Source organism: Toxorhynchites rutilus, chromosome 1 (genome assembly GCF_029784135.1).
Source record: "Toxorhynchites rutilus septentrionalis strain SRP chromosome 1, ASM2978413v1, whole genome shotgun sequence".
Classification (NCBI taxonomy): Eukaryota; Metazoa; Arthropoda; class Insecta; order Diptera; family Culicidae; genus Toxorhynchites; species Toxorhynchites rutilus.
This window is the reverse complement of record NC_073744.1, coordinates 177,218,180-177,362,358: the sequence shown is the minus strand read 5'-3', so window position 1 is coordinate 177,362,358 and position 144,179 is coordinate 177,218,180. Positions and strand designations below refer to the sequence as shown.

Sequence of the window (144,179 nt, the reverse complement as noted above, 5' to 3'; positions counted from 1 at the left end):
TGCTTCACTGTCAATTTATTTTTCGTAAATTTGGAAAAATGTCGTCGAACGAAAAAGAGCGTCGTGAATTAATCCTGCGCACTCATTTCGAGAATCCGGAGTTGTCACATCGGGACCTCGGTAAGATGCTGGGAATCGTCCAATCCACGGTCAGCAGAGTACTAAAACGATACTTCGAGAACCTAACCATCGACCGGAAGGTGAAGAACGGCAAAAATTGATGCTCCGTCAGTAAAAAGATCACAAGCGCGTAGTTAAACAGTTTAGACGTGATCCGAGAAGTTCAGTCCGGGATGTCGTCAATAAGCTGAATTTGTCAAGTTCATTCGTCCAGCGGACCAATCAGCGGGAGGGCCTGCGTACATACAAGGTTCAGAAGGCTCCTAACCGCGACGAAAGGCAAAACATGGTGGGGAAGACGCGAGCCCGGAAGCTGTACACCGAAATGCTGACGAAGCCGCATTGCCTGGTAATGGACGACGAAACCTACGTCAAAGCGGACTTTCGTCAGCTGCCGGGCCTGTTGTTATTCTCCGCAGAGGACAAATTCAGCGTTCCGGAGGAGATTCGCAAGCAGAAACTATCCAAGTTTGCCAAAAAGTACATGGTGTGGCAAGCGATCTGCTCTTGCGGAAAGCGGAGCGCCCCCTTCGTGATGACCGGCACGGTAAACGGGCAGGTTTACCTTAAGGAGTGCCTACAGAAGCGCTTACTACCACTATTGAAGCAGCACGAGGGCCCGACCATCTTCTGGCCGGATCTCGCTTCGTGCCACTATTCAAAGGACGTGTTGGAGTGGTACGAAGCCAACGGGGTCACCTTCGTGCCAAAGGAAATGAACCCGCCCAACGCGCCGGAGCTTTGCTCAATAGAGAAATATTGGGCGATTATGAAGCAGGCCCTCCGGAAGAACCCAAAAGTTGTCAAATCGGAGGCGGACTTCAAGAGAAAATGGATTTCTGTTAAAAAAAAACTACAACCTGACGTTGTACAGAACCTTATGAACGGGGTAAAGAGGAAGGTGCGAGCATACGGGCTTGGGCTCGAAGTATGAATAAAAAGAAAATGCCAAAAGTAGTTTAATAGTTTTTATTTTACTGTCTAAAATTTTCAAAAGGATCGGTCTACTGGGCGAATTTCTACAGGGTTTTTTCCGTGATGCAATTTGATGTGACACACCCTTTATATATATAAAAATGGAGTGATGTCTTTCTGTCTGTCTGTCTGTCTTCTATCTATCTATATATATAGATAGATACTCGAAAGGAACTGTCCGATTTAGGGCTGTCTTTAATCTATCATATTTTCTGTATCAAACATTTATTCCATGTAACGGAGAACATGTTATTTGCAAGTGGTTGAAAAATCTTGAACGAGAATTGTGTCTGAAAATAATCTGATTTTATAATGATGAGTTTTGGTAGAAGTACTAGGAATTTCATAGTGAAAGGTAAATTCAACGGGGTCGATTAGAAGATCAATCAATGAACAGTTCTGCGATTGGACCCACGAACTTGCTCATAGTATGAAAACGTGAATGTTTGAAGGTACAGGTCGGACTCGATTATCCGGAGTATTGTTTTTTTTCACTCCTCACATTTTTTTTTCTTTATTTGTTTTTTTTTGCATGTATTATTTTTGGTTTTTTGAAAATAAAAGAGGAAATTGATTTTTGATTCATCCCCTTAAAGTCAGAAAACACCTCTCTCTCATAATGTGTTATTATTAATTCTATCCTAAAAGTTTATATTAAACTATATTGTTTCTATCAATTGAAATAAAGTTCTTTAACCGCTCCACAATTTGTCTTAATTGTTAAATCTTTCTTTATTTGGCTGCAATATTGATATAAACAATTCCTGGTGAAAATTCAAGCAAAATCTTCAAAAATCACGATTTTTACCACACTGTACATGTAATAGCCACATAAGCTTCACCTTAACGTTGAAAGGTTACATTTTTTCATGAAATAAGTCATATTTGAAGTATAAAAAACCTATATTTTTCCCAACTTAATATAATCGATTGTATATAATCGAATCACATATAATCAAGTCCGACCTGTACTGTATTCTATTAGTCAAATCATTTCATTTGATACCAATATTGAGGGGATTGCAAAAAAATACATAGTCGACCATTTAGTGGCGGCGACCTTTTCGAATTTATGTTGTTCATAGTGTAGTGCAAGATGCTGAACTATAGGTGTTTCGTTCTTGACACTTTCAGGACATGACGTGAGACGAGTAGCGCGACGTAACTTTCAGAATTATTTACTTTTTGTTTGGGTGTGTGGTTATGATTTCAATGTCAACTCGCTAAGGAAAATAACTGAAGGATAAAATAAGCAAATATATATTCGTGAAATATAGTGCACAGCCTCCTTTTGCTCTAGCCAATTACTTGTAACGTCCCTTTCCGGATCTTCTTCCCGGTATATGCACAGCATTCTCCTCCTCCCTGAGCGAAATCAGTGGAGCCATAATCAGCGTTATTTTTTGTCACCATCGCCGTAAGCTGATAGTACTCTTTTCCAAGCCGATGGGAGCCAAACAGAAGTACATTTTGCTTGGAAAGAAAGGCAAAAAGATATACTAAAAACATCCTTCCGTACTGTTATGATTCGAAAATAAAGCGCGAGCAGCTATGTTGCCAACGAATGCATTTGTCGCCAAAAGATACGATTTGTTTTGTAAACAAATTTGTTTTTTCACGAGCAATGGCCGAACAGCAATTTTGACATTGCGGTCCACCTATAGTACAACGCGTATTCTCCAAATCAAGCCTTTCAGTCATTTTTTGCGGCGGGCAAATGGAGTTTTTCAAGATCATGGAATACGCAATTTTATAATGACAGTAGAATTAAATGTATGTTCCAAATTTCAGATCAATCATTCAACAGGAACGGGGTCAATTTTGTATCAATGTGGGACAACCCAACAGACATTCAAACATACATAGAAACAGGTCAAGCTGAACGAAACCATTCAAAAAGTAATTAGTTGTTTGGGGACTGCGGCCATCTTGAAATTGGATTTTTCATTATCTGCTATGTTCTACTAGTCGAGAACTTTTTTGACGTAGGACTACGTCTAACCGGAAGATATAGGGGGTGAAATGGAAATCTAGGCACTGAACAAGTAGGAAAAAATGCAAGATTTGGAACGCTTATAACTCGAGCCTTTCTCAATAGATCGCAAAGGTTTTTGCATCAATTGATAGGAAATATATCTACGCATCTATCATAACGTATAACATTTCATTTTTCTTGAGATAAATAATTGAATAATTGTGAAATATCAAGCATTGTCAAAATGCACTATGTGCCCATTTTTTATTGGTCCATTTTGTGCTCCTCAAATCGTACCGACCAAAACGGGCAACCAGAGCAGCAGCGAAATAGAATGAAGCACTATTGGAAAGGAAAAAGAAAAAAAATGAACGAAACATTGGTCGCAGTCTCACACATGCGTAATTCTCGAGCCAGCCAGTCTGCTTAAAAATCCCCGCTCCGCTGCCGTAACGATCATTCTCATTCAAACTGTTCACCACATCGGTTCGCATCACAACACATCAACAAACCAACCCAAGCAGCCATGTCTGGACATGGTAAAGGAGGAAAAGTGAAGGGAAATGCAAAATCCCGCTCGAACCGTGTTGATCTGGAGTTCCCCGCAAGGGTAGCTAGGCCGAGCGCGTTAGTACCAGTGCAACAGTCCACCTAGCCGGCGTTATATAGTTTCGGCCGCCGAAGTGATCGAGTTAGCTGGCAAAGCTGCTCGCGACGATAAGAAAACCCGCATTCGGAACAGACCACATTCGGTTCGGTGGACATCAAGACAACAGGCAGTTGCAGCGAGTGGCGAGTGGCAAACGCAATCGCAAAACGGCATCAGGTAGCAGAAGAAAAAAGTTTGTTCTTTATACAAACTGCTTTGGTGGCAAATCCAGAACAAGGCGGCATCGAGGGCGTTTGAAATGTTTTTTTTTTCAAAACCACGAGTACGAGTTTTCTAAATTGGAACCATTCCATAAAACAAGGCGCTTTTCAGGGCCATTAAACCTTCCAAAAAAGAGTTTAGGAAATACAGTTCAATGCTTTCTAAAACAATATCCAAAATAATAATAAAACACAAATTGATTTTTTCATCATTTGTTTGCCAGGATCTGATGAGTATGTGAATTTGGTCGTTGTTCTGAGCTTATTGATTTTCACCAATTCTTAAATTGCTTCTAGATTGAAAGTACAGTAATTTACACTTATCTCGACATTTAGCTAATTGGACGGACCTGTAATGCGACATATTTAGTCGGACATTTTTGTAAACATAGAGTTCGGGGTCCAAATTATTACCCCACATTGAAAGTCGACTCTGTACCACTGTCATCGCAAATGTTCAATTACAGGTTAAAATTACTTCCAATCCGATACTGAGTGGTGGTAATGCGACGTGCCATTGAATGTAATTTACTGTAAAATATGTCACAAGCTGGATGGGAAGAAATTTTCCAACTGTGAAAGCTGTGGCGAGTGGCAAATGCAATCCAACTGTGAAAGCTGTAGCGAGTGGCAAACGCAATAGCTAAACAGGAAGGTTTAACCGAACAAGATGGGAATATCGAGTGATAACAAAAACACAACACCAAAGGTTCTTTTCAGAACCATCAACATATTCATAAAGAGTAAACAGTAAACTAATCCATTTTTCAGGTAGATAGGTAGGTATTCACGTAGGAGAAGAAAATAAAACAATATATTTAAAATATATATTTAACAAAAGCTGTCCCCTTTGTATAGTCCTACGTCACTCCGGTTATGTCCCCGACATTACCCACCCGTCTTTTTTGATACATTTTTGGGAATTTTTCATGAATAACTGTGTTCTACTAGTCAAGCCTTTTCATTTGATACCCATATTGATGGGGTTCTGAGAAAATAGGCGATCCATCATTCTGTAGTGGCCGCCATCTTAGATTTGGATTTTTCATAAATAACTGTATTCCACTATTCAAGCCCCTTCATATGATACCCATATTGATGGGGTTGTGAAAAAATATATATGCCATCTTGCGGTGACGGCCATTTTGGATTTGCATTTTTCATAAATAACTGTGTTCTACTAGCCAAGCCCTTTCATTTGATACCCATATTGATGGGGTTCTGAGAAAATATGAAATCCGTCATTCTGTAGTGGCCGCCATCTTGGATTTGCATTTTTTTTTAAAAAACTGTGTTCTACCAGTCAAGCCCTTTCATTTGATACCCATATTGATTGGGTTCTGAGAAAATATGAAATCCGTCATTTTGTAGTGGCCGCCATCTTGGATTTGCATTTTTCATAAATAACTGCATTCTACTAGTCAAGCCCTTTCTTTTGATACCCATATTAGCTATTCAATATAGAATTATTATACAAATTATTCAAAATTTCCGAAAATAAAAAAAAATACTCCGGATAATCGAGTCTAAAATTCTGGATAATCGAATCCCGGATAATCGAGTCCGACCTGTATTGATAACAAAAAAATAATTTTGGGCGGGACGAAGTTTGCCGGGTCAGCTAGTACCCTATAAAACTACTATAAATCATGAAAAAGGCAATTTTATTTATTTGTTCGATAACATTTGAATAACTGATTTGACATAGGTGTGCTGAACTAGAGCATTCAAAAAAGTGGACAAACCAACATCATTTATTTTACTATATCCATTCATTAACCAGCAGTTAACAAATTGCAACGCACACCTCAAGCATATGACGGCAAAACAGGTAAAGCATAACAGTGCCCAAAGAATTGACTATCCAAACTGTTAATGAAATTTAACGGCTCTGCCCACCCTTTCGTTGCCAATTCTTCGGGAGCCACAAGCTTTCCTTCATCTGTCGCCAAAGCAAACAACATACAACAAAAATACAACAACATCCGAGCCGTCTTGACTTAACGTCTCGCAATTATCACATTTCATTTACGGTCTCCTTCGATTCGTTAAATTTCTCCCTCTGTCCATAAAGTAATTATCATCAACAACAGCACCAGCAGCAGAAGGCGGAAAAGGTAAACAACACCAACATAGAGGCCACGGATGTTCGGATGTGAAAAACTTCCATCCACCAGAGGAAGGAAGCCGATTTTCTGTACCTTTCTCCAGCAATCACACAACCGAAAACGGAGAACACAAACAAACGCAGAAAAACTCACCACACCGGACTCTCCGAAGGCGCGCGCACACGCACCCAAACTCACCACCCCTAGAGGTAGGTAGCCCTCGAGAGAAAAATACCTGACCGGGAGAGCGAGAAACGAAGATGTCGCGCGAGAGCACACATTTGAGCACACACAGGCGCAAAGTGGCGCGAGCGCAGAAAAAATCACCATCTCACGGCGACGAATCGGGAAAAGCGAAAGCAAACACTCTCGCACACAGCACCAGCAGCAGAAGATAATGGTTGTCGCTCTCGTTCATTCTCACCCACGGGGATATAGCGAGCCGCCGGACACGGTGCTGTGTATCTTCGGCCGTGCGCTCACGTGTGCGTGTGTGTGCGTGAAGAAGGCTTCCCAGCAGCAGCAGCAGCGAGGCGCATGAGAAACTTCTTTCTCAATTTCTCATAGTTCATATCTGCTAAGACTGCCGAGGAAGAAACATCTCTTCTCCGAGTCGTCCGACCGCAAAGGCAACCACCCCGCGCATTTGAAGAAATTAACGCAGTGCAGAGAATTAAGTTAAGTCAGAACCACCTCAAAACGAAGAACACCGCCGCGGACGCAGGACGAGAGAAGCAGCAGAAGTGTGTAGAGTGTGTACGCGCGCGCTCGCTTAGGCTAATTGCGTCAGATTTTAATTGGAGTGTTTTGTTGTTTTGTAAAATCTGTTTGGCCGAACTGAGTTTAAAGTTTTGTTCCATAGTTTATGTGTGCACATGGATTGACGGGATTATTATTATCGATTGGGAAGTTTGTGCAAATACACAGCAGGAGAAAAAGAAACATCGAAGCAATCGAGCATTCCGAGAATAGTGACTGTCAAGCGGAAAATTCTAGTGCATCAAATCGAAACCAAAACATGTGCGCGCAAATTGATTGATTTGATTATGGTGTGCCTACGCAAGCCCATCATGGCAAGTTGCGAGTGAGATGAAATGACAGCGAGGATTAAGTGTAAAGACGGAATACGTGTTTGTTTGAAAATTGGGAAATTTACAGTTCATGCCAAAACAGAAAAAAGGTGTGCAATTGGTGGGTCAAAATCGTTTGGCAATTTGTGGCTGGCTGCAGCAGCAGGACCGGACAATATTAGTTGTACCCCGTGAATACCCATTGGAGGAAGAAACCGCCATATACGACGGAGCACTTTGTTCACAACGCTAGAGATTTTGTTCAAGGTGAGTTGCATTTTTATTCGTTGGGTGCACATATGGGGGCCCGAATGACAGACAGTCGATGAAAAAGGCGCTTAGTAGGCTTGGAAGAGAAACCTCTGTGTCAGGGTCACAAAAAAAAGTCATCATGGGCGTGCTTTTGGAAGGTTTCATTTCTAAATTTGGGACGCGTATTCGCCTCACGATTGATTCGATTTCGAAGAAGCCATCCATCCATCCATCGCGCAAGCTCTTATCTCGCTCCTCGAATGACACAAGATAAAAAGTCCGCTTCGATCTGTTGTTATCAATCGAAGAATGTGTCAGCCCCTCATCACAGATCCCTGTGTGTGTGCGTTTGAGCGGCAGGTGATGACGGTGATGAGGTAAGATCTGTCAACCGATTTCATTTACTCCTTCCTTGGAACGAGGTTTCGAAACCGACCGCCCTCTGATCGATCTGGCTGGCTGGCGGGGATTTTCGACGTCCATTTGTGCGAGAGCTGTCCGCGAGATAAGCGAGCAAACCCCCCTCCGACCGATTCCCAACCGATGGTGTTTGCTTTAGATAAATATATACATATATATATATGGTGTGGACTTTTGCGGTGTAAGAGATCCCATCCAAACGTGGCGAGAAATCGGTTCTCGGTATCGCGCGTCCGCGCGCTTATCAGCTCAACCACTAAGTCCCCTCGCTGCTGCTAATCATCATCAACATCATCACAATCACATGCGATCGATTTCCCAAGCTTCTTCGAGAGAAGGGTGGGAGGGAGGAGGGGTAAACTTGCGGTGACAGCCTTTGTGACAAATCTCTTATCGCGGCTAGGCTATCTTAAAATTAACCGCGCTTCAATGGCGATGGATGTGTTGTGTGAGCAACAGCGCGAAGTCACATTTTTATTTGTGGATGATTTGCCGCTCACGTCTCCAGAAGGCAGCTATTGTCTTACTGTTGGTGGAAAGATAACTGTGCGCGGACTTCAACACGGGAGAGAAGTTGATTGATTACGGATTTGGTTGATTTACCGATCAATGGACGTGACAGGTGCCTAGCGAGAGTTCTTCTCTTCTCCGTTCTCCGTGCGTCTGGGAGTAAGGGTCGAAGGTCCACCGGAGCGCACTCCAATTACCGGCCCGACTAGGGGCAGGGAAACCCAGCTTTGTGCAGGAAGTCATTGGGGTATCGTTGCTCATCGTTATTGTCCGCCGAAAAACAAATCCTAGGGAAATCTTCATCGCCTTACTTACAGCTCACATCTCGAAACCAGAATCATACAATTAGCTCTATACCGGTAGGATCTTGATGAAATGAAAAAGTTCAGGGATTGACCTGAACGGTATTTCAAAGTAAACATAAACGTTAGTTTATCGCCCCATGCCACTGACATATTTTTAAACTTTGGTGACCTAGAATTTTTCACGAGAACCTGCCGTAATTCAAAAACTACGCTACTTAGCGAGCCGGATATCCTGACCACTAGACAATATGGGAAACGTGCTCCAGTGGTCGTGATTTGAACACGGCAGAGCACTAGATTGATTACAGATTTGGTTGATTCGCCGATCAAAGGGCGTGACAGGTGCGTACGTGTGTGCGCGCGTCTGGGGGTAAAGATCGAAGGTCCACCAGAGCACAGAGAGCACCAATATAAAACCGAAGCAATGCGTGAGGTAGCAATATTTTAAATAATTCCACTCCAATTAGCGGCCGGACCAGGGGCAGGGAAAACCGGCTTTCTGCAGGAAGGGCACTGTCCGAGACTACGTACGAACAGGGCAGCTAAATAAATGGCTTTCGTACATACATTGTGGAAACGGGAATGCAAGGAGCAAAGGGAGAGAGAGGTACCCATTTTGAATTTAATCTCCCGCCGTCAGCGAACCATATCACCATGATGTGGATGCGACGGCGACGATGACGATGATCAACAACGATGCCCCAATGACTGCGGCGGGGCTCCTCCTGTGTGTGCGCGCGAGCGCTGCTGCTGTGCTCTTATCGAAAGTCCACAAAGGCAGGCGCACACAGAACCTACGGAGGAGGGAACACCAAGAAACAGGCAAAAAAACCCAGTCAAGCGAAGTCGAAGAGCAGAGCTCTGTGAGAGCTTTGTGTTCACAGTGGTGCAATTCTTCCCAACTTCTTTCCGGTCTACCAAGCTTACGAACCCCAAGATGATGATGATCACATACAGGGCGTCATGTAGTCAAAAATTGTGCTGCGCTCTTTGTCCGTGCCCGAGATAAAAAAAAAAGCACATCGCGCTCTTCAACTCCGTACTATGGCCGGGAGGGCGGCTGAGACGACGAGACACACGAGAGGAGAAGAAAATAAATTTCCTTCATTTATTATTTTTCTTTCGCTTCACGCATCAGAGAGGATCAGCACATTCTTTCTTGCGCGCCCGTTCGCTTCCCCAAACGAATGACTTCCTTTGTGTCGTTGTAGTTCTCTGAGGAGGGTCTTTGTCCCTCGGGTCTCCCGAAAATCTTCACATCTTTATGTGGTTGTGGGTCCTTCACCATTTTTTTTTCCTCTTGTCCCGCCGACCAGAGCCAACAACGACGAAATCGTGACTCTGCAGATCATAAATCTAGTCGATTCGCGTCGTGTCTCTTTCATTTTACCCCCAAATGTAAAAGACGACACTGAACCACCGGCACGTAATGGCCGTTCGCCTGAGAAATCAAGCCCAAGAAATCTTCATCCTTTCCACATCCACAAGATCCACCCCACCATCGCCATCGTCATCATCATCCGTCTTCATTCGTGTGCACCCAAAAGCAACAGTGGCTGAGGAGAAGAAGCCCATTTCAAAAAGTCGAGAAACCAGATTGAATTATGCTTTTATTTATTTTCATCTCCTCCCGCGCTGCTCGCCGCTTGGCCTGCCCACAGAGGGACGAATCCCCAGCGCGCAAACGTGATTTTATTTTGAATTTTATTCCATCCTCTTTTCTTGCCTCCTCGCCGCCGGCCCACACACTCGAGAGCAAATCACGATCGATCGCAATAAAGAGCGGCTCCAGCCATCTTGTTTCCTCCCGCACGATCCCCCCTTCCCCTGATGGCGGTCGATCGTCGTCGCTGCCGCCACCACAACCGGGGGCCAATCGATCACGAGGCTCTCGTTGCGCGTACAGTAGAATCTTTCCCCGTCTTCATTGGTCGTGATCCAAGCTGCCTGCGTTCGTGATCATGACAGATTATAACGTGTCTTCCTTCCCCACACCATCTCCCTCACACGATCAACAGACCTTGCGCGAGCGTATCGCATGGCAGCGGCAGCAGCAGCCTTCTTCGATTGGGTGTTTATTATCGCTGTCAAAATGCGCGCCACGCTCTTCTCGTGATCGTTCGGTAGACGGTATTTATTGGGGATGATTGACTTAGCTCAGGCTCATAAAAATCGATCCGATCGAGGTGATTTATCGTTATTGCCCCCCGAAAAACAAATCTTCGGAAACTACTCACTGCCTTGCCTGCCACCTCCTCGAATCCAGCAATCTGTCTCGGTAGGATCTTATCGCTTTGGATATCAACTTAGGAAGGAAGGGAATTTTATAGTTAGGTCTTAGAGAATTTACAAGGTACAACCCCAACCATGTCAGTGATTCCTAGGTTCTCTCGAGCTCTAGAGAGAAAAAAAGCGAATCTCAAATGAAGTCTCTGTCAGTAGACCGGAGAAAATTGAGCCATTTATTCGCATCCCGTGTGTGCGTGCTGATCAATTTGCTCGCACCCACGTGGGTGCCCCTAACAAACCCTAACAAAGGCAGATAAAAATGACACCTTTCGCTGAAACAATAACAACATAATCGCGAAGCGACGACTCGTAGGCAACTGTGGCTGTTCCTCATTTTTTTTTTGCTTGCTCTTCAAGCTTTGTTTTTGCTTTATTGCTTCTAGAGTAACATCAATCCCTCTCAGATGGGCGCGGGGGAGATCGTTTCTAATCAGTCACGCGGTCGCGGTCGGCGTTCGGCTCCCCTATTAGACACGATGAAAAGAGCAATTGGAGTTGCTGCTTGTTGGTGCACACCACCGCCGATTTGGGAGACGCAGCACTTTTGTGTAGCAGCCCCAGCCGCCGTGATTTAATGGCGGCGATGATGATCGGCGTGGTTTTTTTTTCTTGCTCTGTTCATTCGTATGTTATAACAATAGCAATTATCAATTTATGACATCCCAAAAGAGTGCGCGCTCGACAAAATGTGTGTTGTGCCGAGCTAAACGATGCGCGTTAAAATAAGCACATTGTCACCTCCTCTTCTCGACGACGACGTTGATAAAGTGTGTGGTGGATGGGGTGTTCAGCAGCACATCAGCACATTTTGATCTCCGGCCCTGAAAGCATACACCAGCAACAACAGCGACAAAGCACTTACCAACCCGAAATAAAATGATGGCGGCAGCTGCCAGCAGCAGAGAACACAATGCTGCCTGCCTACGTGATGGTACTTTTCGGTATTCGGCGGTGTCATTAATCAGACCAAAATTCCATTCATCATCATCATCATCCTCGTCGCCATCGCAGGTCCCGGGACAGCAGCCTTTATGTAATACGCATACATTCCCAACTCATAGATGTATATAAACCAGGACGCCATCTTTGTTACTCTTGTTGCGAAATCCCATACCCATCCATCCCATCCGCGTGTCTGTCTCTCTCCGTGGGGAGAAGGTGCGCGTGCGCATTCGGGATCCGAGTGAAATGTTTTATCTCATTATACATATCCCCCTCCCGACCGTTGCACACTCCAGATCGAGATGTGCCTCTGTCTTGAACTCTTCTGGGAATGATGGGGCTTTCCGAGCTTTCGACATCGCGTGTGCGCTCCGAAGGACGCCAACTATGATTTGGTTCCTTAGCATGGTTGCTCGCCTGCTGCTGGAATGAAAGAATAAACCTCTTGGAGTGGGGATGAGTCATATAACCTCCGCCACCACCATCCCAGAATCAAAGGTGGCTGTTTGTTCGCTAGCCTTTTCATGTTTCTTCCATTCCTGCTCACTCAGTGCGATTTGATCATGGCAGGCTTGGCATCCTCCGTAACTGATTCAGTTCGAATAAAGTTTCCAAATTAAATTTTAAGTTTCAAAACATAGTACCTATATAGCGGTGTCTATAGTCCCTAATGCCAAAAATTTCAGACAAAGCTTTTGGATTGGGATGCAAAATTGTTCAATTAGGAATAAAAATAGTAGCTTTAGGCAAATTCGAAGGTAGTTTTTACGGGTTTTTTTTATGGGATTAATTTGCAAAGATTGATGTTCGCCTGTTTGTTTGTATGTCCTGCAAAGAATCGGAAGCTACTGAATCGATCGACGTTAAAATTTCTATATAAAGGTTCTCGAATACGACAAACCATTAGATGAAGGGAGTGGGTAGGAACTTTGTTTTTTTGCCTCTCTGGCTTATGTAGATCTCAGCATCAAAGTCAAAATGTCAGCAGTCAGAAAGACGACAAATGTTACGCCATTTCTTTCACCACTTCACTCATGCTGACAAGTACGGCTATTTTGAATGTTCAGTTAATTTTTGACAACAGCTTTTCTTACACGTGTTTTGGTTCGTCTTCGATTTTTTCCTATTGCCTATCTCTAGAGAAATTCCTTCGTAGTGCTGAAGCATAATCGGCTATGGCTATGGAAATGCTTAATGGAATGGGTACACCAAGATACACCTACGTCTTTGATTTCTATTCTGGGTATAACATAATGAAAAAGAATATGAGACGTGTAACGAAAATTGAAAAGATTTTAAACGCATAATATGCAAAACAGTTATTATGCAACAGTTTATCAATGCATTCATTTGAATTCGGACAAACAATTACCATCAGTCAAGCTTGACAACACTTCCATTCATCACGAACATCGCGGGCTCATGAGCTGATTTGACGAATGGGCATGTTTCATTCACACGAATCTCTTGGTTTGCTTCAGAGAGAAACAGCAAATTAAACAAGAGTGAATTCATCGTTTCTCTCATTCTCTCAGAGAAAATGATTTTTTTTGTTCATTTCATTCAAATGAGAAGGAATACCTTCTCGTGGGAAATACCTTCAATTGACGATATTAACAAATTTCAAACAACCGAGCAAAGTTTTTTTTTGCATGACAAATGGTAATCTTTGTCATTTTCGTCCACTTCTGTTTGATAGCGTTTAAATTTTTGCCGCACTGGTTGTGATAAATGTTGTACAATATAACGTAAGAATTTGATTTAAAAACATAATATTTTGAAAAATTGTAATGGGTTGTATCTAGGACACGACCGCAATTTTCAACCTAGAATTACGGAATTATATTATTCAATCCACTTGTTTATCAGTTCGTATATTATTTTAGAATGCATCGAAATTTTTGTAATAACTTTTTAGCTATTTAATTTTTTATTACTTCAGTAGACTCGAAAGCTATCAGCACTTCTCGTTTATTCAATCAGGTTCAACTTGCATCAGACTTTCTCTTTCCCACTCAGATATCGATCACAAACTATGAACCCTTTCGCTCCTATACTCCGCTTGAGATCTGATCGAACCCCACAACAAGCAACAGTAAAGTTACCCTGCTGGAATTTGAAAGCATACTTTCATGAAATATACGTTTATCTAAATAAATGCAGTGTATATCTATATTCCAAAATTCTGGATACTCTTCCATATCCGCACTAGCACAAAAAATTCTCGTATGCTGCTCTTCTTTGTCATAGCACACCTCAATACAGAGGGCTTCCTCTCCCTGTATCGAGCTGTGTGTGTATATGTGTGTGAAATCAGCGTTTAGGCATGAATGATATCCGCTCGTTGTGTTATGCAAGCTCACTCGCATTTGTGTTTTCATTCTATTCTATTTTTTGTTTCTGCCTTCAGCCCTGAAAAGGGCCCTTGAGGAAAGAAACTCTATTCCATAATCCTCCTCCACCCGTCAAGAAAACAATCCTCTCCCGCTCGACGCTCTGCGGCAACCATGTTGCTTTGATGACCACCAAACGAGAAGGGGTGTGGCTTTCTTCTTCATTTTTGGCTTTAAGAGGGTTTAAACTTTTCTGTTCATTAGCAGAAATGAATGTATCAGTTGCTGGTTATTGACAGCTATGTTCGGAAATGAGAATGCTTTCAGTTTTCATTAGTCTAAACTGTTTAGGTATTAGTGGATTGTACTGTATAGTATATCAAACAAATCTTAGAGAATTTCCGATTCCATTGGTGTGCAAAGTATCAGAATGTGTTCGCTGTGAAAATAGTTATTAACGTTAACTTTATTTCACAAAAACGTGGCCTATTTTCTGATTAGGCACCCTTCCTGAAAGACGTAGTTCTACGTCAAAAAATTATATTTCAAAAAATAAGACATCACTAGATGTGATCACTACAGTTTGTGTTTGGGCGAATTGTTCTGATTAAGGTGCGATGGTTTGCTTAAGCAGGTCTAAAAAGGCGTTTGTTCTAGATTTCGCTATATGAACAGAAAGTTTTTCTCATACTCAGCGTAGACGTTACATCTTCTTCTTGAATGGCGTTAACGTTCCCTTGTGGAACTTTTGCCGTCTCAACGTATGCATTAACTAGCGTCATTTATTAATACTCGGTTGAGATTTCTTAAGCCAAATAACACGCCTTGAATGTATTCCGAGGGGCAAGCTCTTGAATACGCGTGACCACAGTGCAAATCCAAGGAAATTTCTTTGACGAAAACTCCCCCGGCCAGAACGGGAATCGAACCCGAACATCCGGCATGATAATGTGAGACGCTAACCACTCGGCCACGGGTGCACTATAGACGTTACATACACATTCATTTTAAAAAAAAACGACGTTTAATGTTACTTTTTCTACCAAGTTTTTGAAAGCTGGCTGCTTTTGTGCGAATGCTTCCTTCGGACAGTACAGTATTGGGAGTTTGGCCATTGTGGAGCATAACCTTTCTGACCCCCGATGGTTTGTGTGATTTCGTAGAATCAACAGAAGATTCATTCTTGCCCTCGCGAGAACAATATACAAGCAGGCCATAGATCGTTATTCGTTTTCTTATGTGCATGCCAGTACTGCACTGAGTTCTTCTAGTTTACATTATAGCTGGTGGCCTTTTTCACAGTTGACCCATACTCGATCACATCGAGCTCCACATTGGACTTGTTGTGGAGCGAACAAAATCTACTTTTTGGTTTATTCTCGATGTTGATTTTATAATAATTTATTAAACTGTTCTTTTCTGTCCTTGTTTTCGAGGGACTTTAACTCGAAGGCCATTCGTGTTTAAATTGACATAATTAGCGAATGACACCCCTATTTTCATCTCCTCATGCGATGTATTTGGACGGGTGGGGCTAACGTAGGAAATAAATGGCGTTCTTACTCACAAAGACGCCGGCCACGTCCTTACAGTGTTTACCAGGGGAGGGAAGGAATGTTAATATGATATTCGCCGGCCGAAAGCTAGAAGGGTCGCCTCTATAGCGTGGTTCCCTAGCGATTATCCAGGGACAGCTGTTAGTGGGGGGAGGGTAAGAATAAGAAACTACTGTGGTGAGTGATGTGAGGTGGCTATTACACGTGACATGTTTTCTGATTTGGTAACTTTACTGGAAGACGTTATCTTACGTCACAAAATGACGCAAGTAATACTATGCGGTGCAATTCCTCTAAAAACGCAAGAGCATCTTTGAATTCTTCCGTGTGGTATCCATACATAGAGTCACCGTTTTGTACAGGGTCTTTCAGATTAAACGCTCACGCAACAAATTTTAATAACTTCTACAGAAGTGAACCGATTTTTATTTTTAAAAAACGAAAATAAAGCGTATTTTAGGACATTCTCGATGTGGCCACCCCTTTTTTCGATAACACGTTTTAAACGGTGAACAAAATTGTTCATGCACAACTCTAACATTACGACTTCGATGCTGTTGAAAATCCGAGTTATTTCTTCTTTAAGTTCCTGCAAATTTTGTGGCTTTTTAACATAACAACGGTCCTTCACGTATCCCCCCAGGGGAAGTAATCGACGACGAGAAATGTTGAAATTCTTACCATAAGAGGACAAAGTTTCATTAAGGCTTCGGTTGCTCGAGTAATATGATTTCACTAAAAATACACGTTCTTGTAAATTGTACATCTTGACACCAAAAACCGTCCGATCAGACCGAACGAGTAGCCAGCCGAATGTGATCGTCCCGAAGTGGGGAATGCAGTGTTGCCATCGACGGAGCGAAAAAAAAATATAAGGAGCTCTTCGACTTTTTTTCGTGAGCGTTTTATCCAGAAGACCCTGTATCCAGATTGTTCAAGAGGTTCCAAACGGTTTGTGTGTGTGTGATGTTTAGCCCCTGGACCAGCGAAACAGTGCTTGTGTTGGCCGGAATGACCGGAGCGGAATCGACGTGAATGGCTGTTACAATATCAGGACCCAAAACAATTATTTCCCCTCTTGTTTGTGGTTTTATTGTGGTATTTTAAATTGTCAGGTAACTTTCAGGCTGTGTAAAGCCTGTTCTGTGGCTCTCGATTGTCAAACGTTTGTTTTCCAAGTAAAGTTACGTTTGACAGTCAGTTTTAAAGGAAGGATTGAACTATTTGGGTGCAGAGCCGCCACTATTGAACCGTTGATCTCCGTTGTTTATTCTTCGAAACGTGCTGCCCAAATCATGACGAAAGAAGGGGTTCGATGGCTTTTTGAGCACTTGACCACTTATGTGCCTGTAGAAAATTAGATTTGTGTTGGAATTGGAATTAATCTGAATCTGCAGCTGGACATTCAGGATACAGTTTTATCTCTTTTCATGGACCTTTAAAACATGGAAACGACTCGTATTTCGTAGGTATATATCTAAAATGAGGTAAAAACGACCAATACCTATACAAACCATTGCCTCGGAGCAAATATTTGCCCAAAGTCTGCTGCAGCTGCCCTCTTCTACGACATGACTCAATTAGCATACGAGAAAATCCCACGACCCGTCGTTCGTCGTGGCGGGACTCCGGTTCTCATGACCCGGCACGCATTGATAGAATTTTTGGAGATTGTCTTAACCGTCGTCGTCGTCGTCGCCAGACAACACGCTCATAAAGCAGCAGCCAGCTCCGTTTGTGTCCTGTGTTTATGGCTTAATTACCACCACTATTTGTTCGCATAATTTTCTTAGCTTAGCTCTTAGCCGGGTTAGCTACCTGCCCATGGTGGTGGCGCGTACACACACAAAGGGCAGAAGCCGTCTGCGCAATAGGTGACGTCTAACGGCTTTCTATCACTTGTTTTCTCGAGATCGTCAGGCGTCACAGGCGTTGTCCTTGTTTGTCTGGTTGTTGTGAGTGGGGGGATATCCTCCTCTGATCTATTTCTCTTTTTCTTCTAACTTCACTCAATCGACAACGTTTGAAATGCTGTAACGGGCCTTCGTGTTTCAGAAAATTTGATCAATATTATCATTCTTCCATTATCTGAAGGCTGGCTCCCGTTCCCTGGTTCCCTCGTTGGGGAGGGGGCGGTTCGCTCTAATCGTCTTTGATCTAGCCTAACTGTGGGTCCCCCTCTGAGCCTCTGCGTTGGCATAAGGCTTCCTTCTGTTGTTTATTCTTTCTTTTTCGGGCATTTCAATTTGGTTGATTACCGCTGACGTGGACTTGCTGCGTTGCCGCCAGCAGGCTTGAATTTACATAAAAAGACGGACCAAAAACTCTGCCGATGGCGATGCTTAGATAACTTCCGAGCCGCACAAGCCGGAAACGTAGATTGGGTATTGGTGGGGGAGAGAAAAATCCTTCCACCTTCCGAGTGCCCCTCGCGTCTGTTATATATAGTGCTTGTCGTTTTTGACGTAGGACTACGTCTTTCATTTCTATACCGGGGTGTAAAATCAAAGTTTCGAAAACGAAAGCGTTACGCCGGAGACCGAGATTTTGAGCGTCAATAGCTCTTAAACAACTGACCGAAATGGTATGATAAACACTTCATTCGAAAGATAAAATGTCTACGCGGTATATACTTGTTACTTTTTCATCCAAAAACTTGTTTCAATTGCCTTAAAATTGCTTTCAAAACAGGCTATTGAAATCACCAATCGGTATATAAGCGAGCGCCGCTCGGAAATCCACTCAGTTATAATTGAACAGCGATTGGAGCATGTTGTCGCTGTTCTGGTGAAGTTGACTTCGTTCATCATGAAAGTGCTGGTGCGCTTATGACCTGACCTGACCTGACCTGACCTGACCTGACCTGACCTGACCTGACCTGACCTGACCTGACCTGACCTGACCTGACCTGACCTGACCTGACCTTAAGTTTTCTAACCATATAACACTGCGACCAAATACATTTACTTTTGTGATTTTTAAATCAAGTGCAATGAACAGGTGGTTATCGAGTTAGCATTAACCACTGGTGGGCTTCGGGTATCGAAGAGAATCTGGAAGGACGTTATCGTTGTTGAAAAATAATCTGCCAGTTCCCCTGGGAATTGAAAAAAAAACATTCAAGCGAATGAGTTTATTTTGATGTTTTCTATCCATATAACACTGCGACCAAATACATTTGGTTTTGTGATTTTTCAATCAAGTGCGATCAACGTAAGACCACGTCTTTCGGGATGTTTACCCAACAATGTCTCAAAAGAGAAATGGGTGTTCTGAGAAAGAATGAGCGAACGCAAAAATAATGTAGACTAATTTGATGCAACAGATATTTTGTCTATTGGAAATGTAATACAAATCATATCACAATACAAGCAATGTATTATGCATTATACAACTTTCGTGTGATTGCTTTTTTTTGCTAAATATTGTGCCTTCAACGTAACGCTCTCGTTTTCGAAGTCCCCCAAATATTCATTTATTCATTCATTCAGAATTGATTCAGATGCAACTAAAAACAAATGATCACTGAATCAACGATAGTCCTACGTCACCCTTGCGGTTATACCACAGATATAACATACTTCCTGTTTTTTTTTTGTGACTGTCGGTGGCATTTCGCCCTGCTTTTGGGTTTGAAAATGGATCGCCTCCTCCCCGGTTTCATTTAACAAATGCGCTGTCATCGTCACCACAGCAGCAGGGAATGTAAATAAGGAAAGTCGTTTATCTCGGTCCGATACCGCAACGCAGCTGCAGAAGAAATCTCCATTTTGTTTTCACCCTCGTCCTCTCACTCGCACCCACAGCTCAGCAGCAGCAGCAGCAGCAGTGACAGTAGGCTTCGCTTCCATTGGCCCGGGCACTCTGTGCAAGCTGTGAATCCATATAATACACTCATACAAACACGCTGCTCCGAGAAGGTCTTCCATATAGTCATAAATAAGAAGCACTCTCGTTAGAATCTCGCTCCCTAATCCCATCCGCCTCAATCTCCACTCGTGTTGCCGCCTTCGCTTCCCTCTTTCCACACCACCAACCGTAGTCATCACGTTTTTCCAATAAAAAGCAGGCTCTCCTTGCTGCTTTGCGTGTGTGTGGAGCGGCGGGGCAATGGCGACGGCGACGCTGACTACGATTTAGTTTTGTTCTTCCTCCCTTCCTATTGCTGCTGCTACTTCACTCGGTGGGTGGGGGGGGGGAGCTGTAATGAACAGATTTCACATGTGTCACGTCGTCAACCAGCAGCAACCACCGGCCAAGGATTGCTGTGTGTTGAGGAGCAGCACATATTTTTGTGCTCAGCGCTTTTACGACCTGAACTTTTCATCTTCCTACAAGGGTCTCCCTCTGCCATAATTTATGCGCCCTCCCCCCACGGTTGAATTTTCTCTTCTCGGAAAAACTTCCACCGTCATTGGAAGAAAATCCACTTGCGCGGCAAAGATTTGACGTCGTGGTCTGGCGGACTCACCACCCAAAAGAAACGATTCTTTTTTTAGGGAAATAAATCACCTGTCCCCACCCCTCGTGGTCGGAATTTTCCTGAACTCGCACTGCAGAAATCGCACAAAAGGTGAACGGCGGAAACCCTACACACAAAACACAATCCTCGTCGGTCGCGAACGTTCTGAGAATTTTCTGCGAGCTCTGCCCGGTTTCCTCCGCCCCGTCCTGTCCCGTCGTCGTTGTTGTTTATCAACGTACTATTTTCCCCGAGAATGTCCTTCGGTGGCAATAGCCCTAGCAGCAGCCTGAGTGAATCATAAAATCAATAAGCAGCAGCAGAACCGGAGTAGTGAGACGACCTGTCAGAGAACTCCGGTGTCAGCTGAAGAAAATTTTATAAAACATCACACAGCCTACTCCAACCCCACCCCACCGATGGGGGGAGGGGGGTGCGGATGAAAAGAGGAACACAAACTTTTCCACTCAACAAATTTATGTGTATGCGGCAGACGAAGCGGGCGGGCGGACGACGGCAGAGCTTTACGAATTTTTCATCTGGTACTGGTACTTTTCGCCATCCAGGTGCGTCATTGTACCAAACGCCCACCCACCCCTCTTGCGCAGAAAAGAAAGCCCACGCCAGGGGTTCTGAACACTCCCCAGTAGCGCTGCACAGAGCGTTGTGAGCGGTGGAAGCCTTGGGGCTGGAGGAAGCCCCAAAACAAAGGCAAAATACGAATGGGCCAAAGGGAGGTGCGGAGGAAACTGAGAGGTTTGCTTGCTTGCTTTCCGAGAAATATTTATAATTCTGCGAAGGTTGTCACTACTGACTGTGCTGCGACTGGTGAAAGGACGCGCGAGGCGCTGATGGCGATGGGGTACCATAGATGAAGATGTGACCAGGTGGTGGTGAGGGTGTATGGCTAAAAGTTCTTTATTGTCATGGAAACGTGGAAAGTGTTTTTTCACGTTTTTTTTTTGTCGAATTCAGGTGAGAGCCTGAATGAACAAGCCAGCTGCTCAAGTGGCCCTAAGATGAAACAGCTATGAGACTATCTTAGCAAAGTAGTGTAGCATAAAGTAAATATAAATTCATCATTTTCCAATAAATGGCGTTGGTAATCTGTTAAATTTGACGCTTTCAAAGCTGCAAAAAATCATAGAGAAGTATGACAAAATAATAAGACCCATCCTTCCATTATTGATTATATAACAGTTCAGGGCGACGGTCACAGCAAACGACTTTCTAGTCATTGTTCCATTCAAATCAGTAAAGACGTTTAGAGACAAGTAAGGCTTGTCCGTTAGTTCCAGGACATTGCATAGACGTCTTGTTGAGGAGTAGCCCAGTTGAGTAGAAGCCCCGGAAAAGTTCAGATGCTACAGATGCATTACATCGAAGTATATCTTCAAGCACGATTAAAATTTGCGAAAGAACATCTCGACTGGTTTGGGTCCGAAAAGCTCACTATAAATAAAGGCGCTAAAAAAATCGTGTCCAAAAGCGCGGTGTAAATAAACGGAGAGAATGCTTACAGAAATAGAGAGAGAAAGTTAACAATGAGCAGCTGCGATGACATGTCAGCTTGCTTTGTGTTGCATGCAGCGTTGCCAATGTTCCAGTTTAAACTGGATTCTTCCAGTTTTTTTCACTCGATCCAGTCAATCTGTTAAACCCTACAATCTCCCAGTTTTTTCAAATATCATCCAGTTTTATCCACACAGTTTTATATATTAGTTTATATTTTTATATGTGTGCTTCACTTTTACCAATTTTATGTAAAATAAATTCAAAATGTATAAACAATATCCCTCACTCACCCTTCCTATCCCTGGCCCAATTTAGTGTTTTTTTACATTAATCATCCGTTCGATCCAATTTGCGTTTACCTTGGATTGATCTTTCTTTTATTTTACACTCAACTCAGTGTTATTTTATTCTTGCTTACACTTATGAATTTCTAGGTCCTCCTAGTTGAGACTAATTGAACTACCATTTCAACTAGCAATGTTCATAGTCTTACGTAAATAGGTTTATAGAGCCCGTGTGCTACGCTGGCTTTGAGTTTATATAATCATTTAATGTTATAAGGTCCTCCAAACCATTTTAAATTTCAGAAGACCTTAGTGTCAATGAGTTCAATTGACTTTGATTGATATGAACATAAAACCCAAGTAATCTGGTTCCCGTTTATATGAATGGGATATTAGTTTTTAATGGTCTCTCTAAAGATTTTTAGTTCTAAATAGCATTAATATTACGCATGATCTGAACTCTCCTATTTGATGCATATTTCGAAAAAAATGCAAGCTTTGCATAAAATACATAAGCACTATAGTGTTTATTTAGCAAGTATGTATACTATGGATATTTGTCCAAAAGTATATTCTCGAGCAGGAGGAAATACTTAAGGATACCTCATTTTGATCTTGATACCCAAATTTAGTTTGGACAAGTCTGATATAAAAGTAAAGTATTTAAGAATTATATCAAAATTGGAGGGAAATAGCTTTTCAATACCAATATTTAATAATTTAAATACCACAGTAACACTTGAGCAGTGTTGCTTTGGTATTGAATGCGCTCTTTTTAGTATTGAAATAATATTATGGCACCCGATGAAAAAATATTCCAGAATTTTGATACATAGATCACTGCAAAAATTAGTGCACGGAGACGTCTATTTGGTAGTTTTGTTTGGGTTCCCATTCGTTGTAATTTTTAATGTCCGTATTTAAATGTTAACAAATGGGAGCTGAAATAAACCACGCAAGAACGTCGGACCGAATATTGATTTTTCTTATCCTACGTTCTTCGTGAGTGAGAAAATATGAGAAACAAATATGGTCAAACAGAACACTACAGAAATCAAACTTCGCGTTAGTAGAAAAAGAACAGGATTGGAGTTAAATTCCGTGTCACTATGCACCAAAAATACGAGATTTTTCAAGTTTTACCCAAATGAAACCGTATTTTCTAGAAAGAAACATCCTCAAATATTGTTTTACAGTAATGTTCGAGTCGTGGAAAACATCATTTTTATCTCCTCGACTTATGTGATTAATTAATTGTTCATTTCACCATTTTATGAACTGCATATGAATCCGACACGAAGCTTCAAACGAGATTTTATTTCTCAATCATTTGAATGGGTAAAAAATCATTTTAAAGTAAATCTTTTTGAAATAAAACAGTTTTACAGGATCCAGTTTTCTTCCAGTTTTTTAAAGAGCGATATTTCAGTTTTTTTTTAAATTATTATTGGCAACCCTGGTTGCATGTCTCTTCCATAAAGAGTAGGAGAAAAATTAGTATTAATTCCCCCAGCAAAATGAGCAAGTATTCATAAGTATTCATAAGTTGCTGTTGATAATCAATGTTTTTGTTAAATTTAAAGTCCCTTTTAAACATAATTTTTTCTTGATAAGAGGAATATCGTTTCTAGCTTCATCCCCCACAGGAAACATATTCTACAGAAATATACACATGATGCATATATTCTCATTGAATAATAAATTTAGGATGTATGAAAGTTTCTCACCGCTGCCATTGAACAATGTCTGTTCTGCTACATGAAAGTTATTCCAAGGAGTACAGGGAAACTTCGATATAACGTACCCTCGTTATAACGTACCCTCTATATAACGTCACTCGATATAACGTACACATTTCCAAAGTGTAAAGGAAATTTTTTTTTTCTGACAGAACAATGAATTACCTGTATTGTGATGCTAAAACAAGTTTTGTACCTTCAATCCATCCCGAAATACTAAATGAATAATGCTTTAATCAACAGTTCGAAGGGATACACCATGAGAAAAGCTGGCTTCGTCTTCTGATTGAAGTTATTCATTAACTTTATTAAAACAGCAACACAATAATGTATTATAGACTACGTTTGTGAGTACTTTATTATGCTTCGATATAACGAACAATTCGATACAACGTACAATTTTGAAAGTGAAATGTACGTTATATCGAAGTTTACCTGTATGCAATACCATAAGTATGCAATCACCATGGATCAAAACAAGGTTAAGTCGCCTTAATTGATAAATAAGTAATGATTGGGTCTATCTATATTATTATTATTATATATATATAAAAATGGAGTGATGTCTGTCTGTCTGTCTGATTCTTATAGACTCGGAAACTACTGAACCGATCGACATGAAAATTGGTATGTAGGGGTTTTTGGGGCCGGGGAAGGTTTTCGTGATATTTTGAGACCCCTCCCCCCTCTCTAAGGGGGGGGCTGCCATACAAATGAAACACAAATTTCTGCATTACTCGGAAATTAACCAAGCAAACGAAACCAAAGTTGGCATGTGAAAGTTTTAGGGTGCAATAAATGTTTCTATAATGGTTAGACAGTCCTTCCCCCACTCAAAGGGGGGGCTGCCATACAAATGAAACACAAATTTCTGCATTACTCGAGAATTAATCAAGCAAATGAAAAGAAGTTTGGCATGTGGAGGTTTTAGGATGCAATAAATGTTTCTATGGTGTTAAGATACTCCTTCCCCCTCTCTTAGAGGGGGCTGCCGTACAAATGAAACACAAATTTTTGCATTACCCGAGAATTAATCAAGCAAATTAAACCAAATTAGGCATATGGAAACTTTAGGGTGCAATGAATGTTTCTATGGTGGTTAGATACCCCTCCCCCCTCTCTTAGGGGTGGCTGCCATACAAATAAAACACAAATTTCTGCATTACTCGAGAATTAATCAAGTAAATGGGCGGGACGAAGTTTGCCGGGTTAGCTAGTTTCATATAAATTCGTGTATTGTCACAGGCTTAGTTACATAGGTTTTAAGGAGCCAAACTCTTAACTATATTTTTCAGTAGTGAGTACCAACATAATGCCACAAAAAAATCTAGAATCTAATATACGTAACCGGCGTAAATTCAAAAGTCGCGATACTATTTGAACCTAGGATTGGGCGATCTTGGATCGATCTTCAGAAGATCGATCTTTTCGTTTCCGATTTCCGATTTTTTGGATTGATTCTTTATACCCCAAAAAATCGTGAAAAACGATCTTTTCGATCTGTTCGATCTTTTGGATCTTTTTGATCGTAGGAAAATTTTTGTAAATGGGTTTTTCAGTGAACATTGAATTTGATCTCACCAAAAATACCCAAATGTAACAAGCACTAGACGTATGGCGCAGTTGCTGTCAAGATGAATACCAGTTGTTAAATTTCTAATAATAATTTTCAATTAATTTATTTAAATAAATATTTCCGTGACGGCACAAGACGTAATGCCCTGGAAAATACAATTTTTTTAAGCTTCCAAGCTTTTTTGTGATCCTCATGCTGAGAATCAAAATAAAATGCATTTGATATTTGAATAGAAATGTGGAATGTTTATTCTATGTTTGAATAAAAGACAACAATTATATATAACAAGTAAATAAATTGGAAAAAAGGCATTCGATTTTAAAAAGAACGATTCAGCAAAGATCGATCCCTATCCTATCCTAATCTGCTAATCCTATTTTGAGCAGACCTCGTATATCGCGAAATGGTGAACTTTATGCAATCCAAACAATGACCATGCCGGATTTTACTCAGAATGCTTGAGTAGATTTGTAGTCATGAATCGAGTAATCAAACTATTATCGGACATCCCTAGCCACACCGTAATTTACTCTTTCATTTTCAGACCGATTAATTGGCGCAAATTATTCATTGCATTTGTTTTGAAGACCTATATTAATGATTAGACGTAATTTTGATGATCATGGGCAATGGATGCGCTGAATCCGAAAATGTCAATGTCAAGAATCATTTTGCCATATGACATCACTGGCATTTTAGGTTTGGCATTGTACTGCCCATGTTTGTATAGGAGACGTAAGCGGCAATTTTTTTCGGCGTTTTGCATTCTACGCAATGTAGTACGTTTGCTCAACATGCAAACAAACATTTTTTGTTTGAAAACATTTGAGCAATTTTGAAAAAAACCTTTCCGAAAAATCACTGTCCGCATAACAGACGTAGTTCCATACAGCTTTCATACATCGTTCGAAAATCAACAATTGTCAGTATTATGTGCTATAAGCTAAATCTACATTTGAATCACATTCTTTGTAGAGTCCAAACATGCCTGTCACGATAGTGTATTATTACTTACTGTTTACTAATAGATGAATATGAGAATCCATTGAAACGCTGCTCTAATAATTAATATTTTCTGTACACTGCACTGCGATGAATAAAGAGAAGCAATTGTGAGTTTAATGTTATAATTACCTAAATTTCTGCATTTGAATCTTCAGGTAGATAATGAAACAATCATGTCAGTAGTAAAATTAAAATTATATTGGTTCTTAGCATTATAACTCCTCGGATTCGAAATCGAATTATTCCACATACTCAGCATTTACTCATACCGTTGGTGTAAGTCACTCCACCATCTTTATGCGATTCATCTTGATATCGGTAAATTAGTTGCCAAAATTACCAACATTGGAGGTTGCCTTTACAAATTCAATGATTTGAAAAAACACGAACCTGCTGTTCTTATCATATCTCAGAGTATTTAGGGAAAAAAAGTACTATCATATACTCGCAACAAATCCAGAGCGCCTTTCTCAGCAATTTCCATAAATTTCTTCCAAACCTTCTTGATTTTATCCGATAACAACTGAAACTACAGTCGGAGACCTTTTGACTATTATCGAAAATGTAAATACTAACGCTACAGACAGAACAACCTGGTGATTACGTCTAGCTATGCGAACAAATGTTCATTGGAACGATTGATTGTCCACATAAATAGACGTAAGCGTTTTCCAAATGGTAAAAATATGTTTTATCCGCAAAATCTACCTCTCTTACCGATAATATCCTTCAACTGGACAGATTATTTCATCGGAAATTTGCATGGTTACGCTTGTAGGCAAAAAAACAACAAAATTGCGTTTTCCCAACACTAATTCTGTTGATGATTACGACTCATATGCAAACATGGGCAGTATACCTCTGATGTAAATTAATAAATAGTAATTTAAGAAATTGAGAAACACGTACTTAATTTGGGAAAAATTTAGCATTTCGTGAAAAATTCTGAAGTCCAAGATTTTTTTCTGATGTTGTTTTCCTTTTTTGCAAATTGGAATTTTACGGAAATAATCACCAAACTTTAAGTAACAGACTTGTGTTATTAGATGTGTAGTAAACGTTTGAATAATAGTCGTTTTTTTTTCTCAATCACCAAAAAAATGATTGATCAATCGTGCGATTACCGGACACCACTAGTCAGCCACAGGCCACGTTAGGTGTTCAGCTCACGTTTTACGATCGGAAAAAAGACGGAGGCCTCTTGATACACATATCGAACGGCGGCCTCGCAATTTCGAGACACACAGGTGAAACTGCTGCTTCCTCCTCTCGTGAGCGCCCCCACCCCGCGGTGCGCTCACTAGCTTCTGCCCTCCACACATTATATAATCATTCAACCGTAAAAAAAACTATTTCATATAAAGGTAGCACCCCACTCACACCCACACCCACATAAACATCCTTTATTCGGAGAGCTAGAGCTGCTGCTGGTGGAGAGATACAATTTCGAGAAAAAGAACAAAGCCTCGGTCTCGCAACCCCTCTGCCGCTGCTGCTGACGCGAACTGACGCTTTTGCTCTTTCCGGTTCCGATGATGACGCGATGGCGTGGGGATGGGGGTGCTTTAAGAACAACCCAATCCAGCCAGCCAGCCGCCCTGTCTTTTTCTTTTCAGTTTTTTTATATTTTTTTTTCTCCACTCGCGTTTGGTTGTTTGTTTTGAAGGGTGACACATACGACGACCCCTCCGACGAAGCTGTACATGTGCCATTTCCCGGGGAATCGATGGAATGGAAACACCGGAAAAAAAAATCACCCCCGGAGGAAACAGATACGCGAGAAATCATTCTGCCCGCCGTCGCTGAATTTCATTTTTCCCGAGGCCAACGAAATCATTCGGAAATAACCTCATTGTGCAGAGCGCGCAGCAAGCAAACCATCCATGTGTATTATTCTGCTCTGTGTGTGTGTGTGTGTTGTGTGTTATCATCACAACGATGATTTTATATTCTATTTTCGAAAAGGGGAGGACAGCTCTCTGAAACGGAAAAAAATCTGCTTTCGCGTGATTTGCGCTGCCTCCCACGTCACCACGACCCGACCCACCTCCCAACGGCTTTTGAAATCCTATTATCGAACACATCCGAGGGACTGACGGCAAACGAATATGGGGAGAGAGTGAAAAGAACACACACGGCGCCCCCGCGTCCGTGTCGTGATATCATGATACGTCGATATATCTTCCCATTTGTCAGCAGCGTACAAAACACAATTTTTGGTTCGGTGGAGCTTAGAGAAGTAGAACTCACACACCCGAGAGAGGGAAGGAAGCCCCAAGCGAGATCAAGTCGGTCCCTAAAGAGGGGACGATGAGGAGGAGTGGGTGGTAGTGGCTGGCGACTACTCCTAATCAAATTATATGATTAGGGAGACCAGAGCAGGCAGCCACCACACCGTTCTTTGTGCGGAGATGTGTCTTTTCCCGCTGCGGATGAGGGCGTTGTAGCGCTTCTGTATCGATTTTTCCTCCTGCGCAGAAGTCCGCATTCCGCAGCAGAGTGTGTGTGTGACGCGGCGACGATGTCTTCTCATGTGTTCTCCTCGTGTGCTTCTTCTTCTTCTTCTTCTTCTTCTCTTACCAATCAGCAGCCAGCCAGCAGCTGAAAGATAGAGATAGAGACAGAAAAAGGCAAATGGAGGCCATACAAGTTTTTTGGTTCACCCCTCCCTCTCCAGACAGGACAATACACTTCAACAGAATAGGATTAGAGAAGATATAGCCGAGATGGGTCGACTTCCGGCTTCACAGGGAATGTGAAGTTATAATCCTTGATTCACCTCAATGTAACTATATTTCACGAAAATTGCCGGGAATCCGAGGATTCCTTTGGTCAACCTAAGAAGGCTGCCGAGAAAGCTCCTTTTTTATATCTTGAAGACGGATGTATTTAAAAATACATTTCGTAACTCTCTTGCAAAAAAAAATTCAACTCGCAGCGGTGGAAGATCTCCTTCAAAATAATAAAATATCTTTTGGACCGAGAGTCGAACGTGTTAGATCGTTTTCTCAGAAGAAAAACAGAAAAAGTAGTCGGAAAAGGCCAAATCTGGCTCGTAAGCCACATGTGAAACAATTTCCCAACCATGTTGATGGTTCCCCTAGACTCACCAGTGATCTATGACACCTAGGATTCTCGAAATAAATCCACTTCTCATCGCCAGTCAGATGACCCGACGGAGAAATGACCTCCCTTTTTGTGCCTGGCGAGCAACATTTCACATGTGATATCTCCTGCGGCTTTCCTGCTCTCTTTCATTCAGCTCATGTGGGCCCAATTTTCTGATCTTCGGGATCCTTCCCATGGCCCTCAAACGTATGTAGATGGCTTCCCGAGTCAGATTCAATTAATCCGCGAGTTGTTGTTACGTTTGAGTGTCATCATCGTCCAAAAGGTGCGCGTACAGTTCACTGTCCTCGAACTTTTCCAGAGGTAACCATACGCATTAACTCATAGCCCTATTACGGCACTAATTCACCATCGCTAGTGGCAAATAGCAGTTGGTAATGCCAGATATCAACATTTAAATGCATATGAAATGATAACACATATTTATCAGACCTGATCCGCGTTTTTAAGGGGGAACCTAATCTAATCGTTTTCGGGAGACTTATAACTTCAAAAATGTTGTGCCGGACGGATTTTTCGTTGAAAAGTTACAGCAAAAACTATGGGGTCACCTCAAGGGAAGTAGCATTGCTGTACGAATCTTCAAACGCGTTTTTTTCTCGAAACCATGTTTTTTTTCAGCTGATGGTATGTTTGTTTCAGAATAGCGATTTTTGTTGAAAAAACAACTAACTTTTGTTCAAATGGCCGCCACTTAGGCAATTATCCAAATTTGCAACGCAGTGGTGCCACAAGTACAGATTTATCTGGTAAGGCGCGGATTTTTACGATTTTTGACGTAGGACTACGTCTTTCATTTCTCTACCGGGGTGTAAGTTCAAAGTTTCGATAACGAGAAAGTGACGCTGGACTGCAAGGTATTGAATGTCAATACCTCTTTACAGGCTGAATGGAGTGGTATAATAATCACTTCATCCGAAGGATAAAATGTTAACGTGTTATATGATTGTCACTTATTGGTCCAAAAAATCGTTTCAATAGCTGAAAAATTGCTTTGAAAGCAAGCTATTGAAATCATAACAATCTAACTCATCGATGATGATTGGTGATCGCAATGTGTTCTCAAACACGGACGCAAAATCTAGGCGCCTGGAGAAACCGTTATAGCGAATACATGCAAGCTGTGATTTCTTTTGCTCGCTTGCATTAGTGTTTGGAGAACCATCAGTTTCTGTTCTGCTTTCGCTCTGCAACAGTCATGAAAAATTGCCACATCACGATAAAAACGAAATAAATTTTGTGCAAGGTTATATAGACTTTATTTCGTTGTCACTGTGAAATGGCGCCCTTAGTTTCTATTCTGCGCATGGAGTGATTATGAAAAATCTCGTGTTATTCTCACGAAAACAAAAATGAATCGTGTATCAAACATTTTCAGTTGCTTTTACAAGCCCACTCAAATTCCATCGGTTCGTTTCGGGACCACCAACAAGTTCGAAAGAGTTGAATTTTATGTTAATAACAATTCCATATTTATACTCATCCACTCACACACTAACAAGAAAAACTTACAGCAATCTTTCAAAATATTCAGTCATTCATTCATTAAGAATTGATTCAAATAAATTAATATCGAGCCAACGGTAGTCGTACGTCTACCTTGCGGTTACATCACAGATATAACCCACTTCTTGTTTTTTAGTACAAATTCTATGCCATACAGATTTTTGTCCCAAAGTATTGGGAGACTCTCAAGGCTGCAACAATGATCAATCCCAGAAATCTTTCTAATCCAACTAGTATCAATGTAGTATTGAAGACGTTATCTCTCTCTTCCTCTTTATTTCCCTCTCTCTTTCTTCATTTCTCTCTCTTTCACTATTTCTCTCTCTTTCACTATCTCTCTCTCTTTCACTATCTCTCTCTCTATTTCTCTCTCTTTCACTATCTCTCTCTCTCTCTATTTCTCTCTCTTTCACTATCTCTCTCTCTCTATTTCTCTTTCTTTATTTCTCAATTTCTCTCTCTATCTCTCCCTCTTTATTTCTCTCTCTCTTCCTCTTTATTTCTCTCTCTCTCTTCCTCTTTATTTCTCTCTCTCTCTTCCTCTTTATTTCTCTCTCTCTCTTCTTCTTTATTTCTCTCTCTCTCTCTTCCTCTTTATTTCTCTCTCTCTTCCTCTTTATTTCTCTCTCTCTTCCTCTTTATTTCTCTCTCTCTTCCTCTTTATTTCTCTCTCTCTTCCTCTTTATTTCTCTCTCTTCCTCTTTATTTCTCTCTCTCTTCCTCTTTATTGCTCTCTCTCTTCCTCTTTATTTCTCTCTCTCTTCCTCTTTATTGCTCTCTCTCTTCCTCTTTATTGCTCTCTCTCTTCCTCTTTATTGCTCTCTCTCTCTTCCTCTTTATTGCTCTCTCTCTTCCTCTTTATTGCTCTCTCTCTCTTCCTCTTTATTGCTCTCTCTCTTCCTCTTTATTGCTCTCCCTCTCTTCCTCTTTTTTGCTCTCTCTCTTCCTCTTTATTGCTCTCTCTCCCTCTTTATTTCTCTCTCTCCTTCTTTATTTCTCTCTCTCTCTCCTTCTTTATTTCTCTCTCTCCTTCTTTATTTCTCTCTTTCTCTATTTATTTTTCTCTTTCTCTATATGTCTTCCTCTCTGTCTCTCTGTTCCCCTTTCTTTCTATATCTCTTTCTCTCTGTGTTTCTTTGTCTCTCTCTCCCACTAAAAAAGTGCATCGATTTGGTATGAAAGAAATGAAAACACTTTTTTCTTTTTATGAGTTTTCATTACTGAACATTAAATTTTTTACATGAAATCAGTGTTTTCGAGAAAATGGTTTTGATTCCAAATGTCTTCAAATTGTATGAATCGTCGAGATATACTATCATCTCGAAATACTTTTTTTGTCCATAATCGACTCTCTGGGACAGTCGATTTTTTTCGGAATACGAAGCAAAACGTATGGACTAGGGTGCCAATAAAAAGGGTCATCTCGATTTTTCATACGGGACTTCCCGCAAAATGTTAATTTGCTTAATTTTCTCTTGTCGACGACGTCAAAATTCGAGTTTTTTTAAAAACCGAAAAGTCACCCAAGGGAGGAGGTACATGAAATCGCAGTTTTATTTTTTTTTCTGATGCCAAATCTCTAAATTTCTGTCAAAAATTTACTTTTTGGTCGTTAGTCCTTCTGAAAAGTCTAAATGATTAAATAATCGAAATCCCCCTTTTCATTGATGGAAAATTACGTGATTAATCGATTAATAAATTGTCTTGAGGCGTTCAATATTCAATTATGTGACAAAATAACAATTAGAAAAATCGAACATCACTAGTTGCTATGACACAGAGATACGGTGATGCCGCGCGATGGTGTGTAATGACAACCGTACCCAAGGGCATGATTCAGGGAAATTCACCGAGAGAATGATTTTCAGAAATCGAGGTTTTCGGCTCCCCACGAAAGAAAAACCTTATCTAATGATCTACCACCAATTGCCTCCCCCCTCCTGCGGGGTGGCCACTCTTTCGCACACCATAATCTTCTCAACGGGAATTATCATAACAGCAAAGCATTAAATTCCCCACGCTATCTCGCCGTCGTCCCCAGAGCAGAACTCAGACACAAGGATCGTTTTGTGTGGTGACCCGGACAGTCCCCATGGCAACCGATCAATAGATTTCCACGAAACTAAAAACTGAACCCCCGCGCGATTCACTTCCCCTCACTCGTTCGTTTTTCTCAGAGTGAACCAACAGCAAAAATGCACCTCTCGGACCCGGACTCGGAGGGATTCTTTCGAGGGAGCTCTCGGCACACACAGAGCGAGAGATTTATTACGCCGCCATCGTGTTGTGTAGCCTGTGCCAAGTCGTCGCCAATTCGGTCCTCAGAGTTTCGTTGCGCCCAACACATGCCTCGCTCCGTCCGTCCGTCCCGCTGGTTCCACCTGTGCCCTCTGGAGCCCTCGCGCGTAGAGCCTTTGTACCGCTGCTGCTGCTGGTACGGATAATTTTACGATTCATCAACAGAACAGCACGCGGAGGGCAGGCACACACTCCCTCGAAAAAATACACACCACCGCATTTGGGGGACGTCGTTTTCTCTTTCCGCTGTCTTCTTCCTGCATATGCTGCGGATGAGAGTACACACCGCACCGCACCGGTCGTCGAGGTCACGGCGGCGGTGCCGCGCAGGAGACAGCGGAAAGGTGCTTTTGCGTTATGTAGCCGTTGCGCGTTCATTCCTTCTCCACCTCCCACCAACCCAACCCAACCCAACACACAACCAAGTTGTTCCAAACTCTGCTCCCTTCTGCAATATACGACGACGACGAAACACACCACGCGGACACGGCGGACGGTCTCTCTGTAGGCGGATGGCAGGTGTATCTTTTTCCCAGTTCCCAGTGTTCTCTTGCTTCCTTTTTTTCTGTACGCTCCTCTCGCTAGTGCCTCTACTTTTCTGCTGCTGGCTGGTGCTGCTGCTGCTGCTGTGTGAGTCAGGAGGAAAAATGGATCCTCTCTTTCTCGTGCGCGGCTCCGTTCGTCCGTTGGCTTCGAATCGAATCCGGTGCGAGAGATGAGGTCAGTTGCAAAGATCTCGCCAGAGGGATCAAACGTGTTTCGTCCCCGTGTGGAAGGTGAAAAACCTTTGCGCTTTTCCTTTTTGCTATCTGGTATTGAACAAGTGTGTTTAGTGTGTGTCTTTTAACACATATACATGTGTGTTGGTGGTTTTTGTGCCCGCTTTGTGGATGACATTCTGCGCCTTATCTCAGCCAATGTCGAGAAGATCTAGTAGACGGGGGGCCCCCGCCGCGAAGGCAAGCCGCCCAAAGGGCGGCATCGCTGCCATAGTAACAGCAGACAAACAAAACCGTCTTCACTCGAGAAACGGCTCCTCCAGGTAAGCTCCGGAAATACTATTATAATGTTGGACAACCAAAATCAACCGAACCGAAGATAGCATCTCTTCACTCCGCCGCGCGGTGTATATCTACTTCTCTGATTAGTTGCGAGCTCTCCGGTGGAGGAATCGCGCGCAGACAGTATCAGACGCGCGATAGAACGGAAAGAAAATTTTCTCGATTGCGTGACTGCTATTAGTTTTCTATGCCACTTCAATCATTTTCCATTTGTGTATTCCACTCTGTGCCGTTGACGCCAGCCCCCCCCCCCCCACGAAGACGCGGGAGCTCCAACTCTCGATGATTACCATCTTCTTCGATGGATTGGGATGGTGAGTGTTGGTGCGACGCCGGGAAGAGGAAGATTGATCTTTTGTCTTCTCGTGCTCTGGACTTCGGTCGGCCATTGTCCAGTTCTTTGCGCGATGGCCAACCTTGAACTTCATCTGAAAACGCGCCTCTTGTGTGTATGCTCTCTTTCCCCGGGTTGCCATTAGTCCAATTCATTTTGTTTCAAGTATTACGCAATCTCGTGGTTTGATTTTAAATGGTCCACGCAGCAGCAGCAGCAGCAGCTTCCGCTCCGGGAAAGACTAATTACAATGCAACACACAAGACATCAAGATGCGCACCTCCGGACTGGATCGTAATTAACACCTCCGTCCTGCGTCCGTTGCGTGTCGTTGAAGTCACCACCATAACACACACACACACACACACACACACACGCGCGCAGGGCTTCTTGAATACTAAGTGCTGGAGGCGTTGGGATGCGTTTGGATGATCTCGCTTCTCGGAAGGAACGGTCGTAAAATGAGGAGGAAACACACGCACGCGTGATGATGATCAAACGATGATGATGTGATAGGAGCCCCCGCGATGAGTTGTCTTTCACCGGATGTGTGCGGATGGAAACGAGGGAATAGATGTTCACATTTGCATTCTACCGATCGTGTTTCAACGATGAATCTATGAAATCAGGAACTCCGCTACCTCTCTTCTATGACTGATCCTTTGGGTTATATTGGGGGACCTTGCTCGGTTAGATTCAAGGTTTATTTTTCTGAAAACTAATGCTTTATCTGACAAAAATGTTCTGAAAACATTCCACCCCATTTTGCGAACTTCTATTGAGCTCCAGCTCGGAAAAAAACGACACTTTTTTTGAGACTATCCAAGAATTGACCGATTGTTTAGTCCATCTTCAAAAGAATGGAAGCTCTGTTCAGGCACGACATGTACCAACGGTCATAACAAGTCATTCTGACGAACACACGGATTGAAGTTGTACTTCTCATTTGAGCGTTTCAAAGAAGGCTTTACAACATGCGGTCAAGCGTTGTAAGGTATGTACACAGCAAAACTTAGACTCAGAGGTTTCGCAGTAAAAACTTCAAACTTTGACTCATTTTTTGGCCAAAATGTTGTAGAGTTAGAAATGTTCGTAAAAAATAAGGAAAGAAAACTTAGGCCCTCTTCAAAAAGTCGTCATGTTTCCTCGAGATTTTCTGTTTTGATCTGTTTTGAATGGCCGACTTGAGGAAAGGAAAAGCTTTTGCATTGATTAATTCATATTAATTTCAATATCCGTTTACATTTATTTTCACGTTAATAAATCCAAGTTAATTGTGTAGTCCGAACAGAACGTTGGCTATATTTGCCAATAAAAATCTGCCGGAGCGGATATAATTTTTCTCTGTTTTGATCGAAGAGCGCTTGCGCATGTCACGTTTGAAGTTCGACCCATTGCAAGCTGAACTGAGCTGGATGAGAGCGAGAGTGCGCATATCGTATACCATAGAGAGCCTATCTCTCGCGAAGCAAAATTCTACTGCCATTTGAACACAAAGCGAGTGAAAAAAAAAAAGTAATTATTTGATCTAGAATCAGTCCAGCGATGCATTGGTCAACGCAGAGCTACCAAGATAACATCATTGGTTGGGGAGGGAAATGATTCATTGTTACGTATGGTTACGGTGTTGTTTATGGTTAGTCGTAAACCAAATAATGTTCCACTAGCTTTTTCATCCCTGTTTTTGACGCAATATGTGCAATTTGTTTCCAATGAGCAGAGTTCGATATGTTAACGATTGTACACACTTTGGTAATCAAACGACTGAATTTTTAGCTCGCTTGTGAAGGTTTTTTTTAAAAAAGATTTGTTCTTTTTCAAAAAAAAAACGTAAATAATTTATGACTTTTGGAATCGATAAATATGTATCCTTCATGACCTGTTTTGATAATAATTTCATACAAATGCTGGACACGTTTTACGTTTGAGTAGATGATCCATGTAAAAGATGCCAATATTTCGTGCGCTAATTTTTGTTTGTTTTGTTTTTCACCTTGATAATTTTTCAATTTTTTAATTCGCCTTTTCTATCAACTTTTTCATTTGCCAAGCTTTTGCCGTTTTGTTAATTATTCAGCTTTTAAATTTTTTGATTTTCCAACTCGCTAATTTTTGAATTTGTCGATTTTCTAATTTTTCAATTTACGTATTCTTCAATTTTGTAATTTGTATTTTTTTCAATTTCTAAATTTGATTTTTTTCAATTCGTTGAATAATCAATTCACCATTTTTAATTTTTGTTCAAATTTTTCTATTAGGCCAATTTTGTTATTTCAATTGCCCGATTTAACCTTCGATTGTTAAGTTTTTAAATTTCAAGCTTTCAAATTTTCCAACTTTTAATTTGTCGATTCTCGCACACATCATCATATTTGAAATTCTTTTATTTTATATATTCTTTAATTTGGAAATTTTCGTTTTTTTTTATATTCCTATTTGCGATTCCTACCAATTTTCCAAATTTTAAAATTCCGATTTCACAATTTCCGAATTTTTTACAAATAATTTCAACACAGATTCTTCAGTAGCTCTTCTGTAGTTCGATCCTTTAAATTTAGTGAACTAAAAATCGTATAATCGTTCAGAGCATTTCATTTTTAGTGAAATCATACCTTTTTTTCCGTAGTAAAATAATGGTTTTCGCATCGTGCATAGATCGACAAAGGGAAATAGAAGCATAACTCGAACAAAATGTTTTGAACGGAAGAAGCACAAATCCGTATTCAATTTTCAAACGCATCAAAACATGGAGGGGTTCACATGAATTGGAACCGAGAGGCGTTGAAGGTCGATTTAGCATGTCCGATATACTGCTTGAGTGGCATACATTAAACAACAATCATTTTTACATTAAATGAAATGATTTTTTTTGTTAATAAGTTCGAAGCGAGGCTTGACAGGACAGATACCACCGATCGTATCACGACAACGCTCGGCCTCATGGAGCTATCTACACCCAAACTAGCATTGCCAGAAAACATTTCATCTTCGGCAGAAAAGATACCTTTTCGTGTCCTGAAGCGTCAAATGAGCAAATAAAATTATCTGTCTCAAAAGCTTTAAAATGTCTGTATGCATGGGAGCAGACATCTCTCTTCTCAGTCCAAACGATGTCAACGGGGATCGAACCCAGGCCGGCTAGAATGTAAAGCTGTTTTACACGACCACCCTATCCACATAGCTACTGGTGCTGTTGCGTAAATGTGTGAACGAACGAACGAACGTGATGAAGTATAGAGGCTTTAAACTGTTCAGTTCATTCGCCTCCAATAAATGCGTGATAATATTACACCTCATTATAAAATGATGCTGGAAAGTATTTTCTAAGAGTAAAAAGAAGAGCATAAAGGAGAACTATATCCATCTCGGTATGGGCCGTGTATTTGGCAAACTATACGAAAAGCTTTCATATGCTTTCATTTCAATGTGTCTCATATTGGCTCATATTGGCTCTAGCATATATATTATAAAAATAATATGCATGTATCGGGGAGTAGCGCATTTTCTGTTATTTTTAGGCTCATCTAATGTAATGAATCGGGATGACAAAACATGTGCTAAAAATTAATTTTGGGTGTATACATATTTCCATCAAGCAAACATTATAAATATGTAGAGTAGACGATACACAAACAGGTCTAGTACGCCTAGTTGATCAACAAAAACGTGTTGTCGATACTGCCGAGATTCGTTGGATACCCACAAGAGACTTTTTTTTATCCCTTTTGTTTATTTTAGGCTCATTAGCATTTTAGCTGTAACAGAGGCGAATTTTTAATCGTGTACATGTCACATGTTTATCATATCTATAATTAGCACATTACACAGTTGACATTTGTTCGGCGTTAGAGTATTCCCCTTCTGTACCATTGCATATGGTACACATGTACACACTAGCCATTTAGGCGTAAGAGTTTTCTATCTGTTCTTCCATTATCCAGTTAGACCGGACAGCGGAGACAGTTGATTGATCATTGATGAGTTATTTATAGAACAGCAGCCCGATGTGTCTTGCATAGCAGAGCAGTTGTATGGATGAATCGATCTTATTTCGACCGTGGATCGATCTCCATCGCTGATGATTGTTGCGTTGACGTAGTTATTCTGTAACAACTCAAAGATGGTCAATGAGGGGCCTGAGTTTTGAACTCACGATCGATCGCTTCCACAAGAGACTGCTCGACCTCAAACCAGACCTTCTGAGTCCACCGATTCCGCATTCCTTGATACATATATCTAGTTTTCGGTCACTTTCAGTTGGCAAAAAAAATCTTCTGTTAAGTTCTATGAAGTCTTGAGTTTTTCGAAGAGTAAACGGTAACTTTTATCGAGAGATCTATCTGGAAAAAGTACACGTATGTGGAATTTCTGTGGAATTATAGTTCCTCGTATCTATACCGCACTCCTCAAAGGAACATGACTTTGTGGAATCTTTGCCTAGAATGACATGTTTAAAAGTAATACCTCTCGTGATAACAATTCTCACTCTCAGAAGGATTTCGACCTGTTCTAGTCTAAACAATTTACAAGTGAACTTTAATCTACATTCAAAGCGAAGCACATTTGCTGGCGATGGACAATATTTAGTTTACAATCATGGATGTGTATACTTCTTATTTCCGTGTTTCATTCGTTCAGGGTCCAATGTTCAAACATTGGATACTTCGCAAGTGCCAAGTGGTACATCATTATGATACTGTACTGTGAAAAAAACCAACACATTCCAAGAGCTACGGATGATTCGCTAACTACTATATCAATCGCGTAAAGATTGATTTCATCGCGAAACTTATCTAATCTTATCTCACAGTGACTGACGCTGCACCAGTTGTCATCGTTGTTGGAGTTCTGTTGAAGAGCGTATCCTGCAACGGCGTTTGACTCATTTAAAGACGGGACACTCCTTGAAAGTTCGACCAGCCGCATGATTGATGCTCCATTCCGGTGGAGCTTCCACCATGGCGAACTCTGATTCATGGTTTTTACAGCATTGAATCCTAGCGTCGTTTCCACATTTAAATAGAAGATTTTGTTCGGTGAAAACAACTGACATTTCAATCATTTTCTAAATTTGATAAATGTGCTTATGGTATGTGCTTTACCTAATGCTCTCAATAACTGGAAATTTTAATTTTGTGACTTGGTCCCCTCTGACTTACACCGACCATTTGTTAAATGAATATGTTTTATTCGCCAACCAGTCCCAAACGGTACCGTTATGGCAAGTACCAATTCTGTTTGCTCAGCTCTCATTATTACCAACGGACTTCGATCATCCGTCCCACCCATCACCACAGTGCGCCTCCACTCTTCTGGGCGTTATCATCCGATAAACAGATCAGTACACACGTATTCCGCGATTCTTCATTTTTTTTTTCCAACAAGTCAGCAAAAAAAGGATGGACTCTCAAGTTTCCTTTCTTTATCGCGCGCACGTCGTGTCTCTGTATATTGACAGATTATGTTCACGATGAATACGCGACGAACAGGCATATGAATCATCCACCTCCGGGTTGCGAGATTGCTTGTGCCCCTGTCTCTGGTGTGGCGGTGACGATGATGCCAATTCGGAAGAAAGGTGAAGAAATCATCACGACGCGCGTTCGTCGGTTATCTCGATTTCCGCCCCGTGGCCGACACCGGCGCACAAATAGAGGTGTGTGCACACATAAATGGGGGTGATCTACTTTTTTTTTTAACCGATGTGTTGTTCCGACGTTCCGGCGGGCGGCAATTTGCGTTTGATCTTGGTGCGCACAATTTCCGGATGATTTGCAGCGTCGCACAGTGGTCCCTGACAGAACTAATGCGGCCAAAACTCAGATTTTTGAGCTAAAAATCCAATTTTTGGTAGACTGAAGTTTTCGGATACGCTGAGTTCATTTTTCAACTCTGTTTCATCAGAAAAGCAAAAGTGGGATAGAGGGGCAAGGGGGCAAAGTTCAAAATTTAAAAGATTAAAAAAGTAATTAGAAAAGACATGAGATGATTTTCATTGAAAAAAATTTAAATTAAAAACAAGATTAAAGAAGACAATGGGAAGGAGATTTAAAAAATTGGAAAATGAGTTGCAAAAGTGATCGAAAAACAAAGGATAGATTGGAGGAAATATAAAAAAAAGTAGACCAAACCATTGTAAAAGAAATTGAAAAAGCGAAAAAATAAAGAGATTGAAAAAGTAACAGTAAATTGAAACAGAAATCGAAATAAATAGGAATAACAAAAATGGAAAATGGATTGAAAAATAAATTAAAATGAAGTGCAAAGAAATGTTGGCAGTGGAAATGGAAAATTAATTAAAAAATATATCGAAAGAGATTTGAGAGGAAAAAAAAGAGAAAAAAAATATTGAAGAAAAAATTTATGTTCAAAAAAATTGAAGAAGAGATTAATGTCGTTTATTGGAAAGGTGATTAAAAAAACTGAAACGGAAATTTATAAAAAAAATAAATTGGAAAAAAGTTTGAAAACAAACTAATAAAGTAATCATCGAAAGAAATAGAAAAAAGATAGAACAATAGACATAATACCTTCAATAAAGGTATTGAAGAGAGAATGGATTTTTTTTTAAATTGGAAGAAATTGGGAAAGAAATGGAAAAAGAGGCGACATCTATATATATAAAAATGGAGTGATGTCTGTCTGTCTGTCTGATTCTTATAGACTCGGAAACTACTGAACCGATCGACATGAAAATTGGTATGTAGGGGTTTTTGAGCTCGGGGAAGGTTTTCGTGATATTTTGAGACCCCTCCCCCCTCTCTAAGGGGGGGCTGCCATACAAATGAAACACAAATTTCTGCATTACTCGGAAATTAACCAAGCAAACGAAACCAAAGTTGGCATGTGAAAGTTTTAGGGTGCAATAAATGTTTCTATGATGGTTAGACAGTCCTTCCCCCACTCAAAGGGGGGGCTGCCATACAAATGAAACACAAATTTCTGCATTACTCGAGAATTAATCAAGCAAATGAAACCAAGTTTGGCATGTGGAGGTTTTAGGATGCAATAAATGTTTCTATGGTGATAAGATACTCCTTCCCCCTCTCTTAGAGGGGGCTGCCATACAAATGAAACACAATTTTTTTGCATTACTCGGAAATTAATCAATCAAACGGAACCAAAGTTGGCATGTGAAAGTTTTAGGGTGCAATAAATGTTTCTATGATGGTTAGACAGTCCTTCCCCCACTCAAAGGGGAGGCTGCCATACAAATGAAACACAAATTTCTGCATTACTCGAGAATTAATCAAGCAAATGAAACCAAATTTGGCATGTGGAGGTTTTAGGATGCAATAAATGTTTCTATGGTGTTAAGATACTCCTTCCCCCTCTCTTAGAGGGGGCTGCCGTACAAATGAAACACAAATTTTTGCATTACCCGAGAATTAATCAAGCAAATTAAACCAAATTAGGCATATGGAAACTTTAGGGTGCAATGAATGTTTCTATGGTGGTTAGATACCCCTCCCCCCTCTCTTAGGGGTGGCTGCCATACAAATAAAACACAAATTTCTGCATTACTCGAGAATTAATCAAGTAAATGGGCGGGACGAAGTTTGCCGGGTTAGCTAGTTTTTAAATAAATTTAAATTGTGAAAAGAAATTGCGAAAGAGATATAAAACGAAACTAAAAAAAATGAAACAAAAATAAAAATTGGATATAAAATTGAAAAACAAATTCAAAAAGTGACAAAAAATTAAGCGGGGGTTGAAAAAAAAGATTAAAATGAAATTGAAAGATGTGGATGGGAAATGAAAAAAAAATTGAAGGAATTGAGAAAGAGATTGAAAAAGAAATTGATTTTTTTTTATTTTTTTTTTGAAAAAAAAATATGGAGGAATTCATTGTGATTGAGAAAATAAAGGACGGAGGAGATAAAAAAAAATCGAAAAGAAATTTCCAAATCAATTGGAAAAGAAACAAAAAAACAAATTACAGGTAAACTTCGATATAACGTACATTTCACTTTCAAAATTGTACGTTGTATCGAATTGTACGTTATATCGAAGCATAATAAAGTACTCACAAACGAAGTCTATAACACATTATTGTGTTGCTGTTATAGTAAAGTCAATGAATAACTTCAATCAGAAGACGAAGCCAGCCTTTCTCATGATGTTTCCCTTCGTACTGTTGATTAAAGCATGATTCATTTATAATCCGGAATTACAAAACCAGCTGTATTTCGGGATTGATTGAAGGTACAAAACTTGTTTTAGCATCACAATACAGATAATTCATTGTTCTATCAGAAAAAAAATATTGAAATTTTTGTTCCTCTACACTTTGGAAATGTGTACGTTATATCGAGGTAAAATGTACGTTATATCGAGTGACGTTATATCGAGGGTACGTTATAACGAGGGTACGTTATATCGAAGTTTCCCCTATAATAAGACAGTTTGAAAGAAATAGAAAAAGAAAAAAAACAAGAAAAGATTGAAATAGATTGAAACAGTAATTGAAAAATAATTTGAAAGATATTGAGGAACAAATTATACAATGAATTGACGAAATGGTTGAAGAAGAAATTGAAAATAGGATTGAAAGGTTTAATGAAGTTTGAATTAAATGAGCAATCAAAAATCAATATTGTTTGAAATAGTGTAGTACAAATATTTGGCAACACAATTAGATAGGTATACTTATTGAAAAAAAAACATCACGAATAATAAATATTTGGCAACATAATTCGAGATACTTATTGAAAAAAGCATCACAAGTTTTACAAAATAAAATTTTAAAAATGCCTTCCTATGTACTGCTAGATATCGACTTCGCCTCCTTCCATGTTTTCATCTCCTTCCTCATCTTCATCGGCTTCTCCTTCATATTCTTCTTCTTCATCTTCGCCCTCAATCTGATTTTTTTCATCTTCAATCTGAACATCCTCTTCACCGGCGTCATGAGACGCTTGTATCTCTTCCTCGATGTTCAGCAAGTTCAGGACTTCTCCGCTTACAGCTGGTTTTCTCTTCGTTTGTTTCTTCCTCAATGTCGATATGTATGGGTCAGAGTTGATCGATAATCGGTTCATCAGATCGGTATTGGTACTCAATCGGGATGTCTTTAACGTAAAGCAAACAACGCCAAGCAACGCAAAGTTTTCTTTTCTCATAACTTTTTGCCACTTCAATGAAATGCATCTTGTTTATATGTGTGAACTGCTGGTGTAATAATGTGTCAAACGAATACACTGTTGCTGAATTTTCTTCCTCTTTTGTTTCAAAAACGCCAATGCGCAATTTTGCCCCGCACTACTCTACTTTGTGTGGAGGTAACACATACTACAAGCAATCGAATTGTGAAACTGACGACAAATGCTAATTCTTCGTTAAAAATGTTTCATGAAACATAATGAGCCAAAAAAATCGTTCAAAAACTTCACCAAAACACATGTTAAAAAAACACACTCAAAATATTGGTAACGGCGATCTTACCGCGTTTCCAGGGTAATGATGCGTGCGCGGAATGGGTTGAAACACGTGATGCTAGTTGCCTTGAACATCCTAAAATAAGGGAGTATAGGATTTTTTTTATGAAACTTCATTTTTTGGGTTTTGGGCGCCTAAATTTTCTCAGGGACCACTTTGCGTCGTCTCGTCGAGTTTCATCTTGGCGCTGAACATACACACACACACACGCGGGGTTTCTCTTATCGGGGCGAAGGTTTCACGCAGTCGCAAGCCCTTGACGCGGGGGCTGATAAGTGATTGATGGTGAACTAATCATCAGAGGCTGAAGGCGGCGAATGTCGCCCTGCGCAGTTGATTGATGCGCTTCGATTAATGTTGGATTTTTTCCTCGTTTCTTCTGTCATCCACAGATCACAGCCAGTAGAAGCAATGGATCGCCGCCTCTCCACCGATTCGTCGTCCCAGGAAGCGATGGATATCAGCTCGTCCAATCGTACCGCCAGCAGCGTGGAGACGAACAATAACCGTTCCACACTGAGCAATCATCAGCTCAACAAGACTACCACCACCAGCGCCGATTCGGACAACATCGATTCGGATGAGGAGCAGCAGCAGCAGCACCAGCGCAGATCGTCGTCGGTGCTGTTCCAGTCGCGCCAACACACCGTCCGCAGCGAAAACCTTCACCAGCTGATGGACAATATGCTTCGGCGGAAGTTCCACAGTCTCAACCACATCGCTGCCCACAACAACAACAATTACAGCGGGAAGCGTTCGCGCTCGCCAATCGCTACTAGCAACATTCTGCAGCAGCATTTGGCGGCAGCACCCAGCGAAAACCATAACCATCATCACCACCACCACCACCAGCAGCAACAACAGCATCCCACAAATCACCACGCCACCGAAGGGTCGGAGGGAAAGCGATATGTGTGCCCGATCTGCGACACGATTTCCTCCACAAAGCACGACTTCACGGAGCACATCCGGTCGCACAACAACAGCAAACCGGCGTCCGGGGACAACGGGGAGAGCCAATTTGTGTGCAAAATCTGCTCCAAGGTGCTGTCGTCCGCTTCGTCCCTGGATCGGCACGTGCTGGTGCACACCGGCGAGCGTCCGTTCAACTGCAAGTACTGCAATCTGACGTTCACCACCAATGGAAACATGCACCGGCACATGCGAACCCACAAACAATCGGAACGGGAGAGTTACGAGAGCGATGGGTCGACCGATAGTGGGGGGAGCAGCAGCGGCGGCGGGGCCAGCAGTGGCGGCATGTCCAACAACAATAACAATTGCTACAGCAGCAACTACGATGGCGAGGGGAAACGGAAGAACGCGGACGAGAATGTGCACTACAAGCGCAAGATCCGGACGACGATCAACAACAACAACATCCTGGATGGTGTGAGTGTGACCGAGGGGGTGCAGAAGTTCTGCTGCCCGGTTTGCGTCCGGAACGACTTCTCCAGCATGGTCAGCCTGGAGAGCCACATGGATCGGGAGCATCCGCAGATTCCCGCCCGCTGCAGACACTGCGAGGTGGTGTTCAAGAGCTACAAGGCGTTGAATGCGCATCGATGCGGGAACAACAACTACCAGAATATCACCCCCGGCTTCAAGGATCTCACCTTCGTGGACTTTTCCAGCGAGAAGTTCCCGCTGATAGCGAAAAGTGTGTGCGAGCAGAGCATCCGGACGCCGGTGACGAGCCAAAAGTTCGAATGCAGCAAGTGCTACCGGGCGTTCCCCTGCTCGAAAACCCTGGAGATGCACGTGAAGGATTGTGGCGTTTCGGAGTACACTTCCAGTGGGGGTGGCAGCGGCGAGAAGCGCAAATGGACGATTAGTGAGGGATCCTCCGAGGAGGAGCTCAAACGGGATGACTTCTTCGCCAATTTGGACCTCCAGAACAAATCCATGTCGACGAATATGTCGTCGAATATATCGGAGGCACCGACGACTCCGTCGTCGCTGGACAAATCCTTCACCTCGCCGATAAACACCCGGGATATCAAGCAGGAACCAAGCTACTATCACCACAGTGGGGCTAACTATCCGCCCCAGCCGGATACCAAAGATCTCGCCGACATTCAGTCGATCATCAACGTTACCTCGTCGGGTGGTTTCTTCCGCCAGCTCGACAAGGACCTCTTCTCGCCGCAGAAAGACGGAGAAGAGGAAGCCCAGGACGCCTTTACGGCGGAGTTCCGCAAGATGAAGCTACGCGGCGAATTTCCGTGCCGTTTGTGCACCGCCGTATTCCCTAACCTTCGTGCCCTGAAGGGTCACAACCGTATCCACGTTTCCGCGGCTGGGCCGGGTCCGTACCGCTGCAACATGTGTCCCTACATGATCAACGACAAGGCGACCCTCATTCGGCACATGCGCACCCACAATGGCGATCGACCCTACGAATGCGCTCTCTGTAACTATGCTTTCACCACGAAGGCCAACTGTGAGCGTCATCTGCGGAATCGCCACGGGCGGACAACCCGTGATGAGGTCAAACGATCGATCATTTACCACCCCTCGGAGGATTCCTCCTGCGAGGATCCCCTGAAGAAGCTGCAGATGTTCAACACCCCTCCCGGGGATTTCGATCGGGATGTGGACGATAAACCGACGGATCGCAGCACTCCTGTTTCCCACCTGAAGGAGATGCTGATGCCCCTTCCGATGAGTCTGGTAACGAAAATCGATAACACCCCACTGCCCATGACCCCGGCCAAGATTCAGGTCAAGAGTTTGGAGAAACTGAATCAACTGACGCCGCCCCAGGAGCAGGACTACGAGAAGGAAACTCCGGAGACACCAGTCTCCCAGCCGGATACTTCCCGCCCGATGGATCTCAGCATGGACGCGTTGGACCTGAGCAAGAAGCCGGAACCGACGACGATCACAACACGGTCGGCACCGCTGGAGAACGACATCGACTCGGACCATCCCCGCTCGGATGCCGAAGATGATGACGATGAGGACGAAGAGCGCGGCGATGATGAGGCCGAAGATGAGGACGAGGATGAAAGCAGCCACCATGTGGCTAAAATGCCAAAGCTGGACCTCTCACTGCTGGAGAAAAACCAACAGCAGCTTCAGTTGATGCAGCAGAAATTCCTCAGCGATACGCTGTCCAAACTGGATCCCGCTCACTACTTCCAGCTGAGCCAGCTGTACAGCCGCTTCAGCTTCCCTCCCACCGCTTTCCCGCTGCATCCTTTGTTTCTGCAGAATCCACTACTCTGCGCAGCGCCCGGAGCGCTCGCGGATCTGAAGAACTTCTTCCCCAAAGAATTCCCGATGCTGCCACAAATGTCCGGCGGAAGCTTGATCGGCAATCCGTTCCACTCGCCCGCAGAATCGGACAAGAGTGGAGCTACCACCGAGCAGAAGCAGCACCACCAGGTGTCACCATCATCAGCTCAACTGACGCCGGTGAAACATCCGCATCCCTCGCCACAGCAGCAGCACAGTTTGCCAAACGTCCAGCAGCAGCAGCATTTACAGCATCCGAAGCAGCATTCTCAGCAGCAGGTTGCGCCACCACCGCCCCCACCTCCCTCGACAATGCCAACCATCCCGCTGGGAAACGGGCCCGTCAAGATGGTCATCAAGAATGGGGTGCTGATGCCAAAGCAGAAGCAGCGCCGCTATCGCACCGAGCGTCCCTTCGCCTGCGAACACTGCTCGGCCCGATTCACCCTCCGCTCGAACATGGAGCGTCACATCAAGCAGCAGCATCCCCAATTTTGGTCGCAGCGTCAGCGCGGAGGACACCATCTGATGCGTGGGCGGGGTCACTCGGCAGTGGCGACGGCGGCCGCAACCAATTCCGCACTGCAGCCCTCCCCTCATCATCTTGCGCATCCGCTTCCGCACGCGCATCCACATGCCCACCACCATTCGGCGGCACTGGCGGGGGGATACGGAGGCATTTCCGAGCAGGTGAAGTACGCCATCTTGGCTCAGCAGTCGGGCAAAGCGGCCCATCATCACCATCATCAGCAGGCGGGACGCGGGGGAGAAAGCGGCGCCGGTGGCACTATGAGCAGTATGCTGCAGAATATCATTGCTCAAGGACAGCATCCGTTTGGTCATCAGATGCACTCGCCCCAGCAGCAGCAGCAGCAGCAGCAGCGCAGAGGAGGAGCGGGAGCATTGTCGAGCCATTGCAACAACAACAACAACAACAACAATGGACACGGAGCGGATGATGAGGAAGAGGAGGACGAGAAAGAGCTGGTGATCGATGAGGAATTTCAGCCGGAGGATTTGAGCAAGGGAGACGAATCGGACAGCGAAGAGTTGCATCAGCATCAACTAGGGCGCGAAAGTCCCGTGTTCCAGCACAAGATTTTGAAGCAAAAACTGGAGGAAAGCAAAGAGCACCAGCGACAGCAGGCGGCGAAAGCCGTTGCCGAGGGAATTCTGGAGCAAGCGATTCGCCAAAGGAAGGAGGTGGACAAAGAGAAAGACACGTCCGCCGCGAAGGCGCCCGTCGATAGTGGCAGCAAGGACGAGGGCGATTTGGCGTCCGTTTCCAAGCTGGTGGACAACGCCACGAACGTGGCGTACGAGAACTATTTTAGGTAAATTTCGACTTTTTTGCGTAGTTAGATGTGTGAAGGATCTTTGGAATATTATTAATAAGAAGGTTTTTCTTACAGCAGACCTGATGTTCCGCTGTCACAGGATCAAAGCGACGAGGAGGGGCTGGTGGCTTCCGGGTCGGCATCCGAAAGCAACAACTCCGGCACCGACGATCCAAATCCATCGTCCATTCAGCAGAAGAAAAAATCCGCCTACAGCCTGGCGCCAAACCGAGTCAGCTGTCCCTACTGCCAACGCATGTTCCCCTGGTCCAGCTCCCTGCGCCGCCACATTCTAACCCACACCGGCCAGAAGCCGTTCAAGTGTTCGCAGTGTACACTGCTCTTCACCACCAAATCGAACTGCGATCGCCACTTGCTGCGCAAACACGGCGACGTCGAGTCGGCCATGTCCATTCCGGTGCCGATCGACGACCTGCTGGACCCGAAACCGGAACCCGTCCCGGTTGCCGTCGCCGAAGCTATTGCAAAATCGAAAGCCACACCACCACCCTCGCGGCCAGTAAGTCCCAAGCCGTTGGCGCCCCTCAGCAAACAATCTGCTCAATCGCAGCTCGAAGAGGAATCGACAGTTCCGCCAGTCTGCGTTGAACCGGAAGCCGTTTGCTCACCGGACCCACCCACAATCAAAGAAGAACCAGAAAGCAGCGTCCATCCAGCGATGGCAGCAGCAGCTGACGCCGACGATAACAACTCTTCGATACCGCCGATCAACTCGGATCTTCCCTTCAAGTGTCATCTGTGCGATTGCTCGTTCGGCGATCGCGTGTCCTGCCTGGACCACATCAAACAGTCCCACGTGCAGGAGTTTGTCCTGCTCATGAACAAAGTGACGCTGGAGGCGGAAAGCGAAGCACCGTCCGGTTCGCCGGATGACGACGAAAGTGGCGAAGGTTGTGGTCGCGGTGGAAAGTATCCCGACTATGCCAATCGGAAGGTAGGTCGCAGGTCAGTAGTTGAACGCGCGCGCGCGAGAGTTGAACTGATTGTGTTATCATCATGGTGGACATAGTAGTGTGTTTGGTGATGGTGATAGGTTACTGATATCAGGTGTGAAATATTCCATACAGTATGCGATGAAGGTGGTCCCATTTGCTTGATTAGTTCTCGAGTTATGCAGAAATTTGTGATTCGTTTGTATGGCAGCCACCCCTTTAAAGAGGGGGTGAGGAGTGTCGAACCATCGTATAAACATGTATTGTCCTCCAAAACCTCCACATGTAAAATTTCGCAGAAACTTTTGTTTAATTAGTATGGAAATAGTCTTTGATGAGGGGATACTAAGGGGATTAGCCATGAAGACGATTTTTCCAAAATTCCAGAGTCCATAGAAACTTCCTCATGGATCCACTCGAAGTGTTCGGTAACGTTGGTGTACAAATCAGCATAATCCTTTTCTGTGCAAATTAACGGTCTTAATAAATTTCCGGTGCGGGAATCGATTCTTCTTTGAAAATATCCAGCGCAAATTCTATCTCCTTCACCCCTCTTTCCTTTTTTTTTGCTACTAGGCAAAGCACTGTGAACTAGGATTGGGTGATCTCTAGAAAGAGATCGATCTTTAAGAAACGATTTTCTAAACGGTGTAGGGATCGATTCACTGATTTAATCGGTACCAAAGAATCGATCTTTGCTGATTCGATCTTCGGAAAATCGAATGCCTTTTTTCCAATTTATTTACTTGTTCTATATAAGTGTTGTGTTTTCTTAACATTCCACATTTCTATTCATGCATCAAAGGCATTTCATTTTGATTCTCAGTCACAAAAAAAAAACTTGAAAGCCCAGAGAAAAAAATGTAATTTTGCAGGGCACTCATCTTGAACCGTCATGGAATTATTTAATTAAATAAATTAATTGGAAATTATTAGAAATTCAACAACTGATATTCATACAGAACTACGCTGACAAAAATCTCGTTTAATCCAACCGTGTCATTAAACGTGTGTCATTTAGTTATATTTTTTTTATTTAAATCGTTTATTTTTACAGGCTCAGTTACATAGGTTTAAAGGAGCCGAACTCCTTACTGTATTGTTACTAGTATATATACATTTTTCCTTAATTTTAATGTTAATAATATAGGAAACCGATTACTCGCGGTCAACTCGAGTTTAGAAGGGTGACATATTTTCTTCAGGAAAAGGAGGGGATATGAGGATATGTTGACAATGATCACACTCACACTCTCAATCACACTCATCACACTCAATTCTTAAACCTATCTTATATCTAATATGTATTTACATTTCATCTTATTCTTAAGAAGGGATCCGATCTCTCACAAAGGAAAAGGAAAAGGAAAAACTAAGGGTATAAGGACAATCACACACGAAGATCGATAGCTTTAAGGAATACATATATTTGGGACATGTAATCAAGGTCTAACCGAGCCAACACGTCTCTCACCGGCATCATGGGCTGCCTTCCTCGGGCCCGAAGGGTGACTACTAAATTCGATCTGGCGACAAGATACAGCCCGCACGACCAAACAACGTGCTCGATGTCGTAACCTTGGCCACAAACACAAAGATTGTTGTCGGCAAGATTAATACGAAAGAGTAGCGCGTCTAACGAACAGTGATTGGACATGAGTCGGGAGAAGGTGCGAATAAAGTCCCGACTCAAGTTCAGACTTTTGAACCATGGTTTGAGGCTAACCTTAGGGATAATTGAGTGGAGCCACCGGCCCAATTCATCTTCGTTCCATTTGCGTTGCCAGTTAACTATGGTATTTTTGCGGACTAAAGAATAAAATTCATTGAAGGCGATTTGACGCTGATAAATATCGCCTTCAATTGCACCTACCTTTGCTAATGAGTCAGCCCTCTCATTACCCAGAATTGAGCAATGTGAAGGGACCCAGACAAAGGTAATGACATAACAGCGTCTGGATAAAGCACTCAAAATTTCTCGTATTCTCTCAAGGAAGTACGGCGAGTGCTTTTCCGGCCTCACTGAACGGATAGCTTCGACAGAGCTAAGACTATCCGTTACAATGTAATAGTGTTCAACAGGTCGTGAGGCGACGCTGTCCAGCGCCCAGTGTATCGCTGCCAATACAGCAATATACACTGAGCAAGGATTCTGAAGACTGTGTGAGGTGCTAAAAAATTCGTTGAACACTCCAAATCCTGTGGACTCATTCATAGAGGACCCATCAGTAAAGTACATATTATCACAATTGATATCCCCATACTTTGCATCGAAGATCGTTGGAACGATCCTCGATCGAAGATAATCTGATGTTCCATGGATATCCTGCTTCATGGACAGATCAAAATGCACAGAGGAATTGATGTAGTCAGGAAAACAAACACGGTTGGGAATAAACGAAGAAGGATTAACCTGCATGGAGACGAATTCATGATATGAGCTCATGAATCCAGAATGAAAATTTAGCTCGATCAGCTGCTCAAAATTTCCGATCACCAATGGGTTCATAACCTTACACCGGATGAGGAACCGAAGAGATAATAAATTGAAGCGATCTTTTAGTGGGGGTAGGCCTGCCAAAACCTCGAGACTCATGGTATGCGTTGAGGGCATACATCCCAACGCAATACGGAGACAAAGATACTGAATTCGCTCGAGTTTAATGAGGTGTGTTTTGGCAGCTGATTGAAAACAGAAACTGCCATACTCCATCACTGAGAGAATAGTTGTTCGATACAACATTATAAGATCTTCGGGATGGGCTCCCCACCAGGTGCCGGTAATTGTACGGAGAAAGTTTATTCTTTGTTAACATCTTTTACTCAGATACCTAATATGGACCCCCCAAGTACATTTAGAGTCGATCCAGACCCCAAGATACTTGAATGACATAGCATGAGTGATCGGTTTACCCAAAAGTTGAAGCTTTGGTTTTGCTGGTTTATGCTTCCTAGAAAAAACCACCATCTCTGTTTTCTCCGTGGAGAATTCGATCCCTAGCCCAATGGCCCAGGTTGAAAAATTGTTCAAAGTATCTTGTAAGGGTCCTTGCAGGTCGGATTCGTTAGATCCTACGACAGACACCACTCCATCATCTGCAAGTTGTCTTAGGCTGCAATTTTGTGTAAGGCAATTGCCAATGTCGCTTACGTAGAAGTTGTACAAAAGGGGGCTTAAACATGAGCCCTGGGGGAGTCCCATGTAAGAGACCCGACTTACTGCCGAATCTCCGTGAGAAAAGTTCAAATGTTTCTCACAAAGCAAGTTATATAACATATTATTCAATAGAGGCGGCAGACCCCGAGATTGTAATTTGTCTGACAAAACCTCTATTGAAACAGAATCAAAGGCCCCCTTTATGTCCAAGAATACTGAAGCCATTTGTTTTTTTTTTCGGCGTAAGCCATTTGAATTTCTGAAGAAAGCAACGCAAGACAATCATTCGTCCCCTTGCCCCTGCGGAACCCATATTGTGTATCTGAGAGTAGGCCATTCGTTTCAACCCATCGATCAAGGCGAAACAAGATCATTTTCTCCAACAATTTCCGTATACAAGACAGCATTGCTATTGGGCGGTACGAATTGAAGTCGGACGCGGGTTTTCCGGGTTTTTGAATAGCTATAACTCGTACTTGTCTCCAATCATCCGGAACAACATTATGCTCCAGAAACTTATTGAATAAATTCAACAAGCGATGTTTCGCCACATCAGGGAGGTTTTTCAGCAAGTTGAACTTAATTCTATCCGATCCTGGAGCAGAATTGTTACATGAAAAGAGAGCAAGAGAGAAGATTGATCTTCTAAATATCAATCCAAGATCGCCCAATCCTATTCACCATCACTATTTGACATCCTCGAAAGCTATCCAAATGTTAACATTGGGCCTGATCAAGAGCGTCACATCACGGTGAAAATGAAATGAAATGCATATAACCTTGCATACAAATCATTTCATTTTCACCGTGAAGTGACGTTCGTGATCAAGCCGATTATGTTTATGAAATTTGTCAGGTAGAGTGAGATTGAAATCAATGTACACTGAAAAAAAAGATCGAAAACTTCGAAAGATCGATCTTCACGATTTTTTCGGGTTCAATGAATCGATTCAAAAATCGAAAATCAAAATGGAAAAGATCGATCTTCTGAAAATCGAACCAAGATCGCCCACTCCTACTGTGAACCCCTCACCAATTCCGTTTCTATCTCTATCATTCCGTACTTCGCTCAGCTGGCAAAGATATATTAGTACTCAAAATAGTCTCTTGATGAGATCTAACAAATACGTATAATGTGAACCAGCGAAATGGTGCGGTGTCTTTGGTTTGGTGAATATATTCTACCCCATTTCGTGGTCAAACATTCCGTATTGGCCGATGTTTTTTTTACTCATCAAGAGTTCGGTCGTAATCCATCCAAATTATTATTCTAGCATCGTTTCTCGCTAGGCTTCATTTAGATCGATAGCAAAAGAGAAGCAGCAGGAGCGCAGTGCTTTGGCTGGCAGCGAGAATATGCTCCATTCACAGCACAATCATGACCAAGTGGATCTCCGAGCTGGCACCCGCTTATATACAGATTTTTGTGATTCCAATTTCAAAGCAGTTTTCAAAGAATTGAAATAAGTTTTTGGATCAATAAGTGAAAATCATAACTCGTAGAGATTTTATCTTTCCAATGAAGTGATTATCATACCATTTCGTTTAGCCGGCAAAGAGGTTTTAACGCTCAAAACCTTGTTTCTCCAATGAAATGCTCTCGTTTTCGAAACTTTGAAGTTACAATCCAGTAAAGAAATGAAAGACGTAGTTCTACGTCAAAAAAATATCATATCTTCAAGATAACTCGTCTTGCTCAACCCTCTGTGGGGAAAGGTGGCGGGATCAACGTCATCATCACCATCATCAACTGCTCGTGCCCCCGCGGAACTTGACAAAACTAACGATTGTTTTTTTTTTCTGTTTCTTTTTCACCATAGGTAATTTGCGCCTTCTGTCTGCGTCGCTTCTGGTCGACGGAAGACCTGAGGCGCCACATGCGCACCCATTCCGGCGAGCGGCCCTTCCAGTGCGATGTGTGCCAGCGTCGGTTCACCCTCAAGCACAGCATGCTGCGCCACCAGAGAAAGCACAAATGCTCCCGCCTAAATGGGGGTGGGGGCGGCAGCGGCGCCAAAAATGGCAGCAACGATCCCGCGTCCGATGTGAGCGATGACGAGCAGGAGCCGTCACCGCCACCGGTTGTTGCCACAAGTCGCCCCAAGAACTCCACCATCCAGAGCCAGAGGCAGCAGCAGCTCATCGATTCGGGCCTGATCGGAAATCTGCTCGGCATCAGCGATCAAGGAATCCTGAACCGGATGCTTCTGGGGTCTGCCTCCGACGCGGCCAAACTACTCGGCGTGGAAAAATAAGAACAGGTGGGAAACAAAACAGCAGCAGATTCTAGTCATATACTCCGGGGTGTATTTATGTTTTGCCCTACCCCCTCAACTGAAACGAAAACATACAACGATGATTTTTGTGCAGGATTTCCACCCACGATCCACGATTTTTAACCTACTGGGTTACCCCTTCAAATGCCGTGTAAATAGATTTCCTACTTTTTAATGTGCAGTCAGTCGGCGCTCAGTCAGAGAACGAAAAAAACGGGATTCTCTCGAATATCTATATAATATATTCTATACGATAATTATTTTTAGCCAAACATTTTTCTAGAGAAAAACAAAAGCCTTCTGTTCAATTCATGCTAAAAAAAACTATTATTACTATTAATGAGATATAATCATAGGAAACGAAAATCAAAATGGCTAGCCTTGGATAGAATTTAGTGTTGTTTTAAGTTAAGGCATGATTCACACACACACACACACACACATTTGCACATCCACAAAATATCCTGTAAATATTGCTTGCAAAAGCGTGGCCAAAAACCGAAGTGGCTTAAAAACAAGAAGTAGCATTGTACTTAAACAAACAAACAAAAAGTAAGTAGGAACAACGGCCCCCTTAGAATAGAAACGCTGGCAGCGCGTTTTTACCTCATAAAGTAGGACTACGAAATCAAAACTGAACTCTCCTCGTTGCATGCCCTTGTTTTTTTTGTGCGTTTTACTTCTGTTCTGTTTCAGTACTTTTAATCTTTTTTTTTTTTTGTTTCATTATTTTAAACAAGTGATCTTTCAGAAAGACTGTTGATTTCTTTGATGCATTCCAGGTCCTTAGTTCCGATGCTAATATGTTAAGTTTGCTCGGTGGCAACCGATTGAATTGAATTGCTTTATCCATTCTACGTTTTACTTTTGTTCGTTAGTTGGACTATTGAATCCACTCAAAACTGAAGGAAAAAGACAAAGAAAGTAGCGATAATAGTTACACAAAGTGTGCGCGTATGTGTTCGTTTATGACAATGAGGCCGGAGAGAGCTTCAAATGTTTTTATTTCCTATCGTTTAGAGTAAGCAGAAGACAGAAAAAAAATCGATGTACCTCCGATAGAAAAAAAAAAGCAAACAAATAGAGGAATTCCTGTGCACAGTAGGGAATAGAAATTGACCATTTTTGATCCAGCACTACCCCCTACTCCTCATGGCTAATTTATTTTTAAATCCAAACCCATTAGCTATAAGCGAGTTTCTATCATTTTACCAATATATTAGCGTGACAAGAAAATGCGTGTGTCTGTTTAATCGTTGACAAGGATGCATGAGATGCATGACTGGATTGCCAATGACGATGACGACGAAACGAGAGAAGCAGGATATAATACAGCAGATAACCAAAGTGCGAAAACATATATAGAACAAATGCCGGCGCGCGGCATTGTATTCTACTCCTGAACATCCCCTCCCCGTGGGAAAACAGGGTGACAGAGCGCCGCCGCCGCTCTGTTTAGAAGAATCGAATGAATCGCGAGAGAGAGAAAGAGAGCGAGCGAGAAGCTTAAAGAAAAACGTGCAATTTATTAAAATTTACTACGATCCCCCCAAAGAGAGATGTGTATAGAGACAAACATAAAATTAGTATTTATAAAGGACAAAATTTGCGAAGTGTGCGGATCACCACGATTCATAGTAAGCCAAAACCGAAACACAAACACACAGACACAGCACTCTTCTTTTATTTCGGAGTTTGATTACTTTACTTTCGAATCAACAACAACAACTGAGACAAACGAGAACTTCAAGTGCCATTCATCATCTGACGAGGAAGTGGGCGCGGCGCGCGTGAGGTGTATACAAGAAAAAAGCTTTCCCCCTTGAAATGAATCCGTGCGGGGGGAGAACACAAATATCTTTGCTCATTTTAACTGTTTGAATAAAAAAAAATACTATCAATTTTATATGTATATCATTTCGATGGACTAAATGTAGTGTAAAAATCGAAAAACGTGATCGTAAGCTATAACTACTTTAAAACAAACATATAAGTCAAAGCAAGAGAGCGTTCGGAAAACCCCGAAGCGGAATCAGTTGGATTCTGAGCAAGTAGTAGCAAAACTAGTGTATAAAAAGACGAATAAAATACTACTGAAGAGAAAAAAAAACCCCAAATAGACTCTACCTTAGCTCTGGATAAGAAAATGAATGAGAAGCAAAACATAAACCTATAAATTATTACAATTATTATTATTATTATTACTATAACTATTCTTATTGAAAGCAAAACAGCTACTATTACGAAAGAGAGAGAGAGAGAGATAGAGAGGAAACTAAGAATACTTAAGCGTAGTTACTTCTATATATATATATTATATATATATGAATAAACGAGATCCATGATTGAAAGATATCAATAAACTTTTGAGACGAAAAAAACAGGTGGAATCGATGCATCCGAACGATCCGAACGCTATGAGCAATGTGTCATCGGAGGGGTTACTATATCTACAGAATAATATGTATTTATGCAGATTTTTCAGACTTCTGGAAACCAAGAATCTGTAATTAGGAATTGCAGATTTTTTGAGTTTCATACAGTTTTGCAGATTTTTTGAAATAGCGTTCCAATATTTGTTATGGCTTGATGTCAATAACATGGCCATTCGTAGTACCTTCTTCCGGCCTAAACTCCTACACAAGTACTGGTACTGGAGGTCACCTAACCAGACAGAAACACAAATCGACCACGTTCTGATTGACTGCCGGCACTTCTCAGATATCATCGACGTCAGATCCTATCGGAGCGCTAACGTTGACTCGGATCACTTCAGTGGAAGCTCTCTATAGCGACATCGCAAGGGACCGTCGTTGTAGAGGATTGTCGCTATAAAGGTTTGTCGTTATAGAGAGCTTAGATGCAGCTATAAGGAGAGAACGCCCAAGCTCACGCAAAACAATCAAATTATATTAGAAACAAAAGCAATTGATGTCTAACCATCTTGAAACAAAAAAACATTAAGAAATGAATATAAAATTCAGTTCATTCGTCCGTTAAAATTTTTTCTCTAGATAGCAAAAATAGTAAATTGTTGATTGATTTTTTTTAACGTAGGACTACGTCTAACCGGAAGATATAGGGGGTGAAATGGAAATCTAGGCATTGAACAAGTAGGAAAAAATGCAAGATTTGGAACGCTTATAACTCGAGCATTACTCAATAGATCGCAAAGGTTTTTGCATCAATTGATAGGAAATATATCTACGCATCTATCATAACGAATAACATTTCATTTTTCTTGAGATAAATAATTGAATAATTGTGAAATATCAAGCATTGTCAAAATGCCCTATGTGCCCATTTTTGATTGGTCCATTTTGTGCTCCTCAAATCGTACCGACCAAAACGGGCAACCAGAGCAGCAGCGAAATAGAATGAAGCACGATTGGAAAAGAAAAAGAAAAAAATGAACGAAACATTGGTCGCAGTCTCACACATGCGTAATTCTCGAGCCAGCCAGTCAGCTTAAAAATCCCCGCTCCGCTGCCGTAACGATCATTCTTTGTGTGGACACCGACTGGACAACATCGTTGCTGGACGAGCTGGATGGCGAGGGATCGAGTGCCTTTCTCAAGGCAAGAGGGCGGAGGTGGTAGCGCTGGAGTAGAATAGAGTAGAGTTTTCAAAGGGCCTTTCTCAAGGCTAGAGACGAATGAACTGCAAAAGTTTAAAGTATCTATAATTCAAGACCTTCCTTCCTTCCGTAACGAACATTCTCATTCAAACCGTACACCACATCGGTTCGCATCACAACACATCAACAAACCAACCCAAGCAGCCATGTCTGGACATGGTAAAGGATAAAGTGACCAGATGGTCAGAGGTCTAACGCGGGACACAAAAAACAAAACGTTGTGAATATACGTTATGTGAACATAAACCATAGTTTAGCGAGTCTAAACTGATCAGTATTATTTATTTCTGAGTATCGGCACTCAGTTGTGATTTTTCGGTGGTTTAGATTTTGTTTACGCCCGAAAATCACTCACTCAATCAGAGCATTTACGCCTGGCAAGCAGGATTCAAATTCTACAATTTTCTTCAAATTACCGAATGGAATGCTCGAAAATTTCAATTCATTTTTTATCGTTTTTAGTGTTAACGTATGCATTCAAACAAATGAACTAATTTCGGATGGCGATGAAAGATAATTTATAGGAACTAATTTTCTTCAAATCTTATGTTTATTAAGCCTACAACAAAAATGATTCAAGGCTGTTGATTCGCTGCAGCAGCACTGTCAAGCAACTTGATGATTTTTCCATACTGCAAGCTCCACCCCACAGCGAAATAATTGGACATCCTGAGGCACTTTTTGTCCGCCAGATATAGCCGATCTGGTGTTTAAAATATCATCTCTTTGCCGCTCCTTAAGCCGGGGGATCGCAGCCACCGGCCAAACGGTGGAGAAGAATCTGGCCAAAATGGACATTTTTATGCGGAAGCGTCAGACGAGACCGACCGTATCTGAGCAGCAGGCAAGGAGTAGCTTGAGGTGCTGGGGAAAAACTTCTTTCCTGCGAAAGAAGTGAAAAACTTCTTTTCGTACTCATAATGAAAGACGAGACGTACTTGATGCTAGAATTCAACGAATGGCAGGGGACCGGGTACTTTACGTTCCCCAGGTAAGCGATGATGTCGTATATATCATGCACATCAAGTTCCCGACGAAGGTCCTTCTCTGACAGACGTTAAGGGAATGTCGAAGGCGCTCTTCTATCGAGTCATATGGTGAACGGGGAGATATATAGTACGAAGTGCTTGCCGGAGTTGGGAAGGTGATGTGGTCTTTATGCCGAACCCATTATGCCAAAAGATCATTGGAGAATGGATCGGCTGGAGATAAACATTGTCGCGAAGACCACCAACCTTCCCAACATTCCCCAGCTGCGTCCGATAGAAAAGTTTTGGGCGAACTGCCAAAATAGAGCGACAGACGACCACCAAAGCCACGAAAAGGTAAAATAACACGCCGATATACATCTTTTCATCGGCCAATGGATCAGGTTCCGGCCAACTTTCGTAAGACCGCCCAGCGCTTCATTTACAATATTTCATCAAACAACTCTGCCTCTTCCTGTCGAGTATACACTAGTTCTTCCGGCTTATTTAAAACGTTAAGCCCTGACTGAGCTAGGGGACCAAAGATGAACTTTTCGTCTGACTCACGTTGGTCCCTGCGAATCAATAAGGGACTTTTATGAAAATCACTTTCCAATTTCGTTGCTGTCGCTTCCAGTTGACACTCTCTAAACAAAACAGGAAGTGGGTTATATCTATGGTATAACCGCAAGGGTGACGTAGGACTATCGTTGATTTAGGGATCATTTGTTTGAAGTTGAATCTAAATCCATCCTGAATGAATGAATAAATAAATATTTGGGTGGCTTCAAAAACGAGAACATTACGTTGGAGGCTCAAGGTTATATGCATTCAATATTGGATACAAAAAACCTTGTTCTGAAGAATAATCTTCAGAAGCTTTCCTGTTAACTGCACTTGATTGACAAATCACAAAACCAAATGTATGTGGTCGCAGTATTATATGGATAGAAAAAAATTAAAATAAACTCGCTTGAATGTAATTTTCAATTCCAAGGGGAACTGGCAGATTATTTTTCAGCAACGATCATTTCTTTCCAGGTTTCTTCTCGATAACCAGCAAACGAAAAGAGTTGCGCGCGTGTATGTGTGTGTGTGTGGCGGCTGCTTCAATGTCTTCCCGAGGAACCGTATTTCGATGCTCTCTTGGTCACCTTCTCTTCTCCTTCTGATCGATCGGCTTTTCTGCGCTCCCTCACAGTTAAAACAAACTGATTGCATTTCAGGTCAGGTCAGGCCAGGTAATGAATCCCTCGATACCTCGCCGTTCAGCTCGTTCAGTAACGATGTTGTCTTGTCGATGTCCTCAGGCGTCGTGCACAAATTACGTAACGCTAAAAATCCGGATCTTGAACCCCCTCCCCCCCCCCTTACGTAACGCAATTTCCTATCTCTAATAAACAGAAAGTAACGCAACATCTACCCCCTCCCCCCTTATCGCGTTACGTAATTTGTGTACGACGCCTCACGAAAAATGAATGGGTTTCACCACCAGAATATCATTTAAGTATGCTTTTCGTGCGTGATTGAATCGAGAGAAGGTGTGGTTTACGATGGCAATTTGGAAGGCAAACTAGAGGAGAATAAACTCTCTGAGTATGAAAATTTCGGCGACTGAGCAATATCGATTGAAAATTATATAATTTTCGCGATACGAAACAATTTCCGTTGCGCGCGCATACAATATTAGATACGAAAATATCCTACTGATGGGAAAGAATAATCTTCCGAAGCTTTCCAGCTAATTACACTTGATTGAAAAATTACGAAATCAAATGTATTTGGTCGCTGTGTTATATGGTTAGAAAACATTAAAATAAACTCTTTCGCATGAATGTATTTTTCAATTCCCAGGGAACTGGCAGATTGTTTTTCAGCAACGATTAGATCTTTCCGGAATTTTCTCGATGCTGTATGGCATCCAAACGAAAATTCTCGTTTCAGTTTGGCCTGCAAAAAACTTTTCTGAACTCTAATCCATCAAATTTGGAGCCCTGAAAAGGGCCGTTGATTCTATGCTAAGCTAATATAGCACGCTCTCCTCGGATACGATGGGCCAGCTGGATGTCCTTGGGCATGATGTAACGCGTTTTGCATGGATAGCACACAAATTGGTATCTTCGAATAGGACTACTGCAGCGTCATAACCGCGGAACTTTGGAAGCGCAAGTCGGTTTTGAAGTCCTGAGCAATTCCACGATCCAAATGCTGCAAAGGTAGCTTGCGGATCAGCAATTCGGTCGACTTCCGATAGCGATGAATTTCACGCAAAGTTCCCGGTCGATAGCGATGTGGCTTCTTCACCTATCCTGCGGCTGGTGCGCTTATCCGAGCTGCTTTCATGTGCCTTACCACCGAAAGACTAACGAGCTCGAGTCCTCACGGTGCGAGAGTAGAGTAAGAAATGAACGAAAGCAAAGGAAGCGTCATTTTATAAACCATAAAAGTATAGAATCTAAACCCCACCCTTATTATATTCGTAAGTATACAGTAAGCTTATATAATACAGAAGGTGGGGTTTACATTCGATACTTTTATGTTTTATAAAATGACTCTTCCCTTGCTTTCGTTCATCATTCTCGTCCAAACCGTACGAACATTATTCTGTTGGCGGTACTCAACCAGTTCGGACGGCTCGGATATAAGTTCCTGCAGTAGTGGAAACAACAGTAAAAGCATTTCTCAAGGCTCTGGATTTCGGGCAAATTGTGGCAACTGCATCGTGTACAGTGAAACAGTTAGCATGACTCGAACACGCAATGCGGCGCGGAAAGGCAGCGAACAGCCGGCTGCGGATGACGTAATTGAATCGAACCCCTTCAACGAGCTCCAGAATGCTCCGGAAATTGTAGAGAAGATAGTGAAGCTACCACCAATTATGGTGAAGAATGTGTCGATGGGAAAAATAAGAAGTGATTTGTTGGACATGGACATCATTGCAATGTTTAAAATCACGCGAGTGGGCACAAAAATTATTGTTGAGAATGACAGCCAATATAACAAAGTGAGGCAGTATCTCGGTGCGTTAAAAGCTGAATACTATACACATGATCGTGCATCAGAGAAACCTTATAAAGTAGTGCTCCGAGGGCTCCCAGACATGAAGGTAGAAGAAATTGAGAATGAACTGAAAAGATATGAGCTGGAAGTGATTAAGGTTTACAAAATGACCAGACAAGCGAAAGAAGTCAGAATGTATAAGGATACACTGTACCTTGTTCATATTAAAAGTGGAACAATTAATATGCAGTCCCTTCGTGAATTGAAAGCTCTGTTCCAAGTGATAATTAAATGGGAGCCCTACCGGGCAAGAAATAATGTCACTCAGTGCCTGAACTGTGGGGATTTTGGACATGGTGGAAGAAATTGTTTCATGAAAACAAAGTGTACGAATTGTGGTGGATCACACCGGCAGGATGGGTGCACGAAATCACCCAAGTGTGCAAACTGCGGTGAAAACCATAAGGCGACAGACAAAATGTGTAAGAAACGAGAGGAATACATCAACATCAGGAAAGCAGCTTCAATTAATGGCCAACCTGGCAAACACGCGAAGGCACCAAATTTGGAGACGAATGACTTCCCCCATCTTCCACGAACAATGACAACGATACCGGGATTCCAGGTGAGTGGAAATAATAATCAGAGTGGTGCACAACCATCAAACTGGGCTGGGAATCACCAAGCGGGTACAAGCCTCTTTCCCCCAGAAGAACTAGTGAAAATTTTCCTAGAAATGTCACAGAAACTAGGTGGGTGCAAAACCAAACTAGAACAAATTGAAACACTAGGAATGTTCATCATTAAATATGGACGATAATCTGTTCCGAATAGTCACATGGAACGCTCGATCGATTCGATCGAAAACGATAGAGTTCGCACACTTCCTTAAAGAGCATAAGATACAAATAGCGTTGGTGACAGAAACCCACCTTAAACCAAATGAAAAATTTATGATTCCCGACTACATCGTACTGAGACTTGATAGAATGCATGCCATAGGTGGGGGCGTGGCTATAGTAATTGAAAATACAATTTCATACGAAATGTTACCTCACTTTCAAACCACTCTGATTGAAGCTCTTGGAATAACCGTTAATACCAGCAATGGAAGAATGAAAATAGTCACTGTTTACTGTAACAAGAAAGCAATTTTGAGAAATGGGGAAAATCGAATCCTGAAGCAGGACTTGAGGAAGATAACTACAGGAGGAGGTAACTTTATTGTTGGGGGAGACCTTAATGCCAGGCATGTTAATTGGGGAAATACGCGAAATAACACAAATGGCAAACTGCTGCAAGAAGAAATTGATAAAGGACATTACATAGTGCTCCACTCTCCAACACCGACATACGTGTCGCCAAAAGGATTCGCAACTACGCTCGATATATTCCTGTCCAACCTGACGTGTCCAGTAAGTGATCCAGAATCAATCGGAGCCCTAGGCTCAGATCACTATCCTGTGGTGGTGATGTTGGGCGAAGCAGTAAATACACGAGACGTAAAATTCCGGAGAGATTTTCATCACGTTAACTGGGTGCAGTTTCAAAGATACGTAGATAACTGCATTCATGAGGAGATCAACCCCCAAACGACTGACGACATTGAAGAGGCGCTTAACATCATCCAAACGACGCTCCAGAATGCGGTGATAAGATACACAAGGCAGGTTCCAGTAACGGCGAGGTACGTTGAAATTGACAGGTTTACAAAATTGTTAATCGGAAAAAGAAATGCATATCAAAGACTATTTCAAAGAACCCGAAATAATAAATAAAACAACTAGTTAATAGGCTCCGAGAGATTGTTTATGTCCGTATGAATAACATTAGCAAACACAGTAGCTACCCTGAAGAAAAGCTCCAACCCATTCTGGAAATTGACAAAAATAATGAAAAACAAGCCCCAGCAAATTCCACCATTAATTACAGAAAATCTAACGTTAGTGACTCCCTATGAAAAGGCCAATGCTATAGCGAATCATATATGTAATTCTCACAAACTCGGCGAAAGTTTTTTCAGCCCTTATGAAGGATTAGTGATAGAATCAATAAACACCTTAAATCGTACAAACAGTAACCTACCACTAAATCAGAAAGTAACTGCAGATGAAGTCAAAAAAATTATAAAATCCACTAGAAATATGAAAGCACCAGGCTTTGACGGAATATTCAACATTGTATTGAAAAAGATAAGCGATAAAATGTATAAAGTATTAGCTGCAATATTCAACTCTTGCCTCAACCTAGGATACTTTCCTAAGAACTGGAAAGAGGCCAAAGTGATTCCTATTATTAAGCTGGGTAAAGATCCGTCATCAGAAAAAAGTTATAGACCTATTAGTCTACTTTCTAACATCAGCAAAATCCTAGAAAAAATCATCTTGAAGCGAATGACGGAGTACATTGAAATAAATAATATTATAAGAGCAGAACAATTCGGTTTTGAAAGAGGCCACTCAACAGTTCATCAACTGGTTAGAGTGACAAATATAATGAAGAGAAACAAGTCACTATCAAAAACTACAGCAATGGTACTAGTTGACATAGAAAAAGCATTTGACAATGTGTGGCATCAGGGTTTAGTACACAAATTGATGATGATGAACTTTCCACTATACTTGACGAAAATAATTGAAAACTATATATCAGGTAGAAGTTTTAAAGTAATAATACATGGAAAACTATCAGATTCATACCGAGTAACGGCAGGAGTACCTCAGGGAAGTGTGCTGGGTCCGGTGCTGTTCTCACTATTCACCGCGGATATTCCACCTCTACCTGAGTGTGAACTCTCAATGTATGCAGATGACACAGCTATACTGTGCAAGGGAAGAATAACAAAGCCAATCATTAAGAAACTCCAAAAAGGTATGGAAATATTCTGTGAATACCTGGAAAGCTGGAAGATAAAGATTAATGCGAACAAAACACAAGTTATTATATTCCCATACAGACCATCCCCGAGATTATATCCTAAACCAGAAGAAAGAATTATAATTAACAACGTTGTATTAGAATGGTCTAATGTTGTGAAATATTTAGGACTAATAATAGACTCAAAATTATTGTTCAACAAACATATTGATGAGCTGAGACATAAATGCGATATTCTTATCAAAAGACTCTATCCTTTGATCAACAGAAAATCAAAACTCAATACAGCAAACAAAATATTGATAGTCAAACAATTCTTTATTCCGTTAATCGATTACGCCACTCCAGTTTGGAGCATATGTGCATCTACACACAAACTAAAACTCAAACGCTTAGAAAATAAAATGATCAAAATGGCTCTAAATCTGCCAATGAGAACAAGTACAACAGAAATTCATGAAAAAACTAAGATAGTTCCACTTCCGGACAGAATAATAAAAATCACAGAAATATTTAAAGCGAAAACCCAGTTATCTGAGTTTGAGATAATCAGAAACATATATAATTAGGTTAGTTAGGTTAGTTAGGATTTAGCAAATTAACAGAGATAGTATTCTCAAGAATGACGAAACCAAATGGTTTATAAAATTTCGAACAAATCAATTAGGCAGAGAAATAAAGGTGGAATGTCACGTGATAAATCTCTTAAAATGTAAAACAAATATCTGTAAATTGAATATGGAAATAAATTTATATTTTATGTATGTATATGCTTTCGTTCATTTCTTACTCTACTCTTGCACCGTGAGGACTCGAGCTCGTTAGTCTTTCGGTGGTAAGGCACATGAAAGCAGCTCGGATAAGCGCACCAGCAGCAGGATAGGTGAAGAAGCCACATCGCTATCGACCGGGAACTTCGCATAAAATTCGTCGCTATCAGAAGTCGACCGAATTGCTGATCCGCAAGCTACCTTTGCAGCATTTGGATCGTGGAATTGCTCAGGACTTCAAAACCGACTAGCGCTTCCAAAGTTCCGCGGTTATGACGCTGCAGTAGTCCTATTCGAAGATACCAATTTGTGTGCTATCCATGCAAAACGCGTTACATCATGCCCAAGGACATCCAGCTGGCCCATCGTATCCGAGGAGAGCGTGCTATATTAGCTTAGCATATAATCAACGGCCCTTTTCAGGGCTCCCAATTTGATGGATTAGAGTTCAGAAAAGTTTTTTACAGGCCGAACTGAAAGGAGCATTTAGCGAAAATCGTGGTGTCGATGATAATTCGATACCGATAGGTGCCATGGATATGGATTTCTTAATGAAGAATATGAAATACATGACATGATGTAGTGAATATATCCGAAGAAATCACTTTGGTGAAACTGCATTATAAAATTATTTGTGTGCGAATGCCGCAATCGATAGTCGACTCTAATTTGCGCTGGGTAATTTCCTCGGAGGACTCAATTCCTCCTTTGAGCATTAAGAAACTCTTTCTGGTAAAACGAAGTGGTATGAATCACATTATTTGAATGATAGAATGAAGAAGTTTCCTGCCAATTTCCTTCAACCTCCAAACGTATCTTTCTCCCGTTTGTCGTTTTCGCGTTCGCTAATCTTTTCTCACAACACCCATTTCTCGTTTGAGAAATTGTTGAGTAAACATTGTTTGCCAGTGCGCGTAGAGCGGGAATTCCTAAAGATTCATTGCACCTCTAATAAATTGCCGAAAGACGTGGTCTTACGTTGATCGCACTTGATTGAAAAAATCCAAAACGAAATGTATTTGGTCGCAGCATTATATGAGTAGAAAGCAAATAATCGCTCGAAAATGACTTGATTTTAGCGATGATGTTTCACGTTTTTCATGTTACGCATCCAATATTGGATACGAAAGTTTTCCACTGATGGGAAAAAAAATATTCAGAAGCTTTCCTATTAATTGCGATTGATTGAAAAATCACAAAACCAAATGTATTTGGTTGCAGTGTTATATGGATAGAAAACATTAAAATAAACTCTTTCGCATGAATGTATTTTTCAATTCCCAGGGGAACTGGCAGATTATTTTTCAGCAACGAGAATTCCGCGCGTGTATATGTGTGTGTGGCGGCCGATGTTTCAAGCGGAACCGTGGCATCACTCTCCTCCTGATGGATTCCCTTCTGGCCTTAGGTGCACATACAGGCTCTTGGTGACACCGTTCATTAGCGCTTTCATGATAAACGAAAATAGCTTCACAACACAGCGACAACATGCTCCAATCGCTGTTCAATCATAACTGAGGGGGTTTATTTTTTTTTTTTACATTAATTTTGATTTTATTCATATTAACTTTTGATATTTACAAAGTTCATACAGGCTAAGTGAGACCTAATGGTTTTCATCTTTGTTACAACGTTTTTTCAATAATTGTCAATTATTTAATTTTGAAATTAATTATGTTTCTAATAAATTGATTGATAAATGTATAAACATTTAGTGATGAGGAATATAAAATTATTAATAAAAAGAAAGCTACCTACTTAATCTAACTTAACCTACTGTACAGAAACCTTGGGTTTACAGATTTTGTATAATCATATGTTCGGAAGATGAGCACCTCTCTCTGTATTTTTGATTGTAACGGGTAAATTTCACCTCTAGGGTATCCAGGAAAGCCTTCTCGTGTACCTCGCTTGTTCTCGTCCAAGGCGGCAGACTAAGGATCATCTTAAGGATCTTATTTTGTACACGCTGGAGTCTCAGCCTGTGAGTCATGGCGCATCCCTTCCATACCGGGACCGCGTATTCTATCGCTGGATAGATTACTTGTTTGTAGACAGCCAACTGATTTTCTAAGTTCAGTTTTGAAGTTCTACATATAAGCGGGTGCAAAGACCGGACAAGTATGTTACATTTCAAAATTATTTTATTAACATGAGACCTGAAGCTCAGTTGTCTGTCTAGCGTGAGTCCTAAGTAAACTACCTCTTCGGACCACTGAATTATCGAGCCGCCAAGCCGAATTCTGCAATCAGCAGCCGGGATAAATTTTGGCGATTTTGAATGTGGAAACAAAACGGCCTGAGTCTTTGCCACATTGACAACAATGTTCCAACTAAGATAATAATCAGCTAAAGCATCCAGACCTCCCTGTAACCTACGGGTGAGTGCACGTATAACACGACCTTCGTACATGATGGCAGTATCATCCGCGAATTGAGACAAGACACCACCACCTGGAAGAGGTGGGATGTCCGATGTATATATATTGTACAGGATAGGCCCAAGGATGCTTCCTTGAGGCACTCCTGCGGGGATATCGAAGGTTTGAGAAAAATTGTTATGCAGAGACACCTGGAATGCTCTGTTGGAAAGGTAGCTTCGGACGATTTTTATTAGGTACATTGGAAAATTGTGTTGATGCAGCTTGTACACCAGACCATCATGCCACACATTGTCAAACGCTTTTTCAATGTCCAAGAGCGCCATTGCTGTCGTCTTGGACACCGACTTGTTCCGCTGAATTAAATTGGTAACTCGCGAGAGTTGATGGATGGTGGACCTTCCTTTGCGGAAACCAAACTGTTCTTCCAGGAAGACGCCATTCTCATCAGCGAAGAATAGAATTCGGCTTTGTATAGATCTTTCGAACAGCTTAGAAAGGGCAGAGAGTAAGCTGATGGGTCGATAACTTTTAGGAACAGAAGGATCTTTCCCCGGCTTAAGGACTGGGATCACTTTTGCTAACTTCCACATTGATGGGAAGTAGCAAAGCTCCAAGCATCTGTTGTATATTTTAGCTACAAAAGCAAAAGAGGTTCGACTCAAGTGCTTGAGCTCGATGTTGAAAGTACTGTCAAAACCAGGGGCCTTCATATTCTTAGATCTAAGAGCAAAACCCATCAGCTCATCCACTGTAACCTTTGCTCCCACTGGAACTAAACTGTCGGAATGATCAATAATGGCGACTCCTTCAGTAACCGAACGTTCATGTGGACTATTAATGTGTCTCCCTAAATTGTGTGACATCACAAACTGTTGCCCCAGCGCGTTCACTTTTTCAATGGGTGTGATTAGAAGATGACTCACATCTGCATCTTCGGACGAGACAAGTGGAGGGATTGGCTTGAACTTTTTCTTTAGGATTTTCGTCATGGACCAAAATGGTTTAGAGTGTGGGGGAATTTGACGAATATTTTGTTTAAAATCCCTATTTCGAAGATCTTGAATCCTCTCCTGGATTACCCTAGTGAGGCTGTTGGACATGATCTTTCTGTCTCGGTCACCAGTCCTCTGATATTGACGTCGGAAAATGTTTCGCAGGCGCATGAGGTGTTTAGTGGTGCTGTCTATTACGAGAGAGGTACTCACCTGATGTTGATGCACCGGGACCGCATTGCTGCGAGCGATGTTGATCGCCCGCTGGAGGGATTCCAGCGCCTGGTCAATCTCCTCTGAGGAATCTAAAGGATGATCAATATTGATATTGTTATCGACGATTCTCTGGAATTCACTCCAGTTGGCGCGGTGATAATTCCTCCGAGGTAGGCTAGCCAGCGTATCAGCAGAAGCTCCCAGTTTCAGCACCACTGGGTAATGATCGGATGATAACTCCTCAAAGACGACCGGATCCTCAGAGATGGCCATGTTTGTCAGGAAGACGTCCAGAATGGAATGAACTCCTGATTTAGAAATTCTGGTTGGACTATCTGGTGCCAGGATATTATAATGGCCGATATCCAAATCCTCTGCAAGAATGATCCCGTTCCGATTACGCCTTCGATTACCCCACATCTCATGCCGAGCATTCAGATCACCTGCAACAATGTACTTCGCCCGCCGCCGCGTCAGCTTGGCCAAGTCGTTTCGTAGCTGAGCGGCCGTACCATCCCTAATGGTGACTTGCTTAGGACAGTACGCCGCGATGATGGTGATTGGCCCAAGCGATGTGCAAATCTCGACTCCGATGGCTTCGATTGTTTTAAGTTGAAAGTTCGGCAGCAGGCGATAGTTGATGTTTCGCCTCACAGCAACAGCCACTCCTCCTCTATCTGCATTAGTTCTATCTAGTCTCAAGAGCCGGAACTCCGAAAGATAGATATTGTTTTCCGGTTTGAGGTGCGTCTCGGTGATGATGGCTACGTCAATGTTTTTATTGTTCAGAAAATCGAGTAGCTCGACGTGCTTACTCCTTAGCGAGCAAGCGTTCCAGTTTGCAATGCGAATAACTTCACGGGACATATTTCTTGATCAGAGATAATGCAGCTTGGAGCTGTTCGGTTTGTGTTTTGCAGGTACGCATTATTATAATAACCTCTGATACCAACGTTAGTAATTCCTGCGTTGTGAACATGTCGGAGGAAATACCAGATGCAACATCTGCGTATGTTAATGTTGGGACAGACGAGTATCCTTGCATCGGCTGGGCGGCAGCAGCTGCGAGGCGGGGCTGTGCTGAACGACGGAGAGTATCCGTTAGGTTGGAAGAATTCGCAGGAGTGAAGTTACTGGAGCGCTGATTGTTGAGAGGAAGTGGTGCTAAATTAGGGACCTGTCGGCGATGTTGGAGAGCGGGATACTCAGCTTCTGAGTTGATCGGTGGAGTGCGAACGTTGCGCTTGCGTCCGGGCTGGTTAGAAGTTGTCGCTTTCTGACGGATGGAAATGAACTCAGCCCGCTTGGGGCAGGCCCGATTTGAGGTGCCATGATCACCACCACAGTTAACACATTTCAAAACGCTGTCATCAACTAAGCCACAGGACGCAGTGCTGTGATCCCCAGCACATTTACCACAACGAGTCTGCATATGGCAGTTTTTGGTACCGTGCCCGAACCTTTGACAGTTCGTGCACAGCGTGACGTCTCGGTGCTGGGGACGATACGGTTCCCATGACACAATCATTCGGAACAAATCCTTAATGTTCTTGAGTGCACTGATATTTGTGGTGCCCTTGGTGAAATGCACTAGAAACAACTGATCCCTAAAGGTTATGTTTTCAATTGAGCGGCGAGTCATTGGATAAACATTAAGCGCTGTCAATCCATTTTTCAATAACTCGGCTTTCACCTCATCCGTGCTGAAAGGCAGCAGACCTCGCAGAACCACCTTGAATGGCTTCGTTGATGGCATGTCATGGGTGTAAAACTGCACACCTCCAGCTGTCAGGTGGGCCCCGACTTTTTTGTATTCATCTAGGTTGGAGCAAACTATTTTGATGCCCACACTGCACAGCTTAAATCGCGGGCGAAGGTTTTGTTGAGAGAGTCCGGATTCTAGTTTTACTAAGTCCGTGCAAGATGTGAAGAGCGGGGGAACGCGCTCTTTCTTGGCGAGGACAACGTTACTTCCACTCTCCTCCGGGAGCACCGAGAAATTATTGCTCTGGAGGAGCCGATTTGCTGCTTCCTCCGCTGGGACAGCGGACTGCGTTCGGGCCTTTTTCGGAGGGCCACCAGTGGTTGCTGCACTCGAACGGTGACGTCCCATATTCTTATTTTTGGCGATATCCACCAAGCACGCTAAAGCGTGTGATGTTGAATCGATTTCCAATGTGCAGAAGAACGAATAAAAACAACAAAAAAAAACTTTGACTTTTACAGTAAGCGAGAGCGAAAACAGAACACGTGTTGTCAACGCGAGCGTAACACCCAAAAAACTGAGGGGGTTTACGAGCAGCGCTCGCTTATATACCGATTGGTGATTTCAATAGCCTGTTTTGAAAGCAATTTTAAGACTATTGAAACAAGTTTTTGGATGAAAAAGTAACAAGTATATGACGCGTAGACCTTTTATCTTTCGAATGAAGTGTTTATCATACCATTTCGTTCAGTTGTTTAAGAGCTATTAACGCTCAAAATCTCGGTCTCCGGCGTAACGCTTTCATTTTCGAAACTTTGGTTTTACACCCCGGTATAGAAATGAAAGACGTAGTCCTACGTCAAAAAGCCCAATGTCGGTGCCATGAAACCAGCTCAACGTATTAATCTTTGGATGCATTAGAAGCGCTCTTGAACAGTCTGCCAAATAAAAGTATTTTTGAGGTTCATCCATTTAAGAAAATCAACATGATCAAATTGCGATATTGAAATATATTGATATCGCGGGACATTTTCGTTTCTTTTGTCAAATGCGGGACGTTTCGCGGGACGGAATCTTACGCGGGACATTTTGTTGAAATGCGGGACTGTCCCGCGTAACGCGGGACGTCTGGTCAGTTTAGTAAAGGAGGAAAAATGAAGGGAAAGGCAAAATCCCGCTCGAACCGTGTTTAGTTTCGGCCGCCGAAGTGATCGAGTTAGCTGGCAAAGCTGCTCGCGACGATAAGAAAACCCGCATTCGGAACAGAACACATTTGGTTCGGTGGACATCAAGACAACAGGTAGTTGCAGCGAGTGGCGTGTGGCAAACGCAATCGCAAAACGGCATCAGGTAGCAGAAGAAAAAAGTTTGTTCTTTATACAAACTGCTTTGGTGGCAAATCCAGAACAAGGCAGGCATCGAGGGCGTTCGAAATGGTTTTTTTTTCAAAACCACGAGTACTAAGTTTTCTAAATTGGAATCATTCCATGAAACAAGGCGCTTTTCAGGGCCATTAAACCTTCCAAAAAAGAGTTTAGGAAATACAGTTCAATGCTTTCTAAAACATTATCCAAAATAATAATAAAACACAAATTGATTTTTTCATAATTTGTTTGTCAGGATCTGATGAGTATGTGAATTTGGCAGTTGTTCTGAGCTTATTGATAGTTGGGGACTTTCCTGATTATTCAATTTTCACCAATTCTTAAATTGTTTCCAGATTGAAAGTACAGTAATTTACAATTAGTTCGACATTTAGCTAATTGGACGGACATGTAATGCGACTTATTTAGTTGGTCATTTTTGTAAACATAGAGATCCAAATTATGACCCCACATTGAAAGTCGACACTGTACCACTGTCATCGCAAATGTTCAATTACAGGGTAAAATCGCCTCCAATGCGACACTGAGTGGCGCTTCGGCACGTCGCATTGAATGTAATTTACTGTACAACATGTCACAAAGCTGGATGGGAAGAAATTTTCCAACTGTGAAAGCTGTGGCGAGTGGCAACAAATCGCTAAACAGGAAGGTTTAGCCGAACTAGATGGGGATATCGAGTGATACCAAAACAATAAAGTCTTTAGATTGAAGATAATTTTGTGATCCTGAAAAGGACCCTTTTTAGCCTGCATGTGTGTCCAACGAGCGAACAAATCGTAATGAATGTATTTTTTGCCATCGCTCCCTTTTAACGCTCATTCGTTCGTCTCGTTGGACTCGCCCCTCTGGCTGAGTCTGCCGATTTGTCTCTATCCTGTGAGTGTGTACCGCTAGAGTATAAAACACGCGGAACCCAAAAAATATCTTATTTTCTTTCAAACCGTAAACCCGTGAGGTTATACGGCATCGGCATCGTGGACGTAACAAAGGAGGACAAGTTAAGGGAAAGGCAAAGTCTCACTCGAACCGTGCAGGTCTCCAGTTCCCTGTTGGTCGCATTCACTGATTGCTCCGCAAGGGTAACTAGGCCGAACGGATTGGTGCCGGAGCACCAGTATACCTAACAGCGATTATAGAGTTTCGGCCGTCGGAGTGCTCGAGTTGGCTTGCAAAGCTGCTCACGACAATCAGAAAACCCGGATGGGAAATCAGAAGCTGGATGGGAAGAAATTTTCCAACTGTGAAAGCTGTGGCGAGTGGCAAACGCAATAGCTAAACAGGAAGGTTTAACCGAACAAGATGGGAATATCGAGTGATAACAAAAACACAACACCAAAGGTTCTTTTCAGAACCATCAACATGTTCATAAAGAGAAACAGTAAACTAATCCATTTTTCAGGTAGATAGGTAGGTATTCACGTAGGAGAAGATAATAAAACAATATATTTAAAATATATATTTAACAAAAGCTGTTCCCTTTGTATAGTCCTACGTCACTCCGATTATGTCCCCGACATTACCCACCCGTCTTTTTGTGTATATAAACCAGCATAGATAATCTAGGAAGCATCTGGTTTTGAGAGGGTGGGCTTATAGTTTCATTATTAGCGCCAGGTCCTGATTTAATAAATGATTGATTTTGTTTATCTCATCGCCAGACAAAATATACCAATTGAACATCATTGAAGCCAATATTCTTACCCTTTCCCTAACTCTAGTCTATATTTTTGATAATGAATGAATTAGCATTATGTAGCACATTAGACAATGTTGTATTTTAAGTACCAATTTCGAACCTTTGAATTATGTCCGATTTATTTTTGGCGTTGAAGATTTTCGTGTGTTTCAACCCATTTTGAGCAGTGAATGTCTTCGAAGTGAAACAAACAATACATTCATTTTTAAATTTATTGCAATTTTAATGCAATTTTATTCTATGGATCTAGGACAGAATTCTTGTACAATTCTTCGATTAATTTGTTTCAATAAGCTTTCCCTATCTTTTATGGTTGAAATTTCTGTTTTTGTAAGTGTCCGAAAATTCAAATCGATTGGGCGTGAACAGATGTTCACAGTTGATTAAAGCTTATAATACGCCACATAGACTATTTACGTTCGTACCCTGCAAACATTAAATCGTATAATTTTGCACGTGCCAAGTCTTACAAGAAATCCGAATAAATCATAATCGCATATAATATCAATCAAAGTATGTATCGTGTATATTTAAAATCGCATAATATGTAAAAACTCGATTTTATATACTATTATCAAATTAAATCGCAATTCGGTATAATAAACATCAATTTTATGATGTACACCCAGCAAACATTAAATCGCATAACAAACGTATATATAACATCATATGCCCTAAAATTTGGTTGGTATATAATGCGCCTGACTGGCATATGCATGCAAAAGTGGAGGCCATATACGTACATGGCAAATGCTTACCGAATTTGTTTGGATGAATATGCAACTTTGACCGGCTATAATAGCGATTATGTTGAAATTGAATTGCGATCTAATATGAATATATTCATGAATTGTCAAAGCACCAAATACGACTTTTGCCATACTCATATATGATTTATTACAGACATAGAAAAAAGCAAATGGCGCAAAATATTTTCGTTAAATGTTTATTATAGCCGCACGAATCGCCATTTGTTTATGTTTGTAGAAATAATAATTGTTTGATTGACTTGTGTTGGGAGTGGAATATGAATGTTTAAAATGGCACAGATTGGTGTTTGGTGAAAACTGCTCCGATGTGGGTTCGAACTCCGGTCGTCTGGATTATCATCCACCAGCTATCTCGCGCAGCTATCTGAAATTTAATTCAACGGCGGTAAAAACTTTCGAGTTCATCATTGACATTTCAATATGATGTAATATGTTCTTTATTAGGATCTAATATGATTTACTGTTTCATGATTTTCTTCAGCATGTAACACGATTTACTACATTACTGAATCGATTTCAATTATACGCTTATACGACACACAAACTGCATCAGCGTAATATATGCATATGATGCGGATTAAATATATTTTACGACAATGTACATCATAAAATTGATGTTTATTATACCGAATTGCGACTTAATTTGATAATGGTATATAAAATCGAGCTTTTACATTTTATGCGATTTCAAATATACACGATACATACTTTGATTGATATTATATGCGATTATGATTTATTCGGATTTCTTGTAAGACTTGGCACGTGCAAAATTATACGATTTAATGTTTGCTGGGAAGAGAGCGAAAGCACATTTAACGGGAAGCACTTGTACAATATCAGTGTCGGTCTTAGCTCCCAAACATGTTTACTTGATAACATTTATTTGAGTCATATTTCGACATCCAATAAACAATATTTTTTTTTTATACTGTCAGTTCCAGTGACCAATGCGTAAAGATTTTGTGATTTTTTGTTCGTCATATTTAATATTATAATAAATACGTTTCATGTTTAGAAAAATTAGTAGAGGTGACATCCTAGTGACCCGCCCCGGGTGTCACCCGGTCACGTTACGGCACTGGGGAGGATTGAGGCTTTTTTATAAATACAGGTCGGACTCGATTATCCGGAGTATTTTATTTTTGATTTTCGGAAATTTCGAATAATTTGTATAATAATTCTATATTGAATAGCTAATATGGATATCAAAAGAAAGGGCTTGGCTAGTAGAACACAGTTATTTATGAAAAATGCAAATCTAAGATGGCGGCCACTACAAAATGGCGGATTACATATTTTCTCAGAACCCCATCAATATGGGTATCAAATGAAAGGGCTTGACTAGTAGAATACAGTTATTTATGAAAAATTCAAATCCAAAATGTCCACCATCACAAAATGGCGTATCAAAAGAAAGTTCTCGACTAGTAGAACATAGCAGATCATGAAAAATCCAATTTCAAGTTGGCCGCAGTCCCCAAAAAACTAATTACTTTTTGAATGGTTTCATTCAGCTTGACCTGTTTCTATGTATGTTTGAATGTTTGTTGGGTTGTCCCATATTAATAGAAAATTGACCCCGTTCCTGTTGAATGATTGATCTGAAATTTGGAACATACATTCAATTCTACTGTCATTATAAAACTGCGTATTTCATGATCTTGTAAAATCCAATTTGGCCGCCGCAAAAAAACGGCTGAATGGCTTGATTTGGAGAATACTATGAACAACATAAATTCGAAAAGGTCGCCGCCACAAAATGGTCGACTATGTATTTTTTGCAATCCCCTGAATATTGGTATCAAATGAAATGATTTGACTAATAGAATACAGTACTGGTCGGACTCGGTTATATACAGACTCGATTATATGAGATACGATTATATACAATTTTGGACCCGATTATATTCAGTTTGGAAAAAAAAATATTTTTTTTATATTTCAAATATGGCTTTTTTCATGAAGAAATGTAACCTTCCAATGTTGAGGTGAAGTTTAAGTGGCTATTACATGTACAGTGGGGTAAAAATCGTGATTTTTGAAGATTTTGCTTGAATTTTCACCAGGAATCGTCTATATCGATATTGCAGTCAAATTAAGAAAGATAGAAGTAGTACGTCAAAGAACAAATTGTGGAGCGGTTGAAGAACTTCATTTTAATTGATAGAAACAATCTAGTTTAATATAAATTTCATTTTCAAGTCCATTGTTTTGTTTATTAAGAGAACCTTGGTTTCCTGTCCACAGCTGCAAATCCCTTGCCAAATCAAGATTTGCTGGCAAATTTATCAGCGAAAACGAACCTAAATTTTCTAGGAACATCTCCTCTGGAATTCTCATAGAATTTCAGGCCTGGGAGCCGTACAAAATCCATCTTCACGTCATCTATCAGCACGGAAATTACGATAACCTCTAATATTCTCCGGATGTTACCAGCGATTTCGCGATTTTAGTACCTGTTCTCTAGACTTCCATCATGGAATTTCTCAAAATAATGCGACGACACTAAAGATAAGTATGTGTGGTCTTCAAAACTTCAGTCATAAATAAATCATCGCATAATTTGTGGTAAAGATAGAATTTATATTTGTATTTCCCTATCGAATCGAATCGTCCGTCTCTTTCGCTTTGACGTAATAAAACATTACAAAACACAAAAAAATTAATAAACTCTGTTGCAACAACATAGATAATGCTGGAGATATTACGCAGACACGATACTTCTACTTCCTTTACGCAACCCAAGACTCTTAGGACTTACCAAACCCACCCATCAGATTCCCAAGCCCACCGGCACCTTGCTGCAGCTGTCGCATCATATTCTGCAGCCCACTCATGCCGCCCATCTGCTGGAACATCCGCGGGTCAATCATCTTCGCCATCTGCTGGTTAAGTTTGGCCATCTGGGTCGGGTTCACGTTCTTCGTCATATCGCCACTCTTGAACAGTCCCTTGATGCCGCCCATTTTCTTGATAACGGCTGCGAATTTGGTGTACTGCGAAATCAGATCCCGCACTTCGCGTTCCGTTACGCCTGAACCCTGCGCAACACGAATCACCCGGCTCGGCTGCTTGCTGAACAGTTTCGCCCCGTCCTTGTTGTCCAGCTCACCGTCCGACATCGAATCCATCATCGTCATCAGTCGCTTGATGCGTGCCATCGACTCCTGTTCGCCCCCTTTCGTCATGAAGTCCTGCGAGAATCCCGGTATCATGCCCTACGGGTTGGAGAAAAGGATAATCATCTGAAACGAACAAAGTCACCCTTTTCTTAGACACACCATAATTTGCGAAAACGGTCCCATCTTCATGATGTTCTGGAACTGTTCGTACATGTCCCGTATCGTGAACTGTCCGTGCTTAATTTTATCGATCAGCTCCTCGTTGTCATCCAGGTTAAGCTCGTTCACCTTGTCGATCAGCCCTTCGATGTCGCCCATTCCGAGCAACTTGCTGATGAACGGTTTCGTCTTGAACGATTCCAAATCATCGATATGCTCACCGGTGCCAATGAAGATAATGGGGGATTTGGTTGCGGCCACACTGAAAAAAAAATCAACGTTAAAAATACCACTCCGTAAGCATGACCGCAACAGAACATACGCCGACAGCGCTCCACCTCCCTTGGCATGTCCGTCCAGCTTGGTGATGATAACCGACCCAATGTCAACCTTTTCCTTAAATGCCTTCGCTTGCGCCTCGCAAGCCTGTCCGATGGTGGCGTCCATCACGAAGATAATGTTGTCCGGTTTGATAGCCGTCGCAACCGCCAACATCTCCTCGAACAGTGACTCTTCCTGCTTGTGGCGACCGCTGGTGTCCACGATGATAAACTCGAAACCTTCCTTCTTGAACATCTCGACACCATCCTGAGCGATAACGACCGGATCGACCTCCGTATAGCTGCCGTAGAACGGGATGCGTGCTTTCGTAGCGTTTTGCTTGATCTGATCGTACGCACCGGCACGGAACGTATCCGCGCACACCAGGCAGGCTTTCCAGTTCTTTTTCTGATAATGGTAGGCCAGCTTCGTACAGGTCGTGGTTTTTCCTGAGCCCTGTGAAAAACCCGAACAAAACTACGCATTAGACCCATTCCGTGAGGTTATGTACCAGAGAACCAAAAGTCAAACCAAATTTTAGGAGAAAATTGAAAACGTTATCTGCATAAGCACTAGTTATAACATAAATTATTTGGAACGGATTTAAATTTTATCCACCGAGTTTAAAAAGCTACATAATTAAATTTAAAATATTTTCGGTTTCCACAGTTTCTTGAGATAACTTAGCCAAACTTCAATATTTATATACCACGAAATGGATTATTAAATATTTGTTTGAAGATCAGTGATCTTGGTTTCATTTTGTAATAATTTATGAAAGACAAGCATTTTAAAAACAGGTATTTTGAAGGGTTATCACGTCACAAAAATAGAGAATTTTCTAGTTTATCAGATGAACCTGAGTTCAAACATTTTTATACTTGGATTTCTCTAAGCAAACAATGAGGGTCAACAAACCAAAAAAATTTAGTTAAGATCGGTCCACAAATAGAGGAGTACGAACTGTCTCATGAAGTTGTTGTCATGTCACGAAAAGTACGATCCATTCCAGCGTTGCGTGACAACATTTTGACCTATGATGGCGTCATCCCCGACCCCAGTCTAACGGTTGATGAAATATTACACGAAGGAAAAGGTCGGCAATCTCGATCCTCTGGAAATACTGGCTTGTAAGAAACCGCATTCAGTATCTTATTCCGAAAAAGGCAAAGAATATTTCGATTCAGGTTCGTTTCGGGTAACCTTTCCGGGAAAAGTTCTTCCAAAATTTGTGAGAATTGAAAAAGTTGATGTCAAGATGTCGTATGCCGAAATATTCAAAAGGGCAGTGGCAGAAGAGCCCCTAATGCACAAGAGAACCCTTATGGAATTCTGCCAACCGATGGTTGTGAAAATTATACTTCCAATGAAGAACCACACAATTCATTACCGGGTGTCTCGAAAAAAAACTACTGAACTTATTGAATACACAAGTAGTTTTTCAGTATCTTTGAGCGAAATTACATCCTCAACACTTCCAAAAACAACGCCCCAAAGAACACGCAGAACGGTAACAGAAAATTCGAACCGAATCAGTTGTGTTGTGGTAGTAGTTGCGATAACAACCGCTGCGAGACACCAATGAGTCACTCGCGATTGCCATCCAGGCAGTGGCAACGAGACTCTCCATATGGCCTTCCACAAGGCCTTGGCGAATCCACTGAGAAATTTTATAGCATCTACAATCCAAAACATCATGATCATCATCACCAATAAATCCGAACATGTTCCTAAATCCACACTCTCTTCCTCTCGAAAAAAGCTTTTTGACGTAGGACTACGTCTTTCATTTCCATACCGGGGTGTAAAATCAAAGTTTCGAAAACGAAAGCGTTACGCCGGAGACCGAGATTTTGAGTGTTAATAGCTCCTAAACAACTGAACGAAATGGTATGATAAACACTTCATTCGAAAGATAAAATGTCTACGCGTTATATACTTGTTACTTTTTGATCCAAAAACTTGTTTCAATAGTCTTAAAATTGCTTTCAAAACAGGCTATTGAAATCACCAATCGGTATATAAGCGAGCGGCGCTCGGAAATCCACTCAGTTCTAATTGAACAGCGATTGGAGCATGTTGTCGCTGTTGCGGTGAAGCTCTTTATTTATCATGAAAGCGCGGATGAACGGTGTCACCAAGAGCCTGTTTGTGCACCCTAGGCCAGAAGGGAATCTATCAGGAGGAGAGTGATGCCACAAACGGTTCCCTGGGAAGACATCGCTACACACACATACACGCGCGGCTATTAACAGGTGGTTATCGAGTTGGCATTAACCACTGGTGGGCTTCCAGTATCGAGGAAAATGTGGAAATAACTAATCGTTACTGAAAATAATTTGCCAGTTCCTCTGGGAATTTAAAAATACATTCATGTGAAAGAGTTTATTTGAATGTTTTCTATCCATGTAACACTGTGACCAAATACATTTGGTTTTGTGGTTTTTCAATCAATCGCAATTAACAGGATAGCTTCTTAAGATTATTCTTCCCCATCAGTAGGATATTTCCGTATCCAATATTGTATGCGCCCGCAATCGATTATTGCTCAGTCGCCGAAAGTTCCGAGCTCAGAGAGTTCATTCCCCTCTAGTTTGCCTTCCAAATTGCCATCGTAAACCACACCTTCTCTCGATTCAATCACACACAAAAAGCATACTTAAGCGATATTCTGGTGGTGAGACACATTCATTTTTCGTGAGGACATCGACAAGACAACATCGTTGCCTAACGTGCTGGAGGAGGTGGACGGCGAAGGATCGACACATACACGCGCAGAACTCTTTCCGTTAGGATGCCATTCAGCATCGAGAAAGTTCCGGAAAGATCTAATCATTGCTGGAAAATAATCTGCCAGTTCCTTTGGGAATTTTCAAAATATATTCATGTGAAAGAGTTTAATTGAATGTTTTCTATCCATAAAATATCCATATAATACATTTGGGTTTGTGATTTGTCAATCAAGTACAGTTAGCAGGTTAGCTTCTGAAGATTATTCTTCAGAACAAGGTTTTTCGTATCCTATATTGGATGCATAATACCTTGCGCCTCCAACGTAACGCTCTCGTTTTCGAAGTCTCCCAAATATTCATTTATTCATTCATTCAGAATGGATTTAGATTCAACTTCAAACAAATGATCTCTAAATCAACGATAGTCCTACGTCACCCTTGCGGTTATACCATAGATATAACCCACTTCCTGTTTTTCGAGCGAAAAAAAAATACAAACGTCAATCCGCTTTTCATTACGTGAGATATTATTTTAGAATACATCGAAATTTTTAAAACAATTCTACAGTCGAAAATTTTGGTGGCCCTGGAAAGGGCCGATTGTGTGGTTTTGTAAAAGCCGCTGAAGATGGTTGACTGTAGTATTATAGTGACTTCTAGCCTTTTCGCTGGTACGTCACATTCTGTGCTATCTGAGCTAGAGATGGGCAATGTTTCCTGACGTAAGTCTACTACGTCTTTCACTACAAACTTGTCCTGCTTTCGAAAAAATTCGCTCACATGGTACTGAAGTCGCCGGAATACATAATATTTTCAAAGCAATTTCGTAGAGCCGCGGATAGATAGATTTCCTTTCCTCCCACCAAAGCAAAGGGTCGCTTGTTCTCAGCAAATGTGGCTCCACTAAATATTTATCTAACTCAGCTATTGCAGCAGCTTCTGGATCATGTGGAGCTTGAAGATTGCCAACCAATGCATCAAACTCCTCCCATACAGATGACCGCGCTTCATCACCAACGATTGGTGCTGGTTCCGCAGGCGTGTATTCTATGGATGTCATTTTGAGCGTCCTTATCAACGACTGGTATGCATTGTTGTACTTTATATTATCCCCAAAACCTTGCTGCTTGAAGCGCGGATCTAGCAGTATTGATTGGGCTACCAATTCGTCTGACTCAAGATCTGCAAATCGTTTTACCAGCTCCGAAATCAATTCATTACACAGCTTTTTTCTAATCACGGGAACTGATTTCTCTTGCTCCATATAATGTTCAACATGACAAATCATCAGTCGGGAGAGCAAAGCAGTTTTCGATAACGACACAGTTTTCTCCCCGGATATTTCAATCGTTACATCGTTGAACACTTTGAGAATTTTGACTGCGTGCTCTATGGCAACCCAGTCCTGAGACTCCAAAGATAGGCGAGACTCCATAAGTGCCAAAGTAGATACAACCGCTTGTTTGTTGAGCAACATTCGATCCAACATATCATATGTCGAGTTCCAACGAGTTGAAACGTCTTTTTTCAACTTTAGTTTAGGCTCATTCAATGTCTGCTGCATTTCATGGAGCTTGTTCAGAGCATTGGTACTTTGCTTGAAATATTGCACAATTGCTCTGCATTCATCGACGACGTCTTTCATTGATGTTGAAATGGCTGTTTGGACAACTAAGTTGAGCGAATGGGCGAAACATCTCAAATGACGCATTTTAAGAAGTGTGGCAGCTAACTTCATATTTGCTGCGACTCTTCCTGCTTGTGGCGACCGCTGGTGTCCACGATGATAAACTCGAAACCTTCCTTCTTGAACATCTCGACACCATCCTGAGCGATAACGACCGGATCGACCTCCGTATAGCTGCCGTAGAACGGGATGCGTGCTTTCGTAGCGTTTTGCTTGATCTGATCGTACGCACCGGCACGGAACGTATCCGCGCACACCAGGCAGGCTTTCCAGTTCTTTTTCTGATAATGGTAGGCCAGCTTCGTACAGGTCGTGGTTTTTCCTGAGCCCTGTGAAAAACCCGAACAAAACTACGCATTAGACCCATTCCGTGAGGTTATGTACCAGAGAACCAAAAGTCAAACCAAATTTTAGGAGAAAATTGAAAACGTTATCTGCATAAGCACTAGTTATAACATAAATTATTTGGAACGGATTTAAATTTTATCCACCGAGTTTAAAAAGCTACATAATTAAATTTAAAATATTTTCGGTTTCCACAGTTTCTTGAGATAACTTAGCCAAACTTCAATATTTATATACCACGAAATGGATTATTAAATATTTGTTTGAAGATCAGTGATCTTGGTTTCATTTTGTAATAATTTATGAAAGACAAGCATTTTAAAAACAGGTATTTTGAAGGGTTATCACGTCACAAAAATAGAGAATTTTCTAGTTTATCAGATGAACCTGAGTTCAAACATTTTTATACTTGGATTTCTCTAAGCAAACAATGAGGGTCAACAAACCAAAAAAATTTAGTTAAGATCGGTCCACAAATAGAGGAGTACGAACTGTCTCATGAAGTTGTTGTCATGTCACGAAAAGTACGATCCATTCCAGCGTTGCGTGACAACATTTTGACCTATGATGGCGTCATCCCCGACCCCAGTCTAACGGTTGATGAAATATTACACGAAGGAAAAGGTCGGCAATCTCGATCCTCTGGAACTACTGGCTTGTAAGAAACCGCATTCAGTATCTTATTCCGAAAAAGGCAAAGAATATTTCGATTCAGGTTCGTTTCGGGTAACCTTTCCGGGAAAAGATCTTCCAAAATTTGTGAGAAGTTGATGTCAAGATGTCGTATGCCGAAATATTCAAAAGGGCAGTGGCAGAAGAGCCCCTAATGCACAAGAGAACCCTTTTGGAATTCTGCCAACCGATGATTGTGAAAATTATACTTCCAATGAAGAACCACACAATTCATTACCGGGTGTCTCGAAAAAAAACTACTGAACTTATTGAATACACAAGTAGTTTTTCAGTATCTTTGAGCGAAATTACATCCTCAACACTTCCAAAAACAACGCCCCAAAGAACACGCAGAACGGTAACAGAAAATTCGAACCGAATCAGTTGTGTTGTGGTAGTAGTTGCGATAACAACCGCTGCGAGACACCAATGAGTCACTCGCGATTGCCATCCAGGCAGTGGCAACGAGACTCTCCATATGGCCTTCCACAAGGCCTTGGCGAATCCACTGAGAAATTTTAAAGCATCTACAATCCAAAACATCATGATCATCATCACCAATAAATCCGAACATGTTCCTAAATCCACACTCTCTTCCTCTCGAAAAAAGCTTTTTTCGAGCGAAAAAAAAAATACAAACGTCAATCCGCTTTTCATTACGTGAGATATTATTTTAGAATACATCGAAATTTTTAAAACAATTCTACAGTCGAAAATTTTGGTGGCCCTGGAAAGGGCCGATTGTGTGGTTTTGTAAAAGCCGCTGAAGATGGTTGACTGTAGTATTATAGTGACTTCTAGCCTGTTCGCTGGTACGTCACATTCTGTGCTATCTGAGCTAGAGATGGGCAATGTTTCCTGACGTAAGTCTACTACGTCTTTCACTACAAACTTGTCCTGCTTTCGAAAAAATTCGCTCACATGGTACTGAAGTCGCCGGAATACATAATATTTTCAAAGCAATTTCGTAGAGCCGCGGATAGATAGATTTCCTTTCCTCCCACCAAAGCAAAGGGTCGCTTGTTCTCAGCAAATGTGGCTCCACTAAATATTTATCTAACTCAGCTATTGCAGCAGCTTCTGGATCATGTGGAGCTTGAAGATTGCCAACCAATGCATCAAACTCCTCCCATACAGATGACCGCGCTTCATCACCAACGATTGGTGCTGGTTCCGCAGGCGTGTATTCTATGGATGTCATTTTGAGCGTCCTTATCAACGACTGGTATGCATTGTTGTACTTTATATTATCCCCAAAACCTTGCTGCTTGAAGCGCGGATCTAGCAGTATTGATTGGGCTACCAATTCGTCTGACTCAAGATCTGCAAATCGTTTTACCAGCTCCGAAATCAATTCATTACACAGCTTTTTTATAATCACGGGAACTGATTTCTCTTGCTCCATATAATGTTCAACATGACAAATCATCAGTCGGGAGAGCAAAGCAGTTTTCGATAACGACACAGTTTTCTCCCCGGATATTTCAATCGTTACATCGTTGAACACTTTGAGAATTTTGACTGCGTGCTCTATGGCAACCCAGTCCTGAGACTCCAAAGATAGGCGAGACTCCATAAGTGCCAAAGTAGATACAACCGCTTGTTTGTTGAGCAACATTCGATCCAACATATCATATGTCGAGTTCCAACGAGTTGAAACGTCTGTTTTCAACTTTAGTTTAGGCTCATTCAATGTCTGCTGCATTTCATGGAGCTTGTTCAGAGAGCATTGGTACTTTGCTTGAAATATTGCACAATTGCTCTGCATTCATCGACGACGTCTTTCATTGATGTTGAAATGGCTGTTTGGACAACTAAGTTGAGCGACTGGGCGAAACATCTCAAATGACGCATTTTAAGAAGTGTGGCAGCTAAGTTCATATTTGCTGCGTCATCGGTTACTAGTGCTGTTATTTGCGTGTTTATAGAAAACCGTGTCAAGACAGCAGTAATCCATATGGAAATGTTTTCCGCTGTATGTCTGCCGAAAAATTTCGAGCACTCTAATAAAAAAGTTTTCAATTTCGTATTTTCGTCAATAAAATGAGCAGTCAACGCATAAAAGCTTGTGTTATTGATGCTGGTCCAACCATCACAAGTAAGACAAACTGCTGAGACTGAAGCATCGAGTAATTGTTTTTGAACTGAAGAAAGGACATCATTATAAACAGCCGGTAATAGGCTAGTCGTGAGCGTTTTTCTGCTGAGAAGTTGATATGACGGATTCAACAATTTCAACAATTTTTTTAAAATTCCACGTCTTCAACTATCGAGGGGTGAAATTCCTTGCAGATCATCTTGAGTAACTGTATGTCACATAGCCTGCTTTTTATTTTTCCACCAATTTTTTTTATAGGAGGTTTAATCGAATGGTTTTGTCCTACACCACAATGTATGTTTTTTTCATCGAAGTGCTGTGGTATTTTTGCATTTTATTAGGCTTCTTTTATTGAAATTGAAACTTCTTCCGTACTTCATTGCTTGAAATCGAATTTATTGCCCAATAAAGTTATTCGAAATTAAATTGATGGTATTTGGTAGCTAAGAAATTAAGCTATCATTTGGTGCAAAAACTTTATAATCTGATTGCTTCCCAAAGACATGAAACATTATTAATGTTGCTGTTAGATTTTTCGAACAGCTGGTCGTTAGCTGGCTAACAAAGACGTTGTAACAAATGAGCTCTTGTAGCAAACATATTATTGAAAAATAAGTAGAACAAACTTAAGTTAAACGGTTTCATTGTGATTCAACATAAAAACAAACAAATAATGTACTGACAGCTTAGAAATTATTAGACAAGTAACCTCTTCCTTCATGAACCCCTTGGCCTATGATTTAATTTCCAAAATAATGGACCAAATGCAAACAATTCGATGGGTCCACATCCAATAATTTCACTACTTTTCTGAGCGTACTAGCGCCCTATGGTATGCAAGTACACCACGAGTAAAATTCGATTTTGTAGGTGAAAGGGTTAATCTAGAAGAGATCGATATTGACCCCTTAGGGTAGAATGTTACATGAACCAACCTGTTATAATAATGACAAATATTTTAGTAGAAATATTGATGTTGTAATTTGTATTAATAATTATTAATTACACTTGATTTTTACTGAATTTTATGCCTATAAGTATTTTGTATGAACGAGAAAAAGATAAAATTTTTAGAGAAATTTGGCTATAGAGGTCGATAATATCACTTCATTCTATAAAGGGGTCTCTTGCTCAAAATAGTCTGAGAATCCCTTATATAGAACATTAATGAGACTCAAATAAAATCGTGGAGTATATGATGAAACCATAATCCGATGCCGTCTTGGACTTCCATGTTACATAAATATACTAGTCAAGCCCTTTCATTTGATACCCATATTGATGGGGTTTCGAAAAAAATACAAACTTCGCTATTTTGTGATGACGGCCATTTTGGATTTCCATTTTTCAAAAATAACTGTGTTCTACTAGTCAAGCCCTTTCATTTGATACCCATATTGATGAGGTTTTGAAAAAAAAATACATATTTCACTATTTTGTGATGGCGGCCATTTTGGATTTCCATTTCTCATAAATAACTGTGTTCTACTAGTCAAGTCCTTTCATTTGATACCCATATTGATGGGTTTTGACATAATTTGTAGTCTGCCATTTTGTAACTGCCGCCATCTTGGATTTCCATTTTACATAAACAACTGTATCCTACTAGTCAAGTCCTTTCATTAGATAACCATATTGATGGGGTTTCGAAAAAAATACAAATTTCGCTATTTTGTGATGGCGGCCATTTTGGATTTCCATTTCTCATAAATAACTGTGTTCTACTAGTCAAGCCCTTTCATTTTGATTTCAAGAAAATATGTAATCCGCCAACATTTACAAACATACAAGCAGCCAAATAAAACCTCTTAAAACGCAGCATGGGAAACATATATTTCTTCCGCACTGCCGCAGGCCACGGTTCGTCAGAACGAGCATACGATCCAAGGTTCATCACCAAAAAGCCGGCTCTTAAAAGAAACACGGTTCTTTTATAAACCGCGGTTCTTTTTTGAACCGTGGTTCTCGAATGAACGGCTCTTAAATGAACCACGGTTCACAAAAGTCCCACGGCTCATTTAAGAGTCGTTCATTCGAGAGCCGCGGCTCATTTTTAATGAACCGTGGGTCGTACGCTCTTCCTGACGAACCGGCTTAAATGAGCGGCTCGTGAGCGCTCGCCCATCTCTAATCTGAGCTTTCCTTAAAGTTCGAGTCATGAGAATTCATTCACATTTATTCATTGCCATTGAATTGTCAGGAATGTTGTGACCAGTGTTGTAAACGGTCGACATTCCTCTCAACCATCACATACTGCCCTTGCTCAAGAGTTACGGCTCAATATGTATTGCGAATGTAACCAAGAATGCATTGCTCGGTTCTAACAGTCACATCAGAAATAAACGCACAGCCGCAAACACGACTATCAATTGAACGCTTATATGTTTTCTCTTTCTGTCGACCGTACCCAGAAGAGCGATGAAAATATGCTATTTCCATTCTACCATTCGTGCTCAAAACCATCCCTCAATTCCGGCTAATATGACTGTAGTTTTAATGTCATTTGACATTAAAACTGCAGTGGTGTGCATTCTTTTTCTCCCTTTATTCTGCATTCAAGCGTAGCTGCACATATACATCCACCTGCTCACTCACACATCCATACACGATGGATGGTATTCAGACGGATTGCTATATCAAAGCAACCGTCGAACTCTTCCCTAGCAAGTGCGAATGCGTTGAATGAACGTTTTCAGCGGTGAGCGTTCCCCGTGAACACTGTTGTTTAATTACGGGGCGATGGATATCTAATGTATAGGACGAAAAAAAGCCGAAATGTCATATGACATTTTTAGTTCGACGGTTGTTTGACTGTTCATTTTATGATGTTCATTAATGGCACAGCACATACGTCTCCATGAACAGTCATACGATGGTGACCATTAGCAACACTGGTTGTGACTGTTCATTTTCAATATCCCGATAAGTGTGTGATTTTCTCATTGAGTCAGTTGCTCCGAAAGCGCAACGTAAATCGGTGGCGCAAGCGGAAATGCCAACAAAAGAGCAAGATCTGCACGCACACACACAGCTAAAGATTGCATAGGCTTGAACGGCGAGGAAGCTTTCTGCAGAATCGATCCGAGTAACGAATGCAAACTTCGTCAGCCAAAGCTGAATGTTGGCAATTTCATACGGTAATTCTATAGCACAGTTTAATCCGTTTGCTAAAAACAGGAAGTGGGTTATATCTATGGTATAACCGCAAGGGTGATGTAGGACTATCGTTGATTTAGAGATCATTTGTATGAAGTTGAATCTGAATTCATTCTGAATGAATGAATATTTGGAGAACTTCGAAAACGAGAGCGTTACGTTGGAGGCACAAGGTTTTATGCATCCAATATTGGATACGGAAATATCCTACTGATGGGGAAGAATAATCTTCAGAAGCTATCCTGTTGATTGCGATTGATTGAAAAATCACAAAACCTAATGTATTTGGTCACAGTGTTACATGGATAGAAAACATTAAAATAAACTCTTTCATATGAATGTAATTTTAAATTCCCAGAGGAACTGGCAGATTATTATCAGTAACGATTAGATATTTCCACATTTTCCTCGATACTGGAAGCCCACCAGTGGTTAATGCTAACTCGATAACCATCTGTTAATAGCACTTGATTGAAACATATTTGGTCACAGTGTTACATGGATAGAAAACATTCAAATAAACTCTTTCACATGAAAGTATTTTTAAATTCCTAGAGGAACTGGCAGATTATTTTCCGGATCTTTCTCGATCCAAACGGAAAGAATTCCGCGCGTGTATGTGTGTGTGTGTGTGTAGCGGCTGCTTCGAGATCTTCCCGGGGAACCGTTTGTGGCATCACTCTCCTCCTGATGGATTCCCTTCTGGCCTAAGGTGCACAAACAGGCTCTTGGTGACACCGTTCATCCGCGCTCTCATGATAAATGAAGAGCTTCACCACAACAGCGACAACATGCTCCAATCGCTGTTCAATTAGAACTGACTGGATTTCCGAGCGGCGCTCGCTTATATACCGGTTGGTGATTTCAATAGCCTGTTTTGAAAGCAATTTTAAGACTATTGAAACAAGTTTTTGGATCAGAAAGTAACAAGTATAGAACGCGTAGACATTTTATCTTTCGAATGAAGTGTTTATCATACCATTTCGTTCAGTTGTTTAGGAGCTATTAACACTCAAAATCTCGGTCTCCGGCGTAACGCTTTCGTTTTCGAAACTTTGATTTTACACCCCGGTATAGATGAAAGACGTAGTCCTACGTCAAAAAGCTCAAAATATTACCATTGCGGCCGTGTCTTGGACACCACCATTTTATGTTCGTGTGTTCGGAATTTGAGTCAAAAATTAAATGTTCGAAATTTGAGTCAAGACAGTATTTTTTACATCGGAATTGGAGTCTTTTGAAGCGTTTCTGACAAGTGGAATTGGAATTGCATATTCACTATGTAAAACGAAAGCATTTTAACTGAGACGGAAACCTTGCATGGTTCAACAATTTAATTTATTGACACTATTATGAGCATTCTGTACTTCGTTATCTTCCTCAACGAATTTCTCCTTTTTGGTCAGTGTTCGAGAACGATGCTGATAGTGAATGAACTGGTTGTGTGGATAGTGTATGTAATCCTCCCTTTACATCCAACGTATTTCGTCTGCAATGTGCAGTCTTTCCCTTTATACACACCGTGTCAATACGACACAGCCCTGCGCTCATATTTCGCCCACTTTTAGGAACACTCGTGTCTGGGCAGCGGTGAAGGTAAGACGTGTGCTCTGTAGCTGAAGTGTAAAGCAATTCCGAAATGGCTGGTCTCATGGTGGCTGAAATCTGCACATTGGCGATCCTGCCAGGAGGCTGTTTTTTTCCAACCTAAAGAACAATTTGGAAATATTGTTTCTGCCGCTTAGAGACCGGTCATCCGGGAGTTCCAGTGCGTGTTGGAAATTAGTGAGTGATATTAGCCAAGATGAAGGAAGAAAGAGGGAAAGGAGACGGAAAACACGGTTCATCGTTTAATGATTTTTTTTTTGCATTTTACCTAAACTGAATAAATGTGTTTTCGAATTTTCTGAGTGATTCGGGAGAGTTTGATGATATGCCATCGGCTGACGCGTTTGGTACCGATAATCAGTATCAGTATCTCTATTAACGTATGAAGCAATTGGGAGAAACACTAAAGCAACAATTGAGAGGCATGGATACCAGTCACGAGGATCCGCATGGGAATTACCGGAGCTGGAATACCGCCAACTTGAGCGCGAGTGCATGCTCAGAAATTATTCGATGGGAAAACATTCGGCCATTCCCTGACAACGTATTTTTTTGACGCAGGATTACGTCTTTTATTTCTGTACTGTGGTCTAAGTTAGAATTTTCGAATACGAAAGCGTTACGTTGGAGGTGCAAGGGTTTAAACGTTAATATCTCTGCCGGCTAAACGAAGTGGTATGATAATCACTTTATTCAAACGATAAAAGTATCAATGATGCATATAAATGGTGCCTCTGGCTATGTATTCGATAGAGGAAATTTCGAAATGTTTTATTTGGGGTAAATGGAATATTTCATTATTTCAAAGAAGCCGCTGCGTTAGATAAAAGCAACACTGCCAATCTAGAATGTTCACGAAGCTTTGAGTAGATTGATGCGGAAGCTCATGTGGGTTCCGTACATCGCTGGTTTTCATACCATTGGGTGCAGAGAGTTTGTGTACAATCGGTTTGAATGTAATGGTTGTTGGTTTTATACATTGACAAAAATATATAATTGTGATGGTGGAACAAATATAAAATCGTCTTTGGCGGCAGTCAATAAAAACCTGCTCGACGCGAGGAATCAGAAATCAAAAACAGACGCAAAGGCTCGAGAAGTCGCAAGGTGGGCAACTCACCAACTTCCAAGAAGCTATCTCTACAGAACATTCAGAAAGCTAGAGAATCTACCAGGACATTGCTCTACAGCCACTCCGGGTAGAAATTCCAAATCCTAACGTTGAACATCAAAGACAAGCCAAGAGAACATCTCAATATTTGAAAAATTTCATAACAATTGTGGAAGATGAAGCAATTTGAAATCTAACAAGTAAAAAGTGGGATATTTAATTATGTATCTGACAGCAACTCAACTATTTATCCATGAGTTTTAGTTTTTTTTTCGGAAGAGGGGTGATGTGTGGATAGTGTATGTAATCCTCCCTTTACATCCAACGTATTTCGTCTGCAATGTGCAGTCTTTCCCTTTATACACACCGTGTCAATACGACACAGCCCTGCGCTCATATTTCGCCCACTTTTAGGTTTAGTACAACCCTGCATCATCCAACCCAATCACGCAGCACGAACACTCGTCCTCTTTCGTGTCTGGGCAGCGGTGAAGGTAAGACGTGTGTTCTGTAGCTGAAGTGTAAAGCAATTCCGAAATGGCTGGTCTCATGGTGGCTGAAATCTACACACTGGTGTATTAATATCAATGAATGACAAAACTAGGGATATTTCCTTTTGCTCACATTCCGTGAACGCAGAGCAGAACGAAAAAGAGAATGAACGAAACTGAATGAATCAACTGTGAGTAGCTTGCTATGATTGTGAGGTTTGGCGTTGGTTCATTTTCGGTATCCCTAATGCAATGGTATAATGGTCGAATGTGGTCGGAAATTCAGCTGAAAAGATTGATGTGGAACAGATATTTCTAAGCACTGTAACATAGTCTCCTTTTAGCTTGATACACTTGACTCAGCGTTCCTCCAACTTCTTTAATCCATCTGAAAAATACGTTATCTCGAGGTCTGCAAAGTAGGCATCCGTGGCGGCGTTAACCTTCTCATTTGACTCAAATTTCTGCCTTGCGAGTGACTTTTTCAAGTTTGGAAACAAAACAAAGTCGCACGGGGCCAAATCTGGAGAATACGGTGGATGGGGCAGCAGTTCGTAGTGCAATTCGACCAATTTGGCGACGGCGGAATTTCCATTTTTCTAAAATCCACGGACACGCCCGCTTCCACACACGGTCCATACAAAACTACGAGTCCGCTTCGGCTGAAATTTTGACAGTAACCCTTTATGAGAATGTCCTACCCGATGATTAATCTCTCTTGCGATACTGACACCATCGGTCAATGAGTCTAAGTACTTATCGGACCGCCCTCGTATAATCCATACGCATGTTTCACCTCGGTTTACTTTTTCAGCGAACCATAGCGGTAAGTTAATTGAAAGCCACTTCTGTTTTTTTACCTGTGCGCATCCACAAGAGCACCAGCCAGAGCGCACACGTAAGAGTTCACCAAATAAGGTTATAAGGTTATAAAGTTATCTTCAGTGACGAAAAAAGTTCAATTTGGATGGTCCTCGATCAGGAACAATATTTTTCAACCAGGAATTTTGGTGGATGCTCGTGCATACTTTGAACGGGATTCTGTGCAACTGAAAAGCTCAAGATAGCTTCCATGTAGTTCAAAATGAATAGCAAGAATTACAGACGTATTCTGGAATCTCCTACCGTTTTCACGTAGATATAGTCGCAAAAATTCATATTCGAGCAAAACAATGCTACGATTCATACCAGCAAGGAAACTAGGCAATGGATTAAGAATCAGAAACTTAATTTTTTGGACTGGCCGGCTCGCTCTCCAAACGAGAATCCTGTTGTTTCGCAGTGGTTCAAGGAAAGGCGTATCAAAGTTATGGAGTGACCAGCACAGTCTCCCGACCTCAATCCGATCGAGCATCTCTGGTCAGTTTTGAAAATTTAGCTCCAGGAGCATAAACCTATCTCAACTGAATGGGACACAACCAACCCGAATACAACTGCCCAGCTTGTTGCGTTGATGCCACGACGATGCCGAGCAATTATTGAAGTCAAGGGTGATTACACGAAGTACTGAAACTATGTGAACCAGAGGGGTGGATAAACTTTTTTTTGTGTTATTTTTGACGTAAGACTACGTTTTTCAATTCTGTACCGAGGTGTAGGTTCAAAGTTTCGAAAACGAGAGAGTGACCCTGAACTGGAAGGTTTTGAACGTTAATACCTCTTTTCCGGTTGAACGGAGCGGTATGATAATCACTTCATTCGAAAGACAAAATGTCCACGAGTTATACGATTGTTAATTATTGACCCGAAAACTTGTTTCAATAGCTTTAAAATTGCTTAGAAAACAGGTTATTGGAACCGTATAAAAACTCGCATACGCTCTGCAAATCTATACCTATTCTAAGATACCAATTTGTGTGCTATCCACACAAAACCCGTCACATCATGCCCAAGGACATCCAGCTTGCCCGTCGTATCCAAGGAGAACGTGCTATTACCTTAGCATATAATCACCGGCCCTTTTCAGGGACACCAAATTTGATGGATTAGAGTTCAGAAAAGTTTCTGCTGGCCGAACTGAAAAGAGCATTGAGCGAAAAACGTGGTGTCCATGATAATTGGATACCGATGTGTGCCATTGACTCTGGATTCGTATTCATTATACGAAATATATGACAAGATGTAGTGGATATTTCACCATATCGAAGAAATCACTTTGATGAAAGCTGCGTTACAAAATTATTTGTGTACGAATGCCGCAATCGATAGTCGGTTCTAATTTGCGCTGGGTATTTCTTCGGAGGACTCGATTCCTTCTTTGAGCATCAATAATCTCTTTCTGGCAAAAGGAAGTGGTATGATAATCACATTATTTGAAAGATGAAATGCAGTCCCCTTTCAACCTCCAACATCTTTTTCTCCCATTTATCGTTTTTCAATTCCATTTCTCTTCTCATTTAGCGAAAACCGAGATATCGATGATAACTCGATACCGAAGGGTACCGTTGACTATGGATTTGATAGTAAAGAATACGATATGATATGGTGTAGTGGATATTATCGAAGTGGATATTATATGACATATCGAAGAAATCACTTTTAAGAAGTCAGCGTTATAAAATCATTTGTTCACAAATGCTGCAATCGATCGTCGTTATTGGGAAGTTGGAATTGTTGGGAAGGGTGTCTTATTTTTGCTGTGTAATTCCGAGGGGGAATCCATTCCTTCTCAATCGTTAATAATCCTCCTCCTGATCATCGATGGTTCCAATTGTCGGAGCTTGGGAAGGGGGTACTATTTGCGCTGGATATTTCCGAGGAGGAAATGATTCCCCCATTGAGCGTTTATAATTCTGTTCCGGCTAGACTTTATTCGGAAGATGAAATGACTGATTTGTATGCTTGTTACTTATTGATTGCTAAGTCAACGTTAGTCCTACGTCCACCTTGCGGTTATATATAACCCACTTCTAGTTTTTTTTTTTACTTTTTACAACATCATGTCTCAAATGCAAGAGAATTTGTTATTTTTTATTGCGAACTCGCATAAATTGGCTTTGTTTTTACATAAATAATATTGTGAATTTACTTGACTGTTGGATTCTGAGGTCATTTCAGCTACCTGTTGTTTTTTCGAGGGGTGATTGAATTCATGGAAAACCCAAACGGATCACCCCTTCAACTTTGTTCAAATGTCAAAAAGCAAGTTAAAAACAAGCCATAAATAAATTAACTGGTTAAATAGTGTTCTGAAAAAAAGGTTCGATATACAATTTTACGATTGGACTACAATAGTTTTCCTGTATTTTTTTTGTAATAATAAATATTTATAGCTTTCCAGAAGGCGGATGACATTCCGAACAAATTTTTTGGTGAGGTTGCTGGTTTTCGTAATTTGAAGCTCCTGGAATCAGGTCATGATAGAGACAGCTATGAAAATACAGAGAGAAACAATATAGTAAGAAAATATAACAAATCACTACCATCTAACTTTCATTCTAAGGAAACCAGTGGTACAAAGACTCTATCGTTTTTTTCAGGATTTGAGTGAAGATCCAGCTGCAAATTGTGGATCCAAAGAAGATTTTACATTAGTTAATTTCGTACACAACATTTATCGAACTCGATGTACAAAAGAGATGGGATGTGAGATGGACAATGGAGCAGACTGCGGTTATGACCGATATCATACATCCAAAAGTGTGAACACAGAAAGACTAAGAAGCTATACACATTAAACGATTTGAGAATAAATACCAAGTTGTTATCAAAATGGCGTGAAAGTTAACATTCCGTTGAGAGTACATCACATACATTGTGGAAAATAGTGAGCAAAAAAACTGTATTTCGAACAAAAAGCAAAAGCAAGAGTGCCAGCCACTCAGGAAATTTCCAATTGCATCAAACAGTTGAGAGCAATATACTCGCACTGCATTGCGTTATACGCTTCGTGGGAAAAGTGGACGAATTACATCCTTGTGCAACCGGGAGATGTGTATTCAAAGTTAATGATGGAAGCTCCGCCGGATCAATACTTTCTCCTGTTCCGAGCTGTGTCACTCTCGGAAGGAAACTCACTTCAAGCGACTTATCATAGTCTACAATTGATTTATTATATTACCGAGAGTATTTTGTCATCTAACGATATTTTGTATGAACGAACTGACTCCTTCGTTGTGAAAGCTTCGTTTGTTCATGCACAGATACAAGAACTCAACGTGAGAAATTTCGGTTCATTGTTGGATCCAATGAATTTTTTGGTGCCGCAAAAAAAAACGAATTCAGAATTTAGGATCGAAATTACTGATGCCAACGATAATAACCACTAATTTTAGTACTAATTTTCTTGCACGGATTTATTAGATGGATAAAATAAAGAGAACATTCATCAATTCTTGATTTCCGGCCAAATTCTCCTTTAAACATTAACTTCTGTCCTATAATTCATATACTGGATATCCTCGGTTTCACATGATTTCTCTATTTGAAATGGCAACTTCGCTAAGAAGCAAGAGCTGATAAAGATCCCATTGAAAACAGCTTAACTCATAATTTTTATTTTGATGTAAACTCGACGTATCCGCATAGTTTCTATCCAAGAGTTTCGAAGTCATTCCATATGCATGTAGTATAGAACCAGGTTCATCAGCCAGGTTCGTTTGTCTACATCATGCTTTCGGAAAGTCGTTTGCTACGACTTATTATTCCTCCTTATTCATGAATTATGTTCCAGTTATAGCGGATTCGTTTTTAAAACTGAGTCAGTGCCAAACTGACTCTGTAATAAAAAAAAGTTTTCAGTTTCACGAATGCGGTGGTTTGTTGGTGTGCGTTATATAGTCTGATTTGTTTATATTTACGACGGCAAATGTACAGTGTCGACGTCTGGTGGTGATATTAGTGCTTGGGAGGTAAATTGTTCTCCATCAGATCAGAAGTGCAGTGTAAACATATAAAAGTTTGAATGAAAATTTTTACTTAATATTGTTTGATTACCTAACACATGTAGTTCTGACACTCACTTAACCATTTGTCGATGCATTTCCTGTTTGTTCCACAAATAATTACTATTATAATATAAATCCATCATTAGACACAGTTTTCGTTCAATATTCTGCGATATCGGAAAAAAACTTTTATTTAATCACATAAAATAAATATTCGATACGTTAAAGTAAATTTTCATTCATAATTTTGATTTTGAAATTTATTCCACCTGAATATCCATCATTATTTTCACCTCCCAATGAAAGCACACGTAGCTTAATGCCGTCTACTCTACTCTTCAAAATCAGAATCCGAATTGGATTACGATTCCAATAATACAAAAGCAAAAGCAGCAGGTTTTCCATTTTCATAGTCTTTATTTTTAGATTTTCCAAAACAATATTCGGAACTTGACAGTTCAGTATAGTTGTATTGGTGAACCCGAGTGCCAACCCGTGAAACATCTCAGTGCGAAACTAACAGCTTTCTGGGCGAACCTAAGACAAGACCAGACAACTGGCTTCTTACTCTTCTTCGTCGTCCAAAAACGAAGCCATGACATGAAGATGCCAGAGCTGCCAAATATTATAAAATATCGGATTTTTCAAATTTCTATTTTAATGAATCGTAACATTTGGTTGGTGCGAATTCAATGATTATTGCATATTTTCAAATAGACAATCTCAAAAATATGCTTTAAAAGGATAAAATAAGTCTTTTAAATACCCATATCTATAATATAATCGTTTCCAAAACAAATTTGGGATTTTTTTTAGCAAATAAATCTAATCTGACAACCGTTACAGCGTTATGCAGATTCTCATTGTCTGAACCAAAACATTCTATCTTATTATATGAGCAGGAATACAACCAAAACAACGTTAGGAAGCCATTTTATTCATACAAAACGTAATTCAAAAATAAAAATGAAGTGTAAAGCCTTAAATTGTGAGCGAAGGACGGATACTCATCCTGAGTATAAATTTTATCGGTTCCCTCAAGACAAAAATATTCGGAAAGAATGGATTCGATTTTGCGTGAACAGTGAATTAGAAGTTCCATTCTTTGAAATCAAATCAAGCACAAGAATATGTAGCGTAAGTATTAAAAACTAATTCTAAAACATATCCTAATACTAGTATATATACAGGCTCATTTTGTTGATGGGAAATACAATGAAAATGGAGTTACGAAAATTCCGACCTTAGCTGCATCCGCGAATGAGGAATGGGAAGAGATACAAAGTATTGAGAACAATTATGATTTGGTTGACGTATATGAAGGAGATAAACAACTACAGGAAGAAATATTTCGTTTGAAACATCAAATTTCCAAGCTGAAAAGGTAGTGTGTCAAAAAATATGTTATTTTCTAATATTTTATATTGATGTAACCGTTAATAGAATTGTAAAACAATGGAAGAAAAAATGCGGATATCTGACCTCGAGAATTCGTGGAAAACAACCCTTGAAGAAGCTTTTCAGAGAAGATCAAATTAAGCTATTAACAGGAGAGGTTAAAAAAGTGAAACGTTGGTCCAATGAAACGATTACGGAAAATTTACAAATTCGGTTTGCATGTCAAGGTGGATACGACAAGCTTATTCAAAAAGGCTTCCCGTTCCCATCCACGAGGACTCTACTACGCCAAATTGAAGGAGTTCGTTTCAGTCCTGGTATGTAATTATAATCATATGTCTCATCGCATGTTAATATATGAAATGATATTTTGTAGGTATTCTTGAAGATATATTCGAGCTGCTACAACATAAAGTCTCCACAATGTCGGTTGAAGAAAAGGACTGCGGATTGGTTCTAGACGAAATGAGCATAGACGAGGCAAATGAGTTTTGCCAAAATACGAAGCAGTTTGTTGGAACAACAACGCTTCCTATGTCCCAAACTTTAGCCTGTAAAGCTTTGGTATTCATGCTAGTTGGAATCGCAGCGCGCTGGAAACAGGTGGTTGCTTTCGAGTACACCGGCAACTCTATACAAAAAGAGTTTTTGAAGAATGCTGTATTGTCTGCAGTTTCAAGAGCAGAGGGAATCAGTTTGCGTGTCCATTTTATAACAACAGATTCCGGGTCCGAAAACCAGCGCATGTGGAAGGATTTGGGGATCGATATTCGTCGCAAAAATGAGACATTAAATGCTGCGATACCTCATCCAAACGCTGAGAACAGAATGCTAGAGATCATACCCGATCCCGTACACGTATTTAAAAATACAGTACATGGCTGGTTGAACAATGTCTACCTGAAAGTTCCGGATTGGTATGTTCGTGAAAAAAAGCTAACATCCAATATTGTTCATCGAGACCATTCAACCACAATCGTGAACTCCGAAATAAACAACACGTTGCGGCTTTGTCACAGACTAACGGCCTCGGATGTGTGCTTTGACAACAGAACATCTTCAATAGATAAAATGAAAGTATGCAACGCAACAAAATATTGCAACAGGACGGTGGCTGCAGCATTGAAGTTTCATGCGGAAATACGAGAATTACCGGAGCTTCTTACTACCGCATGCTTCATAGAAGACTTTGCTCGATGGTTCGAGCTTATCAATAATAGGGCAGAAGAAAAAGTATTTTGTTTGAATGATCCTATGAAATATGACGAGGATATCGCTCATCTGAAGACCATGGTGCGGTTAATGTATGATCTCCAAGTAGGACACGGACATTGGAAACCATGGCAAACAAGTGTAATCGTTTCCACGAATGCAATTGTGAGGTTGACAGATCGGCTTTTGCATGAAGGACACCCACAAATATTTACATCGCGGTTCGTCCAAGATTGTCTGGAGAGTCTTTTCTCATTGATTCGTGCAAAGCAACGACGCCCAACTCCATTGCAATTCAGCAATAACTTGAAAATTGTGACTCTTTCGCAATACATGACCGTAGTACCGAATGCTTCGTATACAGCCGATACACAACAACATCTTATTGGATTGATAGATTTGCTATCAAAGCGGCGTGAAGAATGTTCAGCCCAGAAATTGATGGACAATGAAGCAGCATCGACATCATATCGAATTTCAGCTTCATCTAATTCTAGTGATAATGTGGATGATATGAATATTGAATTCGACTATGAGTACACCGTCGATGAAGCGAAAACTTTTCTCGACAGAACAAAACAAAATTCGTTGTTCTATATAGCTGGTTTCATCATCAAAAAAATTATTCAGCGGGAAAGAACATGTCAGCAGTGTAACAAGAGATTGGTAGTCAGCAAAACACAACCTAGATTGTATCAACCGTCTCTTTTTTCATATTTGCGAGCTACAGCTTCTAACTCTCCCATCTGCATAGTGAATGATGAGACTTTTAATTTCTTCTTAGCAATGGAAATTCTATTCCGAAATATGAAATCGCATTTGGAACCTAACGAAGCTGATTTGCCGAAGAAAATGGCAGGAGAAATGTATGTTTTGCCATCCACTTTATTCCATTGTGAAAAAACAAGGAATGACATTATAAAAAAATTTATATCTTTTCGTTTAAAAAGCGGAGAAAACAAAAAAACAAGGAAACGAAAATTTGATAGCAGGAGCATGGCATGGTAGAAATAAAATATATTAGTATCAGAAACCAAATAGATTATTATTAAACTAAACTTATGTCCATTTCCATTTTAGTGTTGTCCGAAAACTCATTTTTTCCACTTTTTCCCAAAAATGACTTTTTCAAAAAATCATAACTTTTGAACCTCTGAACCGATTCAGATGATCAATAAATCTAATTGAAGCCAATGAGGTAGATTTTTAATAGAAAAAATATTGAAAAAAGTATTGAACTTGGAAAGAGGGTTCTAGAGAGGTGTTTTTTTCGTTTTAGAGTCATTATTTTGTAAATTTAACATGTTTTAAGTCTTCGTTCAATATTCTTATGTGACTAGACTAGACCTATGCGACTAGAATCCTATCTTTCCGGTAAGTGTGATATTTTTTCAAAAAAGATTGGCTTATTGGCTTCAATTTAATATGTCGATCATCTCAATCAGTTCAGTAGTTCAAATGTAATAAATTTTTGCAAAAAATTATTTTTGGATAAGAGTGGAAAAATGATTTTACGGACGACCGGTTAACTTTGAAAAGTCACTCAAAAACACAAAAAAGCCTATCTGATATCGAGATATGTTATGTAATAAATCCTCAGCTTTCAAGAAAAAACATAAAATATAAAAACATAAAAACAAAAAACATAAAAATAACAAAAAACTACTACAATCAATAGTTACGAAAACAAAATTCGATTTCTTGGCAAGCCTAATATTTTTCCAAAAAAGATTAATTGGCTTCAATTTGATATATCGATCATCTAAATCGGTTCAGTGATTCAAAAGTTATGAATTTTTAAAAAAGGCACTTTTAGGAAAAAGTTGAAAAAAAATGATTTTTCGGACCACCCTAAAATAAGAAAAGGTCACCAATCTGAGGAGCACTATATCGGTTTGACATGAAATGGATGTATATATATATATATATATATATATATATATATATATATATATATATATATATATATATATATATATATATATATATATATATATATATATATATATATATATATATATATATATATATATATATATATATATATATATATATAAATTTTTCAATTCAATCAAAATATAGTAACAAAATAATTAGGTAAAACGTGTATACAATTCCTTCACATTTCCTCTAAACTAAGTATCGTAATATCAATTAAATTCATTTTTTTTTTCTAAATTCAATACAAACCCAACGTAATTTATTTTTATTGGCAACACTGGAAAAATCGACTTTGTTCACAAAATTTATCGAAATCGACCAATCAGAAATCAGAACGACTGACAGAAATTTGGTCCGTAAAAGACCCCCTATTGTCTGATCTTATCTTAGGGGCGAACTAGTGCATGCTGTTATCATTCATTTAAATCTCACGAAAACACGATAGTATGATTTGTCACATATGACATATTTATCTGTCAAAAGCAAACGCGACTATTTTTACGACCGTTCCAAACGCGACTATTTCGAACCGTCGTGTCCAGTTAGCTAATAGACGCACAATAATAAACTGGACAACAATTAACCGTGTTTTAATTTTCTGGTGGGTTTTTTTTGGAAGAAATCTAATTTTTTACTGGACTTTATGCATACTTTACGTCAAATAATTAGATTTTCACGATCATTACACATACAAAATGATTTAAAATTGAGTAACATCAAGTAGGCCAACCAGAAGGGCCAAGAGTTGAATATAGCAGATCTAGGCCCACCTTTTACAGTTCGTTTCAGGACCACCCCAACTTTTTCCAAATAACGGCATGCCGTGTAAAGCAACACGTAGATTCAATTTATATAGTTTATTCCGATGAACATACCATACGCAATAAAAATGCCTTATGGCGGGTTTACATTAGGGAGATCTATAGCTATAGATGGATTTATTCACGTGAAAACAGGTGTAATCGGGTGAGAATAAATATGATACACTTATTCGAGTTATATATATATAACTTGAATAAATTCAGCATTGGTAAATGACTGGACTAAGCGTACCATCGGTACTTCGCGTACCTGCAGGCATAAAATAGACCCCATTCGTGGTCCTTAGCTTCCTGTCCAGTAACTCCTATCCCTACCTCCCCGTGGTACCGGCTGGGGTACGAGTAACCATAGTGAAGATCGGGTAACCAACCCCGGTGGGATCTTGGTCGTATGCTGACAGGGAAGGGGGCCTATCCGAGCGTCTGTTCACCATGGAGGTGCGGCTCAAAACAGCGTCTGATCCCCATGTTAGGGGCGGCTGATCACTGTCTTCGTGCCAGCGGGGACTCTAAAAAGAGCTGTGCACGACGGTCCTCCGGCGAGACAGGGGGTTGGTGCAGGCCCTGCAAGCCATCCGTAAAAATAAAACGCACAGGAAAATTCACAAAGAAATTCGAGACAGGACAATCGGACTATACCTACGCAAAGAACACGGACTAGAGATTGGAAACTCGGAACATGGAACTGCAAGTCTCTCAATTTTCTTGCGAGTACCCGAATTCTTTCGGAAATATTGAGAGCCCGCAATTTCAACATCGTAGCGCTGCAGGAGGTGTGCTGGAAAGGTTCGATGGTGCGATCGTTCCATGGTGGATATACCATCTATCAGAGCTGCGGCAACACACACGAGCTGGGTACAGCTTTCATCGTGATGGGGGAGATGCAAAAACGGGTGATTGGTTGGTGGCCGATCAATGAAAGAATGTGCAGATTGAGGATGAGAGGCCACTTCTTCAATATCAGCATTATCAACGTCCACAGCCCCCATCTAGCTAGCACCGATGACGATAAAGAAGAATTCTACGCGCAGCTAGAGCGTGAATACGATCGCTGCCCTAAACACGACATCAAAATCGTCATCGGTGATTTGAACGCTCAGGTCGGCAAGGAGGAGGAATTCAGACCGGTAATTGGTAGGTTCAGCGCCCATCAGCGAACCAACGAAAACGGCCTAAGACTTATCGACTTCGCTGCCTCCAAGAACATGGCCATACGTAGCACCTTCTTCCAGCACAGCCTCCAATACCGTTACACCTGGAGATCACCACAGCAAACAGAAACACAAATTGACCACGTTTTGATCGACGGTCGGCACTTCTCGGATATCATCGACGTCAGAACCTATCGTGGCGCTAACATCGATTCAGACCACTACCTGGTGATGGTCAAACTGCGTTCTAAACTGTCAGTCGTCAATAACATAAGACACCAGCGCTCACCACGGTACCACCTACGACGACTACAGGAGCCGAACGTTGCTGCAACATATTCGCAGCGTCTTGAAGCTGCGTTACCGGGGGTAGACGAACTGGATGCTGTTCCCCTCGATGAATGCTGGAACTCCTTAAAATCAGCAATTAGCAGCACAGCAGAGACCGTCATCGGGTATGAACAACGAGGACAACGGAACGAATGGTTTGACGACGAGTGCCGAGCGCTCCTGAACGAGAAGGATGCAGCACGCGCAGCCATGCTGCAATGAGCGACTCGACAAAACGTGGAACGATACAGACTGAAACGAAGGCAGCAAACACATCTCTTTCGGGAAAAAAAGCGCCGCCTGGAAGAGAAAGAGTGTGAGGAGATGGAGCTGCTTTATCGTTCTCGAGAATCGCGGAAGTTCTTCAAGAAACTAAACGCCTCGCACAAAGGCTTTGTGCCGCGGGCCGAAATGTGCAGAAACAAGGAAGGAGGCATCTTGACGAACGAACGCGAGGTGATCGAAAGGTGGAGGCAGCACTACGATGAACACCTGAACAGCGCGCAGACAGGAGACCTAGACGGCGTTGAGGAGGACTACACCGGTGCAATGAACAACGACGACGTACCACCCCCGACGATGGGTGAAGTTAAGGAGGCCATTAATCAGCTCAAGAACCACAAAGCAGCTGGTAAGGATGGCCTCGTAGCGGAGCTCTTCAAGGGAGGTCCGAGAAAACTTGTAGAGTGTATGTACCGGTTGATAGTCAGGATCTGGGACACAGAACAGCTACCGGAGGAGTGGAAGGACGGGGTAATCTGCCCCATCTATAAAAAAGGCGACAAGTTGGATTGTGGGAACTATCGTGCCATCACAATCCTGAATGGTGCCTACAAAATTTTGTCTCAGATCCTCTTCCGCCGCCTATCGCCAATAGTAAGTAGATTTGTGGGAAGTTATCAGGCCGGATTCATGCCCGGTTGCTCGACGACGGACCAGATTTTTACACTGCGGCAGATCCTTCAGAAGTGCCGCGAGTATCAGGTCCCTACACACCACATCTTCGTCGACTTCAAGGCCGCATATGATACAATCGACCGACGACAGCTATGGAGGATCATGGACGAACACGGCTTTCCCCGAAAGCTGACAAGACTGATTCAGGCAACGATGAACGGTGTGCGGTGCAGTGTGCGGATCTCAGGTGAGCTGTCGGAATCATTTGAGTCTCACAGGGGACTTCGACAAGGCGATGGAATCTCCTGTCTGCTCTTCAACGTGGCGCTGGAAGGTGTTATGCGGAGAGCGGGCTTCAACATGCGGGGCACGATTTTCAACAAGTCTAGTCAGTTTATCTGCTTCGCCGACGACGTGGACATAATCGGAAGAACACATGCGACGGTAGCCGACTTGTATACCCGACTGAAACACGAAGCAGGGCTGATTGGGCTTGGGATCAATGCGTCTAAGTCTAAATACATGCTAGCTGGAGGGACTGATCGCAACAGAGTTCTTCTTGGTAGTAGTGTTGTGATCGACGGCGACGAGCTCGAGGTGGTAGAGGAATTTGTCTACCTTGGCTCGTTGATAACAACTGACAACAACAACAGCCGTGAAATTCGAAGACGCATTGTCAATGGAAGTCGTGCCTACTATGGGCTCCGCAAATCCTTGAGGTCCAACAAACTCCGACCCCGTACGAAGTGTACCATGTACAAATCCCTAATTCGACCGGTTGTTCTCTATGGGCACGAAGCATGGACGATGCTTGAAGAGGACTCAAAGCGCTTGGAGTTTTCGAACGCCGAGTGCTCAGAACAATATACGGTGGTGTACAGGAGTATGGAGAAGGAGAATGAACCACGAACTGGCGCAACTCTACGGCGAACCCAGCATTCAGAAAGTCGCCAAGGCTGGACGAGTGCGATGGGCAGGGCATGTTGCAAGATTGCCGGACAGCAGCCCTGCAAAGATGGTGTTCGCATCGAATCCGGTAGGAACAAGAAGGAGAGGAGCCCAGCGAGCGAGGTGGTTGGACGAGGTGGAGCAGGACTTGGCAAGAATCGGTGCAGCCGGGAGTTGGAGAACTGCAACCATGGATCGGGACTATTGGCGAAAAATTGTGAAGAAGATCTAATCTCTCAATGGGATGTAGTATCATTATAAATAAATAAAAAAATTCAGCATATGTAAACGCTTGTGAATTTCTCACTGGTGAGAAATCACTAAAGTTGGATGCAGTTCTACTTCAGGTGAATAAATTCACCTAAGATATGAATATATTCATTATAGCAGTTCACGCTAGTGTAAACGGTTGATGCGATTTCTATAAATCTCATCATATTTCTTCACATGAATATATCACTAGTCTAAACCCATCCTTAGTTTTGTAATGTCTCGCAAATTTCGAAGAAACCGTTCTAAACACCGTTCCTGAGATACAAAGGGGGGTAGGGCGCGAATTTCGTAATTTATGTGGTTTTTTTAACAACAGACGGAAATCGCAAAAAAAATCAGGTGTTGTCACGTCACATAAGTATTGGACAGGCAACAAGCGAATTCAACTATAAAATATTTTCCAACAGATAATTCTTGTGGGGAATTTTGTCAATTTTTCTTTGACATCGTTTACTTTTTGGGAATCGTGTGATTTACCCATGAAAACGAGAGAAAGCCCTGTTTTTAGTGAGTCAAAACGTTGTCACGTCACGCGCGAATGGGTTATAAGCTTCAATCCGTGGGAGTCCCAAATCAAAACATACCTGCAAACCAACGAACATAATTATATTAGGCCGACCCTTCACTGGCTGGAATGGTTTAACTCCTGGGTCCACCAGCTTGACCAGTTCCTTAAAGACGGCCGATTGAATCATACGTCGCTTGTTCAACCCGCCTGCCATTTCATTGAAATCGATAACCGATTTCACATTCTCTCGCAACTTCTTAACCAGCCGAATGTTGACATCAGCTTCGAGCAGTGCCGTACAGATCTCCTTCAGCATCGAGTCCAAGACCTGTCGAAATAGTTAATCACATTACGAGGATAGTACTCATCAAGTTAACCCAACCAATAATGACCAACCTCTTCATTGATAATCGTGGCTTTGCTCAGCGAATGCAACGCATTCGTGATCTTCCGTCCCAGATCCGCTAGAACCATGTTGGCGAGTTTTGTTTACACCACACGCAAATGCTCGAAAATCCTAGAATCGAATCCTTTCACTCTGCGCGTAATCGCCACGCACGTAAAAAAAACAATTTCCTCAATCAGCAGAGATTTTCGTTTTACTTTGGGCTGCTTTCCGAACTAACATTTCTTTGTTCGGCACGTCGATAAATCGTCTTGGTTCCGGCTGCGGTAGTTACGGGCGACACGGATATTTTAGAACACTATCTTGAGAACCTGAGGGAGCAATTTAGAAAAAATCCGATTCCCGATGACGATGGAAGAAAAATATGTTTCTCTGGCAGCGAAATGGTAACAAAAGCGAACCAACACACAACATACAGCGAGCTGTCACACACGCGATGGGTGAGTTGTTGGCAGCGTGTCGTTTACGCGGCTGAAAATCGGGCGAGACCAAGCGAGTGCCACTGTGTGAGTTACGCCCAAAGTACATAGAATAGAAGGTAAGGGATATTTCCTGTGTATACACACGGAGAGCGCATGTATTACACACACAACGATGTTAGTAATAAAAAATCCTCAATTTGTTCGAAGTTCTGAAGATTTTTCAATATTTCTCGGTTTTAAAAGTTCTAAACATCATAAAAAGTGGCAAAATCGCCGGTTGAGTCGACGGTAAACACGATAGTGTACTTGTTTTTCACTGCAAGTAACGTTTTATGTGAATTTCTATCGATTTCATACTGAATAGTTTTTGTTTACTTCAGCAAAATGTTGAAATACCACGTTCCGCGATGCCGGAACAGAATAATTTCGAATGAGATAAACTAATCGGAGATGTTTTCAGTTATCCCATGCATTCGCTCCTTGGATCGGGAACGAGAACGACACTGCTTCGATATAACCTCTCCACACATTTGTTTATCGGTTTTGCATTATTTCTATAGTACAGGTGCGATAATTTTACTGTTTTCAATTTTAAAATAATTAAGTATACCACTATTCCATTATTTCGAGACAGTTCTTGTTTTATAATTTAAAAAATTAAAAAATGTTTGAATTTATATGGATTCGATCTATGGTTAATAACAATTTTTTGCTTTTTTTCTTTGCCTACCACTACTTGAACAAAGCAGGGAGTAGGCTACCTTCTTATTCTACGTACTTTGAGTTACGCCTGCTGAGCAGAGATGCCAGATTTGAATACATGTCTTCATTTTGAAGACATTTGACTTACTGTGAAGACATTTGATTTTGTGAAGACATTTTGAAGACATTATGAAATATGTGAAGACACTTCAGTATGATAGTATAATAGAAAATATCGTCAAAAACAATAGGGCTTTTTTTCCTCAGTGTCATTCGCTCTTTTTGACGTGGGACTACGTCTAACCGGAATATATGGAGGGTAAAATGAAAACCTAAACACAGAACATGCAGGAAAAAATGAAAGATTTCGAATGCTTATAGCTCGAACATTTCGTACCGGATAGGAGAGATGTTTGCATCACTTGATAGGGAATATTTCTACGCATCTATCGCAACTAACAAAATGTAGTTTTTCATTAGATAAACATTTGAACAACTGTAAAATATTAGGCGTTATCTAAACGCCCTGACTGCATCGTTTTGATTTACGGTTTCCCTAACACAGCCATCAAAACCAAGCAGCCTTGGGGAAATCGGCATTGCAATGAAAGTATGGGGACTTTTGTTCTCATCGAAAAATGTTCCCTAACACAGACTTTAAAACCAAGCAGCGAAATCGGCATTGCAAACACACGAAAGAGCCTAGAGGCGAGTGAACTGAAAAGTATAAACCCTCTTAAAGCCAAAAAGAAGAAAAAGAACACACGAAAGTAGGGGGAGCTTTTGTTCCCACCGAAATGTGTTCCCTAATAGAGATTTCTAAACCAAGGTGCCTGGAGAAATCGGTATTTCAAATTCATGCAAGTCGGGGGTATTTTTGTTCCGACTGGAATGTGTTTCCCTAACACAGACTTATAAATCGAGGTTTCTGGGGAAATCGGCTCTGCAAATAAATGCAAACTGCGAGTACTTTTGTCCTCGCTTGCCTTTGTGCAGAGTGGAATATATCTGTCCTAACATGATCTTCTAAACTTAGGAACCTGGGAAAATCGTGCAGCCACTAGAAGCGAATGAACTTCCCAGTTTCAAGCAAATTCGAGATTCGAGAAGTATGTACACTTTTGGGATGTAAACTTCAGAGGGAAATGTAAAATAAAATAATCGTTTGATAATTTTTTTTTGTCTTTATTGGAAAGATTTTCAGCCTTAGGCTGGTTCATCAAACGTTTGATAATTCTTCCGTACATATATTTTGTTCTAGTCATCATCTTCTTCTTCTTCTTCTTCTTCAATGGCACTAACGTTCCTAGAGGAACTTCGCCGTCTCAACGTAGTATTACTTGCGTCATTTTTATTAGTACTTAGTTAAGATTTCTATGCCAAATAACACGCCTTGAATGCATTCTGAGTGGCAAACTCTAGAATACGCGTGATCACAGTGCAAGTCGGAGGAAATTTCTTTGACGAAAAATTCCCCCGACCAGAACGGGAATCGAACCCGAACACCCGGCATTTTAGTTATGACGCTAACCACTCGGCCACGGGTGCACAGTCATCATACCAAACGTAAAAGGTCCGTCATTAAATTTACTTGTAACGAAGAACAATCAATCACAATAAATGAATTGACTTTACACGGCATTTGTTCATTTTTTTCACTCACAGAGCAAATATATTGAACTCAATTGAATTTGGAAACTGTTTCATTCAATCAAGAATTTAATCAATACATACGAATGATTGCTAAGCTAAGGTAGTTCCACGTGAACCTTGCGGTTATATCATAGATATAACCCACTCATTTTTTTTGACGTGGGACTACGTCTAACCGGAGTATAAGGGAGGTAAAATGAAAACCTAAACACAGAACATGAAGGAAAAAATGAAAGATTCCGAATGCTTATAACTCAAACATTTCTTACTGGATCGGAAAGATGTTTGCATCAAATGATAGGGAATATTTCTACGCTTCTATCGCAATTAATGAAATGTCGTTTTTCATTAGATAAACTATTGAATAACTGTAAAATAGTAGGCGTTATCTGAACACCCTTACTACCTCGTTTTGATTGGCCCGATTTACGGTTTCCCCAACAAAGCTGTCATAACCAAGCAGCCTTGGGGAAATCGGCATGGCAAATACATGAAAGTATGGGGACTTTTGTTCTCACCAAAATGTGTTCCCTAACACAGACTTCAAAACCAAGCAATGTTGGAAAAATAGGCATAGCAAATACATGAAAGTCGGGGGTATTTTTGTACCGAGTGAAATGTGTTTCCCCAACACAGACTTCAGAACCAAGGAGGAATTGGCATTGCAAATTCATGTAAGTCCGGGGCATTTTTGTTCCAACTGAAATGTGTTTCCCTAACACAGACTTCAAATCCATGGAGCGTGGGGAAATTGGCATTGCAAATACATGCAAATCGGGGGCATTTTTGTCCCGACTGAAATGTGTTTGCCTAACACAGACTTCAAAACCACGGTGTCTGGGGGGATCGACTTTGCAAATAAATGTAAACTGCGAGTACTTTTGTACTCGCTTGCCTTTGTGCAGACTAGAATACGTTGCCTTAACACGGTCTTCTAAACTTAGGAACTTCGGAAAATCGTGCAGACATTAGAGACGAATGAACTTTCAAGTTTAAAGCCTCTATAGTATAAAAAGTAGAAGTTGAAGTGGTTGATTCATGCAAGCCGGGAGTGCTTCTGCACTCGAATGTTTGTTTTTTGTACTCCGAGAAGTGTTTTCCTAACATGGATTACAAAAGCAGGTACGAACACAACGCTTTGGCTCGGTTATTCAATATTGCATTGAAGGATATGCATTCATATCTTCTGCTCACTGAATTTCTACGCATACCATTTGATGTTTAGTCAAAATGTTGATAACCATTTGCTGCGATAACGCCGATTAATTAAATAATATGCGTTCAACGTACATGTCAAAATCGAAACTGAGTGCCTGAAGTTCATCAAATCAAGCAAATTCGCGGTTCGAGAAGTACGTACACTTGCGAGATACAAACTTCAGAAGAAAATGTTAAATAAAATAATCGTTTGATAATTCTTCCGTTCGCCTATTTTGTCCGAACGTAAAAGAACTGTCATTAAATTTACTTGTAACAAACAACATAATCCCCAGCAAACATTAAATCGCATAACAAGCGTATATATAACATCATATGCCCTAAAATTTGGTTGGCATATAATACGCCTAACTGGCATATGCATGCAAAAGTGGAGGCCATATACATACATGGCAAATGCTTACCGAATTTGTTTGGATGAATATGCAACTTTGACCGACTATAATAGCGATTATGTTGAAATTGAATTGCGATTGAATATGAATATATTCATGAATTGTCAAAGCACCAAATGCGACTTTTGCCATACTCATATACGGTTTATTACAGACATAGAAAAAAAAACAAATGGCGCAAAATATTTTCGTGAAACGTTTATTATAGCCTCACGAATCGCCATTTTTATATATGAGTATTTATGTTTGTAGAAATAATGATTGTTTGATTGACTTGTGTTGGGAGTGGAATATGAATGTTTAAAATGGCACAGATTGATGTTTGGTGAAAACTGCTCCGATGTGGGTTCGAACTCCGGTCATCTGGATTATCATCCACCAGCTATCTCGCGCTGCTATCTGAAATTTAATTCAACAGCGGTTAAAACTTTCGAGTGCATCAGCATTTCATTGACATTTCAATATGATGTAATATGTTCTATATTAGGATCTAATATGATTTGACGATTTACTACAGTACTGAATCGATAATGCATTATCAAATTAAGTCGTAATTCGGTATAATAAACATCAATTTTATGATGTACATTGTCGTAAAATATATTTAATCCGCATCATATGCATATAATACGCTGATGCAGTTTGTGTGTCGTTTAAGCGTATAATTTGAATCGATTCAGTACTGTAGTAAATCGTGTTGCATGCTGAAGAAAATCATGAAACAGTAAATCATATTAGATCCTAATAAAGAACATATTACATCATATTGAAATGTCAATGAAATGCTGATGCACTCGAAAGTTTTAACCGCGGTTGAATTAAATTTCAGATAGCAGCGCGAGATAGCTGGTGGATGATAATCCAGACGACCGGAGTTCGAACCCACATCGGAGCAGTTTTCACCAAACATCAATCTGTGCCATTTTAAACATTCATATTCCACTCCCAACACAAGTCAATCAAACAATTATTATTTCTACAAACATAAATACTCATTTATTAAAATGGCGATTCGTGAGGCTATAATAAACATTCCACGAAAATATTGAGCGCCATTTGTTTTTTTTCTATGTCTGTAATAAATTGTATATGAGTATGGCAAAAGTCGTATTTGGTGCTTTGACAATTCAAATTCGGGAAGCATTTGCCATGTATGTATATGGCCTCCACTTTTGCATGCATATGCCAGTTAAGCGCATTATATGCCAACCAAATTTTAGGGCATATTATGTTATATATACGCTTGTTATGCGATTTAATGTTTGCTGGGAATTGTGTTTTTTAATGTTATAATTACCTAAATTTCTGCATTTGAATCTTCAAGTAGATGATGAAACAATCAGATCAGTAGTAAAATTAAAATAATATTGGTTCTTAGTATTATAACTCCTCGGATTCAACATTGAATTATTCCACATACTCAGCATTTATTCATACCGTTGGAGTGAGTCACTCCACCATCTTTATGCGATGGATTGTGATATCGGTAAATCATGTTGCTAAAATTACCAACATTGCAGATTGCCTTTACAAATTCAATTAAACGAAAAAACACGAACCTACTGTTCTTATAATATCTTAGAGTATTCTTCAGGAAGAGAGTACTATCATTGACTCGCAGCAAATCAAGAGCACCTTTTCCAGACATTTCACTAAAGTGCCTGGCCGGGTAAGGGAGTAAAAAGTGCCCCCAAACCAAATATTGCAAATATTGTAAAGGATATTAAATAAGAAATTTTGGTGGTTTATCTGAACCCCTATGTGGTTTGACGTAGAATCTATAGTGAAAAACGTACTTTTTCGATTATTTCACGCCATCCTCAAAAGATCCGAGATAAAAATTTGAAAAAAATACTGAATGTGCATCTTACTACGGTGTATCAAAAAAAAATATCAAAAAAAAATTTCATCAAAAATTTTAGTACTAAAAAAAATATTGAAATCTTGAAAAAAATTTTTTTGGGATTTAGAGGTTCAGTACTACTCTAATTCATATTTTAATGTATTTATACGGCTTTTCTAGATATGTGTGATTTTTTCAGATTTTTTTCAGTGTTGCGCGGTATCAAAAAATATTTTTTTTATATTTCCAAAGATTGGTTAGGTAAGGAAATAAAAAGTGCCCCCAAACCAAACCACTAGCTGTATGGCAAATATTGTAAAGGATATTAAATAAGAAATTTTGGCGGTTTATTTGAACCCCTATGTGGTTTGACGTAGGATCTATAGTGAAAAACGTACTTTTTCGTTTATTTCACGCCATCCTCAATAGATCCGAGATAAAAATTTGAAAAAAATACTAAATGTGCATCTTACCACGGTGTATCAAGAAAAATTATCAAAAAAATATTTAAATTTCGAAAATTCTTTTTTGGGATTTAGAGATTCAGTACTACTCTAATTCATATTTAAATGTGCTCTTACGGCTTTTCTAGATTGATAAATATCCTCAAGCTGTTTTTTTTTCAAATATCTAATAATAAAAATAAAATAATAATAAAAAATAATACACAGTACAAAAAAATGTTATAGATTTTCTGGCATTTCGAAAATTTCGTTTTTCACTATAGCATCGCCAAGATTTTTTTCTGATAATCAGGAAATATATGAATGTTACGCGGAATTGAAAGAATATATGAAATTAAAAATATATAGTTTTGCTTTTAAAACTACGGAAATCTATTTAATTTTTAACCCAAAATTGAGTATACATTAACAAAATAAACCCTGCGTTAGATGCGTTTTGCTCATAAATGACAATATCGTTTTATTTTCCTTACAAGCGTTCTCGTTATATTTATCCATTCCGTCCAGCGCAAATCAGTGAAGCTGCTCTAGTTCGTTCGCAAACAGTTCGCCCGCCAACACTTCGTTCTCAAACAGTTCGTTCCCAAACAGTTCACTCTCAATCAGTTCTTTCCCGTACAGTTCACTCGCAAACAGTTCGGTCTGAATCAGTTCGTTCACAAACAGTTCACTCGCAAACCGTTCTTTCGGATTCAGTTCGTTCACAAACCGTTCGCTCGCAATCAGTTCGTGGGGAGAACTACCGTTCTTTGAAAAAGAACGACCGTTCGTTCACTCTTTTCGGCGAACTAGTTCTTTTGTACCGTTCGTGAACGGTTTGCCCATCTCTAATAGATCCTACGTCAAACCACATAGGGGTTCAAATAAACCACCAAAATTTCTTATTTAATATCCTTTACAATATTTGCCATACAGCTAGTGATTTGGTTTGGGGGCACTTTTTACTCCCTTACCTAACCACTCTTTGGAAATATAAAAAAAAAATTTTTTTTGATACCACGCAACACTGAAAAAAATCTCAAAAAATCACACATATCTAGAAAAGCCGTAGAAACACATTTAAATATGAATTAGAGTAGTACAGAATCTCTAAATCTTAAAAAAAAAAAATTCAAAATATATATATTTTTGGTACTAAATTTTTTGATGATATTTTTTTTGATAATTTTTTTTGATACACCGTAGTAAGATGCACATTCAGTATTTTTTTCAAATTTTTATCTCGGATCTTTTGAGGATGGCGTGAAATAAACAAAAAAGTACGTTTTTCACTATAGATCCTACGTCAAACCACATAGGGGTTCAAATAAACCGCCAAAATTTCTTATTTAATATCCTTTACAATATTTGCCATACAGCTAGTGATTTGGTTTGGGGGCACTTTTTACTCCCTTACCCGGCCATGCCCTTTCTTCCAAACCTTTTTGATGTTATCCGATAACAACTGAAACTACCAACGGAGACGTTTTTGACTATTATCGGAATTGTAAATACTAACGCTACAAACAGACCAACCTAATGATTACATTTAGCTATGCGGACAAATGTTCATTGAAACGATTGTTTGTCCACATAAGTGGACGCAAGCGTTTTCCAAATGGAAAAAAATATGTTATAATCCGCAAAATCATCTAGGCCCTCGTTTTGCCGACACTAATAGTGTTGTCGATTACGTCTCCTATGCAATCATGGGCAGTCCAGGTGTGATGATATTGGAGGTTGGGCTGCAGTGGTTCCTGAATACCCATTCAATCACATTTGTAACCTAAAACCACAGGCCACAAATCTACCTCGGTGTCGGCCAAAGTTGACATGAAGGCCGTACAAGGCCCCTGTTTCGACATCAAACGAAAGCTTCGTCGAAAAGCCGATTACGAGCCGTTTTCAACAATAGACAATGAACAATGTGTCTTTAATTTCAATAAATCCGATCTTCTTCAAGTATGTTTGTCTTTTTTTCACAGCTTGAGAAAGAAATTACAAAATTTTAGTTGCCACCTGTTACTTCATCTATATCTACTATATCTTGAAATTCGGATAAAATAACGCGAACATAGTTGAAAATAGTCATCAAGCTTCGAGAAATTAAACACCACTAATGTTCGGACAAGTTCACTGTTGTTTATTGCTTCCACCAGTCAAAACAAATAGAAATATTAAAGCTCACCGGAGACTCACCCGTGTCTCGTTTTGCGCCACAAAAACAAACACCCAAGCAGGTGAAAGCCACAGTAGATCACAACCATCGCCCAGATGTTCCTCCACAGGTGAGACTCATCGAAGCTGTAGTGCACCAGGACTTCCTCGCCGGTCTGCATGCACGGCAGTTTGGCATCCTCCGTGGAGCAGGCTGTCGAGCGACAAAAAAAAACGAACAGTGTTGTTGCAGTACCTTCTCACAATCCATCCCCCACTTTACTCACTGATGTTGGAAACACCTTCCCACTGGGCGATGGACATCGCCTCGTTGGCGTACATCATCCAGGAGATGTACGGCATCCAGGAGACGGCTACCGGCATGGAGCTGAGCTGAATGAACACTCCGGAGCTGACCATAAGAATGTAATCAAACGGAACGAGATAGGCCATTGCGAGGGGTAGCGAGTTGAAGGCAGCCGAAAAGAAGCAACCGCAGGCGGTGGAGACGTTCATGACCAGCGTTGACGCGATCACTGTTATCGCGAAGGCGTAGAACGTTGGCCTCAGCCCCGCCAGCCAATAGGCTATAACGACAAAGACCAGAGGCTCCAGGATGAGCCCCGGGAGCATCGCCAGCACGTTCGCCACGTAGTACTGTGAGGTCCGATAGAGGCCGGACTTCGTTTCGCGCATGAACAGCGGGAAGGTGTCCGGGAAGACAGACAGCACGGAATACATCGGGGAAAACGTGTTCTCGGAGACGAATATAAAGAGCACTCCCTGGATAGCTTGAATCCCAAGCTGGTCGAAGCGGAGAGCACCAGTGAAGCACAGCCCTGCCATTAGGGCGATGGCCTGTAATAATACCGTCAAGCCGGATATAGACGTTGTGAGTCAAGTGCGCTACACGTACGACGTCCCGTCACCGTTCCGTCAACTATTCTCTTGGACATATTTTGCCGACGTCTAAGTTCCCGTTGCTGGTGTATGTGAATCCGTCCATACGATTTCCATGGGAGAATGTTTGACATTTCATTCGTTTACGTTGACTTCACGGTGACGGGACGTTGTATGTGTAGCGCACTTTACTCGGTTGCGAGTAAACGACAATCGATCCGAAGAATTACGAACGCACCCATGCCACGAAATTTGACAGTTGACTTGCATGTATGGGGCTACTCGCAACCGAGCTACTTTAATGTTTTTTCGTTTTTAAACGAGCGAGTAGCACCGTACATACAAATCAAATCTAGATCAACATGTCAAAAGGGTCTATCTTCTATGATCGATTCTCTTCATCTACAGTCTCTTCCATTAACAACTCAGCAGTAACAGGATAAGGAGTGCGAAAGGGGACCTCGTTTCTCAAACTACATGGCAAAACTGGAGCGAAATCTGTATGAAAGGCCGTGGTTATCGAAAGAGAAAGACGGTGAGGAGAATCGATCAAAGAAGATAGACCCTTTTGTCATGTTGATCTAGAAATGTCAAACTTCGTGATATGGGTGCGTTCGTAGTTCTTCGGATCGTTTGACGTTTACTCGCAACCGGGTAACTGACAATGTCTAATCCCGACTTTGGAATACGACACGGGCAAGCAAGCATGTTTCCAACTTACCATTTTTTGTAGCAACCTAAGATATTGCACCGTAGGATCTCGTATCACCGTCAGGAAGCTACGATAGGTCAGCCAGAAAACGGTGTGCACCCAAAAGGATTTTCGTAACTGGCTGAATTCCTCGGTTTCGTTGTAGTCTCCAGTTTCCGCCATATGCATTTCAAGATTTATCAAAACGTCCCGTTGACTGGCTGCTTCACTGACGGCGAAGAGGTCACACAAACGCTGCGCAGATCGTTGAGAGGCCTGCTCATAACCAGGGGCAGTCGCAAGTACTCCGATTAAGAACTCAGCCGGATTGTAGTTTGAGGGGCAGCTATATCCATGCTGTTCGAAGAATAGCAACGCATCATTCGGTTTACCAGCGTACGCAACTCGTCCATCGGCTAGCAGCATTACTTGGTCGAACATGGAGAAAAGTTGACTGGATGGTTGATGAATCGTACAGATAACAGCTGTTCCCCGCTTGGCGAGAAGTTGCAGTGTCGAGACAAGATTTTGCGCGCTAAATGAATCCAATCCAGTGGTTGGTTCGTCACAAAATAAAATGGTCGGTTTAGTCAGCAGCTCGGTAGCGAACGCTAGGCGTTTCTTCTCCCCACCTGAAAGCGTTTTCCCTTCGCCGACCTCACCGATTCTTGTGTCCCCACACCCAGCCAAACCCATTCGTTCCAGTAAATCCTTGATGACTCTGCCAATGTACGCCCTACTCACGCCACGGTCAAGTTTCAGCTTTGCCATGAAGTACATGTGTTCGTTGACCGTCAAAGAACTGACGAAAAGATCATCCTGGTGGACGAACCCACTCAACCGGTACATATACGGCCCAATCGGATGCCCATTCACGAGGATATCCCCCTGCACAATAGTTTCAGCTGAAACAGAAACAACACATCACTCACACACAGGCAAACACATTTGTAAGGTTTCTTACGCTGCGTTCGGAATGCCAACGCCGACATAAGTGTGCTCTTGCCAGCACCACTCGAACCCATCAGAGCTATCAGCGTCCCAGGGGTGACGGCTCCGCTAACGTTGCCAATAATACGCTTGATCGATTTTCGTCCGTTCGACCCGAAACCTCTCCCCGAGGCGTACACACACAAATCTCGCCAAACCAGTGTTGCCCCCTGCTCCGTCGGAGCCCATTTGCTGTAGCTCCGCAGGGTAGATGGGTAGCAACGGATGCCACTCATTGGGTGATGGGTCGTGGCGGTGCCGCTTACCGGTGATGCATACGAAAACGGCGACAGAATCTTCCGACACTCGAAACTCTCCGGAGTACTGTTCAGAGAACGAGATTTTTTCTTGCCATTTTTCACCATTTCGATCAGATTGATGTGAACCGCGGATTGTTTGGTCATAGTTCCAACTTTCTTTCCTTCCTATAGCATATCCACTTGCCCGACAACCGATGTGTGCAACGTTCGACGATCGAAACTTGACTGAAGCCGCCACCACCACCGGTACTGGTGTAGGTTCCTCCCGACGCACTGTAATCGATACCATGCAACCGTGCACCTGGTGGGTTGCAGACGGACGGCGAAGGTGCAACTCCGCGCGAAGGGAGCGGGATCCTGCAAGAGAGCAAGCGAGCGAGATGAGTCTGGTCCCCAGGTCGCCAAGTCGCCAAGTCTGAATGCGTCGCTTCCAATGTGGCTCAATAATAATTCGATTCATTCAATTTCTAGCGACAACTGGACAACTGAGAGGACAAGGACGGTGCGTAATCGGATATCCTGCGGAGCATAATTCTCCGAACTTCTGCCCAGAATGCCGTGGAGAAGTTAAAAGCGAAACGCGCGGCACGGTGCAATGGAGCGGAATGAATCGTGGGTGATACGGGTGGGTGGTGGCGTCTATGGGAATCCATAGAAATTCGTTCTATTTCACAGTAACGTTAATGGCAGCATGAGTGTTGATGTGTATTAGAAATGAAGGAAAAGCAGTGGATGAGCTGATAATTTGCAAACAAAAAACATGATTATTTCCCAGCGGGTTTACTAAACGGAAAGATTAGCAATTTATGTTTTCTTCGAGCAAACATATTGTAATCTGTTTATCACAGGGCTCTGGCCACCCTATCCCAACCAACACAAATCGAGCGTAGGCAGCATAAAGTTAGGCTCGTGCTACGGGCTCACGCACTAATCGCAGTTGTTGTTCATTTTTAATTTTAGGATATGATTTCTATGCCTATGATTTTCTATGCTGACTACAAAAAGATAACGGATTAGCAGCCTCCTGGTTTTTACATAGTATATTCATCGGTAATCTGTGTGAGACATGTGGCTCAAAGTTCATGAAATGGAAACAAATCAAAAAGTGATGAGCAAAACAAAACACAACACTGTATAACAAAATTATCCGTAGGGAAGGTGCGGGTGAAACGGACATGTTAAGAAGAACTTCAATTATATCTTTGGAAACTCATGTTTCCCAAAACTTTAATGCAGTTTCTTGCAATTCAATATACTGTTTTTCTACCTAATTGGCCAAATATTTTACAGAAAAGTGTTTTTCGATGTTTTTTTATTGAAATTAAAACATATCGAAAAGTACAACAATCTTTTCGATGCGGATAATATGGACATATAATTTGCTCCCGTGGCCGAGTGGTTAGTGTCAAACCTGACATGCCGGGCGTTCGGGTTCGATTCCCATTCACGTCAGGGGAATTTTTCGTCAGACATTTCCTCCGTCTTGCACTGTGGTCACGCGTATTCGCGAGAGCTAGCCACTCAGAATACATTCAAGGCGTGTTATTTGGCATAGAAATCTCAACTAAGTACTAATCAAAATGACTCTAGTAATACTACGTTGAGACGGCTAGTGCCATATAAGAAGAAGAAGAAGAATATGGATATGGGGGTAATATGGACAGGTTTGTAATACATGAAGCGTAGAGGTTTATCGATCGCGAAAGGAATAATTTTATTCAACCAAGGTCTGAACTCATCACGAATGTCCGTTAAATGATGAAAAAATTGAATTAATCCACCTATAAGGGATATCGTGCTTTTCAGCAGTATAAACGGACAGACCCTCAACTATTTTGCTTTTGGTTCCAGTCAGCTCCTAAACAGTCCACATTTGGCGATTTGATTTTCATTTATACACGCAGAATAGATTAACACTAAACCTACCGATGTTTCAAGTATACCTATTCCTACCACAGCGGGTCAAGTGACCCTTTATGAATAGTTAGAGAACAATAACTCGATTTATAGAGTTTTGTGGAGAAACGTGGCATACCATATTTCACCTGTATATTTCGACATTTTCAGGATCACAGTTATTAGCAAAATAATGAAATTACAATTTTTAACACGCAAAATAGCACTGTAGCTTGGAATGGTTACTGTTAGCTCGCTTGGAGAGTCAGCAATACAATTAATTCTAATCATTCACTATTCATTCACAAATACAAAAAAATATATAAAGCAATAGCAAAAATGTGTAATGCAATAGTTTTATATCACAGCCACACATACACATCTTTCTGATATCATTTGAATGTTTGCATGGGTCAAATGACCCGTTGCGGTAGTTAGGGTAGATTACATATATTTTTCCGTAATAAAAAATAACAAGAGAGGAGTAAACACTGAAAAATATATTCGATGTATTTTTTAAGAAAAGTAGTGTAGGCAAATTATGTTGTGACAATGTAATTTGCAAGAAAATTTTGACTAAAAGTTTAAAGTGGGTCATTTGACCCCTCGTGGTAGGTTTAGTGTTAAACAGACTTTTCACAGTCCATCCCACCCCCACTGGCAACTGTCCGTTTTATCCCACCAGTTCAATTATTTCAATAATGTAAATTTTCCACTCTAAAAAGGAATTTACTTTTCCGTACATACCTAATATCGCTTCTCTGTTAACTAAAAAATACCATCAGCGAATTGAATTTTGATATCAAATCACTCAAAATGCTTAATATCGAAGCAGCTAAAATTACATCCAAACGCGGAATCATGTATGATTTTCGGTTTTTGTTTCCCTTTTCCCCTTTTGATCAGTATTCATTGCCATAGGGTGGCTTAAATACTATAGAATAAGATGTAGAAGGTGTTCTCATTAACAGAAATCTGAAATTCAAAATGTAACTATATATTTCAACCACCTGTCCATATTACCCCCTCTGTCCGTATTACCCGCGGTTCGCCTACATCAATTGCTCTGATAGGAAGAATCGGGTACTTAGGTTTTGATGGATTTACAGGAGATAGGATAACTGGCATTTCGCTGATGTGTAAAAATATACTTTCTTGGTGACCAAAGCATGTCAAACTTGTGTCACCAAAACACAATCTGTGGACATCGTACATACAGTGACTCAAGCTCGAATTCGTACGCCCCATGCAGATCTCTTTTCACTACTTTTGAAAATCGAAAACAAACCTTCGAAACGTTCTATTTGGACAAAGTCATAGTGTCACATGAGAGTGAAAGAGTATTCTATTTGTTTTCAGAATAAAAAATCATTATAGCGGGTATTTAAAAATCTTTGTAGCGGGTGTTTCATTAAGGACTTTTTTAAAAATAAAACACAGGTTTTTTGACGTAGGACTACGTCTAACCGGAATATATAGGGGGTAAAATGAAAACCGAAACACAGAACATGCAGGAAAAAATGCAAGATTTCGAATGCTTATAACTCAAACATTTCTCACTGGATCGGAAAGATGTTTGCATCAATCGATAGGGAATATTTCTACGCATCTATCGCAATTAATAAAATGTTATTTTTCATTAGATAAACAATTGAATGATTCTAAAATGTTAAGCGTTATCTAAACGCCCTAACTGCCTCGTTTTGATTGGCCCGATTTACGGGTTCCCCAGCACAGCCATCAAAACCAAGCAGGCTTGGAGAAATCGGCATTGCAAATACATGAAAGTAGTGAGAGCTTTTGTTCCTTAACAGAGATTTCAAAACTAAGGTGCCTGGGGGAAATCGGCATTGCAAATACATGGAAGTCGGGGGTATTTTTGCTCCGACTGAAATGTGTTTCCCTAACACAGACTTCTAATCTATGGAGCGTGTGGAAATTGTCGTTGCAAATTCATGCAGGTCGGAGGTATTTTTGTTCCGTTTGAAATCTGTTTCCCTAACACAGACTTCAAATCCATGGAGCGTGTGGAAATTGGCAAGGTGTCTGAGGAAATCGGCTTTGCAAATAAATGCAAAATGCGAGCACTTTTATACTCGCTTGCCTTTGTACAGTCCAGAATATGTTGCCTTATCACGGTCTTCTAGACTTAAGAACTTGGGAAAATCGTGCATACACTAGAGGCGGATGAACATTCAAGTTTAAAGCATATGTAATATAAAAATGGGTGGGTTATATCTATGATATAACCGCAAGGTTTACGTGGGACTACCTTAGCGTAGCAATCATTCGTTTGTATTGATTAAATTTTTGATTGAATGAAACAATTCCCGAATTTGATTGAATTCAATATATTTGCTTTGTGAGTAAAAATATTGTATAATTACATATAAAGTCAATTCATGCATTGTGATAGATTATGTTCTTTGTTACAAGTAAATTTAATGACAGTCCTTTTACGTTTGGTATGATGCCTAGGACAAATTATGGGAACGGATGAAGTATCAAACGATTATTTTATTTTACGTTTCCTTCTGAAGTTTGCATCTCTCAAGTGTACGTATTTCTTGAACCGCGAATTTGCTTGATTTGATGAACTTCAGGCACTCAGTTTCTATTTTGACATGTACATTGAACGCATATTGTTTATTCAGTAGGCGTTATCGTAGCAAACGGTTATGAAGGCATATCCTTCAATGTAATCTTGAAAAACCGAGCCAAAGCGTTGTGTTCGTACCTGCTTTTGTAATCCGTGTTAGGAAAACACTTTTCGGAGTGCAAAAAAAAACCTGCGAGTGCAGAAGTACCCCCGGAAGACTGTTTTAAGGAAACATATTCTAGTTTACACAAAGGTAAGCGAGTACAAAAGTACTCGCAGTTTGCATTTATTTGCTGAGCCCATTTACCCAGATATCTTGAAGGTTTGAAGTCTGTGTTAGGGAAACACATTTAAGTCGGAACAAAAATGCCCCCGATTTACATGTATTTGGAATGCCAATTACCCCACGCTCCATGGATTTGAAGTCTGTGTTAGGAAAACACATTTCAGTCGGAACAAAAACACTCCCGACTTGCATGTATTTGCAATGCCAATTTCCCTATGCTCCATATATTAGAAGTCTGTGTTAGGGAAACACATTTCAGTCGGAACAAAAATACCCCCGACTTTCATGTATTTGCAATGCCGATCTCTCCAACACTGCTTGGGTTTGAAGTCTGTGTTAGGAAACTCATTTCGGTGAGAAAAAAAAAGTCACCATACTTTCATGTATTTGCAATGCCGATATACCCAAAGCTGCTTGGTTTTGATGGCTGTATTAGGGAAACCGTAGATCGGGCCAATCAAAATGAGGCAGTTAGGGCGTTTAGATAACGCTTAACATTTTACAATTATTCATTTGTTTAGCTAATGAAAAATAACATTTTATCAATAGCGATAGAAGCGTAGAAATATTCCCTATCAATTGATGCAAACATCTTTCCGATCCAGTAAGAAATGTTCGAGTTATAAGCATTCGGAATCTTTCATTTTTTCCTGCATGTTCTGTGTTTAGGTTTTCATTTTACCCCCCATATACTCCGGTTAGACGTAGTCCCACGTCAAAAGTAGAAGTTGAAGTTGTTGATTCATGCAAGCCGGGGATACTTCTGCACCCACATGTTTTGTTTTGCACTCCTAAAAGCGTTCTCCTAACACGGATTACAAAAGCGGCTACGAACACAACGCTTTGGCTCGGTTTTCATTGAAGGATATGGCTTCATATCCTCTACTCACTGAATTTCTACGCATACCATTTGATGATTAGGCAAAATGTTGATAACCGTTTGCTGGGATAACGCCTATTGATTTAACAATATGCGTTCGACGTACATTAATTAAAAGCCGTGATCGTTACGTAAAAAAAATCCATTTTTATTCCTGGATAAATCCACGCGCCCCTAACTTCGATTCTAAGACCGAAATAGGTGTGTTTCCTGAGCCAAGATGATACAGCACGTGTTGTAATGGGCAGTAAGCAGGCACCGCTGAAAGCTACGTCTCGCTACTCGTCTCACGTTTTGTCATGAAAGTGTGAAGAACAAAACACCTATCGTTTCAGCATCTTGGTATTGATATCATTTTTCGCTGTACAATTGCCTATGTTGCCGCAGCCCGGAATACACTCGCTTAAGATGTTCGTCACACCGTCATATACAGAAGTCATTCGCTAACTGGGCTTATCTCAGGTGTACGGCACGATCATCACTATCTCACTCTACCTTCCATCACCGCCAATCTCATTATCCCTCTGCTGAAAAAGTTCATCATCGGCATCACGATACGTCAGGTGGTGGTAAACTGGTAATTCACGATGACAGAGAAATAGTGTCGACGTCTGGTGGCGGCTTCAAATTAGGGCCATAATTTGGGTCCCAAACTTGTTAGTGTAATCCCTATCAGATTAGAAAACACGAAGTCGGTTTTTAAATTTTTTAATTTGTGTGAAAATTTTCTTCATGACTCGAGAATTAATCAAGCAAACGAACCCAAATTTGGCATGTGGAGGTTTTAGGGTGCAATAAATGTTTTTATGCTGGATAGACACTCCTCCTCCCTCTCTAAGGGGGGGCTGCCATACTAATTAAACACACATTTCAGCATAACTCGAGAATTAATCAAGCAAACGAATCCAAATTTGGAATGTGGAGGTTTCTTCATAACTCGAGAATTGATCAAGCAAACGAATCCAAATTTGGCATGTAAAGGTTTTAGGGTGCAATAAATGGTTCTATAGTGGATAGACACTCCTGCCACCTCAAATTTCTGCATAACTCGAAAACTAATCAAGCAAATGAAGCAAAATTTGGCATGTGAAGGTTTTAGAGCAAATGACAAGTTTTAGTAGAAGTCCTAGAAAATTTATATTAAAAGTAAATTGTAAAGGGTCAATTGGAATATGAACCAAAGAACAGTTCTGCGATTGGACCCATGATCGTTGGCAAGAAAACATGAATGTTTAGAGGTATTGATAACAAAAAATAAATTCTGGGCGGGACGATGTTTGCCGGGTCAGCTAGTTATAATATTAAGTTTTCTTCACAAACAATTTTCCTATGAGACTTTTTCAGCACTTGCAATCAAAAATGTTTTTCATTTAAACAGAATACTAATTTGATATGGAAAAGCAAATTTTCATTCATAATTTTGATTTTGAAAACGTGTTCATTCCGACTGAAAATCAGCTATCCTTTGACGCTCCACGGATCGCTGTTTTGAAGAAAACAAATACTTTTAACGTTTAAGATGTTGGGATCAAAAACATGGCGGCGTGCCTTACAGCTGACTTATCCATAACAGGGCGTACGTTAACTGAGCTTCAAAGGGGGGGGGAAAAAGAAATGTCGTATTTCTGAACGAAATTTGACGCTTTATTTAACATACTTAAAATTATCCAATTTAAGTCAAATATGCGCCGTTTTGTTCGCAAACTTGTTGCCATTTAGAAGGCAACTTCATTATCCCCCCCCCCCCCCCTTATAAAACCCCCTCCTTATTTGCAAAAAACTCAGACAGCCAGTATTCGCAAGCTTCTTTTGAGGCCAACTTAGTATCACCAAGAGCGTTTTGCATGGACCGGAAGAGATGATACTCACTTGGAGCCAGTTCCGGACTATACGGTGGGTGCAATAGGACATCCCATCCGAACTCCCGTAGCTTCTGGCGGGCCATCAAAGATGAGTGAGGCCGAGTGTTGTCCTGGTGGAAAACAACACCATTCCTATTGATCATTTCTGGCCGCTTCTGGTCAATCGCCTGCTTCAAACGGTCAAGCGGCTCACAGTAGAGAGCCGAGTTGAGGGTCTGGCCATAGTTGAGCAGCTCATAGTGGATGATTCCCCAGCAAACGTTAAGTCGTATGAATAGCTATAATTGGAGGCGATATACATACAACCAAGACACATTTGTATGATATATGATGCATATAACTAGCATATACACGCAAATGTGGAGGAGATATACGTATATGCCATACTTTGTACGCATATAAAGCCGTATATATCGATATGCGATGCTTTTATGCGATATGCGATTTGATCCGGCAATGTTACCATTCAATCCATCGATGACATGGAAAATCGTGTTTAGATATACATGATCGATATTTTGATGGATATTTTATGCGATTGTGATTTGATACGAATTTATATGTAACTTATCATGTGCAAAGTTATACGATTTAATGTTTGCTGGGTCCCTTCCAATCCCACCAAACACACTCACCGCGCTTCGACCACGACTTTTTTTCGCTTTAGGTTGTCGTACGTGATGCACTTTTCATCACCAGTCACCATCTTCTTCAAAAATGGGTCGAGTTCGTTCCGTTTCAGCAGTGCATCGCAGGCGTTAATTCGGTCTAAAAGATTGTTTTGCGTCAACTCGTGTGGCACTCATACATCCAGTTTTTTTTGGAATCCAATCTTCTGCAAATGGTCCCAAAGCGTTTTATAGTCTATACCAAGTTCCGGGCCAATCGAGCGAGTGCTCACATGCCGGTCTACTTGGACGATTTCAATGATTTTATCGGTTTCCACAACGATTGGCCTACCAGTACGGGGTGTATCTTCGACAGCCACTGCACCAGAACGAAATCGATCAAACCAACGCTGTGCTGTGCGAATCGTTTCAGTATCGGGTCCATAAACTACACGAATTTTTTCGGCCGCCTTCGTTGTAGTTTTACCTCGCAGGTAATAAAAACGTAAAATATGGTTAATTTCTCGCTTGGTGGACTCCATCTTTGATGCGCTATAACTTGAGACTGAAAAGGACAATCACAACACTGTCGAAACGACACTTGTAGCACAGATTGTCGTCTTTAAATAGCCGTATAGTATGACCCGATGCGATAAGTACAACACAAGATATGTTCAAGTGTTGCCATATATTGACAATATACGACATTTCTTTTTTCCCAACCCAATATATCAATAATAGATGTCATCTTCAATTTTAGGTATTGATTTTGCTGTTTTGCAGTCCAGTTAGCGAGTAAAATTCGATAACTGTATTGATTTTTCGGTCCAATTGACGAACGATCACTGTATGGGTGACACTTTCTTCGTTGCTTTGATGAAATATTGCACGAAATTTGAGTGATGCGTGAAATCTTGCATCCAATTACCTGAACGTGTTCACTAGGGTGCCAATGAAAATGGTCATCTCGAATTTCAAAAAGTTACCCTATAAAAAATATTCATCACCTCGAAAAAAACATGCAAAATATCAGCTAAATCGGACTTAAGGGAGAGTGGCGCAAAGCGGTCAAAGTAAAGGAAATCGGGGTTCTCGGAAAAAAAATTGATGCCAAATTTCTTAAAATGGCATGAAACGTCGAGATCACCTCGACAAATTTTTTTTGGTCAAAAATCGGCCCTCTGGGACCCGATTTTTTGTTTGTAAAAAAAAAGGATTTTTAACACTTGGTCGTTTTCCTCCTGGAAAAATCGATTTTTGACAAACCATTTTTCTAGATAACTGTAAATCACGACGTGTCATGCATTTTTGAGACATTTGGCATCAAGTTTTTTTTTCTAAAACCCCGATTTACGGTGATTTTTCGGTTAACAAAAAAATCAAATTTTAACGTTTGTGACACCAGTAAATGAAGTCCGAATGTGCTAATATTTTGCATAGGATATATTATCGTGCAAACTAACATTTCTTAGCAAGTTCCGAATGAAAAATCGAGATAACTTTTATTTATTAGCAAAACCATACTCCATCGCAGAGTGCCGATTTTTGACTAAAAATTTTTTTTCGAGATGACACTAGATCTCAACGTTTCATACCATTTTAAGACATTGGGCATCAACATTTTTTTTTTCGGAAACCCCGATTTCCTTTACTCCCGTAGACGTAGTCCTACGTCAAAATCGAAGCTTGCATGTGGCCGTCATGTCGTTCTCTCCAGGTGCCTTGATTTAGCGCCCGTGTTCGGGAACACACTCCGATCACCACAAAAGCGATCATCATCAATGAGCCAGATTGTCATAATTTCAATAGCTCTAAGTAATTTTTGAGCTATTGAAACAAATTTTAGGATCAATAAGTAACAAGCATATAGCGCGTAGACATTTTATCTTTTGAATGAAGTGTTCATCATACCATTTCGCTCAGTTGTTTAGGAGCTAGTAGTCCTCAAAATCTGGTTCTCCGGCGTAAAGCTTTTGTTTTTGAAACTTTGAACTTACACCCCAGTATAGGAATGAAAGACGTAGCCCTACGTCAAAACAAAATAAAGACTTGATGCAAACCATCATTTTATCAATTTCTGAAAATGTTCTTTTGAAGGTTTGAAAGAATCTATGAGTGGGTATGGAGTCTTTTCCGGCGGATTCGTTTTCGAATTGCTAACAAATCGAAAGACGCATTTTCAGTTTTTCAAAAATCTGATTTGACATCAAAGAGATAATTTATTCAATTCATAATGATTACAGCATCATTTTCTCTATGTTTATTTTTTTTTCTTATATGTTACGCGATGTTACTTTATAATTTATCCATAAACTGCAACATCGGATCTTCATCCCTTCTTCGCTTCATTTGATAAGCCTCCAACTCTTCCTCAGTTGGGGCTTTGGCATCGAACATGCTGTTATATGGACGCTTCCTTTCGTCCATCTTGAGAAGTTCCTCCGCTCGCCGTTGACTTTCCTCTTCGGCTCTCAGAGCCTTTTTCATTTTGTCCTCCTCCTTTGACTTTTCCGCCTTCTGTTGGCGTCTCTTTTTCTTGTTTGCTTTCATTTTTTGTTTCTTCGCTTGCTTTTGCTTCCGCTTCAGCTTATCCTCGTCCTTCTTCATCTTATCGTGCTGCTTTTTCTTCGACTTCTCATCGCCGCTGTCTTCCGAATCGCTTGAGTCAGAGCTGCTACTGCTGCTGCTATCACTACTGCTGTCACTGCTACTACTGCTGCTGCTGCTGCTGCTGCTACTGCTACTACTCTGCCTCTTCTCCGGCGGTTCCATCACAATCCTCGAAGGACCTGCAATCGGTTCACCATCCATCGGCTTACTCGTGCCGGCCGCCTTTCCGTTCTCCCCTACGCAATATGAATTCTTGATCGTGGACTCGCAACACTTGAAGCCCCATTTGAAGTCCTTCCAGAAGGATCCCCACACCGAGGTGTGATTGTTCGGAAATACGTCCTCCTCATAGCGGGACCGAATTATCGGCTTATCTTCGCCCTTAATAATTTTCCCCTGTCGATTGTACTCCACGTAGTGTTCGGTTTGCGCCAGAAGTAGCGCTTTCGGGGGCACTTGCAGATGCTCTTCCCCACCGTACTTCTCCAGAATCTGATTTTTAACTTCGTCCTTGAACTGGCCCTTCTTCTTCACGTACTCCTTCTGCAGTAGCTCCAGCTTAGTGGGTTCCGCCAGCACGTGCACATCCACTCCCTTTCCGTGGGCCTCCCAGGCGAACAGCTGCGCTTGGGCATGCTTCTGAATGTCACCCGAGAAGCGGACGAAATTCTCCCCGGCGAAGTCCGTCTCCTCCGGGTGCAGCTGTGGGTTGGGATTGTCACGCATCGAGCGCGTTTTCGGATCATAGTACGCCGAGTTGGGGTTCAAGTTACGCAAATATTTGGCCGTATCCTCGCGGATACGCAAATTTCGTACCGTAATACGCTGTTTGGAATCGACCTGAAAAAAAATAACCAAACGTTAGCTGCTTCGAAACTATATAAAACGGAAAAAACGCGAATTGGTACCTTCGTTCCCGGCATGTCCACCTCGTCTACGTATTTATCCTCGTCGTCTTCAGCATCCTCCTCTGCTTGGTCAGGATTCTCCTTCAGCTTCTGAGCCCGAAGCTCTCGCTTCGCTTGCTCAATTTTCTGATACTCCTCAATAATCTCCCGGTGATTGGCAGGATCATACCCTGCCCATCGATCCCGCTTCCCGTCGTAGTCCGATACTAGCTTCGGCTGAACGAACTCATCGTGGGCTATCCTCGCTCCGCTCCACTTCGCACCCACCTTCCGTGGCCGTTCGAAGCATTCCTTTTTCTTGTGTGTCATTGCGCCACAATTCTCACAGGCCCCTGGCCTGTACTTGGTCACCGTTTTGCTAGTATCCACCCCGCGCTTGTACCACTTATCAATGTCGGAATACACTTGCTTCTTGTCATCCTGCGGTCGCTGATGCTTGAGCGTTGGCCCAGCGGTATTGTAATACCACGGTGCGGAGCTAATGTACTGCGGAATGTGGGGGTTTATGTCCTTACCCTCTTCGTCTACGGCGGCCGGAGCTGTGCCCGCTTTACGGGCCTCCTCTAGCTCCTTCGCCTTGCGCCAATCTTCGCGAGATTTTTTCTTCGGCTCCTCATCGTCCTCGGCGGTGGCCGATTTGTCTTGCAATAGCATCGAAATGGGAACGCGTGATGATCCGCCTGCCATGGTGGTAATTTTGATTGTTTAACTAGGCAGAGCGATAATTCACTATTTATGTTTATTGGGCGTTTTTAAAACACTACCCATGAGAAAAAAATTTGACATTTGTAACCAACAGCCATGGTCATAGACAATATGCGAACAGACGTACAACTACCTACCGGAGCAAATTCACAATCTGATACAGGAATGTTAAGGTGCTTATACACTGTTTGACGAAAACCTAAGTGGTGCGGACTCAATTCACTTCATTTCCAAGCAAATTCGTGCATTTTTTCAAGCGATTTCTTGCAATACATTCTCAAACCACCAGAGATGCCAGATTTACAAATATGCTTGTAAATTCACAGACATATCTGTAAAATACTTTTTATTTTTATTGCAGACTTTTTGGATATAACAATATTTCACAGGTTTATGAAAAATGAGAGGCTCTATTCATCACATCAAAGATATTAGACTCGCCGTATGACATATTTCCATAGTTTTAATATATCAAACGTTTTCATATTTAGTTTATATCAATACACATGACGTTAGACCTATTTTTTGAGTCATTCATTAACACTTTGACGACAGTATTTCAGTATCTTTTGCATTCTTTTGGTGTTTTGTTTGGTAACAATAACTTGTACACGTCAACGTTTTTTATGATTTCATAAGTACTTTTGCCCTGACATCATTGCAGACGAAAAAGACAATACGATTCTTCACGATGAATGAAAAATTACATTAATTTACTATACATACTATACATTTACTATACTACATTTCGAAATTTTATGACAGTGAGGGAACAGAGTCGAGAACTTATGAGAAGTATCGATGAGATTGGTAAAACTTAACAGATTGTAATTTCCCGATAATGTCAAGAACGGCCGGCGACAAACCAAGTAAACCGAATTAGCCAAGTAAAACCAAGTAATCCGGCGCCAAGCGAATAATTTTTTAGCAAACGTGTGGACGGCAACATGTGTGTCGCTAATTTTCTTAAAAATGACTCTCCTAGAGGGGTCTCTTTTGAGTAAACGACAATGAGTTGATTCTCAAAGCCCTGACTGAACATCTTTGATTAATATTAAGATTGACTACATCCAAGCGATAACGGAAATCGTTTACTCCCAGTTCATGAGCATCCCTCCAACATCGCACTGTTAGCCTTTATCTATCTATCTATATATATATATATATATATATATATATATATATATATATATATATATATATATATATATATATATATATATATATATATATAAATGGAAAGCCGAATCTGTTCGTAAGCGGAAAACCCGAAAAAGGGATGGCCCGATTTCAGCCTTCTTTATTTTGTTGTATTCATCTCTTCCCGTAGATCAACATAGTGGAGAGCAAAATCGGAGAATTTTCGGAAAACTCTGAAGGAATGTCGGAAAATTTGGAAAATTGAATTCACATATGATCAAAAATTACATCATGATAAGCGTTGTTAGGCCATTCGATATTTGTGCTAGCGAAGTTGATCTTTGTTCGAAAGTGGAAATTCATTTTCAGGCAGAACAATGCATTCCTCTATCTTCTATCTGTCTATCTATATAAATAAAAATGGTAAAAATGGAAAACCAAATGTATTGTTAATCGTAAAATCCGTTGAAAAAAAAAATCCCTTTTGAGCCATCTTCATTTCGCTGTATTTGTTGTATTCTGCCCATAGAACAATGTTATATTGAGAAAAAGTTTAGAAATTCGTTCTATAGAATACATATCAAAACAATAATTTTGGGCGGGACGAAGTTCGCCGGGTCAGCTAGTATACATATATACAGCCATTCCATGCGTTCTCAAGGGGAAAAATGATTTTTGAAAAATCATATCTCAAAACGAAAAAAATTGCATCTCTGAAATCGAAATATGTTATGTGAAACATCCTCATCTTTCAAGAAAAATATTAAAAATATAGCGCCCTCCAGTCAAAAGGCATGAATACAATAAAAACAAATACAATCGATAATTACGAAAATAAAAACCATTTTTTTTGCAAGGTCAATATTTTTTAAAAAAAGCTAGCTCATTGGCTTCATTTAGATATGTCGCTCATATAAACCGGTTCAGTGGTTCTGAAGTTATGAATTTGAAAAAAGTCAGTTTTTGGAAAACGGACCACCCTGAAATGGAAATGGTCACCCTAACAAAAAAATTAAAAAATACGGGTCTAATGTTTTGCGATAAAGAACAAAACTACCACTGAGAACCACTATATCGGTTTGGCATGGAATGACTGTATATATACAAAATATACAAAAATATACAAAAGACAATCTTACGTGCATCGCAATGTACAAATTATTAATGAATCTATGAAAATTAACGTTAAAAGACATTTCTACAGATTCGCACACTTTTACAGACATTTCCACATTTTTAACAGACTTTCACATATTTTTACAGACTTTTTTCAAAAATCATCTGGCAACTCTTCGTTCCACTTTTCATCAAATGTTTTCAAATCGCAAGAGTAAACATTTACGTGACTGTGACTTCGTTTGTTTTTATTTCGTTCGGAGAAATGTTATATCGAGGAAAGTGGACATTAAAAATGCGTTGCTCAGTGAAAGGCTGCCCGAATACGAGTGAAAATGTTCGCGTTAGCTTTTATCGTATACCCTCGGAAACGTATTTGCAGACGCGCTGGGTCGATTTTTGCGGAGACGACAAACTAGTTCCGAATAAGGGTTCCCGTATCGGTGGAGTAAGTACGATGTTTCAATTATTGACAACCAAAAGTGTAGCAAACCTTTCAAACACATTTACAGGTTGCAAATACATCGTTACAATTCAACCGGAAAAGAAACCTCGTGAGAAACCGTAATGCCTTCTCCACAATTAAGCCGGTAGTTGACTCAGAAGATTACGTCCATCATCAACACGAAGCGCAGATTGCTTTACCGTTATATTCATCACCAGGACTAGCGGATCATAATTAAGCGGATTTCATTCGGTCAGCTTCACCAGCAAAGCTGTTTTCATCGACGTTAGAAAAACGTCTCTAAAACATTTAACTGTTGCTATGTATGTACGTATCGAAATTCGCCAATATCGAATTTTGCTCCCACATTAAAATCTTGGAGTGAACTAAGCGTTATTCATAGGTTGTTTATATTCTGTCAGGTTCTGATACCTTGCAATATAAGATGCTCTTTCAGAGATGCAATGGTCAATTAAAAAATTGACGGAAAAATATATTTTGTTCATTTTATAAGTTTAATTATTTTTGCCTTTGATAACAATACCTTTTTCACAGTGTTGATTATCAAAAGAAAAATAACACTCCTGATCATTGGATCTTTTTTGATATTTCAATTGGATCTTTTTTGACAGCCGTTTTGATTCAGTCCGCACTACCTAGACGAAAACCATTTTTCTATGTGCTTCATCAATGTACTGGAAAAAAGGTAATGAAGATGGTAGAGTTTCGAGCGACATAGCATGCGCTGCCATAACTATTTCTCAAATAGTGACGTCAGACGCGGTGTTTTTCTTTGATTGCCCACCGCATCCATGTGAAAATGCTATTTTCAGGGCGTAATTTATCAATTAAAAACGTACATTTTATTAGAGTTCTCGCTGAATATGAGGCTATTGTGATAGCGTGCAGTGAATATTTGTGAAATTGCGTCGAAAAAGACGGATAAAAGTGATATTTCCATGTGCCATGTTCACTCCCCCACGTTCATACAAACAAACGAAGCTTCTTTATATTAACGTTATGAAGTTGATGTTTCGAAGGTTCTCAGTGTCGGTGTGTATGATGTGAGAGAATGATCGCCACTTAATCAAAATTTCACCGAAAATGTTACTGCTTTCGAGAACTAAGAAAACGACTGCTCTCTGGACCTTTTTACCACATAAATAATCGAAATAAGCCACGATACAATTGTCATCTGTTAAAAACAAACAGTTGAATGATTTCATGTGAATTTAGGCTCAAATTATCATATAACCGTGAGTACTTTCAACATTGTTTTGTTTCTTCCATATGAATTCCACGTTGAGTGCAAATAATGACGACACGATATTTTGCTTGACAATACAGATATACTTCGCCTACTGCTCCACCTCTATATGTATCTCATTGGTGCTTCATGATGTTCTGAAGTTTATTGATGAATTTACGCAAAGCTGAATCAGCTCATGCGACATCTACATTAGAGCTCAGAACCACAAAAGTGAGGGTGTTTGTTTATTTTACGCACTGAAAACCAAGATTCGGTTGTGATTATTCATTTTAATTCAATTTAGATTCATTTCAACCATTAAATGTCGTCAGTATATGGTAAGAAAGTTGATGTTTTGTATACTTAGGGGCTGTCCACATACCACGTGGACAATTTTAGGGGGGGTAGGGGGTATGAAAATGTCCACGCTTGTCCACGGAGAGGGGGAGGGGGTATTGGCGATCTAACGTACAAATCTACACCTAGGCGGCGCTGCGGTGAAAGTGATGATGGTTTTAAATTTTGCCATGTGAACTTATGGAAGGTTTGTAGTTCTTTCCACAAATTACAATGTTATAATCATAGAAGATTATTTGATTGCGATGAGTTTGTAAGAAATTTTATTCTGCGCAATTTTATATATAACATGTTAGTTATTTACCTCTTTCAGTAGTGAAAACTATAAAAATGTTGACAATGGTTGAATTAAAGAAGGAAATTCGAGACCACAATCAAACACAAGTAGAAAAATGCACGATTCCTGCATGTGAGAACTACCTTGGAAAGCCCGGAAGTAAAATATACGTGATTGAGTGTCTCTATTAACAAAATTTAAGCTCTCCAACCCTTCTACAATTTCTACTTCGACACCACAATGTTATTCCTATTGTTATCTTTCACTATTTAAAATGTTCCACAACAGGAAATTTTCTCATCTTTCAAATGAATGCAATTAAATTCTTCTAAGTAGCGTAATTTTGAATTGGGGTCAATTTAGAGCAAAAAATGAGTCTCAAGAAAAAATCAATTTTCATAGTTGAGATTTGAGCTTGATTCCATAGTTGGAAACCAATGTATCGTGAGTTGTCTGATATCATTTTTCCCCGCTAGTACTTTGAAAGTCATCTAGACACTTAATGCAAAATGGCCCATAAGGATTTGAAAAATAATAAAATATTTTAAAACGCCTTTAATACCCTCTGAAAATTCTCCGAACAATGCGGGAAAGGTTTTGACTTGCACTACCGACTAAAGGCGAATCGGAAATACAGATTGAAGATGAATCGGCATTTACTGTGATCGATCATATTCCGGAGTGGGCAAATATTTCTTCTTCTTCTTTAATGGCGTTTACGTTCCCTTGTGGAACTTTTGCCGTCTCAACGTATGTATTAACTAGCGTCATTTATTAACACTTGGTTGAGATTTCTTGAGCCAAATAACACGCCTTGAATGTATTCCGAGGGGCAAGCTCTGGAATACGCGTGACCACAGTGCAAGTCGAAGAAAATTTCTTTGACGAAAAATCCCCCGGCCGGAACGGGAATCGAACCCGAACACCCGGCATGATAATGTGAGACGCTAACCACTCGGCCACGGGTGCACAGAATTGATTTGTTTCATCTAAAATTTTGAGTAACACTGTAACACTGTAACTCTGTTATAAAACAATGCATTTGTTAAAGCAATAACTGGATCTTGTATAGAACATTTTCAAGTTTCCACAATTGCCCTTCGATTTGCTGTGCGATCATTATGTCATTAAATATTCATAATTCAAAATGACAGGATAACTTTTCATTCGATCGAGAATATCTCTGTCGTAAAAGGTTCTACTGGAATTCCATTTGAAACAAATGAAAGCGAAATAATCAAGTTGACTAGATTATTACTGGCGTCTATGTGATATCTATAAGTAAGTGATAACTCATAAGTGTTTCAAAATTAAACTCACAAGAAGCATGTGCTTCGTTATGCCACTCATTTCTCTACCATACAAGAACAATGGGCCACAACAAAGCAGGTACAGGGTACAGCAAGTAAAATTTTAAATAAAAACAACTTAAATGGAATTAAAATGGAATTTAGGCGCACATCAGTTATTTCCTCAATTATTTTAATTTGAAAAGGAAAATGTCCACGTGGACAAAGGGGGAGAGGGGTATGAAAATGTCCACACTTGTCCACGGAGGGGGAGGGAGGAGTCTAAAACCATGCATACCACGTGGACATTTTAGGGAGTAGGGGGTGATAAAATGTCCACGGAGAGGGGAGAGGGGTATACACTGAGTCCACGTGGACAGGAAGATTATTCTGTTTAAACACAATCATCTATACATTCAAAATCAAATTAAATAGTACATATTCAAGAATTTCAAAAATTACCCTATTTATCAGTAAATGAATTGAGCTGCCAAGTCAAAGGTTCATGTATTTTATCTCACGTAAACTGTGAATGACCAAGCTATTTCCTATGATCGAACTTTTTTATAGTAACGGAGTATGCTACAAAAATAAACGATTTCATAATTGTTGATGTTTTATGAAATGCGTAAATGGTTTTTTTATCTAATATAATTTCCTATACATTTTATTATATTTCAAGAACAGTTAGTCATAGGATACTAATGTCTGTATAGTTTTTCATACAGAATAGCGCGTAAAATCATTCTTCCAAAGTGTTTTAATTTCGTCAATTTCTAGGAAACAATATTTACATTCGCGTGAGATTGTCCATGCACCACTAGTCGTCAAACTTGAAACAATTGAGCCAGTATTCTGATAAGAACATACATGGAATTAGGTAGCTGATTCGGAATATTTCAGGAGGTGATAGAGGATCATATTTGATGAAAAAGATTCTTCTACGCATATGGTCAATTCTCAAGTAGGACACCGTTGTAGAACTTTTCTTGAGCCTAATTTCATGTCTTGAACTAACTCTAATTTAGAAAACATTCAATTTAATGTAATTAAGAAACCTTAACAAGTAAAGAAGAACTTTAAAATGCAGTGTATTTTATGGGTTTTTATTAATTTTCCAAAAATGCATGATAAACTGGATTGTTTGTATCAACCAAATTGAAGCTCTCCAACCACTCTACAATTCTTTCCTTGATGCCACACTGTTTTCCTTCTTGTTATCTTCCCCTAATTTAAATGTTTCGCAACAGAATTTTATGCAAAATTTCCTCAAATGGAAGCAATTGAATCGTGCTAAGCAGCGTACTTTTTGAATCCAAATCAGTTTAAGGCAAAAAAAGAAATGTTCAATAATTCTTCCGTAGTTGAGATTTGACCATAAGTGTAGTGTTGTTACTAAACGAAGGCAATAGCAACTCAATTATAGTTTAATTGTACATTTATTGTATAACGGTAATACATGGATGTTTCCTCGTTACGATCTTATACTTGAATGGCTGAAAGCCTTTTTTCACCTTTATTCTGTGCTTAGAGGTTGGTAGCTTGTCGGTAACAGTGTTGCTAAGCTGCTGGTCATACATATCTTACAATAAGTGTGGAGGATTTTTATCATCAAACATGATCCTCTATCACCTGAAATATTCCGGCTCGACTACCTAACAACCTGTATAAGAAAATTTCTTTAAATTTTAACAGAAAGTTGATCTCTCAAAAACTTATTTCAATGGGGAAGAGTTATATTTTTTTTTTTGAAAAACATGAACAGACGGCGCCAGTGGTTGTATGGTTAGCGTAACAGCCTCACAATCCGATCGGCCTGGGTTCAATCCCAGCTGGCGTCGTTGGGATTTTCTGAGGCGAAAAATCTCTGGTTACGTCTTCCTTCGGAGCGGAAGTAAAAGAAGTTGGCCCGGCTCATGAGTTGTTGAGTCTGATAGGTAGGAACAGGTGGAGTCGCCTCCCTGATGTCGGTGATTGGCACTAAAGTGGCGGAAATAGGCCGACGAAAAATAAGCGAAGATAAAAAAAAAAAAAAAAAAAAAAAACATGAACAAATTAAAAATAATGGGTGAGGAGAGGCAGTGGCTGATTTATTTGGCGTCGAATTACTCTCTAGTAAACTGTTGGAATTTCATAAGTGATTTTTTGATTAGGATTCAAGTGGAGGAAAATCAAAACAACATAAATGGGAAAAACTAAAGAGCAATACAAATAACTTTTGGGGCAAGGTTAGTAAAAAATCAATGAGTCGTGAGTTTCTTTATGTAAGTTTTCCCCACGAGCTATTTGGAAGCCATCTAGACACTTAATGAAGAATAGTCAATAAGCAGATGAAAAATAAGAAAATATTAGGCTGTCAAAAAAGTCCTGCGGTATTTCCGCGAGGTGTCGTTGTAAGCGCGTAGCTCTGGTTGTATTCATTGTATCGAGTCATACTATAGCTTGTTGGAAAGGTATTTTTGCGCGCTATAATATAGTCCTTGACAGTATTTTGTTTGGTTAAGTCGTTCGTGAGTTATAGTGTCGCAAATATGGAGCAAAATAAAGAGAAAATCCGACATATTTTACAGTACTACTATGACAAAGGCAAAAATGCATCTCAAGCTGCCAATAAAATTTGTGCAGTTTATGGACCCGATACAGTTTCCATTTCCACCCCACAACGATGGACGTTTTCGTTCTGGTGTAGAGGTCGTCGAAGATGCGCCACGCTCCGGAAGGCCTGTCGTCGATAATTGCGACAAAATCGCTGAATTAGCCGAGAAAGACCGGCATAGTAGCAGCCGTAGCATCGGCCAAGAGCTGGGGATAAGTCATCAAGCCGTTATTAACCATTTGAAGAAGCTTGGATTCACAAAGAAGCTCGATGTATGGGTGCCACACACGTTGACGCAAAAAACATCTTTGACCGTATCGACGCATGCTGAATCGCAACAAAATCGACCCGTTTCTGAAGCGGATGGTGACTGGCGATGAAAAGTGGGTCACTTACGACAACGTGAAGTGCAAACGGTCGTGGTCGAAGCCCGCTGAAGCGGCTCAGACGGTGGCCAAGCCCTCATTAACGGCCAGGAAGGTTCTGCTGTGTGTTTGGTGGGATTGTCAAGGAATAATCTATTATGAGCTGCTTCCCTATGGCCAAACGCTCAATTCGGACCTGTACTGCCAACAACTGGACCGCTTGAAGGTAGCGCTCATGAAGAAGAGGCCATCTTTGATAAACAGAGGCCGCATTGTCTTCCATCAGGACGACGCCAGGCCACACACTTCTTTGGTGACGCGCCAGAAGCTCCGGGAGCTCGGATGGGAGGTTCTTTTGCATCCGCCGTATAGTCCGGACCTTGCACCAAGTGACTACCACCTGTTTTTGTCCATGGCGAACGAGCCAGGTAGTCAGAAGTTAGCCACAAAAGAGGCCTGTGAAAATTGGCTATCCGAGTTTTTTGCCAATAAGAAAGCGAGCTTCTATAACAGGGGTATTATGAAGTTGGCATCTCGTTGGGAACAAGTCATCGAACAAAACGGCGCATATTTGACTTAAAACAGATGATTGTAACTAATTTTATGAACAAATGAAAATTCAAAAAAATACCGCAGGACTTTTTTGACAGCCTATAAATTGAAAATATTTTTAATACGCTATTAGTGCCCTCTGAAAATTCCCCGAACTATTGCGGTAAAGGTTTCGTATTGTGTTGACGATTAAAAGTGAATCGAGTGTGTAAATGAACCGACATTTCCTGTGACCAATCGTATTCCGGAGGGGGCAAAGGCAAACTACACTCAACAAAAAAAGAGGAGCAAAATGCCACATCGAAAATTTTGAGTGATTTTTGAAACGCTTTAACTCTGTTTTTTAGAAATCAATAGAAACTTCAAAAGCAAACCAAAAACACTTTATTTTTGTTGCAATGTCTTGTCTACAACGCATATACATATCAAACTAAAAATATATACGTGCGATATCCCTAAACTAGAAATTTGTAGCTAGAAAATGCTGTATTTTTTTATTTTCATATAATCAATTATATCGAAACTACAGGTGTTCCGAAATAGCTTTAAAGTTTCGACCCGTTACTCCTCAATCCTTTGTCAAGTGAAGATCTATAAATATCAGTACATGCTTCCTACTTCATCTTTTCTTTTCCTTAAATTCTTTTTAATTGATAAAAAAAATCTATGCATAGAAAATGTTCTGTTCGTTTTGGTGCGCTTCAAAATTCGGCACTGATGAGGCTCATATACAATATACAATCCACTTCAAGGATTGTTGTTGCTACTGCCAATACCTCAGGAAGCTTTAAGATTTCCAGATAGAAGAAACACACTTCTGAGATAAAGCTGTGAACGTAAATTAACTTTCTAATATTGAATATGTATCTTTGGAATTACGTGTTTTATATTCGGATGCGGATTGTTCAACTATATATCACGCGTTTCCGTGTTGTTTTTTTTCTTCTCTATTATCTCTATTACAATAACACATGCCAAAGTCATATTCTAGGCGTCTTGCAAAAAACTGCAGTACAAACCATCCGTACTATAAATTAATAAAAAGTATAGTATAAACAGTATAATATTATGGTTTTGATTTTATTATTTTACATTCAACACATTTCGGCTGGTTCGTTTAGTTCCATTGGTGGTTTTGGCTGGTGGTTTTAGTTCCATTTTTTGGAAAAATGTCGTGAGTGAGAATTGAACTCGTGATCTCTGCGTGAGAGATAAGGATGTTACCACTACGCCAGATCGCCTCCCTCTTTCCGTGTTGGGAAACCAGATAGTCTTTATATCTTCGCAGATAATAGAAAAACAAAGTATTACAAGTATTTCAAAATTAAACTCATATGAAACATATGTTTTGTTTTGCAATAAAGCCTCAATGTGTCACAGCAAAGCGTGGCATGCTACAGCTAGTGAAATTTGAAACAACATAAACTCAAATGGACTTAAAATTTAACTTTTGCGCAATTGAGCTATTTCCTCAAATAAAAAAGAAAAATGTCCACGTGGACAAAGGGGGAGGGGTATGAAAATGTCCACGCTTGTCCAAGGAGGGGGAGGGGGAGTCCAAAATCGTGCTTTTTCTGTCCACGTGGTATGTGGATAGCCCCTTAGATCGCCCATGATACTAAACTGAGGCGACAAAGTGTTTCAGTTAGTGCGATTGTAGCAAAAAGAAGAGCGTGATAATTTCAAAAATATTGTTCTGAGAAAAGCGCGACTTGTCGATTCCCGTTTTTATGTAATAGTTCTGTTTGTTTTTCTTTTATCATTCACAATTTTATGACATAATTTCGCCATAAATTCAAGACTTTAGCGAATAACGCGCCATATTTATTTCAGTGTACCGAGTTGCTGCTCGAATACAAGAATTCACGGCTTACAGAGACAAGGCTAGTTCTTTAGCGAGTAAACATTTTTTTTGATGACGTCATCTGATTCGTCAGTGTAAACAGTCGCCAGTTGTATTTTGTTTTCCGACTTACGCGTAAATGTTCCTGAAATGAAAAATCGAAAATGGTTCAATGCGCTGTGAGCGGGTGTATAAATTATAAAAATGACATTATCGGGCCAAAAAAGAGATTCTTTCGCTTTCCGAAAAACCGAGAATTATGTTCTTTGTGGATAAATGTTTGCGAAGCTAATAGTGATTTGAACGTAGCCAAAGCGAGGGTATGCTCCGATCACTTTTTAGATGAGGTCTACCGATTGAAGGACATTCTACTAAACACCGTATGGAACAAACGAATGCTGCGGGAAGATGCGGTTCCAAGCCAATTATTGCCTGCGGGAAACAATTTTGTTGCGAAAAACGAAATCACCGTATCCGAACGGAAGGAAATCGTACAGGAGGCTATTTCTGAGTACGACAGGTAAGGGAATTTCAAAATGTTCCTCCTTGTTGATGTTCATCAAAGTAAATCCTTTTTCAGGAATGTTCCTCGTTTCCAAGATGCATCTGTCCAAACAGATATTCAACCGGGGCAAGATGCAAAAGATACAATTACGTTTTTAAAAAATTATCAAAATTATGTTATTTTACAGAATAATCTATATGTTGCTGAGTCAAGGAAACATAGAGAACTATGCCAAGGAGTTAACCACTGTTTTTCGAAAGGTCAAGTGCGGAAGCTTCGATCTCCATCCAAGCGGATTAAGTGGAGCGCTGAAGATATTTCAACCGCCTTATCAATATATTCAGCAGGATCTAAAGCCTATAGATTGCTTCGATCAAAAGGATATTCTCTACCAGCAATTTTCACATTGCGGAAATGGTCCGGAAAATTTGACTTGTCACCTGGAATACTTACGCCTGTACTGAAACTCTTGAAGTCAGCCCCATACGATGAAAAAGAGCGTGTGTGTATTGTCCCTCGACGAAATGAAAGTACGAATGGTGTACGAGTATAACCGACGTACAGACAAAGTATTAAAGCCATCGAAATACGTTCAGGTAGCGATGATTCGAGGACTTTATAAAAACTGGAAGCAAGTTATCTACTTCGATTTTGACAGTGCGATGACCGCAACCCTTGTGAAACAAATCGTTCAAGCCTTGGATAG

General features: G+C 40.7%; 4 protein-coding genes across 6 annotated transcripts; 1 reads left to right on the top strand and 3 right to left on the bottom strand.

Annotated features, from left to right (window-relative positions):
* The first annotated feature begins 33,872 nt into the window (after window positions 1–33,872).
* LOC129772800 (uncharacterized) lies at window positions 33,873–57,404 on the top strand. Of its 3 annotated transcripts, none has more exons than XM_055776282.1 (4): window positions 33,873–34,281; window positions 44,465–48,646; window positions 48,728–49,604; window positions 54,580–57,404. In XM_055776282.1, the coding sequence occupies exons 1-4, from the start codon at window positions 34,130–34,132 to the stop codon at window positions 55,012–55,014; spliced, it is 5,646 nt and encodes a 1,881-aa protein (XP_055632257.1). In that variant the 5' UTR covers window positions 33,873–34,129; the 3' UTR covers window positions 55,015–57,404. The 3 variants fall into 3 exon arrangements, with proteins under 3 accessions (XP_055632257.1, XP_055632265.1, XP_055632249.1); XM_055776290.1 differs by having other exon boundaries at window positions 48,725–49,615; window positions 54,580–54,718; XM_055776274.1 differs by having other exon boundaries at window positions 33,874–34,281; window positions 48,725–49,604.
* A 20,596-nt stretch (window positions 57,405–78,000) lies between these two features.
* LOC129776835 (signal recognition particle subunit SRP54) lies at window positions 78,001–108,155 on the bottom strand. The gene is made up of 5 exons (XM_055782724.1): window positions 107,702–108,155; window positions 107,382–107,633; window positions 79,042–79,496; window positions 78,720–78,981; window positions 78,001–78,656 (listed from the first exon to the last, which is right to left on the bottom strand). Exons 1-5 carry the CDS (start codon window positions 107,777–107,779, stop codon window positions 78,189–78,191), a joined length of 1,515 nt encoding a protein of 504 aa, XP_055638699.1. The 5' UTR covers window positions 107,780–108,155; the 3' UTR covers window positions 78,001–78,188.
* An 8,362-nt stretch (window positions 108,156–116,517) lies between these two features.
* On the bottom strand, window positions 116,518–119,715 carry LOC129777402 (protein scarlet). The gene is made up of 4 exons (XM_055783650.1): window positions 119,100–119,715; window positions 118,166–119,040; window positions 116,832–117,402; window positions 116,518–116,758 (listed from the first exon to the last, which is right to left on the bottom strand). The coding sequence occupies exons 1-4, from the start codon at window positions 119,527–119,529 to the stop codon at window positions 116,583–116,585; spliced, it is 2,052 nt and encodes a 683-aa protein (XP_055639625.1). The 5' UTR covers window positions 119,530–119,715; the 3' UTR covers window positions 116,518–116,582.
* A 9,828-nt stretch (window positions 119,716–129,543) lies between these two features.
* Window positions 129,544–131,829, bottom strand: LOC129773562 (pre-mRNA-splicing factor Slu7). Its single transcript, XM_055777175.1, has 2 exons — window positions 131,035–131,829; window positions 129,544–130,966 (listed from the first exon to the last, which is right to left on the bottom strand). The coding sequence occupies exons 1-2, from the start codon at window positions 131,719–131,721 to the stop codon at window positions 129,812–129,814; spliced, it is 1,842 nt and encodes a 613-aa protein (XP_055633150.1). The 5' UTR covers window positions 131,722–131,829; the 3' UTR covers window positions 129,544–129,811.
* Between the last annotated feature and the right edge of the window lie 12,350 nt (window positions 131,830–144,179).

Coding starts and splice junctions, on each gene's coding strand:
- LOC129777402 (XM_055783650.1), bottom strand. CDS start 119,529: ATGACCAAACAATCCGCGGTTCACATCAATCTGATCGAAATGGTGAAA. Junction 117,403..118,165: donor TTAGGTTGCTACAAAAAATG/GTAAGTTGGAAA, acceptor GTATTATTACAG/GCCATCGCCCTAATGGCAGG. Junction 116,759..116,831: donor GGAAGGTGTTTCCAACATCA/GTGAGTAAAGTG, acceptor GTCGCTCGACAG/CCTGCTCCACGGAGGATGCC.
- LOC129776835 (XM_055782724.1), bottom strand. CDS start 107,779: ATGGTTCTAGCGGATCTGGGACGGAAGATCACGAATGCGTTGCATTCG. Junction 79,497..107,381: donor TTATGTTCGTTGGTTTGCAG/GTATGTTTTGAT, acceptor GGTTTTTCACAG/GGCTCAGGAAAAACCACGAC. Junction 78,982..79,041: donor GGAGGTGGAGCGCTGTCGGC/GTATGTTCTGTT, acceptor TTTTTTTTTCAG/TGTGGCCGCAACCAAATCCC.
- LOC129773562 (XM_055777175.1), bottom strand. CDS start 131,721: ATGGCAGGCGGATCATCACGCGTTCCCATTTCGATGCTATTGCAAGAC. Junction 130,967..131,034: donor TGGACATGCCGGGAACGAAG/GTACCAATTCGC, acceptor ATTTTTTTTCAG/GTCGATTCCAAACAGCGTAT.
- LOC129772800 (XM_055776274.1), top strand. CDS start 34,130: ATGACATTCTGCGCCTTATCTCAGCCAATGTCGAGAAGATCTAGTAGA. Junction 34,282..44,464: donor TCGAGAAACGGCTCCTCCAG/GTAAGCTCCGGA, acceptor TGTCATCCACAG/ATCACAGCCAGTAGAAGCAA. Junction 48,647..48,724: donor GCGTACGAGAACTATTTTAG/GTAAATTTCGAC, acceptor TTTTTCTTACAG/CAGACCTGATGTTCCGCTGT.